Source organism: Mercenaria mercenaria, chromosome 2 (assembly GCF_021730395.1).
Source record: "Mercenaria mercenaria strain notata chromosome 2, MADL_Memer_1, whole genome shotgun sequence".
Lineage (NCBI taxonomy): Eukaryota > Metazoa > Mollusca > Bivalvia > Venerida > Veneridae > Mercenaria > Mercenaria mercenaria.
In genome coordinates, this window is record NC_069362.1 from 32,222,909 (window position 1) to 32,367,087 (window position 144,179).

Here is a 144,179-nt window from a genome sequence, read left to right on the forward strand (position 1 = left end):
GCCCAGGAAGATAACTTCGCTTCCGTGCTAGAACAATTTAGAAATTTAGACACTACGTCAAGCTATTTGTAAGTATATGCAGGCTAGGTCTAAAGTTCAAGAACTGCGGACTAAGCTACTTAAAACTTTGAAACGTCTATGTCAGTTTTAGTAGGTGACAGGAGAGAAATTCTGTTATGCTGCAGTATACTTTAATTACTTGGCTCAACATATTTTGATACTGGTATGTAAAATTTTATATCAACCTGCAATTAAAATCACCTGCATATTAAACAGTCATTATTTTAATATTGCAGGGGCGTTAATAGACAAATACAGAATAAAATGTTTAGAATTTTCATGTCAATGTACAACCAATGAAGACAGCATCAGTAGAGGCTTGCTTTGTTTTGCATTTCAGACCTTTCACATACTGTTAAACTTAGTCTGGCAATACCACGACTTGAATGTTGTAAAACACAGGACAAAACAGTCATAGTGATGCGTCTATTTGGCAAACAGGGATAGCAAAACGGAATGCTTTGTATGTTTATGTAAGTTTTAATATATGGATTCAAATCTAACACACTAAGATTATTTTTTCTTTTAATTTATTTCCTATATTTGTATCTGTTGATGTTTCTATGTATAATTTAGTTACCATCCTGTTAGACCCATCCCCGAAAACACATATATATGGTGATAGAAATCCTCAACGCAGTACATAATTCTTTCCCTGAAAAAAGCTATATAGATCAGTACCAGGTACTAATCCCCAATGATAACGTGATTCCCGCCGAAACGCGAGGACGAGTCTAATTCATGATAACTGATAAAATAACAACTCATAATGCTTGCACATTACTTGACAAGCAAATATTAGTATTTCTTTCATTTTAAATATCCACTGAGTATATGGCAACATAACTCAGTTGGGTAAAATGCAAACAAGAAATGGATATATGCGAATCGTTTTGTGGGTTCGAATCCTCATGAGGGTTTTTTCAGTTTTTTTTTTTTTTTTGTTTTTTTTTTTTGTTTTTCCTATTTGTTTTCATTTTTGCTTCCGTATTTTTGTTTCTTTCTTTAATGGTTTGTATTTGTATATATGTCTTTATATAACACAATAGTATGTTCATTTTTTGCATGGCTAAAGTGCATGCATTTAATCAATATCATCTTTTATATATGCTAAACTATTCTGATCTGCCATATCGCCTTTAGATACCTCTCTGTCACAGAGCTCATGAAGGAATCTTAATTTTTATGCAAAAGTGAAAAAAAAATTCATGTCGATGTTGAGTTTCGAACCCACACGACAAAAGATCTGTTGAACATGGACAGTATGCTTTACCACTGAGCTAATTCGTAATTGGTACAAAATCTAGAAATATTTACATTGTTACATATTAGAAAAATGTTGAATTTCCCTATGTTACATTTTAATCTATTTATAGTCATGTTTGTAAATATCAAGTTATCGTTGGGGCATGGTACGCTCTTTTTTCTTGTTTTGTTACTCTCCACGATAACACACTTTCGCTAATATTACACTATAACGTCATATACAAAAAATAAATCAAATATGAGCTTTATTAAAATGTTGTCAAAAACTAAAATGAAAAATACATGCATGGGGTTTGCTCAATGTATTTGTTTATGTATTGAAGTATGCTATATTACTTTTAATTCATGCACTGTTTCATTAACAAACAGCAACTTAGCTCTTATTGTATGAACTATCATATTAACAAACGTGCGGTTACTTCCATATCTTTCAAGCACAAACAAAACAACAAACAAAAGAAAACCTGTTCAATCTTCCTACTTCGAATTGTGTTTGCAAAAAGACCAGAAACACACATTTTCTTCTCTCTTATAAATCTGGTAATGGTATCTCGTTTTTTCTAACGTTCAGAATTCTTAGACGTGGACGGAACGCATTTTGACAAAGGATAACCTTATAGGTCTGTGGAGGTTTTTAAAACTTCATTCTTAATGTTTTTATTTAAATGTAACAGTGCTTGTATAGTTCTTTTTTCTGGTCAGCAATGTAAAAATATTGCCAATAATGATTATCGCTGTACATGTGTGTTTTAAAGCAGTCGTCTCCCCTTACTTGGACTCAGTGTTGTCCATTAGGATCATGAGTACTCTCATTTCTTCTCATTCTTCTATCAGATTTACATTATTACATACTCATATTAACTTTATTAACATCCATTCTTATTTCAAAAAGGTTTTTATAATAATAAATGAGACAAATAAACGTATGTCTATTCGGCGACTGAGTCACTGAATCGATATGTTTCACCTCAAATGATATGTTTGTATATAACTGCATTATGTAAGTTTTAAAAAATTGACGTTTCGTCAACTTAAGGAGACTTGTTCGTTTATCCATCATGGAACTTAAAAGCACCTTTGCGCAGCAATAATGAAATACTTTTTCTATACGTACTTTTTATATGTAGTGGCTATTCAATATCGCTGTTGGATATTTGTTTTCGGCATCCGTCTAATCTATGAAATAAACACTCCTATGGAAGGGGAAATTTCAAATTATGACCCGATCGAATTTTTTTTAAATATTAGAGGTACTGTTGTTCAAAGTGTATTAATATTATTGAATTTTTATTTACTGAAAGTTATTTTTCAAAGAAATCATTGTTCAAATGCATGCTCCTATAAATAAAAGATGTGAATATTTTGGCTGCCACCAGATCAATACATTTGACTCATTAGTTTTTGGGTGCAGGCTTGTATGAAGCAATGAGTTTTCTGTAGCAAAACGACAATAAGTGTCTCCAACCTGCTTTTACCCCGAAAACTCACTACTTGACAGACACTTTGCTAAGCAGGGCTTTGAGTCCTATTGGTTGATCTATATGAAAACTTGGTCAAATTATATTAAGAATACAAACGATAGAAGCACACATCACTGTCATATTATAGAATGAAGCACAAGCGCTGCTATTATTTATCTGATTAATACAAACGGGAATCTTTAAATATATGGAGCGTCCTTCAAAATTTCGAAAAACCTGCTACCTGCCACCTTAAAGAAATAAGCATCACAAAGATTATTGCGATAACTTTTATATCATAAGAATCTTTCACTTGTTGCAGTTGCCGAGTTATGGCAAAACAGTTACTCGTGGGCCAGATACTTCCATCCGCACCTTCAACTAGTGACGGCTTATTTATCTTTCATACCGTAATAAAGAAATAAAACAAAACGAGTGCTTTTTTATGCAACCATTCATAAATTACAGCACGAGAGTCATCTTACACCACCACCCTGAGGTGTAAGACGAGTTTTTCCAGCACAGGCAAACAAACGCGGGAAAATCATGTCAGGTATGTAAACAGAAACTTGGAATATGTTTGGATGTTAGAGACCACCAATTGTTTCCCATAGACTTTCATTATAACATTATGGCGTGTCAGGCCTTCCATAAATCGAAACATGTTTATCTTTTTACATTTTTTAAGAACTATCTTAGTTCAACCAAAATACCGGACGAGAAACATATGGACAGTTGTACTTTATTTGAGTAATTTTCTTGTGAATGAGAATACCCCCTGTTTACATCGTTGGCATGGCGGTAAAAATTCGACTGATAAATAAAACGTTTTTCAATACACATAAAATGTAGATAATTTTTTGTCAAAATGTATAATAAAATACTGTATATGCAGTAAAAATCAATTTTGAAAACAAAACAATCACTTCTAGGATTTGTTAAGGTACATCCCCTTGAATAGAAGCTGAGTAGAGAAAATTAGGTGCCTTCCAGTAGGAGACTTTGCATTGCATGGCAATACTTCATTTACTTATTTTATCTGGTTTGCATCATACACACGCCTGAATCATACGACTGAAAATGACACGTTATTAAGTACTATACGAGGGGTGTTCCAAAAATAATGTCATTTGTGTTTTATTTCGCGGAAATCGTGCCATGTGTACACAAAACCACCTGGTGTCGATAGAATGATCACTGAATCATAACATAGGTAAATATCTTGCTCACACGTTCACTGACCTTGGTACAATATACATTGCTTTATAGCATATTCATTACACTTTACACCAAATGACTGGGAAAAGACCTGAAAATGAGCTTGAAATTAGGGCCTACATAAAAGGTAGGTCGCAACTCGGCATGAAGCTTGTAGATATTCACCGTGAGGTGTGCGACATTTATGGGGAGGGGCAAATGTCTCACAGGACTATTTGTAGGTGGGTAGCTAAATTTAGGACCGGACAGCAGCAACTCAAAAATGCTGCTCGCACAGATCGTCCTGCAACAACTACGTCGAAAGGTTACATCGAAAAAATCCTCAATTTGCTAAAAAAAAAGGATGCCCGATTCACCGTAAGGCAATTGGCCCAAATGACAAACTTGTCGTTAGCACGAGTTCATGGAATTATGAAGAAACACCAAAAACTTAGAAAAATAAATGCAAGATAGATACCCCATTGGTTAACAAATGAACAAAAGAGGACCCGTGTAACAATTGCAAAAAAAATTAAGAACATGTATCCAAATTTCGCAAAAAGGTTTTTGATAATATAGTTACTGGTGATGAAACCTGCGTTTATTATTTTGAACCAAAGCGGAAGTATTCCAACCGAACTTGGGTCACCAAAATTGCGAGACGCCCAAGTATTGCCAAACGAATACGAACAGTGAAGAAGGTTTTGTATGTATTTTTTTTTTTCACTCATAAGGGTCCAATCATTCAAATTCCGGTACCAAAAGGCAGTACGGTCACAGGACAATTCTATAAAAAAAAGTTGTTCTAAGAAAATTGAAGAACTACTACAAAAGTCGCCGCCCCAAAACAGGACTTAAGTACCTCCGACTTTTGCATGATAATGCACCCGCTCACAAGGCACGCATTGTGACCGAGGTTTTGGAGTCAGAGAAGGTTACCGTCCTTCCACACCCTCCGTTTTCGCCAGACCTGGCCCCCTGCGACTATTTTCTGTTTCCCAAACTTAAATATCATCTGTCTGGAAAGAGATACAAATCGAGAAATGCCCCTGGATCTGCTGTTTAACAGTATTTGATGGGTGTTCCCATAGAAGAGTATGAACAATGCTTCCAAAAGAGGATTGACCGGCTCAAAAGGTGTATTCAGGCTGACGGAGAGTATTTTGAAGGGCAAGTTAAAATGATCAGAACATTTGCAGAATAGGAGAACCGATGCAAATGACATTACTTTTGGAACACCCCTCGTATTATGTGTAATTCATACATTAATTCTCATTACTCATTCCGAAAGCCCTCATTTTCCTCTCACTGGTATCAGTGCATCTTTGTAGAATATCATTGTCCGCTTGCTGATATCAAGTAAGTAGCCACATCAAAGATCCCTTGGAAGCATAGAATGCAACCAAAAGACTCATTAATGCGCCATTCGTTGATAGATACATAAGACGAAACTTGTATTTCATAGAAGAAAACTTATACATGCAAAGTCAAACAAAGGCATGCAAAGGCATATATACAAATATGCACCTCACATTACTGTTTCCGCTGATAAAGCACGCATGTCCTATTTGTTAATTTTACATTCTGCCTAAAATAGTCATAGAAAATTGATAAAAGATACTAGCAAAATACCTGTATGTACTTGTTACCTAGGATTAGAGTTTACTTGAGAATGAAAGACGGATTGGTCGTTTCATGTCATTTAAGCTCACGAAAGTCCCCAACGATCATGCACGCCAGCGAAAAATTCATTAAATAAACAATTAATATCCGTAGTATCAAAATTGATGTCAATAACATGTCATAGATGTTTGTTTTATACGATAAGACGAAAAGATATCCTTTGAACAAACATTGTAAGTAGTTGCATATTAAAGTGCAAACAAAAACACCGGATTTGACCATGGTTGTCGTTCCATTAATTTCCTTTATTACAAAATATCCTAATACATGTATTCACAAAATCAAAATGTATTCAAAGTGTAACTTATATGCATCAGTCAGGTTTTGTTTCAAAACATATTTAATGAAAATTAAACGATTAAAATGAGTTTTTGTATGTAAAACAGAATCTAATAAAAAGAGATTTAGTGTCAGGAGAGCGGAAATTTTCAAATATTTACACCACCGTCTTATAAAAACTAACTTAGTTTGTATTCATTTGTATTACTTATATGTGAGGAAAGGATGGTCTACATTAGAAACCGCATCAAAGTTGATCGAGTGGGTGGGGAAAGATAAATTGGTGTGACACACATGAAAAGAGCCTCATAGGGATATTTGTGGTCAGGCGATTTTCCTATTCCGCAACATGTTCATGGCTTAAAGATCATGTCATTAAACCAAGTAACAAATCATTCTTGAATATTCGAAAAGGAAAGGGAAACTTACTTATTTTTCATATGCGTTTTCACGTGCACATTAAGTCGATACAATTTCGAATTTAAATATTTCTAACTTTGTAATTGTATTAATATATAATCTGTGGACGCATAAAGTCCAGCCAGTGTGATATTTATAGCTTATTAGACTTGTATAAAGAAATATGCATGAGTTCTACAGCGGAAATAGTGCGCGACTTTAGGCGTGCAATATTATTCCGCGGAAGAACGGGTGCATATTTCTTGATGCAAATCTAACAATCTTTTTATACATACGCATCTACACCTAAAATTATTATATAAATGATACAAATTTGTTATTAAGCCTGAGTGGAATTGAAAATATCTTCGTTATAGAACTTTTAAACGCGACGACATTTACGAGGGCTGTTCAATATATACGCGAGCATGTGCTCTCATTTCTTTATTTCTGGTCCTATTTTGCTGAAATTTGAAAATATGACGGATATAAACATAATAAATGCGAATATTTAAGTTACAGATATCAGAACATGCATAATATTTATTTATCGTCTCCTAGGCAATGTCATTTCCTAAAAAGCGGCCCAACGTCATTAAGACGCTGTCTTATCACAAACAATTAATCAATACAACTCATGATTACCATTGGTTCAAAGTTTATCGCAATTAAATGCATTTTCTACACCTTCCTATCAATAAATAAATATTGTTCTTTTGATATTCCTGACGTATTGATGAAATGGGACACTGAACTGTGATACCTTATCAAGGAGCTCTTTATTTGATAAAACGTAACTGAACCTCATTTTTCATGTCTGTACCACGTGTCGTCAGCGATATTCTCCTGACCATTTTTAAACGTACGTCCCATTCCAATAATAAAATTTTGTTTTATTCAGGGCACTGTCCATTAAACCTGTAGCAGTATAGCATTTGTCTCTTTTCTTGATTCTCGATTCAAAACACAGTGTTATCTCATGATTCCGTTCAACACTGACTTTCAACAGTGACCAACACAATATGCCTGCCAAACAATTGAATTTTGTCACATTTATAATTTGATGTTTTTGGCGTAGCTCTTACATTTCGTACTTATATTTACCAAACTGAAGAAAAGGTAGCTTGAAAAATACGCCAGTGACAAGTAATGTTTTTGTATAGAAAATTGGGCCGGATGACGTCACATGACGTTGCCATGGGTTCTAGTATTTTCTTATCATTTACCCAAAGAAAACAAAATTTTGTCATATCAACTCAGTATTCCCTAATCTACATTATATAGCAGTTTTATTCATTTATGATGATACATGAAGAAATGAGAGCACATTTCCGCGTATTTATTGAACACCCCTCGTATGAAACTGACATCACAAATGACGTCACACATCCGATATGAAATTTGAACGTCAATATGAAAAAATATTGACGTTTCAGGTTCCATTGAAACTTAAAGGAGTTATTAAATAAGTATGTAATAAATCTCTTTATGAGCGGTAGTGTACAATGCGATTCTATTTTACATATACACTGAATGGACCTTATCGACGAGTCAAAGAAATTTGACGGCTTGAGTTTGATTGATAAACTATTATTTTGGATATTTTATAAGTTATTTGAGGATCAGATAAATCCACTAAAATTGCTGAGCGTCTACATGTACATATCTGAAAATTTCTTACATGTAACATCAAATACAGTTTCAATTTAGTCTGTACACGGTCAAAAACAATTACCATAAATCATGCATCTTTAGACTTAGAACGCATGCACTCATAATATTAGGCCGAAAGCTTTAAGTGCACAGTAATGGATTTGAACATGTTTTATCTATTTAACAATATTACCGAACTGTACGTTTTATTTCCGACATGTTGTATCCCATGTATAGCTAGTGCTGTATGGGTGGCTGCGTTCTCGGACTACAGCTTTGAAAAACAAAAACAGAATTAAGATAAGAATAAGTAATTCTGTTCTTGTTTTTCAAAGCTTGAGATGATTCAGCCCTGACATTAATGGCATAAGGCCATTATACAATAAAGGCAATTTCTGACAGCAAATCTGGAACTGGCAAATAAGACAGTTGTCAATTCTGCCAATTTACGGCTCCATTGAAAACAATACCGACCCACAAAACCTGTATGATAGGTCCAATTCAGACGGGTCACTGATTAAATCGTAATATCAAACTATGCATTATTTGCTAATGCCATGTTTTACTGCTGTCTGTAACAACTCAACAGAACAACATTTTAGAAGCACAACGCGTTTGAGACAAAATATCCAAAATCTTATCTTTCAATGTATTGTATACCTGTAATCCTGTCCACATAATTAAAGAAATTGTGAAAATACACCTGGACAGAACTGAAAAGGCAGAGGACTGTGGAGCTAAGCTTCATGAATTAAAAACTTAAGAAACGCTCTTGAACAATATGACATAACCATGCAAACTTAACGGATTTCGTTCCAAACCTCGGACCAATCCTCTCTCTAACTCTCTAAATTCTAATTTGTTTAATCATTCCCATTGTTTCCTTGTTTATGGCTAGTCCATTATTTTGTACTGGGGACCGTATCCGTTTTTTGAGGAATTGCGCTCGATAGTGTATCATTGAAGGTTTCATGAACACCGCCTTATTAACACATAATACATTAGTGGCTGTCCAAAAGTATATTAGTACTTGTAACATATGCAAATGTTGGGTTCTGCTCACCCTGGGGCTAGAGAACATGGACGGAAGTATGCATTTCCAATATCGTCCGTGAACAGGCTGAATTAAACCGAGCCTGCAACATTTTCATTTTTGTCGTATTGGGCGACCTTTGGAGTTTCCATTTCTTCTGTTTGACTGAGTCTGGGAATTTTCAAAACATATACGTTTTAATACTATCAATACAGTAAATACAAGACATGGAACACCGATAAGATAATTACGGGAAATGTCATCAGGGTTCTTCATCTGTCAAAGACAGCTTCATATGACCTTCTATTTACCGCAACTATAATTTAACTAACGCTTACAACCATGTATTTTTATATAGTTCTGTTATTCTGGATTGTCTTTCTTTACGAGCTATAGTATCAGTAGGCTTGCAAATATAAGAGAAACCATAGCTACAAAGTTATAACGTGAAACGAAGTCTCCACCATTGTTTAAATCTAGTATGCAGTTTGATGTACTACAGCATGCAACCTTTCCTTTCTGTGCCGAGCAGCTGGTAGCACAGGAAAACTTGTATTCACTGATTGTTCCATTTATATCTTTCAGATCCAGCTAAATGAGAAAAAAAAACTTCATTGAAGTAATTATAATGTATAAAGATGATTTAGTAACATATTAATCAAACATTGTACAGCAAATATCTGAATCTGTCTTTTACCCTCAAAAGTCTCTAACAGTTTAAAACAAAACTTCGAAAGGATATAACGAGAACTTAAGTCGAACTACAAAGTACTATGATGAAAACATACCTCACAAATCTCTCTGGATTTGCAGGTCGTCGATTTGACAGTCTTTGTATCGTTTAAACATTCATCGGACCCACTGCAGGAACCTACTTTGCAATTAAGCGGCTGTGAAAAGAAATGCAAAACGACTGTTTAGTGATATTCAGACAGCCAGACGCTGCTATATAATTACAAACTAGGATCATATGTAAGTCCCAACTTGTTCAATGTAGAATAAAATGGTATTTTAGTTTTGTATAAGCACGTGTAGCCGTCAGTTTCATTTGTTATTGCTCTCGCAGTACCATAACTACACTGCGACGCACAAACAAATAATACATTCCGATATCTTTAAATATGCAATTTCATTTTTGATGGCCATAAATACACAAAACACAGAGGAAGAAAAATTATTTTTAAGAAAAATCATTTAACTGTGGAAAGATGTCTGTGAAAACTGTTTGATTTGTCTTCTACTTCTCTCTCCCCACGGTCTACCAGATCTAGTCCTATAGTTATTGTTTTGGGATAGAGTAAATTATTTGTATTCAAATCGTTTTAGTTGCACTGTTGTAATATATATGCGTTGTATATTTCAGAATGTGTACACTGTTAAGAAATGCTAAATGCTAGAACATTCATATTTCCATGGAAAAGGTACCTAGCATGTTCTTCTTTTACTTAATTAGAGACTTTGTAGTGGTGCTTGTTGTATTTTAGGCACCAGTTTTTATTACCATGAGACCATTATTAATGGATATTTCACCTATTAATAGAGACCACCAGTCAACAAAGGTAAGTTTTTGTTCTTCCTATTTGTGGTTTTTACAGAACATGTTCGGCTGTAGTAACAATAATATGTTTGCGCTGTTATCAAATATCTACTGTTATTCTCATTATACGTACAATATCACTGTATAATAAATTGTGAGATCTTAGAAACTTATATACATCGGTGAAATTAGCTCTTCCGTGTGACTACAACATAATCGTTTGTTAATAATCTATAGTGATATGACAAAATACTTTGATTAGCAAAGTATTTTAAAAAGCAACAAGCATGTACTGACCAACTGAAACATAGTAATATAAATTATATGGTAATAATTATAACTCATTTCTAATAATACGTTTTTAAATAACTATGATAAAAAATAGCCTGCCTTCAAATGTAATGAAGTATACAACAGGCTTAGTAGATACATTTGCAGAGAATGTTATACTGACAAGTACTTTTCATGTTGACAAGTATCAACAAAGAAACATTTGAGACTGAGTGGCAAGCAAATATTATCATTAAGCTTCAGTATCCCTTCATGCACATAATTTAATTTTCCAGTTCATCTTCTACTGATTGAACATTGCTACAACCGATTCCATTGCATTCCCCACATGCAGTAGAACAAGGCAGACCATGCTTACGGCAAGTGCATTTTCGAGAGTCGCAATTTTGTTTGCAGTTGCATCTTATGATTTTCAAAAGTCTCTCTGGCGCAGCAGGTAAATCACATTTCAGTGGGGTAAGCCTGCCATCTTTTTCATAGCAGCCCCATTCCCGTGGTTGTAGTATTCTTTCAAGCCATGTCTGAACTTGTAGGTACACGCTGTAGCTGTGATATTTGGCCGATCGAGAAACTTTCTGTATTTTAGCCTATCTAAACCTTCAATTTTCTTGCCATTGAACAAGGTACACATCATTTGCTCTCCTGCTCTTTCGACCTCTTCGTGAGTGGACTCTTTCAGAAATATCTTTGCATTTGCATGGAAATCTGTGTCGACCATGGCTTTTTTAAGAGCAATTCCTTTTCCTATTCCATATATCTTCGATGTAGTGTCACAACCGCAGAATGCGTGGACAACAGGTAAAACACTGCATATGCCTTCAGTTAGTATAGGAATAAGGTCAGTAATTCGGTCGAAAATGTGCTTCCGTGGTGTTGTCGAAAGAAGTCCATAATAAATAGATCCTAATTTTCCCATTTTTCGCGCAAATTCGTGTAGAACGAGTGCTTTAATCACCATTTTTCACTACTAGAATACATTCTGCATGAAATGAGACGGTTTTCATGTTCATATACCCCACCTGGCATGTTTTGCAGATCGAAACCGGAAGTAGGTGTTTATTGCGCGGACGAGAGCAAAAATGCGCCATTTTTAGGGTAGCAGACCACAACTGACTGGCATTTCACTAGGAACTACATAACCCCCTAATTTCTTTTCATTTTTTCGTTAGTTTGTGATAGAACTTTCATGAAAAATAGGTGTAGGAAAAAGTGATGTTCTCTAAAGATACGTAAAGACGATCTGAATTTGTCGTTTTTTTACATGAAACAAAGAAGGATTTGAATTACTGACTTTTAACCTATATTCTTTGTCTTAGAAATATCCCAAATTTTCTTTTTCTTTGAACCAGAGTCAGACTTAAAAAATATCTTTTCCCTGCCTTCTTCCGCGTGATGACACAGTAAAACTAAAAGGTCTGTATCCTCACCAATAACCACCGTCGGTTTTTCGTCTGATAATTCCACTGCTGTTTTCACTATCAAGAGATCAGCATATGTATATTCTTTACATTACACAGTTTGTCTTAAATGGGTTCAGTGCACAATTTGTTTTGTAAAATTTCAGCTTGTAATTATGCAGACAGTGTTCTTTTCAATCTGATTAGCATAAATCATTTATGTTTCAATTGGCTTAAAAAGCACAATTCTTTTCTAATAGCATTTCAATATTCCTCTTGAAGAACCACCGAACGAAACCCATATCTTTTCCCTAAATATGCAGGCTAGTTATCTGATTCTGCTGAGATTTGTTATGGCTTAAATTACACAATTTTATCTTGTTAGAATTTCAAAATTCATCAGTGAGGTTCCTCAAACCCCAATGTCAGTAAAGTCAGATCATCTTTGGCCACGATGCTCCTCGCACACATGCTTTAGCATGTTGAGGAGATGATTTTAATGAGATTACTCGATCTCCCACCCCTACTTGTACTCAAACTTTGCAGAATAGTGTTTTATGTCTGAAATGGCTTAAAATACACATTTATTCTCGTAGAATTTCAAAAGTGCACGGGGAGAACACCTAAACCCAACCTCTACCTGTATTCCATCTATACAGACTAGAACTGACACACAGACTGTGTAAGTTTCATGCTGATTTGTAGAGTATTTTGTCTGAAATGGCTTGAAATGCAATCAATTTATCCAGTAGCACTCCAAAACCCTTCGAGAGAACCCCACACCAGAAAGCACGGCACCTAAGTATATACCATAATTTTCTACTTTTATGATCTAGGCCTGAAAATTTCTATCCAATATATCTACGAAAGAATGTTCAAAATAAATGTAAACTTGCTCATCTAAATTTGAACGTAAGCTCCTGTATACCTGCCCCCACGTCCCTTCCATGATCTGACCCTTTTGCTTTTTTTTTTTTAAATTTTTATGTCGAACTTGCTACCGTAGATATTGTATGTCAAATAGCAAAAAGGTATGATCACATCATAGCTTAGCAAACTTACATGTGGCGGCACCTGCAACGTAACAAAGATGCAGGGCATATTGCTATTTTCTTTGAAACTTTTTTTTTTAATGTTAGTAATATAAAAGAAAATTAAATACTTCGCGTACAAAATAATTCTCTAAAAACAATTCCATTCCTTTATAAAAGAAAAACATGCTTGCTGACCTAAAGATATGCAAATTGTATTCGTTTATATATTGTTGCTGAAATGCTTAAATATCTTGGTGAGAGATAATAAAGAAACCTTTGTCTTACCGCAGGTGTCGTTGGTGTTGTAGGCGTTGAAACAGTACTTTTTGTCACTAAAACATAAATTAAAGGTATATTCATCAGATGAATGTAGAAAAATCGCCGAATACCAATACGTTGCAATATTTTTAAATATATTTTGACCAATTTTTGTATCCATAATCCATCTCTAAATAAGTTATAGTCTGGTTATATATACTCGTATACCTATAATTGAATACTGTAAAAGCAGAAATTTTCGCGAGGATTTAATTTTCGCTATATTCGCGAGGCCCTACATCTCGCTAAAATTAATCCTCGTGTAAATATTTACCATTAGTATAATCCAAATTAAAGTAGGATATCATTTAAACAATTTAGCGAATATTAAACCTCGCCTTGACCAAGCGAAAATATGTGCTTGTACAGTAGATAAAGCCATTAAAAAGGAAAGCAATAAGACTATGACTTCTGCTATATTGATGTTTTATATGATTTTAAAATGGCCGATTTCAAAGAGAAATGCATTTCCAATGCATTTTTTCCCGTTTAAAAGGCCAGCGTTTCATATTTCAGCCATGCATAAGAATCAAGAATTGCTTTAAATAGTGGTATCAGTAGATAAACTACCTTGGCCGATGGTGCTTGAATTTGGATTCCCAGGCAAATTGTTGGAAGTAGTCGGTGCTTCTGACGTCATAAGCTTGACAACGGCTTGTGTTGTCTTTGAATCTGTTGTAGCAGTCGTAGTTACGTTTGCTGCAAGATGAGTTGGAAGTTTCACAATCGATAGTATTACAACTGCAACTGCAAAAATGTACCATATAGTATCATAAAATAGTATGTTTTACCTCAATCTGACTAAAGTGCATCTCCTATTACGCTACGCTTAGGATCTGAAGACGAGCTATTGATAGCCTCGTTCTGACGACCCTTCCGCTAGCCAATCAAAGGCTTGCTAACAGCATTTTGGAAGCTTAAGAAAACCTATATTTAGCCTTGGTTTTTGATAATTACAATTCTTGTGTCGTAAAATGTCAGATAGCCGGTTAGCTCAGTCGGTAGGGCACTTGCTTAGTAAGCGAGGGTTCCTGGGTTCCAGCCCTGGACTGACTGCACAGTTTTCTTACTCTTTGACAGTCGTCTGATTGGTTCAAATAAAAATAGATTTGCGAAAATAAAATTAGCAATATTGGAAATCCAAATTATACTGAAGACGAATGTGAATGGGTCATCCTCAGGTCTTCGTTTAGAAGATCAAGTACTTTAGTCAGATTGGTTTTGCCTGAAGAACCAAAAAAAAAAAAAAAAAAAGAAAGAGAGAGAGAAAGAAATAGTCTTGTGAAGACTATTAAAGAATCTCTTAGATAAATGTAAAGTATATCCATAATGTTTTCAATGCTATGCTTTTAGGTTAGCTGCTTTTGCTTTAATTGCAATACAATAAACATATACAGTAGAATAAATAAAAACTGACTTGAAACAATTTCTACTTTAAGGTAGTTTTGAACGTTTAAAATAAATATTGTTCTTACAATGTACCATATTATTTTCGAAGCATCATTGTACCCGATAGAAATTCAGTCAATAACAACGACTGGACCATGTGCTTGATGCTTTGAAAAGACTGGTCAATTTTTACAAAGGGCTTCTGCGGAAATCGCACTTTTAAGTACATTTTCGCTGAAAAACTCTCGCAATGCAGCTTTTAATGAAACTTTTCATATTTATATAGATTCTACTTTCCAAGTTTTCAATCATATGGTCATATAAATTGTTTATGTCCATGTGCTTTTTTTCAGATTTCGCCAAATATCAATTGCAGCCCTTACTTCGCTAATATGTATGTTATTATTTTGAATGTTTTTACATCAAAGTCTATCTTTTATAAAGATCATACTTAAGACAGACAATACCGCTGATCGTATTACATGTACACTTTATTTCGACGATATCGGGTCGATATTGCGATATGAATTTCATATAAAACTCTACGATAAAGTCCGAAAAAACCCGCTTGTGAAAAGAAACTTTATTAAAAGGTTCCCGCCTATCATCATCTGAAGATCTATCTTTCAGGAACAAAGTCTCCGCTGGACCAGCTACTATGCCTAACTCTGACCTCTCTGTCTCTGTCTCTATGTCTCTCTCTCTCTCTGGTTCGGATAAAATATTACGAAATAAATTAGAAAAAGACGAACTTACAAAATATTGCTCGGCTATCCATCATTGAAGTTAAAACTACTTCTCCGTAGAAACAATGGAAGACTTTCTGTCTGTCAGCTGTATTTATATAGATATACTGGCTATCTTACATCGCTGTTGAATGTTTGCTTTCCTAATCCCACAAATCCGAATAATGTGTTGTCATAAACACCTTTAAAGCATCGGTGTTATAGGAATCTTTGACCCTGTGAACGGAAAGTTTAGGCTTTTGACTGGCCAGTATGTCCCAAATGTAGTTTCTTGCTCAGACTGTAGTCCCTATAAGGATGTCATCAAGCTCATTTGATTCCAGCTGCAGTTTGATTCAGTTTGTTTTCTTTTTTTCTACATTTCAGTCATGTAGTGTTTCCTGAGATCTAAACCACCAGAAAGATTAGTGAATGTGTTAATCTTATCATGTTGATTCTTGTTGCTTTTTCATACACAGTGTTCCTTTCATATTGCAATATTTAAGTATTTTTTACACTGTTTGTCCTGACCGCGCACGTTCCAACGACCATACATGACCCCTTCGAATATTGCTTTCCGGGAGCCACTTTTCGTACATTTATGGCTCCTTGAGGAATTATATATGGAAGAGTTGTAAATAGGGATAGAAGAGCTAGAAAGGTATACTTGTGATGGAAGGGTGATAAACGAGACTTGAAATATCAACCGTCTTACAACCATGCTGTCTTGCTAACCTTCTAACATTCTATCAGCGGAATACTGTCACCGACATCCCTACAACCATCTGTTACAAGTAGGCTTATATGACAAGTCATTGCTGAAATTAGGTGGCTGATCGTGATTGTGTAATAATTTTTCATTGCTGAACTATATTGTAATTCTGTCATTGCTGAACTTAGGCGGCGGATCAGGTTTATGTTAAAATTCTGTTATTGTTGAACTTAGGTGACGGATCATGTGACAGATCTTGTCTATTTGATAATTCTATCATTGCTGAACTTAGGTGACGGATCATGTGACAGATCTTGTCTACTAAGTTTGATAATTCTATCATTGCTGAACTTAGGTGACGGATCATGTGACAGATCTTGTCTATTTGATAATTCTATCATTGCCGAACTTAGGTGACGGATCATATGACAGATCTTGTCTTTTTGATAATTCTATCATTGCTGAACTTAGGTGACGGATCATGTGACGGATCGTGTCTATTTAATAATTCTATCATTGCTGAACTTAGGTGATGGATCATGTCTATACTATAATTCTGTTATTGCTCAACTTAGGTGACGTTTCATGACAGTGATATGATTATTTAATTGCTCAACTTAGGTGACGGATCATGACTGTGATATAATTCTGTAATTGCTGAATTTTAGGTGGCGGATCGTGACTATTTAATTATCCTGTCATTGCTGAACTAAGTTGGCGGGTCATGTCTATTTAAATACTGAAGTAGCATCTTAATTTACTTTTAAAATGAAGTGTGTTTTTTTGTTGGACGATGTCATTGCGGAGCTTTATATAGCTCGATTGCAAACACTAAATATATCCGTCTATTAAACAAATCCAAGCAGAAATGATATAAACCAAAGAACTTTATAAATTTTAATTGCAGTGTTACCAAAATGGTACCGACAGGAGCCGTTTGAATGCATACACATCTGTCAGGCTTTGCGTGATCTGATTAGTACATTACATTGCCTTCAAATTTCCAACTGTCCTACCAAACAATCTTTCAGGATTTGAGTGCCTTGTTTTCTTGTTCATGTGTCTTGTTGTATTTTCTGATCATGCTGTGTAAAACATCTTAAAGGCATGTGAAAGTGTTTCACATTTCATTTCTTCTATCATAAGCTCGTCAGCTATTATATTTTTAGTTTGCTAGGTTGTGTTCAGTGCTCCCAAAGTATGAAAAGCTGCACCTGTCTTATGTCTGGACATTCCATGTTATCATGTCAGAGCGTGATAATAACTTGTCAAACAGTGTCTTATTATGTTAAAAAGTTCTGCTATAAAGTATTATGTTGAAAAGCTAAGTAATCATGTCAAGTTGTGATGTTAACTTGTCGAAAGAGTGTTTTATCATATTAACTAGCCATGCTATCTTGTCAATGCGTGGTTTTTACTTGTCAAAACATCATCTTATTATGTTAACTAGCCATGTGATCATGTCGGGGTATGATCTTATCTACACAGCGTGCTATTATGTTAAAAATCTTTGTTATCTCGTTAAAGTACCGTGTGATTTTGTCTACCGAGCGTGCTATTATGTTAAAAAAAGCTATGTTATCTTGTCAAAGTGTGTTAACTTGTCAAAACGGTGTCTTATTATGTTAAAATACTATGCTACTATGTCAAATTGCGATGTTATCATGTCAAAATGTGGTGTTAACTTGTCGAAACAGTGTCTTATTGGTAAGTGCTATGTTATTATGTCAAAGTACCATGTGATCTTGTCTAAAGAGCGTGTTATTATCTTAAAACATTATGTAAACATGTCAAAGTACCGTGTGGTCTTGTCTACCGAGCGTGCCATTATGTCAAAATGCTATGTTATCTTGTCAAAGTGTTGTGTTAACTTGTCAAAACTGTATCTTATTATGTTAATATGCTGTGTTATCATGTCAAAGAGTGATGTTAACTTGTCCGAGTAGTATTTTATCATTTTAACTAGTCAAGTTATTATGCCAAAACGTGGTGTTAACATGTCAAAACAGTGTCTTATTATGTCACAAAGCTATGTTATCTTGTTAATGTATTACCTAAGCTTGTCTAGATTTTTAACATGATAACACGCTTAAGGTAGTTCTGCACGTTTGATGAACCGGAAGTGATGGCGTAACGTCATTTATCCGGAAAACGTAGAATAAAGCCTGGATTCGGCGTACGTAACTGAAAATCATTTTCTGAATCAATGGCAACCTGTGAGTAAATTCAATACAATGGCACTGTTACAATCTTTCTAAGTTAAGATAAGATATTAAAACATCTGACACGTTAAATATTCAAACTGATGTCTTAAAATTAGCGTGCAATGTGCAGTTTACTTTAATCATGGTCAAATATCTCAAACATAAGTACACGGACCTATACATTTTTATTTCACCACATTATAGGGCATATGTTGATTTACAACTGTGAGAAGTTTCATTGAAATCGACTTTGTAGAAAAAAATCTATTCGGGAAAATATTACGAAAGATAGACTCCCATTATGAAAATGTAAGTTTTTTGTAAATTTAAGTTCCAAATTTTTATGTAAGTTTTTTGTAAATTTAAGTTCCAATTTTTTCAAATCAGTCTAGCTTAAGCACACGACCCTATCTTTTTTTGTTTCCTGAATTATCTATGTGTACATTCTAAAGTTTTGAAAAAATACAATTTAATCAAATTCTACATTGTAGAAAAAATTTCGATCCCTACGTGCAGAACTGCATTAATATAGTTTTTTTTTACATAATGAGACACTATTTGGACAAGTAAAAATCTCACTTTGACATGATATTATAGCTTTGCAACATAATAAGACACTGTTTTGACAGGTTAACACCACACTTTGAGAAGATAACATGACTAGTTAACATACGACACTGTTTTGACAAGTTAAGACCACGCATTGACATGATAATATGAAATTTCCCGACATAAGACAGCTGCTTTTTGTTTGTTTGTTTTGGGTTTAACGCCGTTTTTCAACAGTATTTCAGTCATGTAACGGCGGGCAGTTAACCTAACCAGTGTTCCTGGGTTCTGTACCAGTACAAACCTGTTCTCCGCAAGTAACTGCCAACTTCCCCACATGAATTATCAGAGGTGGAGGACTAATGATTTCAGACACAATGTCGTTTATCAAATAGTCACGGAGAACATACGCCCCGCCCGATGATCGAACTCGCGACCCCACGATCCGTAGACCAACGCTCTTACCTACTGAGCTAAGCGGGCGGGCTTAAGACAGCTGCGGCGTTCCATACCAAAGGATCTGTTTATATATTTTATTTACGTTTTTCCAGAATAAATTTGTACATATCATATTATACTAGATTTATATATCACCCTTTTCATGATTAGCACAAACTGAAGGAATCCAAAGTGCGTTAAAATTTTAAAAATGACGCCATTACGTTTTCAACCGCAAAGTAAACGAGAGTTCCAATTTAAAACATTATCTTTATGATGGGCCAGCGAAAGAGTTACAATTTAAAACGTCATCTTTATGATAGGCCAACGAAAGTGTTTCTATTTAAATGGCCACCTTTATTATGGGCCAACGTGCAGCAGTTATAAAACTGATTTCCCATTTTTTTGAAAGTTTCTTTAAATAAACATACATTATGTAACAGCCAAAACAAATCCGACAGAATGACAAGATCTTTTTGTTGCATTGGTTACAGGTATTGTTTTAAACAATTGCAGGTTCTGTCAAGTTTTTAAGACTGTTTAGACATTTATCCAAAATTCCATATAGCCATGTTTTCGAAGTATATTAAGGAATGTGCATAATCAGTTGATACAAAAATCGAATAAATTAATCATTATAGCCCATCACCTTTGACATTCTGTCTAAATTTTATGTAATTACATGATAACCCGATTCTTTTATCAACAAAGGTATCATTTATTTCAAAAATTTTATACAAAATTTGTTTAAAGGATTTATGAGGGATTCGCTTGTGTTTCGGATACTCATTAATCCATGTTTTCAAGGTCAAATAGTTATATCACTGATAACGTTTCGTTTTTTCGAATGTCACGAAATCAGTAGAAAATATGTTAGTAACTTGATGTTTGGCTCGAGTGAATTTTGCCAGACCTGGCGCAAACACAAGCTACTATTGTAATGACTCATTTATAGTATATACAGCTATTTAAAAAGCAACAACGCTACAGGTTTTCTTCAAGAGCACTTTGTATTCCCGCACTTCACGAACATGAGATTTATCATGAATTAGAACATTTACTTATGGAGGGCCGTGACGGAGAATCTATAATGCCTATGAAATGCAAGCCGTATTTTTGCAGAATTTTTATATGTATATTATACATTGTTTTATTTTATGCCAATAGATTTAATAGTATATATGCCTATAGTCAATAATACTCAATGCAAACTCAAAATGGGCTGCTTAAACGCTATATGTATATTTGTATACTTTGAATTATCGCGTGACAATGGCTTTACTCTTGAACTGAACATGAAACGACGTTTCTCTTGTTGAAGTAAAGTAATGCATGTCCTCTCATGCAAAGACATCAATGCAAAATCAAACTATTTTCACTCCTTCATCAAAACTGTCCACTGATAAAGCACACTACTTCTAAACCTTACGTTACATGGACTCATGAAACTTGGGATTAGTGGTGACTTGGGAATGACATTTTTTGAGAACAAGTGCCTCATTATTGCAAGCTACGCTACCTGAGAAAACTTGTATCTAATAAACAATCAAACTATCTCATATTAGAATTGATTTTAGGTGTTTGTTTATCACGATAAGACGGCAATATCTCATATGAGCAAACAATTTGTCAAGTGCAGGCTGTAAATGCACAAACACAGGACGCCGGATATTGAACACCGCTGTACAATCGCTTCATTTAGTAACTTTCACGAGAAGTTTAACAGGATGCGAAAAATATGATCGTATCACGCTGGCTTTGTTTATGTAACATAACATTTTAGGGTGAATAGTCCAGCATTTTGACGACCTTACAACTGTTCAACGTTATTTCTGCAAGTTTTTACGATCAAATTATAAATACATTTCTTGATCCATATATATTTCGCAAAAATTTTTATATTATTTTCTTTTACAAATTATTGATGATTTTTTAATTAGAGACATTTACGATTAGTCAGTAATAAGTGCGAAATGTGATTTGAAGGCATATATACTTAACATGCACTTGTGAGACCGCCATCAGATAAGATGTATACAGAACGTCTTATGTCGGAAATGCCCTAATAAATAGTGGTTCATCAGCACACTATCTTTTAACTTGAAGCAAATTGGATATATAAAACTTTAAACACATATTACCAAGCTGTACATTTTATTTCCAACCGATTTGATAAAGCTTCGCACACTTATTAATGACATTTGACCTATGTTTTGTGTCCAGTGTAATAAAAGTTTTCAGAGTTTATTCAAAATGTCCGATGTTTCTAGAGCTGGTGCATACGTCGTAACCGTACAGGCAGAACATGTGGTGGATAGTTATCTATTCCGCCAACTCTTGACTTCATTTGATAACATTACCCACCAAAACTCTGCTTGATACGGCGCTATCCAGGCTTGCCGCTACTATAACATGACCTTATTTTAAAGCTTGTATTTGTAACAGATGTTTTCGTATCTCTTTTATGTGCATTACTGTCCTTGATTAAAGAGTCTGCTCAAATATAACACGAGCAACATCGAATAGCAAGGCACAGGAATTTTGACAGCGTTATTTCCCGGATCTGGGTCCGAAAGTAGTTCGTTGTTACACATATTGGTATCGCAACAACGCGTTGTTTTGGTAACATCTTCTGTGTCCTCAACCAGGAACTCACAGGTACTGTAACAGCCAACTTCGTAGTACGTGTCTGTCTCATTTGTATACACAATTTGCTGAAAAAAAATAAAATAAAACGGGCCGCTATTGTAAAAGATAAAAATATAGGATCTGACTTCTTTCAAAAACTATTACGTTTGCACATCAGCAGTGCATTGTGAAATCAGATTGTTCAAATGTCACTTTAAAGCTGTTGAATATTGCCTAGACTACAGGACGCTCAACAAAACTGTTTAAATATTAATTGGATTGTGCTGTGTAAACGGAATACTGATAAACAAAAGTAGAGCACATGTGGCTATGAGCTGAAAAGTTAGCTTTCTTATTTCAAACAAGAGTCTCATTTTTTTACATACAAAATTTCATTATAGATACACGTGTTTACCGCTTGATTTCTTCCATATATATGTTATAATACTATAAAATTTATAGAATTATTAATGTCAGTCAAGTAGAAAATAGAACAGCAGTGCTATTTTATGTTTTTATATAAAGCAATACTTACGTAGCAGGATTGCGAGTCTGACAACATGCACGTGCCTGTAATTGTTTCATTTAAACAGCTGCTGTCGTTTCCCGCACAGGTTCCATTTTTACACAATATTACCTGCAAAATACAAAATTTAAGAAAAACATCTGGTTTGAATTTCATTACTAGTTTAAGTGAAATATATACATTTATTGTGTTAAGCAGACATTGGCTTGAAGAATTTGTAATACATTTAAGAATGATATCGTGTTATTTGTTGTTTTTTTTTACATTTCGGTACGGAATTGATGGGCGTGTTCAAAGTGTGTTGGGACCTCATCGCAAACATTCAGTACAGCGATATGTCTCATACCCAAACATTCAATGCAGCGATAAATATTATTCCTAAACATTCGATACAGCGATATATATCATACCCAAACATTCGATACAGCGATATATATCATACCCAAACATTCGATACAGCGACATATATCATATACAAACATTCAATACAGCGATATATATCATACCCAAACATTCGATACAGCGATATATATATCATACCCAAACATTCGATACAGCGACATATATCATACCCAAACATTCGATATAGCGATATATATCATACCCAAACATTCAATACAGCGATATATATATCATACCCAAACATTCCATACAGCGATATATATCATACCCAAACATTCTATACAGCGATATATCATATCCAAACATTCAATACAGCGATATATATCATACCCAAACATTCTATACAGCGATATATATCATACCCAAACATTCGATACAGCGATATATATCATACCCAAACATTCGATACAGCGATATATATCATATCCAAACATTCGATACAGCGATATATATCGTACCCTAGCATTCGATACAGCGATATATATCATACCCAAACATTCAATACAGCGATATATATCATACCCAAACATTCGATACAGCGATATATATCATACCCAAACATTCGATACAGCGACATATATCATACCCAAACATTCGATACAGCGATATATATATCATACCCAAACATTCGATACAGCGATATATATCATACCCAAACATTCTATACAGCGATATATATCATTCCCAAACATTCGATACAACGATATATATCATATCCAAACATTCAATACAGCGATATATATCATACCCTAGCATTCGATACATCGATATATATCGTACCAAACATTTTCATTGCTTCTGTAAATATGTATGGTCATTTCTAAACACAGATGGCTATGACGTCACGTTACATTAAGACGACACAACACCGAGAAACGAGCATTTTTCAAGGCGTTATCAACAAACGCTGTTAGCTAACGATATTGTTGTCTCTGAGTTATATGACTTAAGTAAAATTGGACCACTTAAAGCATGTGAAACAAAGTCTTCTCTTTCTTTGATATTGTTTTAATTGATCCATTTTTCCGTACTTTCGAAGAGATGGGTTTATGAAACAACGAAATTGCCATTTTACAGTTACTGACGATTACTGCTTGTAACGCGATTCAGAGACCAGTAATTAATGAAGTACTGGGGAAAAGGTAACTGTTTACCTAGGTATAAGATTAATCAGTTACGCATAGAAATGAAATTTCGTTTAAAAAACCTAACATTTTTCCTTTGTTGGCAGTATTAAACTATACACGGGCAAAATTTGCTGCTTTCGAAGTTATCTTTAAAAAAAGGTTTCATTTAACGCTTTCTATCGTCAAACCAACGATGAAACTATTGGGTCGTATTACCCTTGCGAAATTTTTTCAAATGAAATATTACTTTTTATTTATTTTCCGTTATTTTGAGGAACTAAGATATTTCTTATTTTATGATTAAATATGTGTTTCAACTTAAGGAAGTTCGAAAAAATCAAAACGTTATATTTGAAGTAAACAATTGGTGGCATTGACCTTTTATAAGAAATATTAAGTAACCTGCATGTATCTCATAACACGTGATATCGTTGCCAGTGTAGAAACTATTTAAGTATAGTTAGTGTTATAGGTTAGTGTCAACGAAAAGCAAAAGACACTATTTTACAGCAGTAGTTTTATAACAAACAATACTAGCTAAATAACTCGAAGAGTAGAGCATAATTGGATGCAGTAAATTTCTTCCTATATAACTTTCGGCAAATGCGTAATCCGCATGTCTGAGTAACTAATCCCGTAACTTCCAAAAAAGGTTGTCTTACCATTTGTGTTGTTGTGATTGAGTGTGTTGTCGAGCTAGTACTGGTGCTATTGTCTCCCTCTGTACTGTTTACTGTAGAACTTGGTAACGAGGCGGAGGGAGACGATGTACTTCCGCTGGATGAATCTGTTGTTACCTCGCTAGAAGTCGTTAGAGTGGGGGTAAAGCTTGTGCCGTCTGTAGTTTGCACACTAGTAAGTGTGCTGGACTGTGCAGTTGCTGAAAACATTCATTTATAATTTTTATGATAAAGTACTAATATGTGCCAATTATTTGTTCCCGTTTTCTGATAATTACTTATTGATTTATTGAGAACGTATCTGTAGACTAGCTTTGACTTTTGCATGAACTATATAATACAACATAGATTTGAAACAGATTTAGCGGTCTATTCATCTGCCTACTTACGTGATGAAGTGCTGTAAACCAGACGACTTGGTATAAAAACCATACATGCACCTGAAACACAATGCAAATTATCGTCATACATGCATAAAATATTGACTAAACTCAAATCACTTACACCAAGAATTGAAAATGTCAAGTTATGTAATTTTTTTTGTACGTATATCAATGCAGTTACATTAAGAATGGAATGTTTTATAGCTAAAACTTTAGCTGTCTAGGATATATATTTGCAGCTACGGCTAATCAATGTTTTCAATATGGTTTTGATAGTGTGAAGTGCTGTTAAATGGAGTGAAAGCTTAATTACAGATGCATATGCTTCTTTTAATTTTTGATAATTCTTACTTACAAAGAAAACAACATCTTGAAAATTTCATTTTGTTTGGCATATACACAACGTCAGCATACCTGAAATGATAAAGTAAAACTATTTGAAGAAAAAAAAATAATCTTTCATATGTCCGTGACCTTCGGAAAATGTTTCATACCCAATAGAACCAAACCATCTGGTGTGTATGTATACCGCAATGCAAGTTTCTAGGTGCATCAGATAATTGTGGAACCAGCGCTTAGCGTAATATCATGTTGAGTGATTCTCTACAAATAAAACTAAATTTACACAGACATATCTTTGACGTTTTTATACCTAGTCCGTGCTTTACACGTCACGGCACTGGTAGATATCAAATATATGTATATTTGATTTTGAGGAAGCGGGCTTTTTCGGAACATGTCAATCTGTTTCTTGCCGAGAAAAAAGAGGACTTGTGAATACAAAGGTATGTTGATGAAACAAGGACTATGTGTAGACGGTCGGCGTGACGTCAACGCGTAACCGAAAACACAGGAGGTGCCACGACCCGCAGAATAAATTATGCGCGCCTATTACTGTACTGAATTAAGTGTATATCATCGTTCTTTTATATCATATTTATTCTGAAGCATTTGGCGCTTAAAATTTGTCAACGTGACGTAAGTCTTACAGTGTTGTAATGAAAATACAAATGTATAAACATCTTTCATGTAAGAATGTTGTACCGCTAACTCATCATAAACGTGTAGGTTGTGAATCAATTTATATTTAACACCTAAGTAATCAATCTAGGTGATAATAGTGAATGTGCCGTGCAGTATGTCGGTCAGTATAGCAATCAATAGCATGCCTAATACCTGAAATTACAGATTGTGTTTTTCTATAAATAAATATCAGAACTAGATTATTGTTGCTGTTTTCTTAAATCGGGATTATTTGGCTTATCTAGCAGCTTTGCTTTGTATTTTTCTCCGACTGAATTTACCAACTATAATATTTTCTACATATTTCGTTGTCATTATCTTGCATCGTAATCTAATATCGAACGCATGTACAAACAAGTTCGGTTATATTCCTAGAAAAAAAGGTATTTTTTAAACGTCCAGACTTGTTCATATTGCAGTTATGTGTGAGAGAATAAACGTCTGTCTCATAAAAGGACAATCCTGTTTTCGAACCGAACCCAAGTCATATCTCCCTGATAAGCGTGTTTGCGTTGTCCTGGCGACCAATACCATAAAAGGCGGAAAATTATTTGCCTCTTATCTGAAAGCACTTGTCATGTTTATTTCAAGGATAAATGAATAAAAATTACAAACTTAGATATTTTTTAGACATCGATTTACATTGTATCAGACAAGAATGCGATAAAAAAAATCTGTGATTACAAGATACCTGAACATACCTTAAACTGTCAAAGTTGCTAGGCAGTATCAGGAATTAAAACTTAAACCAAATAAAATAATTTCCCCCATTTAAATACAGACAGAAACAAATACACATAGCATGTGGTAAATTGAACATATTGATGTGTTTTCAAGGTTTAATATATTTGACTGCAAAATCGACAAAAATCTTAGGTGAATGATTACGTATTGACAACCCTAGAAAACGAAATCGTGATTTTGTATAACGACAGTGTCGTCGATTTATTTCTAAAAACTTAATGGTAAAAAAAGAACCCCGACGCACGTTTAATTTCTGAAAATGGTAAATGAAAACCCCGACGCACATGTTCACGATCTGTGATATTTTATAGTCAAAAGATGTCTTTTCTTCTCAACTGCGAGCTTTGCAGCTTTCATCTATAATACTATAGTAGCACCGATGACGGATAAAACTGTGTTACATAATTGTCCAAACAAACTGGCGTTAGTAACGTTACCTCCTGAAAATACTGCTGAAAGTCATTTCGCTCCGTTCTGCTATAGTGAATTGTAATGGGTCAGAATGCTATTAAATTTTTACAGCCTAATTGTTTTCAAGACAAACGCAGTTGCATTTATACAGTGAATTTGTTTTGATTTAAAAATTCATTGGGTTTGGCATGTTAACATATATGAGACATGAATCACTTGCGGGAAAAAACACTTTTTCACCATGCGTAGAATTTGTTTATCATCTTGAAAGAAAAGTATCGAAATATGCGTCGTTACAACGAACTAAGGCATCGGTATTGATACTACTATAACATTTTCAGACGAATCCGTTATGAAACCGATAAACTTGTTGCTATCATATGTGCCTTATTTGGTCATCAAGTTCACACATCTTTATATTCAGATGATAACAAGTTTGTGAAATACAGCTCATGGCCATCGTTCAAAAGAAAAAAATAGTTTCATATTGTTCTGGGCTAAAACGGTTTGAATTTTGTCACAGTAAAATTTCGCCTCCAGATCGTCCGACAACAAAAAGCAAGAAAAAAGAAGAAAAAAAAGGAAAAGAAAACAATTAAGTTCAGGAAATTATTGCTATATTCCTTGAGAATGCTTTGAAACTTTTTTACTGACAGACTATATGTTATGGAAACACATGATGATTAGTTCATTTTTTTTTAAAAAGATACATGAAGGTTTTTATTTCCCCTGCGGCCCGCGTTCGATTCCCGATGTGGACATTTTTTTTGTCTTGATTTGTCGGCATTTTTAAGAAAGTTTAGTTACAAGAAATCATATTTTAATGTTCATAATATGACCAGACTTCAATTCTAAAGAAAGATCATATTTAACCAAAATCTGGAGGCCAGTGCCTTATTGGCTTGCTATGGTAATTACAAAGCAAAAATTCTAATTAGTAATCACATGAGGGTTATATAAGATCCAGAGGGATTGGACATGTAGATTTTGTAATACAAATTGTGTAATACATGTTTCTATGTGATCAAAACGAATTTGAAATAAATACTCACAAGGCAGTCCGAAACTTTCTGATAGATCCTGAAGCGTATGAAATTACCTTCACTTTTTATCCAAAAGTCGAGTTAACAACAACAAAAAAAAAAAGTAACTGTTCCGCTGTTTATCTTATCGCGGTGCTTGATATTTATAGTGCAGTTGTTACCAAGGTTATCGCTGTGATATCCATAGTGACAGGACTGTATCGGTAATGCGTACAACTATGGGGTATCGAATAAAATAATTAATGTACTAATGGGGTGCTAATATTGTTACTTGAATAATATATAAACAAAGGACAACAAAGGTCAAAAAAGAATATAGACATTCTTGTTGCAAATTGGTAACACCATTTAATCTTTAATTAATATGCCATTTACAGCTTAACTTATTGTACTGCGTGACTTCATGTATGTATTTATTTTTTACTTAATTCTTATTTTTTAAACTTACTATTTTTAGTAATAACATAACATGACATTGAAGCCTACAAAGGACTATTCAGTAAATAACACACTTAACTTCAGACAGAAGTCTGTAATAGACTATTTTTTACATATGGAAAACATTAAAAAAAAAAAAAAATAGTATATCTTCAATAATCTTGTAACTGATATTTTGTTATTCTTAATGTACGAGGGAAATTCGAAACGAAGTGCAACAAGTATTCACAATTGTTCATAAAAAATTAAAACACTGTTGTAAATTATTATCAGTACAATGTTCAACCGAACCAAACATCTAACTTGAGTACGCCGCCGTTTTATCCACTAGGTTGTTTTTTCTTAGCCGATTTGGTGCAAATACTTTGTTTGAATGGCTGTAAAATGTAATTAAGCTCCATAATTTAACATTCAAATGTGGAAATGTGTGTTGTGTTTATGTATATTTTATCAAGTTTCTCTTTGCTATTTATGGAAACGTGTTTGTGCGCAGAAATAACCCACCCAAAACTGATATTGACTCTAAACCTATGTTTCTCCTAGTAAAGACCTAAAACAGGAGTTTTCGTAGGATAACAGAATTTTGGACTGTAAAAAAAAACCAGTCATAATTACAAAATTTTAACTCTGGCTTATTCGATTTTTTTTAAATCAAGTTGTAAGTAATGAAAATTAAGGTTAAATAGGTATATAATACTGAAATATTGTAGGAAATAATGTAAAAATATACCCCAAAAATATCAGTGTTTTCAAAAGAAGGGAGAGATTTAAATATGAACTTCATTTTTTTTTTCACAAAAGTATTAAACGCCTTAGAATTTTTGAACGAAACATTATGTCCTTTTTCTGAATGTTTCTGACCTTCAAGTTCCAAGCAAACATAACATTATTACCAGCCACCGATTTACCCGGTGTCTTACTGCTAGAGGCACGTATGGCGGCCTTCGAACGTGTAAATGTGTTTCATGATGTCTTATTTCTATAATTCACATTTATCGCCCTTGAATAATTTCTATTCAGCATTACAGCCGAGTAGAATCTTCTTCCCTTAGTTATAACCACCTCTTCACGGTCATATCGGGCTGATGTAGACCTCAAGTGATCGCATATGGGTTGCCTGACCGCAAATCCGGTATCCAAGTACCTAGCCGGGAGGACACTTTGGCTGATGTTGCTGGCCTGTGGCGCTTGACGCTGTCTTTCACCATCAGCCGGCAAGCGACCAAGCGCTTTTGATGCCTAATCTTGAGGCATGTCTTCTGGGCATATTCAGTGAAAACAATCAATAAATTTCGATCAAACAAATATTATTTGTCTAAAATAGTATTTTCACAATATGAGTAGTGTCTCAAATTTCAATACAGTTAAGAGAATGTTTGTCGTTCGGAGCGTATTGCGTGATACAGGTAGGTTTTCATAGCGACCTGTCTGTAATCACTGTCCTCCCAGGTCAAGTGCTTAAGGTTATCTGCACCTCGCCGCTTTGGGTTCAACATTTGTGTGTAGAATTTCTTTATGTGATGAAACCATCCGGCTTGTTTAAAGAAAATGAGCGTCGGTGATTCTAACCTTACTCTGAGGAGCATTTGGGGCTTCCTTCACCAAAGTATGTTGCAAAGTCGAAGTATGACCAATGATTTTGTGGGAATTTTCCGTCATTTGTTACTGCGCAACTTATTGTGCATTGACCGGTCCGTTACTTATATATTCTATTTTCCGTTAAGAAACACACTGGTTGTGAACATGTTTTAGTCTGGTCGATTTTCTATGTAAAGGAAAGGCAAATGCATTGAGAAAGGGATATGTCTATTTAAAAGTAAGACAACAAAGTAAAGAAAATAATGTCTTAAAATCAGCGTGAAATTTCAAGTTCACTTTAATGATAGTCAAATATCTCAAACATTTATTTCACCATACTATAGGACATAATATGTGTATTTACAACTATGGGAAGTTTCACCAAAATCTACATATTAGACACATTTCTATGCGCGAAAATGTTATGAAAGTTATGATTTTCCCATAGACCATGAAAAATTGCTTGAGGTCCTAATATTTCAAATCAGTCTAGCAAAAAATCAAGCACACGACCCTATCTTTTTTATTTGCTGACTTTTCTAAGTGTACTCTTAAGTTTTGAAAAATAAGAGTTTACAGTAATCAAATTCTACATTGTAGAAAAAAAATTAGATCCGAATGTGCAGTATCATCTTAACGTTAAATGTCGCAAGAATTTGTCCACCGTTATATGTCGCAAGACCAACGCTAAATGTCACACAGAAAGAAGAACAAATAACTAAGGTAAGTGCAACAGTCATTACAACTTAGATATTACATTCCGAGGTAAGATTAGGTGAGTGTGTGCGTGCATTCGTGGGTATGCATTGTGAGGACCACAAGAAGGGCTTGGAAATGGTATACTGTTCTGAACTGTATGTTTGTTTTTCAATGGTGGCTCGCCATACATACGGTATCAATTTGATATGGAAAGGTTCCAGCCTCGACACGGTACTCGCCACAGAACTAAAATTATTTTAGATCGAACTACAGAATCCCGGAGTCTTGTTTAGCTTATGCAATAGTAATGTCGCACGTCATGTCGGTCGTCGATTCATTGTCGGGCGTCGCTTCGCGTTTCGTTACGTTATGTCGCACCTCGTATCGAATGTCGTGCGTCGATTTAAAATAGTGGACGGCCCTTACAACACGAAGTACATCAAAACGACACGATATTACAGATGTGAGATATTCTGGAATTCTTTTTACCAAATACCGATATTTGAATGAGAATGTATGGTTTACTGAGTGAGGGTATCCAATTACTATTCATGTTACTTTTTATTCCATTCTTTGCTCCCTGGGAACATTTTCTTGGATAAAGATATATTTTGAATATAAAACAGACTTTATAGTTCCTTTTGTTATGTTTTCGTCATATTAACCGTGACAACGAATTATGAATAGTTTTCAACTTACTTTTGAATTGTTATCAAAACGATGAAAATATTGAATTTTGCGCTTTCCTATCGAAATAAGACTTGTACTCAATATAAGATGTCGAGTGCTCGAGGATCGAGATAAGACGTCAAATGCTCGAGATAAGATGCCGTGCGAACGAGATAATATGACAAGTGCTTGAGATTTTTTTTCTTAAACAAAAGGGTCACGATGGTTCTAGAGTAGAACTGCAAATTGCTTTTTAAGCTTATTATGAAACCATTATGAGATTAGATTCAACTCTCTTTTTATATGTTACGCAAAACGATAAAGATATTATTTTGGTTTATAGCAATAACACTGTTAAAGTCAGTGCCCCCGAGGATAAAAACGTGCAAAGCTCTACCGTCAACTTAAGAACTGACAAGTCAATTTTTTTGCTGGGAACTGTTATAATAAACATTATGAAAAATGAATGTTAATATATGTCTTAGTTTTGAATAAGCAGTATTTTAATAACGTTGGTGATGCGACATATAAAGGTGGCCAGATTTCTAGTGATATGCGACATACAGCGGCAGATATTTAGTGGTGGATGTGACATTTAACGTCAACCTTGTGACGTTTAACGGTAATTGCAACATTTAGCGGTGTTGCGACATTTAACGGTGCCACAATGAGCTCAAAATTAATGATAAGGTACGCAGTTTTTGCTTTTACGGCCCGAAGGTCCTGCGACATGATAGATTATTGCTATTCTATACAATCGTTTGATTGTAAAACATGTACAATTTTATCAACAAATGTAAGTTGTAGCAATTGTAACAGTTATGTCACAGTAAGTTATAATATCACAGCTCTTCAGTAACTTGGTCACGTATAAAAGCTGTACAAGTAGTCAGAAGTTCAAGTAAGAAAACATGGTGTTCAGTCTCAGAGAAAATACGTTTACATTAAGTTAAATGCTTTCTTATGACTAACTAAAGCAGTTCTTGCATGTTCCGGCCTGTCTGATAGAAATTGAAATATGAACTGTTCGTGTAAATTGTTATGCATGCAAAAATAATAGAAGCATTCCGCTAGGAAGCGTCCTGGAGTTGAAGCATCAGCTGTAACTTGAGAAATCCAGCAATAACTTACATTCGTTTTCTGATGACGCCTATACAGATGTTTGTGCCAAGTGTTTAATTATGATTAAGTAATGACTACATTAAGTAATGATTATACCTATGTGTTAGATAATGTGTTGACACTTCTTTGATCCGCTGCAGGTACTGTAAATATCAAGGACTGGCTGATAGAAAGAGCAAACCTCAGTATTTCTACAGAAGCTTCTAGAAAATGATGATTTTGTAATCTGATCCTGTATACTGATACTTTAAAGTAAGTGATATTGAGAGTTGTCATTTGCGTCAAACAATGACGAGCAGGAACATCTCGTTAGTAACATTATAACTATCACACTATACTTCAGAAACAGGAGACTTCCAACAGAACCTTGGCGACAGCTTTAAAACAAATCATTTATATGATTTATATGACATGAGATATTTAATTAAGGAAGAGAAGTTCTACGCCGTACCGTCATTAAAGAATAAACGAAAGATGCCTTTTTTTCTCATAAGCAACGTTAAGTGACAGTATGTCCAAAATCATAATTCTGTTAAAGAAAAATAACTAAATTAAGAATATCACACTAAAACAAATGGTGGTACTTTATAAAACATATGATATCCCTCTAGATTTCTAAATGTCATAGAGAGTTCAGGTCTTAATGGTAACTATAATACAAGGTGATTCGTGCAATGACAAAGGACGATATGCGAAGATACGATGGTGATACACGATATTGCGATGGTGAAGCGTGACAGTGTGATGGGGTTGCGCAAATGTCCAGTAGGTGTAGCCATCGTACCTTGATGGATAACCATGATGAGACAAGGTATCGGGCGCAAACCCACGACATAGGTCATGCTTGGAATTCATAGGGACAAAGCTTGTCCTGTATCCAGCGTCCTCTTCGATTGAAATATTTTTAAATAACTTGGCATATGAGAAACGTTGCCGCGACAACCATGAACTAAGATAAAAGGACAATGGTACACTTGGAAGTTATAGACAATACAGATTGCTTGTACAGGTCTTCAACGTCCCAATCGATTGATAAAAATGATCATCACGAGGACGCGAGGAGTCACGCGCAAGACTCAGGGCCGTACATGAAAGGTTGAGGTCAATTTGAGACTCATAAATACGTGTATTTTCTGTTATGTTTGTTGTGTCCTAATATGTGAATGACAGTCTTCTAGTGGAATGAGTGCTCTGTTGAACCGTAAATTTCACAGAAACTATTTTTTCACAAATTTTATGAATTCGTGCGAATTCCTCGTATGTGTGACAAAAATCGTACATATATACATTGTGAAATTTACGTTTCGCATCTGCACCCCTATTAAAGCAATGAACGTATGCCACATTTCTGATTTGTGATATTTTCGATCGTATTCGCAACGAATATGTGAGGAATTCGCACGAATTCGTTTCGGTGAAATTTACGCTTCATCGTACTAAAATAATAAACTGACAGATAAACAAAATGGTTTTAAAAACTTTCGCTCATCCAAATATTGATTAGTATTTTGTAGTAATTTTTTAGTAATACAAGGAGAAAAACTTAAGTTATCTATATTCAGAAAGTTTCTACTATCATTTAAATGTTTTGTTGCAGAGTAATATGCGAGTTAAGCACAATTGCAGTGACATAACTAAAACAAGAGACAAAAGAATTACCGTAACCATGTTTTATCATAGCAACTTTGACCTCTGGTATCGTTTATCAATAAATAATGGCTGCACCTGTCAATAACTGCGATAATTTATTTCATTTATTGTCTTTATTGGATTAATTTGATGTTCACACAGGGCTCAGGTATTTATGGACAAGCAACTGCATGCTAGTAGACCATTTAGCAAAAGATACAGTAGGAGTATCCCAGCCAGCATTCTATATCGGCCCGACATCAAACCGACGTGGTTGTCTATAACGGCCCGATATCGGCTTCAATATCGGCTGCAAATAGGAATGATGTCGACCCGACGTCGGCAGACGATATCGGGCCAACATCATAACGACATGGGTCCGACATCGGCAAACGATATTTGGCCAACATCAAAATGATATCGGTCCGATATTGGCAGATCATATCGTTGTCGCGAAATAGTGTGACACGCAATACTTCATCAGTTTTCTTCATATATACACATTATAAATTCTCAGAGTAATTTACTTGAGAACAGATGTGTCTTGCATCATGTGTATGATGGTTATTTGATTTTATTGATATAATATTTTTCACAACTATTATACTACATGTTTTATAGAGTTACGTAATTTTTCTGTATATTCTTAACACTATTAAAATTGTTCAGTTAGAATTTTAAACATATTTATATTTTCATTTTATGTAAATATAAATATTTCTACATAAAATAAAAATGCATCTTAATTATAACCTCCCTTTATTACGTATAAAATTTTGATAAATACCGTCTACAAATTTTGTTTGGAACCTAGTTTGATTAATTCTGGCATGCATCATATTTGCTTAGTGAATTAGCACACATGAACAATTAGATTACTTTTTCACGTTTATCAATAATATTTTGAAAAATATAGCAATATTAGAGAATCCAATACCGGTCCGATGTCAATCCGACTTAAGAAATAGTTACACTGATTGATGTCGATATACCGACATCAATATTTTGCGGCAGTTCAACGGTCCGATCTCGGCGATATATGATCATTTTGTGTCGATTCGCCGTGAAACCTAACTCACACACTCACAACGGCCCGACGTCGGCCCTACATCGGCACATTTTGCCGACATTCCGACATTATACCTATATCGGGCCGATATTGTAATGCTGGCTGGGATACAATCCACAAAAATATGTGTATGTCGCATATTTTTGCTACGAGATAGCTAGGTAGCTATGGCGGAAATATTGTAAACGTTCCAAGAAATTTGTGCATATTTTTTCTGAAAACAATACAGCTACACATAATATTTTCTAGATATTTTATTTGTTTCCTGAAAATATGTAACTCAAGATTTCGCATGAGTGCTTGAAACTGCCACTAGGTACTTGGTAGCAATCACGATAATAGTCTAAAAAAAAACAGAGCAGTTGTGCATTTTTCTGAAAACATAATCGCAATAAATTACTGTTTTAAGATAATATTATGCTTTTCATTTCCAAGAAACTTAAGGCTATTGATATAAAAATTTCAGAAAAGCTCGAAATATCGTGATAATTGCTGAAAGTATAGAGATAGCTGTCTTGCTAATAAATGGCAACTGCGGGCACTTACGCAAAAAGAAGATACTAATGTAACATTGTAAAAATATCTCCAGGAGACTTTCGACTACTGAGATAATCTTTTCAGAAAATTTCGTTTTACGAAGATAACCTTTTTAAGTATTGGGATAGCTACATAGCTGCTATATAGTATCTCGTGGCAGAAATATGCCACTAAACTTTGATACTCAGTCAGTTGCCGTTACTGAAAATAGTCTTCAAACAGGAAACCAACGACGTCCTAAATCAATTACAAACAGACTTTGTAGAGACCTTTTAACAAAATACAATACTTCTGACCAAGTTTAGTGAAAATCTATCCAACAGTTCATTCAAAATTCTTCAACGTTTAGCCCTGGAAGCCACTAAATGCAATCTAGTAGAAATATTTTTAAAAACTTGAGAGATCCATGCAAGGATGTTTCTAGTCAAGGTTAGGGGAAATCCTCAAAGTGGTTCGTTCATGAGTCGTGCAGTGTTTTCCTATAGTCTTAGCTCTGGATGCCCCTAAATTCAATAATGTTGAACCATTTGAACAAACTTTAGAAAGTCCAAACAAGGAATCACTTCAGATCAAGTTTGGTGAGCATCCATCATGCAGTTCAGTGGAAGATGTTGCTTGAATATGTTTCCTAGCCGATCCCTCTGTGCAGTCAGGCATAACTATTTCAACACACTTGGGAAGGTTTCTTGCAAGGATGTTTCTGACCAAGTTTGCTGAACGATCATCAGGCGGTTCCTAAGTCGGTTGAAGTTTTTTTCTCTTTTTTAAGATATAAAGGTTTCTAAGTATTGTCAAATAAAACCATTTTAACAAAGTTAATAAAGATGTATCCAAGGATGCTACAAACCAAGAGTGGTAAAAATCCTCCAAGTCACTTGTGAGAAGGTTCTTATATTTTAAGATCAGGCTGCTCCTTAGTGAAGTAAAGTCAAGCCATCTTAAAATGTTTTACAAAAATCCGTAAAAGGATTCGTCTGACCAAGTTTGGTAAGCATTCATCTAGATGTCTAGTTCATGGGATGTAGAACTGAATGCAGTTCCTTTGAACCATAACATCATCTAGATTTGTATCAAGCCAAGTTACACAGTCATTTTGAAAACTAATAGGATACCGGTATTTTAGTACAAATCCCTGGTGGGGACATTCATGCAAAGAATGGGTATGCATTAATATACATTTTAATATTGTGCATGCATTTGTGTAGATTACATGAAGGTGAACAATGCTCTTAGACACTACTTTGATACAGGGAAGGCTCTTGTAGATTACACGAAGGTGAGCAGTGCAAATAGACACCACCTTGATACAAGAAAAGCTTGATGTGTAGATTACATGCAAGTGAGCTGCCCCTACACACCACTTTATACAGGAAAGGCTCTAAGACTTGTGGATTAACATGAAGGTGGGCCACCTCTACTCACCACTTTATACAGGAAAGGCTCTGGTAGTTAACAAGAAGGTGTGCCACCTCTACTCACCACTTTATACAGGAAAGTCTCTTGTAGTTAACATGAAGGTGAGCCACCCTTACTCACCACTTTATACAGGAAAGTCTCTTGTAGTTAACATGAAGGTAAGCCACCCCTACTCACCCCTTTATACAGGAATGTCTCTTGTAGTTAACACGAAGGTGAGCCACCCCTACTCACCACTTTATACAGGAGACATGAGCCACCCCTACACACCACTTTATACAGGAATGTTTCTTATAGTCAACACGAAGGTGAGCCACCCCTACACACCACTTTATACAGGAATGTCTCTTGTATTTAACACGAAGGTGAGCCACCCCTACACACCACTTTATACAGGAATGTCTCTTGTAGTAAACACGAAGGTGAGCCACCCCTACACACCACTTTATACAGGAATGTCTCTTGTAGTAAACACGAAGGTGAGCCACCCCCACACACCACTTTATACAGGAATGTCTCTTGTAGTTAACATGAAGGTGAGCCATCCCTACTCACCACTTTATACAGGAATGTCTCTTGTAGTTAACACGAAGGTGAGCCACCCCTACTCACCACTTTATACAGGAATGTCTCTTGTAGTTAACACGAAAGTGGGCCGCCCCTACTTTATACAGGAATGTCTCTTGTAGTTAACATGAAGGTGAGCCACCCCTACTCACCCCTTTATACAGGAATGTCTCTTGTAGTTAACATGAAGGTGAGCCACCCCTACTCACCACTTTATACAGGAATGTCTCTTGTAGTTAACATGAAGGTGAGCCACCTCTACTCACCACTTCATACAGGAATGTCTCTTGTAGTTAACATGAAGGTGAGCCACCCCTACTCACCACTTTATACAGGAATGTCTCTTTTAGTTAACATGAAGGTGAGTGCCTCTACTTTAAACAGGAATGTCTCTTGTAGTTAACACGAAGGTGTGTCACCCCTACTCACCACTTTATACAGGAAAGTCTCTTGTAGTTAACATGAAGGTGAGCTAACCCTACTCACCACTTTATACAGGAAAGTCTCTTGCATTTAACATGAAGGTGAGCCATCCCTACTCACCACTTTATACAGGAATGTCTCTTGCAGTTAACATGAAGGTGAGCCACCCCTACTCATCACTTTATACAGGAAAGGTTCCTGTAGTTTACACCGCTTTGACACAGGAAAAAGCTCTCTGTAGATTACAAGAAGGTGAGCTACACTTAATACCAGTTTGATACAGGGAAGGCTCTGTGTCAATTACATGAAGGTGCGCTACCCCTAGACACCACCTTAATACAGGGAAGATTCTGTGTAGACTACATGAAGGCGAGCTAGGAAAGGTTCTTGTAGCTATAATGAAGATAAGCAATAGCCATAGACACTGCTTTGATACATCAATGGCTCATGTAGATTACATGAAGGCGAGCTACACTTAATACCATCTTGATACAGGGAAAGCTCTGTGTAGATAACATGATGGGCAATACCTTAGACAAAGGGAAGGCTCTGCATACTGTCCTTGACATTTTACCTAATAAACATGGATTGTGTGCGCATTCCATCATATTAGGATGGTTAACATCCAAGTGCATTTATTTAAAAACCCATTGAACAACGACAGAGATGAGACTGGAAAAAAATGATGCAGGACTCAACAAAGCCAAATATACGTCATTGGTCATTGTCAAGATGGGGGGTGGGGGTGGATAAAAAGCATATCAGCATCTGCATATGTAGTCCAATTTCAACTAAATATAGAAGTATCAGCATGTATCATTCGTACCCTTATTGATACCCTAATGTGAACATCAAGTAGACCAACAGAATAACCAAACCAGAGTACATTCAATCTGTTTAATCAAAAAAGGAAATAGTTCATATATTCTCTCAAAATTTCATAAATACATGATTCTAAAACTTTCACTATGATTCACCATATTTTAATGATTAAACATTCATACATATAATAACAACATCCCTTGATTAGCTAACAACTGTACATTTATCATTAACATCAGAAGTCCATGGATTTAGCAATCAACTAGACTTTCTCTTTTTCACCTTCAGTGAATAGAATATTTGAACTTTTTATGTCTTATTATATTAACTATACTGTGAAAAACTTGTAACTAAGTATGTTTTCATTTGAACTTTGAGCCACAAGCCTGGACTACTCCATAAGGATGAGTCCTGTGTATGGGTGCTTTACACAGGGTATGTAGTGTTTTATTTGTCCTCTCAGTAAAATAACTAAAAGTTTCCTGCAGGAATCATTCGTATTTGTTACTGGTAACGATTACGAATAAGTTTAAATACACACATACAAACTGAGGCAGTTCCTTCATCTTTGTCAGCATAAACATCCTGATCACAATCATTCGCATCAGTTTACGTATGTATATAATAATGGACATATCAAATTTTCTATTCAATGAACAAGAGGTAAAATAGGTCAATCTTGATGCTTACTACACCCATAAAAATGATAATTTCTCTAATACACATTAACAATCACAAACTAGTCACCTGAACAAATTAATCAGTTTGGCAAAGAAAAACAAAATATACTTGTGTCAACTGATATAAAACAATTTTTGTAAAAACTCTACATAAACGTTACTTGAAGCGAGCTATTAAGTACAGGGGTGTTCAGCAAATTTTCTGCACCTCAATGTGCAAAAATATCAATATAAACCAATATCCAAGAGATGAATATAAAATAATATATTAGTCAAATATTTCCTATTATGCCAAGAGAGATAACTCTTGTGGAACACACTTTGTTAGTCAATCATTATTTTATGCCCTATGTTCTAGAAACTCATCTCTGCATCTATAGTAACACAAATTAACAAAAAAAAAGATTGAAGAGAAAATAATATCAGGAAAACCATAGCAATTCATAGTATCTACTTTATATGTTAGTACAGAATTAATTCACTGACAACATACAAGTACTGCTCAAAATACAGGCCTACATTTAACCATTCCATATTGTTAAGCAATTGAACAATTAGGATTTAGCGGGGAAAAACTGCAATATCGAGAATACATTTACACAAAAATAAAGACAGTTTGGCTCTCTTAGCTTATGTTTCCTTCAACATATTTCTTCAGACTGACATCACAACAAAAATGTTTAGATCAATGAATTACTTCTCTAGGTTTCTTAAAATATACAGTATATTTATTTGCATGGTTTAAACACATAATATACTTTGTATTTTCAAGAGAGTTTTGTTACCTATTTCTGCAGTATATCTGCATGCATCTGTTTGCACATACAGTACGATGATTAAATGTAGAAGTGTGTTTACCCTTGATAAATACAGGCTTGGCATCAACATACAAGAGGGGAAACTAATCACACAACCTTCTACTCACTGACGAGACACTATCAACTAGTCCAGAATCTACAGGGGCCGCCTTATGTACTGACCAAATATGGATATAGTACCCGTTAATTGCGTGTTTTAATCTTTTTTGGTATATAGACATTCAAGCAATTTATATCAATGAGCGCAACTCGATTGCTGTAATACTTAAAAGCATAATGAATACATGTATACATACTCCTGGTATAATATAGACACAACCATGGCTACCTAGATACATCAATATATAAATAATAAACAGCAGTTGAATGCAATTCAACATTAAAGGGGCATACCTCCTGATAAACATCAAAATTTCATTTTATAATAAATAGGGGATATTACACGAGTGTCTTTCAATACTGAATATATCAAACAAGTTGTATAAAATAATAAAATGCGAGACTCTGCCGAGCATTTTATCAATTTCTTTCAACAGGTTTAACAAATTAAATGTGGAAAGACACAAATGTAATATTTTTATCACATGTAAGCTTTTCCTGCTGAAACATAAAAATTTCTTAAATTACCGATTACTGACCAAGTAAATTTGACCAACATCTCCTATACTTAAAATGATGTTAATGTCAAAGCTCTATCACACAAGTGTAATATCAATATTATGTAATGGCTTTATTTCGCTACCACAACGTCAAACATGATAAAACAGACAATAACATAAAAGTAACCTAAAAGTTCATAAATTAATATCATAAAAGTTGGTATAATTGGAGAATGGTAAAGTACAGCATAAATCATTCAATTTAGCATTATGTTTGTATTGTGTGACATGTGTCCCTTTATAATCAAGTACTGCACAGTATTCACTGTATCAACTTCTTTTTACTTTTATGTACAACCACTAACTAATGGAAGTGCTTCTTCAATTTTCAAAAATAGTTACATAATTCTAGAGGCATGCCCCTTTAACACAATTCTCTCTAATGAAACATGTGTATGTCCTACTTTATATAAGACCTGTCCTATCTATACCAGTGAAACCAACCTATTTTTCTTAACAGGTAAAATCTGACTCAAACCAGTCAAGTTGTTTTAAACAGGTATTCATCACCATCGGGTTTTCTCTTTGAATGCATTTGACATGCATGGTTTTCTGAACTTTCCAGGATATTTAACTGCTCTGGTCGAAAAATAGGAAATGAATTTTTTACCTATCTGGTAAAAGTAATGCTTTATTTAGAGAAAAACTTGGCATATATTTCACTTATAAGATAATACATGAATACGACAAGATCTACAATTTTTACTGGTTAATATGTGTTTTTTTTTCTTATTATGCAGAGAATTGGTAAGACAGACAGGGAAAAGAATCAGCAATTCTAAAAGCCATGAAGCCATTTTCTAGTCCGAGAATTTCATCATAACAAGTAGAACAGACTAGTTTTGTTTTGATTGAGAAACAGTATAGTTCTGGAAGGAAACTTTTAACTACAGATTTTATACATCTTTTAATGTGAACAAAACTAAACTTACTTCTAAAATGCCTTCAAAAACAGACTGCTTGAAAGTATTTTCATTCACAAACATTGAGAAAAAGACATTTTAAATGTTTTCAATGTATACTTTCATTCATTTTCAAAATATTTTCAAATGTAGCAAACCTTAGTACCTGATCTGTGACTCAAAGTACTCATCTTGTAAAATAAATAATCGAGAGGTTGTCTCACTAAACCTGATAAGCTTTTCACTCTTTCTTAACCAACTATCTTTTAACTTTACAGCACAAGTGCAAAAATATTTCATGGTTAAAAAGCAAATATCATCTAACCATATCCAAAATGTGTTATCCGAAACGACAGTATACTTAAAAGTTTTAATGGAGCTAATTTAATCTTCATTTATAAACAACAACTGCTACATGCACAAACAAGTTTGTATCGTTCCTTTGCTAAGAAAAGAGTGACTTCCTTTTCGTACCTTCTCCCTTAGATTCAGTCCTTTAAAATGAGGCTCTCCAAGGAAATTTATTGCTAATAGTCCAAGACAATGCAAACATGTCTAAAACAGATTTGGTATAAGTCTATTACACTGATAATGACACATAACTATTATACTGAGAAATATTTCGTTTAAGAATGTCTCCACAAGGGCCAAGTACTCTTTCAAATCTACTGCGATCAAGTTTAACACATTTAAGGGGCCCGCGTGCAATGACTGTGGCTGCACGAGGTCTGTCAAGTAGTAGCGCAATCTCACCTGGAAATATACAATGAGGAATACATTAGATAAAATAAATGAGGTTAGAAATTCTCGTAAAACAAATCTTATGACTAATAAGTGCAATTCTTAAATGACAAACTGTGCTATTCTTGATAATACTTGTTAATAGTGGCAACATGTTGGTCTGCCTGAAGCAACTAAGACAGAAGAGCACCACAATGCTGAGCAATATATGCCCGAAGATATGACCTTTGACCCTTAAGTGTGACCTTGACTTGACATCTGAATCATGCACTCTGCATGTCGTCTCAATTTGAACATTTGTGCTAAGTTTCTTTAAAATCCTTCTAGCAGTTCTAGAGTTACAGAGCGGACATGAAACAAGTCATGACCTTTGACCCCTGTAACCTTGACCTTGAAGCGAGCCAACCAAAACATGCAATCTGCATGTCGACTCGATGTGGTGAACATTTAGTCAAGTTTCTTTGAAATCCTTCACGGGGTTCAAGAGTTACAGAGCAGACATGAAATTGCTAACAAACGGATGGACAGACAAATTGCTAACATATAGATGGACACTGGTGTCAGAACGTAATATGCTCCCTTTGGGCATATAAAATTGCTACAATTCTTGACTTACTATTTTATATTTTGAATATATGAGAAGGAAAATAAATATAAAGCAAAAGCATGTTTTAACAAGCAAATTTGATGAAATGGTATCCCCCGCCGAAAGGGTTTGTGGTGAGGAATGGCAAAAAAAAATATATCCGGCAAAACATTAAGGGTGTTACTAAGAAGCAAATAATTTCATTAGTCAAAATCAATTTAAACGAAATGAATGGTTTTGGGGGGGGGGGGGGGGGGGGAGGGGGGGGCAGCGGGGATGACCGTGTGAGGGTACAAAACTTCACATGTTGATTATAAATATTGTGGCTGTGTGTGTGTGTGGGGTGGGGGGGGGGGTGGATCATGATTGGGGTGGTGGGCATGACTGGGTGGAGGAGTGAGGTGGGGGAACAGTACAACTTTGCATGTTGATAAATATTCATGGAAGGTTTGAAAATATTTTTTTTAAAAAAGGGATGAAAAAAAAAAAAAATTGTGGGGGGGGGGGGGGGGAATTGGGAGGGAGAAGGGGTGTGACCAAGGCAAGGAAAAGAATGAAAGAAGTAAAGAAGTTTAATGAAATTCTAGCAATTGGTTGGTTTGTTATGTACAAATCTGTGGATTTTTAAACAATTAAAGGGCAATAACTTTAAGGAAAATTGACCAACAAATGATGGGCATTATCGAAGTATGTTGGTTCATATTTATTTAAAGTTTCATGAAACTCTACCAGCTTGTTACTGAGAAATGGCTGCAGACGTGGATTTTTCATTAAACCAAGGGCAATAACTCTAAGGGAAATTGACCAATCCCAAATGAAACTTTACGGGCATCATCGCAGTATGTTGGTTCATATTTATTTCAAGTTTTATGAAATTCTACCTGCTAGTTACTGAGAAATGGCTGCGGACGGATGGACAGACAATGCTATTTCAATACCCCTCTCCCGATTTCATCGGCGGGGGATAATTATATCAAACAATCTGAAGTGATTATAACTACACTGCACAAAGTCATTCATTCAGGCTTTCACCCTTGTGAAATTATTCAGCAGTACACATAAGCTCTTCATCATGTTTAAATTAATTGAAACAGGTTCCACTATAAATTAATTCTTATGTGAACTAGGAGTTCTGACGTTCTAACTTCTCAAATGGGAAAATGATGAACTGTATTCGAACTTGCCAGGAATTGAATTGGAATGTGTAATAAATTATGTCGGAGAGAAAAAATGATTGCATCTTTAAATTAAATCAATGTAAAGGTTCTTGTCAGATATTTCTGTGGTAGGTTTCAAGTTCTGTTATAGGTAACAATCTTAAGATATGAAGATTAAAAACAATGCTTTGTAGCAAGATATGAAGATTAAAAACAAGAGGACCATGAAGGCTCTGTATCGCTTACCTGACCTATTGACCTAAAGATCATCAAGATTAACATTCTGACCAAGTTTCATTAAGGTATGGTCATAAATGTGGCCTCCAAGAGTGTTAACAAGTTTTTCCTTTGATTTGACCTGGTGACCTAGTTTTTGACCCCAGATGACCCAATATCGAACTCGTCCAGTATTTTATTTAGGGGAAACATTCTGACCAAGTTTCATTAAGATTGGGCCAAAATTGTGACCTCTAAGAGTGTTAACAGTCAAACTGTTGACGGACTACAACGGACACAGGGCAATCACAAAAGCTCACCTTGAGCACTTCCTGCTCAGGTGAGCTTAAAAAACAGTTTTGTAGCAATATAAGATATGATGATTTGCAGCAATATAAAATATGGTGATACAAACCGAAGTAATCTGAGGTTCCAAGTCTGCCCACTTCAACTGGCTCTTCATTGTCTGCACGTCTCTGTAATACTGCTGCAGAACCCTGTAACATATATATCTTATCTTATAAAGAGTTCAACAATTCACATTAAGACAGTTTTTATGCACAAGAAACAGACTGCACCTGTGTTGTTTTTGTTATTTATAGTTACTACTAAACCTTTAGCCTGCTAAAGTTCTAAAATGGACTGGTCCATCATTAAATCTGGGCAATACCATTTATTATTTGAAGATGTGTTCACTGCAAATTTACTGACTGAACAGCGAACAGTGCAGACCATGATCAGCCTGCAAGGACGTGCAGGCTGATCTTGGTCTGCTCTGGTTGCAAAGGCAAAATCATTTGCAGACAGCAAGCTCATTCAGTTGTCATGTTATGTTGGTGAGATTTACTCTATATGCCTTTCAAGTTGCCAATCTATTTATTTTTATAGCTCTTTGTACAGTCATACTACTCTAATTGTAGGGAGACTTTATTCAATATCACAGTCCCTAAAACATATACATATCCCTTTCAACTTGGAACCGAGCTGCCTTAATCCTGAAAAGATCCCAAGGAAAACAAACCTCGAGTATAATAAAGAAATCATCTCCAGGTTCTCCCTGCCGGACAATCTCCTGACCATCTTCAAACTGTACAGGTTCTAGAGCATCTGCAACCGTCAATCTCTCCCACTTGTCAAGGTTCTCTGAAATATTACATTTCAATTATCATATGAAAAGATCAGCAAAACCCAAATCTTTACCATACAGCAGCTAATAATGCCTTGAGTAAAAGAAAACATTCAAACTGATTCAGTAGTTTTCTAAATTATATCATTAAAACTACAGTTAATGTTTTGTTTAATGTGCATTTGTACATTTATTTAACAGCTATAATATGTCTTAAGTTGTAACTGAAGTACCCAAAGTTCTAATTTAGGTTAAAGACTGCCAATGACCAACAAAGGTTAACAAGTTATTTCTTATATACAAACAAGGCCACCACCAGAAAGTATCTCGCTCAAGGGCAATTTTCAAAGGCGTAAAAAAATGCTTATTTGTTCAAGGTCAAGGTCACTAAGGGGCCGAGGACTCATCATGGGAGTATAAAATAAAACTTTGAACCATCCTACAACGTTTCAAAGCAATATTTGTAACAATTTTTGAGACATTGTAATTTTTGTGAAGGTGTCAGAAAAATCTAAAAGGTACTTATTTCTTCAAGGTCAAGGTCACTAAAGGGCCCGGGACTCACCATGGGATGTAAAATGAGTTTTTGTACCATCCTACAAGATTTCAAAGCAATATATGTAACAGTTTCTGAGAAATTTTCATTTTTGTGAATTTTCAAAGGCCTCAAAAAAATCTAAACTAGATGCCCATGGGCAACATGTCAAGCCGCCCTTTCGACGCCTAACTGTAACCTTGACCTTTGAGATAGAGTCTGTCTCTGAGTTAAATATTCATGCCAAATATAAACAAGATTCCTCAATGCATGTCAAAGTTATGGGTCGGACAAGATATGACATGACCCTTGGCCTTCAACTGTGACCTTGACCTTTGAGATAGGAACCTGAGGTTTGCGCATGACTCTCAATCTCACCGAGTTTAACATTCATGCCAAATATAAACAAGATTCCTCAATACATGTCAAAGTTATAAGCCGGACAAGATCTGAAATGACCTTTGACCTCCAACTGTGACCTTGACCTTTGAGACAGGAACCTGGGGTTTGCACATGACACTCCATTTCACTGAGATTCACATTCATGCCAAATATAAACAAAATTGCTCCATGCATGTCAAAGTTATGGTCTGGACAAACGAATCCGGACGGACGCACAAATGCACGGACATACACCGAACAGCCATTTGGACAATTATGTCTTCGCTTCCGCAAGCGGGCTCGACAAAAATGATAATTTATTCAAGGCCAAGGTCACTAGGGGGCCCGGACTCACCATGGGGATGTAAAATTAGTTTCTAAATCATACTACAAGGTTTAAAAGAAATATATGTAATAGTTTTTGAGTTATTCCCAATTGTTGCCGCCACTGCTGTCGCTGCCAGAATTTAAATCGCTTAGTCTCGCTTCCACTAAAAGTGGGCGAGACAAAAAGAATTTCTGGTTACTGGAACATCAAGTAGCATGCCAGTAAGCAAGGTATATTTATTTAATAATAGAGGAAGGGGAACTACTCTGACAAGCTTACAACAAAGAATCCTACAAGAGCACTGGGAACCGTAACAAGTGTCAAACATTTTTCATGCATTTTTGAAGAAAGGGTACTTTATACATACCAAGTATGGAGACTTTAGTGAGGAATTCTTCATACATCTTTCTCTTTCTAATTGTGCTACCCTGTAAAACAGTAAATCTATATGTTTATCTTGTTCATTAAGTAAAGCTAAGTAATGCATCGTCATCTGTCTGCTAAAAGCTGCTGTGTCAGTGTGACTTGGCATTTCATTCATTGAAGATCAAGATCTATGACGCCTGAATGTTGTAGCTATCATGTTTCAGACTTATATTTCATGGGTTACAGGTAATGAAGAGGTACTTCGACATACTGATTCAGACTTCCAGACTGAAGAATCTATTAATGTTTCTTTTTTTACTGAAGTACATCAGCCATCTGTCTGCCACTTAATTTCATAGAAGCTAATAAACTAAGTTTCAGATAAGGAACTTATTTTGTAAACTGTCTGGTGGTTCTGGCAGATGTACATAACAAGACATCTTTTTTTAACCTTTAGCCTGCTAAATTTCTAAAATGGACTGGTCCATTATTCAATTTGGGCAATACCATTTATTATTCGAAGGGGTGCTCACTGAAAATTTTCGTACTGAATAGCGAGCAGTGCAGACCATGATCAGCCTGCACAGATGTGCAGGCTGACCTTGGTCTGCACTGGTCGCAAAGGCAGAATCACTTGCCGCCAACAGGCTAAAGGTTAAAGTACATAACACCAAACTATCAGAGTATCATGAAGTAACATATGACCAGTGCTGAAAAAAACATTTCTTGACAGTTGTTATACTGTGTATGATACGTTGCCATTGGCTGTTTAGCAAAGGCTAGGCAATGTGAGTGTGTGTGTGTGTTCAGGTTAAACGGCTTCTTTCAACAATTTTTCAGTAAACAACTTTGTCTACTTGTAGCAGTGAGCACAATTCCCTACTTTGTAGTGTTGCATCACTGGAATATCACGCTGTAGACACAAGAAATGATACCTCACCCAGTCACATAATATGGACACCAGTCCTAATACTACCTTCTGAATGCTGATCGGCAAGCTATGAAGCTACTAGTACCATTTTTCACGTCTTTAGTATGACGCAGCCAGAGAACAAACCCAATACCTCCGGCACTCAAAGCTTGTGCTACCAAGGCAGTTATTGCAACTAACTGTACACTCAGATTTTAATTTTCTTTTAGGAACTGCTTATCAGATGCTTACCTCTTGATGAATTTGAAATCTGACCGCTAAAAATGTGTTTTGTAAGCAAACATAGGAGACAAAAGAAGACAAAGAGCCTGAGTTATGTTACAAATACCTGACACAAATCTGAAGTTCTTGCAATAAGCTTCCCTCTAGACAAATAACTGAAGACAGATAATTGAAACCCAAGAGACCAATATTCTTATTTCTATCTGTAGACTCTTTCCTTATATAATCTAAGCAATACAAAACAATTCAATCACTGGGAAACAGCTTCCTGGAAACAACTGGACCATATTTTGTTCATGTCAAGAAAAAGACGGGCAATGTAGAGGTCAAATGTCTGATCCCTTGGCATGTTGAACTGTTTCCATGGTAACTTGAGAGAAGACAATAGATGTGAAGTAATTTGTCCTCAATGTCTTACTGATGTGGGAAAGATTTCAGCATGTTCTGAGAACGGCTTAATATTGGTAAAGAATCCAGGAATACTGTTAAAAGGCATTTAACCTAATTCTAACAGGCAAACAGTAAGCTCTGGTTATACTAAACTAATCAAGACTAGCTAAAAGTGTTATTTTTGTCAAACAAATTCCTAATATAGCAATAAATTACTTTCTGTGTTACAATAAACCGTTTCAAATTACTTGACCATCCTTGGTGGACACCAAGAGAACAGCTGCTTATAATAACTCTCTTGCATTTCTTTTTAACCTTTACCCTGCTAACTTTCTAAAATGGGCTGGTCTATCATTCAATTTGGACAGTACCTGTCTATTTATTATTTGAAAGGGAGTTCACTGAAAATTTACTGAGTGAATAGCGAACAGTACAGACAATGATCAGCCTGCACAGCAGCGGCAAAACCACTTGCCGCTAGCAGCTTAAAGGTTAAGACTGTTTCTGGTATCTCCCTCAATTTACCATTTACTTCATGAGAATTGACGCCCTAGCTTTTAAATGGGGCAGTTGGCAGAGATGTGTAACACAGCAGACAGAATTTTTCACAAAGAGTTATATTTATAAGTCACTGTTATATTTCATAACTGTGCGAAACCTACATCAATGATATGTCCACAGTTGCATTTAAAATCAATAAATCATACCACTGTCATAAGATCAAAGCAAAACAACTCCAATAAATATTCAACAGAACACAATTGAAACATGATGCTTACAAAAGATTCTGCTATAATCAAGCTGATTGTATACATGGATAGGTATCTCAAAGTTTGTAGCCTAGTTTTTAAACTGAAAATGCTTTGTATGCTACTGGTGGTAGGAGATGTCACAGGAGAATTTCATTTTACATCCCTTTTTAGTTTTGTACATATTAATTGATGAAGATACCAACACTATACCAGGATAAATAAGTGGTTTGTTTGATTGTTAGCTTGGTAGAGTTTAACACTAATTTGACAGTATTTCAGTATTAAACAACTCTAAGTGTTCCCGGAGACACTACCACTGTTAACCTGTACTCCACAAGTAAAAGACATCTTCACCACAACAGAAAGAATGACTTTAGACTAGGGCTGGGACGATTTCAAAATTTTGAAACCGGTTAATCATTTGTATGAAATCGAATCGAACTGGTTAATCGGCCTCCATATTGAAAATGCTGTTTTCTTTTCTGACGACCGTATCAAGGTACTTTTGGCAGCTGACTTCATTAGGAACTTACGGACTTTATCGTTTGCAAGCAGTGTAATAGTAAGTCATATTTTGGTGCATTTTATTTTAAATATACAATGACAGGCAAATCAGAGACTATTGATTATGCTGATATGTTTTAGCGGAAATATACTGCAGGTCTATGTGCTGGTCAAAGAAATGTATAAAGATAAAGTAATATAAATTTTATTGGGATTGTAGGATGTTTATTGTTTGAGAGCGATTAGCGGTTTTGCAAAATTGAAACCGGTTCCACCTAGTAATTGAATCGGACTCGATTAACCAAGTAATCATCCCAGTCCTATTTAGACATTAGTTCTTCAGTCAATCATTATGGAGTATATTCACCTCGAACATGGTTATATTCTTAGACCTCCTTATCAACCGCTATGTCTTATATACACTTCACCCACTATTACATTCTAAGACCTCTTTATCAACAATTTCGGAGTATATACACCACGCTGGCAGGATCCTAAGACCTTCTTATCAACCATTACCGAGTTTAAACACCTTGCCTGTGATTATATTCCAAGACCTCCTTATCAACTGTCATGGAGTATATACACCAAGCCCGCAAGTATATCCCATGACTCCCTTACTAACCATTACAAAGCATACACATATCGCCTGTGATTATATTCTTAGACCTCATTATTAGTTACTATAGAGTATTATATACATTGCCTTTAATTATATTCTAAGACCTCATTATCGCATGATATGCAGAATATAATCTCAATACCAGCACTTACCATAAGAATTCTACGATAACTGTCTCTGTCAATACCCCATAATTTGACATCTCCTTTAGCCTAAAATAAAAAGAAAACAGACTAGACATAGCTGTATCATTTAGTGTCAGTAAACAGCACATAAATACAGAGATTAATACATAAAACCATTCCACTTTCTGTCTCCTACCCTCTTAACTGAACTTCCTGTCTCCTACCATCTAACTGAACTTCCTGTCTCCTACCCTGCAGCTGAACTTCCTGTCTCCTACCCTCTTAAGTGAACTTCCTGTCTCCTACCATCTAACTGAACTTCCCGTCACCTACCCTCTATCTGAACTTCCCGTCACCTACCCTCTAATCCTGTCTCCTACCTTCCAACTGAATACACTAATGTCAGATTACCAGCATGCAAGCTTCTACTGTTTCAACAGACAAATATCTAAATGATTGATTTCAATTAACATAATACATTTGTGAAATTATTTTATTTCCCCAACAGCTAAAGTATCTTAAAGCTAAGTGCTTTTAACCATAACAAATATATTTTAACATGTAATGCTTCATTTTATTCTCCAGCAGCAACAAACATGATAAATGATTTTTGTGGTGATGTATCTTCCATGGTACATGATATTTAGCATCACACAGATTCAGGTAATATTCTAAAGTGACGAATCAAATGCTTTGCATAGATTCCTTTTTTTAATAATGTTTATTATACTGAAATCATTCATGATTCTTAAGGTCTACATTAAAACTTCTCTGACTTACTGTAGGTGATCTAAGTGTACCAGTGAATAATGAGAAGTTGCCAGCTACATTGACTTACCTTTACTGTAGCTGCCCTAGGTGTACCAGTGAATAATGAAAGGTTGCGAGCTACACTGGCTTATCTTTACAGTAGGTGATCTAGGTGTACCAGTGAATAATGAGAGGTTGCTAGCTACATTGGCTTACCTTTACAGTAGGTGATCTACATGTACCAGTGAATAATGAGAGGTTGCGAGCTACATTGGCTTACCTTTACATTAGGTGATCTAGGTGTACCAGTGAATAATGAGAGGTTGGGAGCTACATTGGCTTATCTTTACAGTAGGTGATCTAGGTGTACCAGTGAATAATGAGAGGTTGCTAGCTACATTGGCTTATCTTTACAGTAGGTGATCTAGGTGTACCAGTGAATAATGAGAGGTTGTGAGCTACATTGACTTAACTTTACAGTAGGTGATCTAAGTGTACCAGTGAATAATGAGAGGTTGCTAGCTACATTGACTTACCTTTACAGTAGGTGATCTAAGTGTACCAGTGAATAATGAGAGGCTGCGAGCTACATTGACTTACCTTTACAGTAGGTGATCTAAGTGTACCAGTGAATAATGAGAGGTTGCGAGCTACATTGACTTACCTTTACAGTAGGTGATCTAAGTGTACCAGTGAATAATGAGAGGCTGCGAGCTACATTGGCTTACATTTACAGTAGGTGATCTAGGTGTACCAGTGAATAATGAGAGGTTGCGAGCTACATTGGCTTACCTTTACAGTAGGTGATCTAAGTGTACCAGTGAATAATGAGAGGCTGCGAGCTACATTGGCTTACATTTACAGTAGGTGATCTAAGTGTACCAGTGAATAATGAGAGGTTGCGAGCTACATTGGCTTATCTTTACAGTAGCTGCCCTAGGTGTACCAGTGAATAATGAGAGGTTGTGAGCTACATTGGCTTATCTTTACAGTAGCTGCCCTAGGTGTACCAGTGAATAATGAGAGGTTGCGAGCTACATTGACTTACCTTTACAGTAGGTGATCTAAGTGTACCAGTGAATAATGAGAGGTTGGGAGCTACATTGGCTCACATTTACAGTAGGTGATCTAGGTGTACCAGAGAATAATGAGAGGTTGCGAGCTACATTGGCTTACCTTTACAGTAGGTGATCTAAGTGTACCAGTGAATAATGAGAGGCTGCGAGCTACATTGGCTTACATTTACAGTAGGTGATCTAAGTGTACCAGTGAATAATGAGAGGTTGCAAGCTACATTGGCTTACCTTTACAGTAGGTGATCTAGGTGTACCAGTGAATAATGAGAGGTTGCTAGCTACATTGGCTTACCTTTACAGTAGGTGATCTAGGTGTACCAGTGAATAATGAGAGGTTGCGAGCTACATTGGCTTACCTTTACAGTAGGTGATCTAGGTGTACCAGTGAATAATGAGAGGTTGCAAGCTACATTGGCTTACATTTACAGTAGGTGATCTAAGTGTACCAGTGAATAATGAGAGGTTGCAAGCTACATTGGCTTACCTTTACATTAGGTGATCTAGGTGTACCAGTGAATAATGAGAGGTTGCTAGCTACATTGGCTTACCTTTACAGTAGGTGATCTAGGTGTACCAGTGAATAATGAGAGGTTGCAAGCTACATTGGCTTACCTTTACAGTATGTGATCTAGGTGTACCAGTGAAAAATGAGAGGTTGCAAGCTACATTGACTTACCTTCACATTAGGTGATCTAGGTGTACCAGTAAATAATGAGAGGTTGCGAGCTACATTGACTTACATTTACAGTAGGTGATCTAAGTGTACCAGTGAATAATGAGAGGTTGCGAGCTACATTGCCTTACCTTTACAGCAGGTGATCTAAGTGTACCAGTGAATAATGAGAGGTTGCAAGCTACACTGACTCACCTTTACAGTAGGTGATATAGGTGTACCAGTGAATAATGAGACGTTGCTAACTACATAGGCTTCCCTTTACAGCAGCTGCCCTAGGTGTACCAGTGAAATATTGAGAGGTTGCGAGCTACATTGGCTTACCTTTACAGCAGGTGATATAAGAGTACCAGTGAATAATGAGAGGTTGCTAGCTTCACTGACTTACCTTTACAGTAGGTGATCTAGGTGTACCAGTGAATAATGAGAGGTTGCTAACTACATAGGCTTACCTTTACAGTAGCTGCCCTAGGTGTACCAGTGAATAATGAGGCTGCAAGCTACATTGGCTTACCTTTTTTCGTTTCGTTTTGGTTTTAACGCCGTTTTTCAACAGTATTTCAGTCATGTAACGGCGGGCAGTTAACCTAACCAGTGTTCCTGGATTCTGTACCAGTACACACCTGTTCTCCGCAAGTAACTGCCAACTTCCCCACATGGATTATCAGAGGTGGAGGACTAATGATTTCAGACACAATGTCGTTTATCAAATAGTCCGGAGAACATACGCCCCGCCCGAGGATCGAACTCGCGACCCCCCGATCCGTAGACCAACGCTCTTACCTACTGAGCTAAGCGGGCGGGCTGGCTTACCTTTACAGTAGGTGATCTAGGTGTACCAGTGAATAATGAGAGATTGCTAGCTACATTGACTTACTTTTACAGTAGGTGATCTAGGTGTACCAGTGAATAATGAGAGGTTGCTAGCTACATTGGCTTACCTTTACAGTAGCTGCCCTAGGTGTACCAGTGAATAATGAGAGGTTGTAGCTACATTGGCTTACCTTTACAGTAGTGCCCAGGTGTACCAGTGAATAATGAGGCTGGCAAGCTACATTGCTTACCTTTTTCGTTTCGTTTTGGTTTACGCCGTTTTAATAGTATTTCAGTCATGTAACGGCGGCAGTTACCTAACAGTGTTCCTGGATTCTGTACCAGTACACACCTGTTTCCGCAAGTAAACTGCCATACTTCCCACATGGATTATCAGAGGTGGAGGACTAATGATTTCAGACTACAATGTCGTTGTATCAAATAGTCCGGAAACATGACGCCGCCGAGGATCGAACTCGCGACCCCCCCATCCGTAGATCACGTCTTACCTACGTGACTAAGCGGGTGGGCTGGCTTACCTTTACAGTAGGTGATCTAGGTGTACCAGTGAATAATGAGAGGTTGCTAGCTACATTGACTTACTTTTACAGTAGGTGATCTAGGTGTACCAGTGAATAATGAGAGGTTGCTAGCTACATTGGCTTACCTTTACAGTAGCTGCCCTAGGTGTACCAGTGAATAATGAGAGGTTGCTAGCTACATTGGCTTACCTTTACAGCAGCTGCCCTAGGTGTACCAGTGAATAATGAGAGGTTGCGAGCTACATTGGCTTACCTTTACAGCAGCTGCCCTAGGTGTACCAGTGAATAATGAGAGGTTGCTAGCTACATTGGCTTACCTTTACAGCAGCTGCCCTAGGTGTACCAGTGAATAATGAGAGGTTGCGAGCTACATTGGCTTACCTTTACAGTAGGTGATCTAGGTGTACCAGTGAATAATGAGAGGTTGTGAGCTACATTGGCTTACCTTTACAGTAGGTGATCTAGGTGTACCAGTGAATAATGAGAGGTTGCTAGCTACATTGGCTTACCTTTACGTAGCTGCCCTAGGTGTACCATGAAGCTAACTCGAAACGTCCTCCTCACATAGTAGTCACATTTATTTTACAAACACTGTAGATAACATAGTTGATTCAACAAATCAGTGTTAGGATGTTGATTGAAAAATATTTGATCTTAGATAATATGACTGTCATAGTGACATACTCTGGAAAAGATGAAGTTGAAATAGGACACACACACAATTGTACTTGCTAACTCATCAATGCTGTTTAACTTCAAGGTCAACAAGACTTAGTGCCAAAAACTGCCAAGAGTATGACCTAAAAGATCTAGTCTATACCTTACGGTCTTATTAAGGTTTAAATGTTAATTACATAACTTGCTTTGAAAGGACTACATTTTCTCATTTATATAGGTGCAATTTTACTGTTTCTGAGAGACAACCTGTTAACAAGACTGTGTTTGTCATTTCCCACAGGTACTAACAAAAGGTTTTACTGTTCTTGTAATACAAACAATGACAATGTAGTAATGACCTACATTTCACAAATATTCTCAAATGTACACTATAATCACTTCTATAGATGTACCTCAAGATCAATCTCACTCTTCCTCATTTCCTGTCTGTTATTCAGTATCAAAGCAAGAATGTATTCTTAGATGAATCATCTATTTTATTCAGCTATTTATAAGAGGTGAATCATTTGTGTGTTTATACCAATTTTATGACATTTATACCATGACGAATTTGACACAGAGCTAATAAAAATCACTGTTACAGAAATTGCACAGTGCAGTTCAATATATAGAAAAGTATGGACACAAAATAACTGATTAATGTTGAATAGTAAAGTGCAAATAAAACGTTAGCTACTACCTATAAGTTTCACACAATGGTAGCAGTTTGATGAGTAGAACCTATTTGTATACCAGTGACAAAAAGCTACTAGACATATAAAAATACAAAGGTGAAATCTACAAATTTAATGTTTTGGCCAACACATAAATATCAATATATTTTTTTTTGCAAACAAAATACTAGTCAGTGCACGATATGTCATGTTAGTGCACGTTACTCAAGTCTTTGCAAAATGCACAATACCAATCAGTGCACACTGTTAAAGCCAATGCATGATACCATCATACTCAAGTCAGTGCACACTACGTAAGTCAGTGCATGCTACTCATGTCAGTACATACTACTAAAGTCAGTGAACACTGCTCAAGTCAGTGCACACTTCTCTAGCTTGTGCACACTACTGAAGACAGTGCACACTTCTCTAGCAAGTGCATACTACTCAAGTCAGTATACACTACTCAAGTCAGTGCACACTACCAAAGTCAGTGCACAATACTGAAGTCAGTGTACACTGCTCAAGTCAGTGCACACTACTAAAGTCAGTGCACACTACCCAAGTTAGTACACACTGGTGAAGTCAGTGAACACTAATAATGTCAGTGCACATTTCTCTAGTCAGTGCACACTACTCAAGTCAGTACACAGTCAGTGCATAATGCTCAAGTACATGTCTGTAACTCAAGTCAGTGCATAACGCTCTAGTCAGTGCACACTACTTAAGTCAGTATACACTACTTAAGTCAAGTGCACACTTCTCTAGTCAGTGCACACTACTTTAGTCAGTGCATTGCACACTACTGAAGTCAGTGCACACTATCACTTAAGAGCACAATACTCTAGTTTTTGAGTCTATGGAAGATATGAAGTTTACACACAATACTAAATTCAGTGTACAATACTCAAGTCAGTGCATGATACTCAAGTCAGTAGAAGACACTAGAATCAGTGCATTATCCTCAAGTAATTGCACTGTCAGTGTGTTTTACTCAAGTCAGTGCATAATGCTAAAGTCAGTGTCTGTTACTCAAGTCAGTGTCTGTAATTCAAGTCAGTGCATAATGCTAAAGTCAGTGTCTGTAACTCAAGTCAGTGTCTAACTCAAGTCAGTGTATAATGCTATAGTCAGTGTCTGTAACTCAAGTCAGTGCATAATGCTTAAGTCAATGTCTGTAACTCAAGTCAGTGTCTAACTCAAGTCAGTGTATAATGCTATAGTCAGTATCTGTAACTCAAGTCAATGCATAATGCTAAAGTCATTTATTTATTTATTTGGGTTTTACGGTGCACCAACACAGTATAGGTTATATGGCACCAAACAGGACTACAAATTTTGTTTCCACATCTCATTTACATCAAACAAGAGGGCCATGAAGGCCCTGTATCGCTCACCTGACCTATTGACCTAAAGATCATCAAGATTAACATTCTGACCAAGTTTCATCAAGATATGTTCATAAATGTGGCCTCTACAGTGTTAACTAGCTTTTCTTTTGATTTGACCCCGTGACCTAGTTTTTGACCCAACATGACCCAGATTTGAACTTGACCTAAAGATCATCAAGTTTAACATTCTAAGTTTCATGAAGTTACAGTCATAAATGTGGCCTCTAGAGTGTTAACAAGCTTTTCCTTTGATTTGCCCCCATGACCTAATTCTTGACCCAACATGACCCAGATTCAAACCTGACCTAAAGATCATCAAGTTTAATATTCTGACTAAGTTTCATGAAGATATAGTCATAAATGTGGCCTCTACAGTGTTAACAAGCTTTTCCTTTGATTTAACCTAGTGACCTAGTTTTTGACCGAAGCTGACCCAGGTTTAAATTTGACCTAAAGAGCATCAAGATAAACATTCTGACCAAGTTTCTTTAAGATATGGTCATAAATGTGGCCTCTACAGTGTTAACTAGCTTTTCCTTTGATTTGACCAGGTGACCTAGTTTTTAATCCTACATGACCCAGATTCAAACTGGACCTTAAGATCATCAATATTAACATTCTGACCAAGTTTCATGAAGATATAGTCATAAATGCGGCCTCTACAGTGTTAACAAGCTTTTCCTTTGATTTGACCTGGTGACCTAGTTTTTGACCCCAGATGACCCAATATCGAACTCATCCAAGATTTTATGGAGGGTAATATTCTGACCAAGTTTCATTAAGAATGGGCCAAAAATGTGACCTCTAGAGTGTTAACAAGCTTTTCCTTTGATCTGACCTGGTGACCTAGTTTTTGACCCCAGATGACCGAATATCGAACTCGTCCAAGACTTTATGGAGGGTAACATTCTGGCCAAGTTTCATTAAGATTGGGTCAAAATTGTGACCTCTAGAGTGTTAACAAGCTTTTCCTTTGATTTGACCTGGTGACCTAGTTTTTGAACCCAGATGACCCAATATCGAACTCGTCCAAGATTTTATGGAGGGTAACATTCTGACCAAGTTTCATTAAGATTGGGCCAAAAATGTGACCTCTAGAGTGTTAACAGTCAAATTGTTGACGACGGACGGACGGACGGACGGACGGACGACGGACGACGCCGGACACAGGGTGATCACTAAAGCTCACCTTTGAGCACTTTGTGCTCAGGTGAGCTAAAAATGTTTAAGTCAGTAACTCAAGTCAGTGTATAATGCTATAGTCAGTGTCTGTAACTCAAGTCAGTGCATAATGCTCAAGTTCATGTCTGTAACTCAAGTCAGTGCATAATGCTCAAGTTCATGTCTGTAATTCAAGTCAGTGCATAATGCTAAGTTCATGTCTGTAACTAAAGTCAGTGCATAATGTTTCAGTCAGTGTCTGTAACTCAGTTCAATGCATGCTAAAGTCAGTGCCTGTAACTCAAGTCAATGTATAATGGTAAAGTCAGTGTCTGTAACTCAAGTCAATGCATAATGCTCAATTTTATGTCTGTAACTCAAGTCAGTGCATAATGCTAATGTCAGAGTCTGTAACTCAAGTCAGTGCATGCTAAAGTCAGTGTCTGTAACTCAAGTCAGTGCATAATGCTCAAGTTCATGTCTGTAACTCAAGTCAGTGCATAATGCTAAAGTCAGTGTCTGTAATTCAATTCAGTACATGCTAAAGTCAGTATCTGTAACTCAAATCAGTGCATTATGCTAAAGTCAGTGTCTGTAACTCAACTCAATGCATAATGCTAATGTCAGTGTCTGTTACTCAAGTCAGTGTATGCTAAAGTCAGTGTGTGTAACTCAAGTCAGTGCATAATGCTCAAGTTCATGTTTGTAACTCAAGTCAATGCATTATGCTAAAATCAGTGTTTGTAACTCAAGTCAATGCATAATGCTAAAGTCAGTGTCTGTAACTCAAGTCAGTGCATAATGCTAAAGTCAGTATCAGTTACTCAAGTCAGTGCATAATGCTAAAGTTCATATCTGTAACTCAAGTCAGTGTATAATGCTAATGTCAGTGTCTGTAACTCAAGTCAGTGCATAATGCTCAAGTTCATGTTTGTAACTAAAGTCAGTGCATTATGCTCAAGTCAATGTCTGTAACTCAAGTCAGTGTCTAACTCAAGTCAGTGCATAATGCTAAAGTCAGTGTCTGTAACTTAAGTCAGTGCATAATGCTCAAGTTCATGTCTGTAACTCAAGTCAGTGCATAATGCTAAAGTCAGTGTATTTAACTTAAGGCAGTGCATAATACTCAAGTCTGTGTTCAATACCAAGTAGGTAAGTAAACTTCAAGATTTTGTTTCACCACAGAAATATAAGCAAACAAAGTTATCTTTACGGTTTAGCCATTTATTTTCTATCAAACACTGACATGCTGTAAGGTTATTTCAACTTTATTACAGTGCTTTTACTGCCAGTATACAGAATAATACATGGAAAAATAACACAGGAAAATTGAATTAAAACCAACAATAGTAACCTTATAGCAATTCTGATTTCTGATATTTCCGATGAATGCTCAATATGCCTAATGAAATTACTTTATCTTTGACGGCAATCTCTGGAGTATAGTCCAAGTAATTGAATTTCTCAATCACAGTCAGATTTATATATCAGCATCAGCAACATATATTGACTGATAAGCATGGTGATTTGTGAATGTAACACAATTAATCAATTTAAGCCATTAGGAAGTGTTCACATGCTGTATGTCATCTGAGATGAATAATAAACTTTTGTTGCTTTTAATTGATAGGAACATGCTTCCAGAAGTTCGGTTAATTACCCATTGCCTGCTCAAAGCCAATACTTTATAACAAACATAGTTTTTAGTCATATGAAAACAATTCCAGCACAAGTTGGTTTGAAGTGTGATATCTTATTTCTAATAATTTGAGCTGATATTTTCATTGCTAAAGCGAAATAATGTTCAGACCATGCATACATAAAGTGTTGTCTTATTTCTGAAGGACAACCCAAGACACAGGATGACACACTTCATACTGAAGCCAGTGAAGCACTGATAATGTCTCTGTATAAGACATAACAATTTGTTTCATAAATAGTCTTGTGGGACAAATAACAACATTGCCTGTAAAACCCATCAATTTTAATGTTGTCTTGATGACAAGAAGAAATTCTGAAATACTGTTTTTACATGATTTGTCATAAACAAGAGGTTCATGATGACCCTGGATCGCTCACCTGAGTAATATGAGCTACATGTTTCAAATGTCAAACTGATGCTAAAATATTAAAAAAGTAGATCAGTAGGTCACATTCATGGTCACTGAAAGTCAGTTTTAAGATCGGTGTGCAAAACTTGTCATCCAAATTTCAAGGCTCTATCTTAAAAAAACAAAAAAGTAGGTCAGTAGGTCAAGGTCAAAGTCAAGTGACCCCTAATTACTTAGGGTCATCAGGTAATTATAATAAAAGTCTAGGAAATATGATCAGTAATTTTTTAAGTATTTTTTCCTATATAACACATATAATAAGTGACCCCCGGGGCAGGGCTTCTTTTCACCCCAGGGGCATAATTTGAACATTCTTGAAAAGAGAACCACTAGGCAATACTACATACCAAGTATCAAAGGCCTAGGCCTTGAACTTTCAGACAAGAAGATTTTTAAAAAAAAATTCCTATATAAGTCTATGTAAAACTTGGGACAAGAAGATTTTGTAAGTTTTTTTCCTATATAAGTCTATGTAAAACTGGGACCCCCGGGCCGGGGCCTCTTTTCACCCCTGGGTGATAATTCAAAAAATCTTGGCAGAGGACTGCCAGGTAAAGCTACATACCAAATATCAAAGGTCTAGGTCTTGTTGTTTAAGACAAGAAGATTTTTAAAGTTCTTTCCATACAGGTCTATGTAAAATTTGGGACTCCCGGAGCGGAGCCATATTTGAACCTAGGGGGATAATTTGAACAATCTTGGTAGAAGACCACTAGATGATGCTACATACCAAATATCAAAGCCCTAGGCCCTGTGGTTTTGGACAAGAAGATTTTCAAAGTTTTTCCCTATATAAATCTATGTAAACCATGTGACCCCCTCCAGGGCTGGGCCATATTTGACCCTAGGGGGATAATTTGAACAAACTTGGTAGAGGACCATTAGATGATGCCACATACCAAATATCAAAGCCCTAGCTACTGTGGTTTTGGACAAGAAGATTTTTTAAATTTTCCTTTCGGTTGCCATGGCAACCAGAAGTCTGTATGGAATTCATTTCTTTGACTAATTCTTAATGAGGATCAAGTAAGGAACATTCCTGTGAAGTTTCATCAAAATTGGACTGGTGGTTTAGGCTGGGAGGTGTTGACGGACGCCGCCAGACAATCACTGACCACAAAAGTTCACCCTTGAGCACTTTGTGCTCAGGTGAGCTAATAATTAATAGAATGAAGTTCTTAGGTTTAACAAGCATTTTCAAACAAGAGCCATCACTTTTAGTGACAAAAGCTCCCACGAAGCGTGCCCAAGAATGCTACAGTTGTCTGCACAAAATATGCCAGAATTGTTTAGGTATGAATCATTTTGTGACTTTGACCTTGACCCGAGCGTGACACACCTTCTCAATATGGTTAACATTTGTCTCAAATTATTTTCAAATCCCTTGATAAATGGCAGAGTTATGGACCAGACAAGAAACAGACCATGTTAACCTTTCACTTCTAAGTGTGACCTTGACCTTGGAGCTAGGGGTCTGAGTCTTGCGCATGACACTTCATGCATTCCAGTAGAACTGTTTGAAGAACTTTGGAAAAGGACCATCTAACAAACAATTGTGCCAAGTTTCATCAGGTTTTGATAAAATATTATTGGGAAAACTATGCCACTAAATAGACAAGGGAAGCCAAAATATCATATCATAGCTCAATTTGAGCACAGTGTACTCCACAGAGTTAATAAATTGATTAGTTACTTTCTTTCAAAACAAAATTTTGTATGTAACAAGAGCTCGTAGAACACAAAATGCCCCCCTTGATGCATTTAGTAATTGCACAAGGAACAAAAATTATTTGGTCATTGTACACAAAAGTTCTACTGTTCTGTCTCAATGTGACCTTGACCTTTGACCTTAAAATTAATAGGGTCATCTGCTGGTCATGATCAACCTCCCTATTAAGTTTAATGATCTTAGGCCCAAGCGTTCTCAAGTTATCGTCAGGAAACGGTTTAACTGTTCCAGTGCAATGTTACCTTGACCTTTGGCCTACTGACCTCAAAATCAATAGGGGTCATCTGTTGGTCATTACCAACCTCCCTATATTTAACTGTTCCGGGTCACTGTGACCTTGACTGTTGACATACTGACCTCAAAATGAACAGGGATCATTTACTGGTCATGATCAACCTCCCTATCAAGTTTCGTGATCCTAGCCCAAAGCGTTCTCAAGTTATTGTCTGGAAACGGTTTAACTGTTCCAGGTCACTGTGACATTGACCTTCGACATACTGATTTCAAAATCAATAGGGATCATCTGCTGGTTATGATGTACCTCCCTATCAACTTTCATGATCCTAGGCCAAAGCATTCTCGAGTTATCATCCAGAAACCGTTTAACTGTTCCGGGTCTTTGTACCTTGACCTTTGACCTACTGAACTCAAAATCAATAGGGGTCATTTGCTGGTCATGACCAACCTCCCTATTCAACTTAATGATCCTAGGCCCAAGCGTTCTTGAGTTATCATCCAGAAACCGTTCAACTGTTCCGGGTCACTGTGACCTTGACCTTTGACCTACTGATCTCAAAATCAATAGGGGTCATCTGCTGGTTATGACCAGCCTCCCTATTAACTTTCATGATCCTAGGCCCAAGCGTTCTTGAGTTATCATCCAGAAACGGACTGGTCTACATACAGACCAACCAAATGGCCTACCGGCTGTCATCTGCAAAACAATATACCCCTCCTTCTTCGAAGGGGGACATAACTAGTGTACATTTTTACTGAAATTTAGTACTTACATCTACTTCTCCTTGATCTATGACATAGAAATTGTCACCTTCATCACCTGAAAATACACATGTAAAATTATGTGTCACTTTTGTCTCAAAACATGTTTCCATGTATAACAGAAACATATCAAAAGTTAGCTTTACATCACACCTCACCAAAATAGATCATCAGTCAATTACCAAAAATAAAAAAGACACACAATTTCTTTGCTGAAATGAAAGCTTTGTACAACTTATAATTCAGAATGCCAGGCATGCTTCCAAATGAACATTAAAAGCAACCTAAATGACATGGGAGCGGATCATTATTTTGTGAGAATGAAATAAAAAAAAAACATGAAACGCATGGATAGTGTTAAAGAACGCTATTTAAACATATTATATATGCGAGTGTTTCACAATCGAGTAAATATACTGCCTTGAACTTACTTTTTTGTCTTACTTTATTCACAGTAATTTACAAGTGGTAAGATTTTCTCTTCACTGACAATACCTTATTTAACAGAATGCTTGTAAAATTCACTGACAGTAACAATTCAACAGACAGAAAAACTGTGCAATACTGTTTGTGTGATGGGTTTGTGTGACGGAATACAATTAACTTTTCTAGTAACGATTTTGCTTCAGTGTGGTGTCTGAAACTATACTTCAATATATCTGGTCTGACATATTTCTGTACTAATAAGCACTTTATTGGTTTTAAGGCAGAAGTTAAATCAATACTTGGAACAGCTAACAGACACACCTTTTCCTCAAAACTCCGGAAACTATATGGCCCAACAAGCTACACATAGCTGAATAAGTTTGACAGCCAGGTTATGAAGTTGATGATTTGACAAGAGATACATCTGAAGCCACTGGTCCTCAGATCTATGTTTTGTGTGGGGAAGTTGTTTGTTACTTGTGAGGAATATTCACACTTGTGCTGAGTTTAAGAACACCACATAGGTAAAGATTTTGACAAAATCTGCAGTCCTTTTCCACTTACTGGCAAAAATGAGATTTTCAATGCGAGATTTAAAAAAAATAATTTCAAATCTAACTTCATTCATAAATTAATATTACATTCATTTCATGTTACTTAAAAGACTGGTAAGAGTTGTGAAATACTTGTAACTGAAATGAAAGTTTTACAGCAAACAACGCTCTCACAGGTGATTTATTCGTATTTTTCTAGATAATATAACTTGTGCATTTTTTTTCAATTATATGTCTTTGCGATAACGTCAACAGTTTTTTTTTCTAACATGGCAATCAAATATTAAAACAAGAATGTCACAGAAACAGTTCCAGAAAAATAGTAATCTAATGTATTGAAGCATTTATCCCTCTCTCAGTTATTCTAAAGAAGTTAAAATCTCCCAAAACAACAATTAACTTTTCTAATTTCATACTAGAAATCTTGATCCTGGATTACTCCACAATCTTTACTAACAATTCTGAGATTTTTTCCAAACAATATGACTGCTGTTGCTCCAGAAGCTTCTCAACCTCTTTACCAGTTTCTGTATCAATCAAATTAGCATAAAACTGCAATAAAATGTTATGCATTAAACTGTTGCTCCCAAGTAGTGTTTTAACACTTGTTAACAAGGAGATCATGTGCTGTTAAAACACCTTTTATAAAATGTGTGCACTAAATGAAAAATGTTAACGTATTATGGCCTTATATTGCAGCATTTTAAAGTTCTTTTTTGCCAGACTAGGGCTATTAAATGCCTGTTGTTTTACAGCATCTGCATTGTTGTGCCTATACATTAATGAGCTTCAACATCATCTGATCTCGACTTTCAATGCCGTCTTTATATATATATATATATATATATATATCACTGAAAATTGTATGTCCTCACTCTGAAGCTTAATTACAAACTTGCATGAACTAGAGAATCTAAGTCAATTCTTAATTAGTGAACATTCCTCAGGAAGGATAACAACATCTTTAATCAACTTGTTAAAAAAAGATGTCATCATGTGTCAAGCATCAGCATCTAGAAAAAAAGTGGTCCATATCATAATGATAACCTGGAAATATTGTTGAATATGAAGTGACAATGTGAGGATCACACTCATAGTGCTGGGGGAAAAACACGTCAATCAGTTGTTTATTTCACATTGATTTTCTGTTATTATCTTGTCTCCTCCAAGCTATACTTACGGTGCTCTATCGTACCTATGGTATTGTACAGAGTATCAAAACATAAAATAAGCATTGCCAGCAAGTAGCCTGGTATTATACAGAAATGGCATCATGGTAATTATACAGTTGGCATGTGAGGAAATTGCACTGCAGATCTTGGCATACAGAACAATCATTTGGAGATAACACAACTTGATTTGTTGATACTATTGTTATCAACAGACCAAGAAGAAAATATCATAAATAGTTGGCTCTACATTTTGCTTTTTGTAATAGTCATACAAATACCTTATTATTTACTGTTTCTTAAAAATTGCTATACTTCACTGACAAAATTTATTATTAATACATGGCATAAAATCTTTCCAAACTTCTATTTCCTAAAGCTGCGTGCCTCCAGATTAATGTCAATTTTAAGGAAATTTAGAAAATACTTCCTTAAGATGGTGTTGCGGGAAAAGTTTTATGTGATTCTTCCTGTTTTAGAAACTTTTATCAACAAAAACATTCTTTTAATTAAAACAAGAGCTGTCCCTATTGGTGATAAGCCTACCCAAGAATGTTACAGTTGTCTGCGCAAAAAAATCACACATCATTTCGTGACCTTGACCTTGACATAAGAGATGTGGGTCGCAAGTGTGACACACCTCAATATGGTTAACTTTTGTGTCAAACTATTTTCAAATACCTTGATAAATAGCTGAGTTATGGACCAGACAAGAAACACCACTGACTTCTAAGTGTGACCTTGACCTTGGAGCTAGGGGTCTGGGTCTTGTGCAAGACATGTCATCTCATCATAGGGAACATTTCTGCCAAGTAATTTTTAAATCCCTTCATCAACGGCAGAGTTAAGGACCGGAAACGAAACAAACCATGTAAACCTTTAACCTAAGTGAGACCTTGACCTTAGATAGGGGTTGGGATCTAACGCATGACAAGTCATCTCATTATGGGGAACATTAATATCTTTATGCCAAGTAATTACAAAATCCCTTGATGAATGGCAGAGTTATTGACAGAACACAGAACAGATCCTGTTAACCTTTGACCTTTAAGTGTGACCTTGACCTTGGAGCTAGGGGTCTGGGTCGTCTCATTATGGTGAACATTTAAGGCTAGTTATTTCAAAATCCCTTTATAGATGGAAGAGTTACAGCCCAGACAAGAATTTACAAGGATGCACGGATGGACAGTGCGATTTTAATATGCCCACCTTCGGGGCCATAAAAATATGTAGAAAACTCTCAGAAGCATGACTATAATATAATATAATGTTAGCTCCACGCCTGAAATTTGATATAACATAGAAGAAATGCAGCTGTTCTTTGTAATATCTATTCAAACAATACAGGTTTATCCTTTTCCTTATCTAAACCAATCTCTCTTTTTTTGAAATTCTGAAGTAAATCAGAGGGCATGTCTATTTTAAGTCAAAGTGAAAATGTGTTACAGCATGATAATTTAGTCTCTATGTATTTATATATCAACTGTCAAGCTACATCCCCTATAATACTTAAATTTCTTTCAAAACATCATAAAACAGGGCAAATGGAGAGGTCATATACTTTCCTTACTGCACTTATTTAATAAATAATAATATTTTGTTTTTACCACTGCTTTTATATTATGTTTTGAAGCTTCTTCTTAATAAACGTCCCACTGGAATTTTACTGGTGGTGTGTATATAAAAGCAATTAAAAAAAAAAGTTTGATAAAAATCTAAGTAACAGAAAGAAACTAAGACACAATGACAAATCTGTAGTTGAGATGTATTTGAGCCATGCCATGGGAAAACCAATATAGTGGCTTTGCAACCAGCATGGATCCAGACCAGCCTGCGCATCCGCGCAGTCTGGTCAGGATCCATGCTGTTCGCTAACAGTTTCTCTAATTGCAGTAAGCTTTAAAAGTGAACAGCATGGACCCTGACCACAAAGCATGGATGCACAGGCTGGTCTTGATCCATGCTGGTCGCAAACCCACTATGTTGGTTTTCTCATGGCACGGCTCATTTATAATAATATGAGAAGTTCTTGTCTGACCTTCCTTCAATCTCATATATTGCCTAAATTGCTCTCCAGCTGATAGGCAACATTGCTTTTTTCTCAACAATTACATCTAATAGTTCTCTAATTTGGCAGTATTTTCACCAAACCTTGTAATAAACTCTGTAGGGAAACTGTTAATGTTCATAAATGACAGAAGTAGGAAAGATCCCCCTGTCTCTCTATTTCCTATCCTCCTACACATAAACATCACAAAGTAAAACCCTACTTAAAATTTCCCTAGACTGTATGTAAATGTCATTTTAACAGAAAATATTTTCTTGGAAAATTTCTATTATATTAGGTGTATGTTTGTATGTTTGTTGTTGAGTTTGAGCTGTTTTTTAACACAGGTAATTGTAGGCAATGTTCCTGAATTCTGTATCAGTACTAACTAACTGCCAACATCTCCACATGAATCAGTGAGTTCAGACAGGATGTTTTCTATCAAAATTGTCACAGAGATACATAATCATGTCTCCCCCAGGGATCAAACTCATGGTCCCATGACAAGAAAGCTAATTTTTTCTCCTTAAGTGCGCTTTAGCAATACTTTCAGTGGACTAACAAAAATAGTTTGTTTGCACATAGTGGATTCTGACTATGTTTTTCCAAGCATTTGTACAGCAATATAAATGAAGCATTCAAAACTAAAGATAAAATTAGGTAAAACACATAATACATATACAAACAATTATATGTGCATTCATTTATATCTTTCGGGGAATATTTTCTGTGGTTGTGTCAATCCTTGAAATTACCCTACAAACAAATAAATTCCTAATTTATTTAACTTTCAAAATCATGCACCCTGGGTATAGCCATTTTGGATAAAACCATAAAATTTCAAGCCAACAAAATAAAAGGATTTCACAGTATACGGTTGACAATTTCTTTCTTTCTGAATTGTGATTTAACCTCTGTATTTAGTGCAAACTGACTGTTTAAGTGTAATAATTAATGAATGCTTTTGTCTTACTATAGAATGGATACAGACATATTTCACTTGTTCATTTATATTTTATTGAGTAGCATACATCAACCTTTTTGAATTCCTATATATGAATGTATTCCATATGCTATTGTGCTGGTACACAGACTGCTTTAGATATATATATATGTTTTCACCATACCTTTTCATTTAAAGGGATTAGTGAACGGATGACGTGTAAATGCTTGCTACATCATAGAAATGTTTCAGCATGTTGCCTCAATATTGCAAACATTTATGCCAAGTTTTCTACATTTTTATCATGATACAACCTTCACCTTGAACCAGCATGACAAGTTATCTGAAAATCTTTTAAGGGTATTAACAGATATGAAGTGGACATGAAAACCTATCTGAACTTTAGTCCAAGCTATGACCCTGAACTTGAATTGAAATGACTGAAAGATGCATGCAGCACCATCATCTCATAACGGCAGATCATATCCCTGCATGTTTCACCTTCGATAGCATAGACTTGCTAAAGGTGACCATGACTTAAGCAGGGTACTCACTTCACCAAATTCCAGCCTTTTTAGAAAGTCAAAATTGAAATGAATTGTACTGCAATATACAGGATAATTAGAATTTAACATGACTGAGCACAAACTATTTCCCATTGTTTGGGTTTGAAGTTGTCTGAAATCATTAAAATGAAATAATTCAAGTCATTTTGTTTTCTTCTCAAAGACAAATTCTCATTCATTATGCTAAACTGAATAGCCAATGACATCAATAATTCAATCCCTCTAGAACACAAGGACATAACACTTTGTTTTACAGATCTATAACCAATAAATCCTTGCAGAAGAGGTCAGTTTCTGTTCATTTGTGTTAGAGTTACTGCTGCTCTTGACAACATTGTGGTGAAGTAGGGCATTAAGTAAATCTATGTTCCGCAAAGTCTCCTATCCCTAGAAATGAAGCATCTCCTCCATGAAACTGTTCAGAGGGGTAGAACAATTGACAAACTGACACAACAACCAGACGTTTGCATCAGACATCAGGCTTGGATACTTGGATATCTAACTCTCTTGCTCAATGGGTCTAGTATTTTGTCTATGCGTAATGCATAAGATTTTATTTATGTTTTATGAACTGCACACATTCACAGCTGTCCTTCAGAAGGTCAAAATCACCCAGTCAAATGATATCTTGTAGGTTAGTTGCAAATTTACAGCTACTGCGCATCACTGATCAGAGCTGATACCCTATATGTACTTGACAACAAAAGTAACTGACACCACCAAATCTTAACTTAAAACCACTTTCAGGGTCAGTTGATAAAATCTTTGCCCAACTTTTACTATGAGAAAGATGAACTATTTTCCTAAATCAAAAGGATACCACCAGTCTAAGGTTAAATCTATCTAAAGCTGTGTTATAAATTTGTTACTTGCTCTGTAAAGGCAGTAGGAAGGCACTGGTTGAATACTGTAGGATCATAATACATTTCAGAATCAACATGACATACACATTATTGTATGACACAATTACCTACCCTGTTGTATGATAACCTCCCCTGCATGTCTGTGAACCGGAAACATGGCATCGAAAATATCACTGAAAACAAACAAGAAATATAAATTTTACAAGAAATGAAGAACATGGCATGAACTTACGGCACTCAGTCAGCATACTATAGAAGCAGAGCAGAGGGATATTATCAGTTTAAGGTAGTGGACCCGTAATGGGAATCAACATTTTCTGTTCAATCATGTATTCTCCATGTGCGATTGCGACATTCTCTGGTTGTTAAGGAAAAAAAACTTTTCTGTTACTGCCAAAAGGTGCTGAAATCACAGAGAAAACGCAATTGCTCTGAAATTACTGACTGTCCTTACGGGTAAACCACTTGTTATAAAATTAATGATATTCTAACATACATAACCTAGTTCATACAAATTGACAATTCTGTACTATTTCTAGAGCCAAATCAATTTACTAATCAGCAGGACAGAGAACATATTTCTCTATTATATTACAATCTATCAGATTGCTTTTCCCTGGTAACAAACCAGAACAACTGCAGCTCATTTTCAAGAAACAAATCTCGTTTACTTTCTTCAGACTAAAACATTTCATTTGAGAGTTGGAGACAATTTCAATTCTGAAACTCTATCCTGTGGGTATGTGAATGATGACTTCACATGCAGGCTTCAAATAAATGATCAACTCTGTGAATTGTGATTAGTACAGTCTTTTAGTCTTAAAGATTGAATTGTTTTCTGCTATTCTGGAGGACATTAAAAAATGATTTAGTTTAATATTTCCAGCTGCCTTGAATTTATGGAGATCTTACTGAAATTTTATCTTAAACTCTTCTCAATTCAATATATTCTATGACATTTGAGCTGGCTATTTTAAAAATCACAAATCACAATGTGTGGATTAGTCACTATAAGATACTACTTCTGACTATATGAGCCATGCCATGAGAAAACCAATATAGTGTGTTTGCGACCAGCATGGATCCAGACCAGCCTGGGTATCCGTGCAGTCTGGTCAGGATCCATGCTGTTCGCTAACAGTTTCTCTAATTGCAATAGGCTTTGAAAGTGAACAGCATGGATCCTGACCAGCCTACGCATCCGCGCAGTCTGGCCTGGATCCATGCTGGTCGCAAACGCACTATGTCGGTTTTTTCATGGTGCAACTCATATGGTAAGAAAAAACACTACCTTCTCTCTGTGTCATCTAAGTGGGAAAACAAGACATTTTTGGATATAGCTTTGGATAGAGCAGCCATCGTTTTGTAGTCTTTTGGAACAACCTGGAGATAAAAATACATCAGATATACAAATAACACACAATTATATAAGGTCAAAATAGTATCTCTAATACAGATTAAATGTTAATAAAATTATTTCTTCCTACGATGCCCAGAAATATTGCTAAAATTCAATTAGGAAGCAACAGTACATGTCACTGCTTTCAAGTATAGAATGTGCAACCTTAAAATTACTGTGGAATATTTTATCAATCTAAAACCCTCTTAAACAAATTACTTTGAAACACCATGTGGGCAGGCATTTCCAGACATTTAGGCAGTGTTCCTGAAAGCTCAAATGCCTGTTATGGCACGAAAAAGGCAGAGAAGTTTGTAGTTTCTTGCACCAGTGGAAAGCCCTAAGGGTTAATAAAACAAAATCTGAATTAACTCTTTCTAAATTATATTCTCCAAGAAAGGAAAAACAAAAACTGTCATCCGAAATTATATTTTATTCCCATAAAATTGCTTTTTTTTGCACTGAATTCATATGAACTGGCCATGGTCTATTAACTATATTAATTTATTAGATCTATTTTATCAACGTTAAAAAAAATATGTTATCAAAGTTAAAACAAAACAAGAGGTGTCACTAATGGTGACAAATGCCCCCGCAGCGCCTTGACCTTTGACCTGGTGACCTTGACCTTTGACCTGGTGACCCCAAAGTCAGTAGGGGTCGTGTACTCAATAAGTACTCTCAGCATGTGAAGTTTGAAGGTCCTGGGTGCAGTGGTTCGCGAGTAAAGTGCCTTCATGCAAAAAGTTAACGTCACCTTCAAGCAAAAAGTTAACGTTGTGAGGAACTAACGAACGGACGGACAGTTGACAATTAATATGCCTCCCTTCAGGGGCATAAAAATCAGCAGAGTAATGAAAACAATGCAACAGTAGTGAAGTTTACTGTTTTTCAACAGTAAATTTTCAGTTAATCTAACGAGTCAACAGTATTTTGTTAGAACAGTATTTCAGTTACTGTAATGAGTCAACAGTATTTCAGTTACTGTAATGAGTCAACAGTATTTCAGTTAATCTAACTAGAAGATGCTTTTGTAGAAAAGCTCATGTTTCCCCCAATGCATAGTAGGCAAGAAGTCAATCGGGGACAGAAGCGAAAGTCAATGAGACACTGATGGTTTGCTGCAATAGGGATCATCTAGTTGGTATGTCCAATGATCCCACTAAGTTTCAACATTCTGGGCCTAGTGGTTCTCAAGTTATGAATTGGAAATGGTTTTCCATGTTCTGGCCCCTGTGACCTTCACCTGATCGAGTGACCCCAAAATCAATAGGGGTCATCTACTCTGCATAAGTAGCTGACAAAACAGTACTAACCTTTTGTCAACAAGTAGCTGACAATACAGTACTGACCTTTAGTCAATAATTAGTAGCTGACAATACAGTACTAACCTTTTGTCAACAAGTAGCTGACAATACAGTACTGACCTTTTGTCAATGATCAGTAGCTGACAATACAGTACTGACCTTTTGTCAACAAGTAGCTGACAATACAGTACTTTTGTCAATAATTAGTAGCTGACAATACAGTACTGACCTTTTGTTAACAAGTAGCTGACAATACAGTACTGACCTTTTGTTAACAAGTAGCTGACAATACAGTACTGACCTTTTGTCAACAAGTAGCTGACAATACAGTACTGACCTTTTGTCAACAAGTAGCTGTCAACAAGTAGCTGACAAAACAGTACTAACCTTTTGTCAACAAGTAGCTGACAAAACAGTACTAACCTTTTGTCAACAAGTAGCTGACAAAACAGTACTAACCTTTTGTCAACAAGTAGCTGACAATACAGTACTGACGTTTTCTCCAAAGGAAGCTGGCAATTTTGACTTAATAACTAGCAAGTCTTAGGTAACCCTTCACTGGAGGATGAAATATAATGACTTCAAACACACTTGTCTTTTGTAAATTCATTCTGGAGAACATATAACATGCCCAGGAATCAAACTCACAACCCCTCCTCTTGAGCTTTTCCTACTGAACCAGGGGGTGAGGTTTACAATAATTGTTTCCTGGATTCTTCAATTATGTGATGATCATTATTATACACCTTGATGTATCAAATATTTTGATGAACACGGAAGAAAAATGTTTTTCAGGAAACACTGTTCCATTCATAATAATGTTTCAGACAAATGGTTCTTATATTATGCCCGAGGTTGAAAGACTCTAGGGACCTAGTTTGTATAGACATTTATCATAATATCAATTACACTGTGTCATCATCATTTTCATAACTTTTCATCATTGTATTTTATTTTATTACACATTTTTTGTTCAGACTACATAACTGATTGCTCAAAGGCTAAAGGGGAGGAGGAAAGTACCTTAGTTATCTGTGGTTTAGAGTGGCCCAAACATTGACCAGCTTATGAAGAGAACTTTCATTGAACTATGTACATGTATGTAGGTAGAACAAAAGAAGACTTTTAAATATCTATTTTTTATTTATCAAATCCTATTTAGTTTTATTTTCCTCCACTTTTTTTGAAACAAGAATCATATTTTATTTATCAAGTCTGACTCTGTTTTATTTCCCTCAAAAAGATTGCTGTTAACATTCTGTAACATATGCCTCCTGAAAATGTTTGACAGAATGAAATATAAAGTTAAGGTTTCGATGGAGGCCTTGAGAAACAAAAATCAAACAGCACCAAATCATAGAAAGAAAGAGTTGTTTGACATGAAAATTGAACAGCATGTAAAACATGTATATTACTTTACGAAACAAGTGTCAGTATACTGATATAAACATTGAATTCCGGAAAAGGGCTGCCAAAAGGGGCTCCACTTCCGGACAGTTAAACGCCTTTAAAAACTCACCATTTTCAAAGAACGGTTACACATGTTTGTTTTGATGCATTTGCAATAGCGTGCGAGTGGTGAAATTTCACGTAACAAGGTGGAACATAGTTTTCAGCAATTGTTTATCATTTTTTCTTTACAAATGGCATTCATTTTCAAAGGGAGACAACTTTTTCTCAAAAGTTACTTAAAATAATCCGAAAAAGTTGTTTCCCTTTGAAAATGAATGCCATTTGTATTTAAAATAATCGGGAACAGTTGTCTCCCTTTGTAAATGAATGCCATTTGTAAAGAAATAAAGATAAACAATTGCTGAAAACTGTGTTCCACGTTGTTATGCGAAATTTCACCACTCGCACGCTACTGCAAATGCATCAAAACAAACATGTGTAACTGTTCTTTGAAAATGGTGAGTTTTTAAAGGCGTTTAACTGTCCGGAAGTGGAGCCCCTTTAGGCAGCCCTTTTCCGGAATTCAATGTTTATATCAGTATACTGACACTTGTTTCGTAAAGTAATATACATGTTTTACATGCTGTTCAATTTTCATGTCAAACAACTCTTTCTTTCTATGATTTGGTGTTGTTTGAATTTTGTTTCTCAAGGCCTCCATCGAAACCTTAAGAAAGGGGCACACTTCAAAATAAAATTCTGACGTATGTGCAATTGATATGTGTGCATATGTGGTTTACTTCATGTTGATGACGGACACCAAGAGTTGAGTGCACAAGGTACAGAATGATGTACTATGGTTAAGTCTCCCTGAAGGCCCTGTGTATTTTACCTGACCTAAACCCTAACCCTAGTATCTAATTTGGCACAGATTTCATGAAGACATACATTTTGACCATGTTTTATGTAACTCAGAAAATGGTTTTCCATGTTCAGGCCCCTGTGTCCTTAACCTTTAAAAGCGTGACCGTAAAATCAATAGGGGTCATCTACTCTGCATGTCCAATCAACCTATGAAGTTTCAACATTCTGGATCAAGTGGTTCTCAAGTTATTGTTCTGAAATGGTTTTCCATGTTCAGGCCCCTATGACCTTGACATTTGATGGGGTGACCCCAAAAATAATATGGGTCGTCTACTTCATAAGCCCTGCAACCCTATGAAGTTTGAAGGTTCTACATCAAATGGTTCTCCAATTATTGATCTGAAATGAAGTGTGACGGACAAAAGGAAGGACGGACAGGGCAAAAACAATGTCTCCCCCATTGGTGGGGGATATATAAATATGGAGTGTTAACAAGGTCTTTCCATGATTTGACATGTTCTCAGAAGTGTTAACAAAGTTTTTTCTAGGATTTAACCTAATGTCCTAGATTTTAACCTCAGGTAACCTAGTTTGTCCTAGAATTCATAGAGCCAAATATTCTGACAAATTTTCATGAAGGGTTAACAAGGTTTTTAACAAGGCTTAAGTACATGAAGTACAGGTATAGCTGTAATATTTACAAGTCCAAACAAGAGTTATAACTCAAAAATTAACAACAAGATAATTATGCAAGTCCTGGTAATATGCACATTTCCACTTCATACTAGGGATGAATACCAAGTTTCATTTTAACTGGATGGAATCTATAGCTCTTTCCTGTGTGCATGAAGTAAGATCATTTTTAGGAATATGTGACTACTATTGGCGCTTTGTTTCTAATTTCTCTGAAATTACTAGCTTTACAAAGAAACATGCTCAGTACTTCTAAAAATATCAATAAAAGGAGATAATTGAAAAAAGTAATGGACCTTGTACAATGCACTTCATCTAAATGTTTTCTATCATCATATGCAACTTGCATAAACCCCCTACAAAAGTTTTACAGGTATGCATTGGACAAGAATATTCAGTAAAGCAAGATAACCCAAAAGTACAGAGGGCAGAGTTAAAGTTCTTCTATGTGACACATCATCTTGTAATGTTGATCACTGGGGCCAGTTTTTTTAATACAGCCATTAGGCCACTTATTTTTAATAAATTGGTTTACAAAACCGGCGAGTGTAATTTTCCGAAAAGTAGAAAAAAAAAAATAAAATTGCAATTTCACTTTTTTTTTAAAAACATATTTTCCCGACCGAACCGAATGTGGGACGAAACGAAAAAAAAAAAACGAATGTTTTTAAGTACGAATCGACATTTTTGACTAAATACACTATCTTGGACACATTATGCATACAAGGATAAAAGCCGAGGTATTGTAGACTGGTTTTCATATCGGTAACACCATTCATAAATTTCGATTAAAAACACGTAAAGCAGTCATCCATCATGGCAGCCCCCACGATGAGTGCGTGTTTTTTTAAGCTGACTTTTTGGGGTGCATCGTCTATTAAATCTGGACAAAGCAAGGTTTTTTTGCGTGCCGACATTAGCGAAAATAGGTACGGCTATCAGTCGGGTGATTCCCATATACCTAATCGTTCGGGGAATCACAGTAGCAGGACGAATAGTTGTGACATGACAAGACTGCATTAGACAGCATCACGCAGTTGCGGTGTTGCAGGATTTGGATACAAATATTTGTTCGTCGAAGTTCACACCCACAAGCAACAATGGTTATACACCATTAAAAATGTTTTTACTGAAAACCAACCAGGTACTGTATGTTAGTTCGCAAAGTCCCACAATTGTGTCTGAACCACAATGGCCGAGGATTGGTATGATGGTACTTTTATTTTACGACTATGCTCTGCAAGTTATAGCGTGCCAAGATTCAACCCTGCAACTCAATATTGAAGATTAGAATTATTTCTTCAGTCATAATTCCTACCGTCTCATTGCTTTAAACTGAACTTCAAATACATGTTTATGAGTCTATGTGGATGTGTACGCTAGGTGCTACCCTATCATAGCTTTGAACAACGGTGCATAGTATTTAAAATATAAACTGGAGTAATTCACTAAAGTATGACTGTACCCAATGCACTACATCTAAATGTTTCTATCACATAGCAATTGCATAAACCCTGACAAAAGTTTTACAGGTATGCTATGAACAGAATATCAGTAAAGCAAGATAACCAAAAGTCCATAAAGCAGGTTAATAGTTTCTAATTCTCTACTGACACACATTGTAATTGATCATTGGGCAGTTTTTTTAATACGCATTAGGCATTATTTTGGTAATTGTTTACAAGCAACAGGCGAGTGTAATTTCCGAAAAGTAGAAAAAAAAAAAATTGCATATATTGCACTTTTTTCTTAAAAACATATTCCGCCAACCATGTGGCGAAACGAAAAATAAACGATGTTTTAGTAGAATCGACTTTTGATAATACCTTCTTGACAATTATGATACAAGGATAAAGCCGAGGTATTGTAGACAGTGTTGTCATATCGGTAATAGATTCATAATTTCGATTAAAAAACACAAAGAGTCATCCATATGAGCCCACTGATAGTGGTGTTTTTTTAAGCTGACTTTTGGGCATCTATTAAATCTGGACAAGCAGGTTTTTTGCGTGCCGACATAGCGAAATATAGGTTACGGTATCAGCGGGTGTTCCCGACACTATGTTCGGAATCAAGTTGGCCAGGAGATAGTTGTGACTGCAAGATGCATAGACAGCGCACGCAGTTGCGGTGTGCAGGATTTGGATAAATATTTGTCGTCGAAGTTCAACACAACAACAGGTCCATAACATTACAAATGTTTTTACTGAAAAACCATACATGCCTGCACATTGTTGGTTCGAATCCACATATCTTGTGTCTTCGATCACAATGGTCGAGGGATGGAGAATGGTCACAGTTATTTACACTATGCTTGAAGTTATGTAGCAGTGCCAAAGATTCAACCCTGCAACATCAATATTGGAAGATTAGAATTATTTCTTCAGTCATAATTCCTACCCGTCTCATTGCTTCTAAACTAGAACTTCAAAATACATGTTTATGTAGTCTGAGTGATGTGTAGCTAAGGTGCTACCTATATACCTTGAACCAACGGTGGTAATTAAGAAAAATCTGGAGTTCTGCGAACAGTGTTTTCAGGCTTTAGGCCTTCTATACTATTACCACAATGTGTGCACACAAGAGTATAGATTTTTGTCAAACTTAGCAGACTATAAACTGTAAATACGTTATGATGTTCATATATTCGTTAACACATAGGAAGTTTTGAAGCATCACCTTTTGTCATGGCAGTGTGTTTGTTCACTGAAGTCATGTACATTTTTTTCATGGATTTCATGTAAATCCAAGAGCTGATCTGAAGTTAAATATTAATGTTGTGCAGGTATTTTTAAATGTTAAACCATCTTGGACATTCAATGATATTAAAATGTTGGTATGTTTGAATTTTTATAATAACAGGAATGACAAGTAAATGGAAAGGATATTTAATGTTTTATTTATTCCTCTGATTTAAGTCAATTAATACAGAAAATATTGGTTTTCACACGCATGGTGGGCAAAAGTCTTTTTTTTTTCTTTTTTTTTTTTTTTCGAGCTACCAGTGGACATTTTTCCAAAAAAATCTTGTAAACCAAAAAATAACAAGCAAAGTCGATGAATTGGTATCCCCCGCCGAAAGGGTTTGTGGTCAGGAATGGCAAAAAAATGTATCTGGCAAAAAGTTAAGGATGTTACTAAGAAGCAAATAATTTCATTTGTCAAAATCAATTTAACAGAAAATGAATGCTATTTTTTGGTTGGGGAAGCGGGGGCAGCGGGGGTGACTGGGTGAGGGTACAAAACATCGATTATTGATGTTGATTATAAATATTGATGGAAAATTAAAAATGAAAAAAAAAAAAAAAAAAAAAAAAAATGGCGGGGGGGGGGGGGGGGGGGGGGGGGATGACTTGGTGGAGGAGTGAGGTGGGGGAACAGTACAACTTTGCATGTTGATAAATATTCATGGAAGGTTTGAAAATAATAATAATAAAAAGGAAAGAATTTTTTTTTCTTTTTTGGGGGGGAGGGGGGGGGGGGGGGGGGAGGGGGTGTGACGAAGGCAAGGTAGTGACAGGTGTGGGTACACAACTTCACATGTTTACAATAAATGTTCATGGAAAAGAATGAAAGAAGTTTTATGAAATTCTACCAATTGGTTGGTTTGTTATGTACAAATCTGTAGATTTTCAAACAATTAAAGGGCAATAACTCTAAGGAAAATTGACCAATTGAAAAAAAAAATGACAGACATCATCGAAGTATGTTGGTTCATATTTATTTTAAGTTTCATGAAATTCCACCAGCTTGTTACTGAGAAATGGCTGCAGATGTGGATTTTTCATTAAATCAAGGGCAATAACTCTAAGGGAAATTGACCAATCCAAAAAAAACTTGATGGGCATCATTGCATGTTGGTTCATATTTATTTCAAGTTTCATGAAATTCTACCTTCTAGTTACTGAGAAATGGCTGCGGACGGACATTTTTGGGCATTTTTCATTAAATCAAGGGCAATAACTCTAAGGGAAATTGACCAATCCAAAAAAAAACTTGACGGGCATCATCGCAGTATGTTGGTTCATGTTTATTTCAAGTTTCATGAAATTCTACCTGCCAGTTACTGAGAAATGGCTGCGGATGGACGCACGCACGCACGCACACACGGACGCACGGACGTGACGGACGGACAACGCCATTTCAATACCCCTCTCCCAATTTCATTGGCAGGGGATAAAAAAGTAGTGGCCTTAACGAAAAAGTCACAAATCAGAGGATATCTGATAAAGTCAGCTAATTAAAAGAGCAAGGGATAGATTTATGGTTCATTCTAGTCTCATGCTGGTCATCTGTGCCAGACATGAAATCAAGATTTACAATGGACATTTCAATATCTACGGTATATGCCACCCCAGAAGGAGAGTGTGTGTGTGTTCGGTTTAACGTCTTTTTCAACAATTTTTCAGTCATAAGGTTTGAGGGTAGTGTGATATGAAAATCAATCTAACATAATTCTATTTACTAAAATTGACTTCCTTGTATCCACAAGTATTCATTTCCACTACTTCCATGGACAGGCTAAATCAAATCAAGCCTGCAACATTTTGGTTTATATATCGTGACCTGTGGTTTCCACTTTTTTATTCAATTCGCCTCTATATCCTTTCCTTATGATTCTGCTCCAGAAGACTTCAGTAATTGGGTCAATGATGACAGAAAGTAATCATAAAGACAACTATCTTCTATATTCCCCTAGAACTGCTTACAGTCACTTCCAGGTTAACACATACTGCCCTTTAATCTTATATTAGACACTATATTATGGATTGGAATGGACAAAAAAATGACATTCAGTAGAAAGATGTAATTGCAGAGGCCAAGATGAAATATAACAAGGACTGACTCCTAATAAAAGAAATGATAGACCGTTTGGTGGCAATTCAAACACCAGAAAACCAATCTATCAGGGCTGGGCAAATAATAATTACACAAAAAATACGGTTTTCTCTATTTGCTCTTTTGCAGGGTAAATAAAATAAAAATTAGCAACGCTCTGATCAATCACGTCTTTATAGTATTAATCTGTATGAAATGGCAGAAATTCATCTTTATCAACAAAAGTAGGGATTTCAAAATGTCTTAGTTCACTGAAATGACACAATCATTGAAAATCAAAAACATAAAAAGTTTTTCTACTATTTGTCTACCATGGGTCCAGCAGGAGATTAACCTAATGGGCCGCAACATTCCAAGAAGCTAATTTTAGAAAGTATTCATAAGTTCGCTAAAATTTTAATGTAATTTTATTCTTGGCTTAATATTTTTCTGCACACCTAATAAACAACCAGGCCAAAAAGTATGACTTCAAATCTGTAATGTTATTATATAGAAGTTAATGCTCTGCCTCCCAATTAGATGACCATACTTTCATTAAATGATTCCTTTTTCTTGTAATTCCACGTAAGCCGAGTTATTATAAAAAATCCATAGTACATCTAATAATTACATCCTACAGAAAATGCCATCTCACCAGGGACATCCTTAATGGCTGCTGTTACAAGAAGCAAAGCCAGGAGTTTGTTATCAAAAATAAAATACTCTCAGGTTACAACACAAGATTTTTTTCACTTATATGAGCGGTACCGCTAAATGGTACCATTCCCAATGCCAAAATGTGTCCATTTTTCCCAATTGTTGTTAAAAATTTTCCCAATTCCAAAAATTAAAACTGAGAGTAAATCAGCTGTGAAATGCGGCGCATTGTGTTTTTACGACTGCATGACTTTTTTAGGTACCGTAAATATAAATACTCTCCATCTGTGTTCACACTCGGACGTTTTGCAACTACTGTTGTAAAAGAATGTGGGATTGGGGACCAAACAGAATATTAGAAAGTTATTGGCGGTATGATTGTTACTTGCATTGATTCCCATTTTTACTGATAAAATGTCGCACAACAGCAAATACTACCAAAAATATTATTATTATTATTTTTTTTGGATTTAACGTCGCACCGACACATGATAGGTCATATGGCAATTTTCCAGCTTTAATGATGGAGGAAGACCCCAGGTGCCCCTCCGTGCATTATTTCATCACAAGCGAGCATCTGGGTAGAACCACAGACCTTCCGTAAGCCAGCTGGATGGCTTCCTCACATGAAGAATTCAACGCCCCGAGTGAGGCTCGAACCCACATTGATGAGGGGCAAGTGATTTGAAGACAGCGACCTTAACCACTCGGCCACGGAGGCCCCCCCCCCCCCCCCCCCCCCCCCCACGAAAAAGATTAAGGCAGCTGGAAAAGAATAAAAGAATCTATGAAAGGCTTTCAAAATAACAGAATGTTCAATAAGAAGAGGGTGCATCACCAAGCAATAAAGGGGGAAGAGAGGTTGGTCACTGTTAGGTATGGCGAACCGCCATTACCAACAAGTGAATCAACATGTTCATCCTCGTATGATTAATGATTAAACAGAGTTCCAAGCCTTTTCAATTGTCATGTTAAATTAATTACTATAAATTGGCTTCATAGAAATTCCCAATTTGACCAAAAACGATGCGATTTTTCCCAATTGCATGGGTACCTGTACCATTTCCAAACTATTGGAAAAAAAACAACCCTGCAATAAAAGCATGTCATCTAAAATAATGTTTACTAATGCAAATGTAGCCATTTGATAATTTATTTCATCAGATAATTTATCCACGATTTCATCATATAATTTTGTAGCCATGATTTTTATCTAATCTGTTACTCTATAAGTTTCAGTCTGGACTACATACGCAGCAGTAACTTTTTTACCGATTTCATCACATCACAATAATACAGGATAATTGACTTTGGTATACAATTTCCATTGTCAGTTATAGGAGAAAATATCTATTGCACCCAACAGATTTTATCATAATTATATATTTGTTTTGTGTACTAGTTTTAAGCTGTTTTTTAATATTTTAGTCATGTTATGGTCAGTTTACCTAAAATCTTCCACAATCCTATCTATGATGTTCTGTTACAGGAAACTGGCCATTTCCCCATATAACATTCTGTCAAATTTTCACGTAGGCTGTTTACCTTGCTCCCAACTGGTAGTCTCATGCTAAAGAAAATTAGACAAGGCATAGGCTAGCAGGCATATTTGCTTCTCCTCTTCGGAATGAAGCTTCCTATGAAGTTTTGTTGAATTCCAGCAAGTGGTTACTGAGGAACTTACTCTGGACAAGAAATGGTGCTATGGTACATTTATGCTGAATAAACAAATGTCATTAACTCAGTGACAAATCATCCAACAGGAACATGAAGACAATATGTGCATCTCCTCTGGGGATCAAAGGATCCTATAAAGTTTCATAGAATTTGCACAAGTGGTTGCTAAGAGATATTCTGGACAAGAAATTGTGCTTTAGTAAAGTAATGTTGAATAATCATAGGGCAATAACTCGGAGAACAAGAGCACCGCCTTGCAGGTACAGACGCTCATCTGATTTTTTTGTCTCTGTATAATAGGAATATTGTCCTACCCATGATTTTCCAAGTCCAAAATGGGCCATAATTCTTACAAAAGCAGGATGGAGTTATGTTTCTTGATATACAGAGTCAGCTTATGATGGTAAACAACTGTTGCAAGTTTCAAAGCAATAGCTTTGATAGTTTAGAAGAAAAGTTTACCTAAACATGAAACTTAACCAATTTATTTATTTGGGTTTTACGGCGCACCAACACAGTATAGGTTATATAGCGCCGAACAGGACTACAAATTTTGGTTTCACATCTCATTTACATCGAAATAAAAACATGAGGTATGGAAAAAAGATATCTGATATTTTCTAAGTCCAAAAGGGGCCATAATTCTTGCAAAAAGCAGGATGGAGTAATGTTTCTTGCTGTATGGGGTCAGCTTGTGATGATGAACAAGTGTTGCAAGTTTTAAAGCAATAGCTTTGATAGTTTAGGAGAAAAGCTGACCTAAACACAAGTTTTAACCAAAACATCTGATTTTCTAAATCCAAAAGGGGCCATAATTCTTGCAAAAAGCAGGATGGAGTTATGTTTCTTGCTGTACAGGGTCAGCTTATGATGGTGAACAAGTGTTTCAAGTTTCAAAGCAATAGCTTTGATAGTTTAGGAGAAAAGTTGACCTAAACATAAAACTTAACCAAGAAATCTGAAGTCCAAAAGGGGCCATAATTCTTGCAAAAACCAGGATGGAGTTATATTTCTTGCTGTACAGGGTCAGCTATTGATGGTGAACAAGTGCTTTTAGTTTCAAAGCAACAGCTTTGATAGTTTAGGAGAAAAGCTGACCTAAACATAAAACTAAACCAGGCAACGCCAACCCCAACACCAACACCAATGTTGACGCCGATCAAGTGATGACAATAACTCATTTTTTTCCAAAAAATCAGATGAGCTAAAAATCACCCAACAATACGCGCATCTTCTTTAGGAGTGAAGCTTTTAATGAAGTATTGCTCAATTCCAGTGAAGGGTTGCTTAGAAGTACTCCCCTCAAGAATTTGGCATGGATGGACAGGACAAACTGATGAAGCTCTGACATATGCTTCCCCTGTTTGGAAGCAAAAATATGTTCTATGTCGTTATTAGTACAAACACTCAAACTTTTTTTTACTGTCTGTAAAAATGTTTAGATAATTTCTAGCACAATGCCTAGAGGTTTTTTAGGGCTGATTTGTAAAAATGTTTATGAGAACTGTGTCCATATCAGTACAAACCTTACAAGGTTCTTTTCAGGACTGACTTTTAACTGACTGACAAGTAAAATTGGAAAACTGGCCTTTCATTAGAATAACCACTGCATGGTTGACCTCACCTTTTTGACATATTGAGCTGCATCTTCCTCTTTGTAAACCTCGGCACTTACTGCACCACGGCGACTTCTTTTGGCAATAGGATGTGGGGGAGTTATTGACACTTCATCTTCACGATCGTCACTTGGTGGCGTTGCAGATTTTGCTTTGGCTTTCTGCTCCTGGAATGTAAAAATGCTTGTTTTTACAACAGTAAGACAGTAAGTAATGCCAATGTATCTTCTATTCTTCATTATACCTGAAAAACTGTTTGAAAACAAATGCACATTTATGGCCCTTGTCAATTAAATAAGATTAATAGACAGGATCAAACAAATTCTTCCTTACTGATAATTCTTTCATATAACTTACAAGCATTTCTTAACAACCACTTTGATCTGAAGTATCAGTTTTCATACTGTATTTTGTCAATACTTTCAAATCAAACTTATTTTGTATACTTAAAAAATTTATAGTCATATCAGTGGAAAAAGTGGTTAACTATTTCTTATGATGAAAACTGTTAACCACTTTTTCCACTGATATAATTAATATACTTGTTACATACAGAGAAAGAGATTAACCCTTACCAAGCTAAATTTTTACAATCCATTTTTCAATTTGGACAGTACCATTAGCTGTTAAAAGGGATACTAATCAAAAAGATACTGACTGAAATTGAATGGCTATCAGATTTTGATCAGACTGCACAGATTGCAAAGGCAGAATCAATCGTGTCCAGCAGGGTAAGGGTTAAAGACTGGCTTTTGCATTGGATGTTAACATGTGACTGGATTACTATATCTATTTGTAGAACTTTTGCATGATTGTGTTGTTGCTATACAAACAACACTATAACTCACACTGTTTACCCCTCCTCTTTCTCCTGAGAAAAAAATGCCAACCCAGCTTCAATTTCATTGCAAAATACTCAAGCCATATCAGAATTCAATTTGTTAGAAGAAAAACATGAAAAACAGAATAATAGCAGGAAAATGAATGACAGAATAACAATTCTGCAATGGAAATAACTGTATATAATCAATGGCATGAGCCATAAGATAATGATACCATGATGAGGCAGATTTCAAGAAATAAAGTGAATCATTAGCTTTATGAGTAGTTTCATTAGAGAATCAGCAAATTTATTAGTTTTAATTCCCAGATAAAAGACTTAATTACAAAGATAAAAAAGATGACTTACAGAATAGGTAAACTATGACTTAGAATAGGTAAACCATCAGCTTGAATGGTTGCAATTTAAAGCAAAACAGCAATGTCTTTATAATTTGTGAACAGATGTTTTATACTTGGCAATAAAGATATAACAGGGTTAATGATAGTTCCTGATATTATTGTCCGGTCAATACATTCCTGAATATTAGTTCCAGGATATTAATGTAAAGCAAAGACACAGAAATGCTGCAGACAATAGCTTAAAGATAGCTCTAAGAATAAGAGCATGTCAATATATCTTATTCAAAAGGTGAAAATGGAAGTGATGGATTTCAACAAGCTCTTTAATAAACTAGAGATTGTTTATCAAGAAAAACAAAACGTTCCCCACCACTAACTTGCCACAAATTGTAAAATGCTACAAAGTAAGGGCCATAACTCCAAGAAAAATCACTGAACTTTAACATTCCAACTAAGTATAAAACAAGGCTTGGCAGTGGTAACTCCTGTAAAATCTGGTGGAATTTCAACCAGCGGTTTCAGAGAAGTAGTGCAGACCAAGGAATACAACAATTCAAGGGTCATGACTCCGCTAATTTTAATTTAATCAGAACAAGATGATAATATGCACAACTACACTTCACACTAACAACTTGTGTTGTTTGGTGAAATTCAGCCTAACTGTATACAGGAATAGTGTAAACAACAGTTACTGTAAAATAACTCAGACCAAGGGACATTACTCTGCTGAAAATCACAAAACCAGAATATGCTGATGTATGACATGTATGACTAGGCTTGGCATTGACAACTCCTGTAATATATATGTTTAATGGAATTCTGTCCAATGGTGTAAGAGAAGTTACCAAAAACATCACCAAATTTGACAAATAAAGAACCATAACTCCCTGAAAATCACTGAACTGGATCATGCCGATAATATGCATATGAAATTTGGCAAATCAAGGGCGTTAACTCTGCAGAAAAACAGCAAACCAGTACATACCAATGATATGAACCACTAGGCATCAAGCATTATGATAACTTTTGTGAAGTTTGGTGTAATTCCCCCTGGTGATACAGATGTTACAGTAAACTGGCACAGAGAATACAAAAATTAATGTAAAGATCAAAATTACAGAAAGATCAATTGATACATTTATACACTCAGAATGCATCCTGCCATGTACACGATTAAACAGCATTACAGGACTGCATATAATTTACTTAGCTGATTGATTGTTTAAGTCTAACAGACATTTATCTCCTCTGTGTATTATATAACTGAAGATTTAGCTGTATTTTATTCATAATACTATCTTGCAAATCTTTCCGCATAAATATTTCATATATAACTTTATCATTATGTAAAATATTTTTGATATACAGTAACCTTATGTAAAGAATGTTTGCTCCAAATCACTTAAACCTTAGCAATAAACTATCTACAATTTGCATAATACCGCCCCAAGTCTGAATAAAACGGAAGTGAACATCTTAATTTCATATGGTGTTTAAGTTTTTAGTGAATTCAGTCAAGGCTTTTATACATTTTTTCACATTATTCAGACAGAATAGCAGTCTACAGGACTTAGTGTTTCCTGTTCATGACTTACTTATCTTTTCAAACTCTCAGTTAGTCCATGACTATATTATTTAAGCTCTAGATGCTCCTGAAAGGTAATCTGCCTCTGTGCTGATACATAATTATACAGTATAAGCATTTATAAATTTACAGATAGCCAGTTTTTTTTAAGAAATTTCTCAGAGCTTTTCATGTGTGAGAAATTCATCATAAAAAAAGTGATTTAAACAGAACATTGTCATAAAGATGTAGTTAACCTTTAGCCTGCTGGCGGAAAGTGATTCTGCCTTATTAATGTGACCAGTGCAAACCAGATCAGCCTGCATGTCCATGCTGATCATCGTCTGCACTGTTCACTATTCGTGCAAACAGTAAATTTTCAGTGAAGACCCCTTAAGTGGTATGATGGACCAGTCCATTTTAGAAAATTAGCAGGGTAAAAGTTAACTGCTTTCTGTGCTGAGTTTGACAAATTATACTTATAGACTGCATGATGCTTCAAACATTGCAATACACCCTTACGAAATGTTGACCATGGTTGACCATGGTCACCATGGTTTTTGATGTTTCACCATGAACTAACGTGGTCAACCATCAAGTACCATGGTGAAAACATGGTCAGGACCACGGTCGGCCATGGTGATATAAGATTGACCATGGTCAACCATGGTCAGCAATGGTCAGAAATGACAATCAACAGTTTGACCATGGTCTACCATGGCCAACTTTTTTCAACCATGGTTGACCATGGTCATGTTAGTAATTTTCACAATTATCAAGTTTTGCAATGCACCAAAGATGCCTGGCTGCATTTTGGCTCCAAAAGTTTTCCTAGATATAGAAAAGTTTTCCTGCATTTATAGACAGATTCAAAGGTAAACTTTCATAGTCTGACTGTAATTAAATTTGTTGTTATCTTAGCAATATGAGTGACTTGTAAAAATAGATATAGACTGAAATCTGAAATTGTCATGTATTTTCAAGACCCTTTCAAATTTATATTTAAACATTTAATTACTTATCTGTGTTGGTGAAATATTCTGATATATTTTAAACAAACCTTATAATTTGTAAAGTGCAGAATATTGTTTCAAATACACTTATTTTAAGATATATCAAAATAGTGTATTTTGATTTCTCGTTACAAAGTAATTTTTTCACATAATATACCCAAATTTTCAGTATATTACATAAGTAACTACTACCGAAGAAACGGTCTCTCAGAATGTTGAAATTTTCTCCAATATGATTTTATGGAACAGTCAGTTTCTTTTATCAAAATTTAGCCACTTACAATGTTCCATTATAAATTATAATATCATCGAACAAGATATCAACAATCTGAGAGATGCTTCCCTCCATATTGCATACTTCTTTAAAATGTAAAAAAAACTGCAAGTCAATAAAAGGATTTTAATTTTAGGTATAGGATAGACAACGAGTGCCCTTGTCTACGGGATATATACAACGAGCAAAGCGAGTTGTATATATCCCATAGACAACGGCACGAGTTGTCTATCCGACTTAGACCACGTGACATAAAAACTGCAATTATTGAAAACTCTCCCATGCTTTCTATAGAAATTAGGATGAACGTGTTTTTATAAGAGTAATATCATCTTTGTACCGTTAGCGCTTAATTGTCAGTAGGGCATATGAAATAATGCAGGTTACTTGTATAAATTCAGTTTTACTCAAATACCGGATTTACTAAGATTTAACGTTCATTAACACTTTGAGTCATTTGCAATCACAAAATTAATGCTAAACAGTTAAATATGGATTTCTCAAAAATACTCAAAACTGGACTGCATGCTGAACAATTAGTTTTTGTGAGAAGTTTGCATGTTGGCGAAACACGATGACAGATACGTTGATTCGTTGATTCAAGAAGATAGCCAGGTTATTTATTTATTTATTTATTTAGTTAGTTAGTTAGTTAGTTATTGTTTTTATTTGTTTACTTTGTCTATCAGGATATAGTTAGAGCGTAGATGCTCGTAGGACTACGAATACCTTTTACTATATCGTGCCCTTCTTGTAAGAATGATGTAGTTGTTTTACTTTCTAACTGGGCCAAGTTGTTCGAAACTTTAACGGGTTGTAATTTAGTTTAGGTTAGTTTAGTTTATACCAATTTGTTTCAGCTCGATTGTGATGAAAGCTTTAACTGTTTAAGCTTATTGTAACCACTCTCGAGTCCGTTTCCTATGAAAACTAGTACTGGGGTTATATGAGAAGTCATGGTCGTGTCCCCAATGGTGCTTGAACCCACGACTACTGCATTAAGCTGATAAACTAACCGCCTGTTAAATTTCTATTCAAGATACTAGTCTTGGTGGGTGGGAAATACTAGTATGATGTTTTAAGTTTACTGTAAAGATGATTTAGTGTTTAAAATCCTTAACAAGTACATTTGATTTTCTAAGTTTTCTAAACTGTCGAAATCTACTGATAAAGTTAATCGACCGTTAACTCAATCGCCTGTTAAAGTTTGGAACAACTGGATCCAGTTGTTTGCAAATGTAAGGATCGTGCTGACATGTTTTTTTTTATAAAAAGTGAACATAAAAAGTTACAACTGTTGGAAATGTTTCAGTGAATGTATAAATTACATTTTTACCCAGTTGGTTCTACACTAAAAATATGTAGTTTATTGTAATTCAATTTTATTGATATCTAATAAGATGGGGTCATTTTTACGATATTAACATTTAGACGTTGTCAACTGAATTTACCTCAAAGTCATTCTTATTTTTTATCCCAGTGATAACTGGTGAGAATATTGCAAGGTCATTTAACTCCGGAGTTAGCCTGTATTGTTAGATGGTAAATTGACACAAAATTCAAGCGTTTTTTTGCCCAAGTTTCCCCCGATATATATACAACGCTACTGTTGTATATGAAATATAGACGGGTACAAGTCTGCTTTGCGATTGGCTATTTACGGATTATCGTGGTCTAATAGTCAGATATACACCTAATTTTATTTCTGTCCATTTTTAACCTCATGTGAGGACTGGTTCTCACCATGAGCATAGTTGTCCGTCAGGTATCTGTCAAGACTGATCCATGTGTATGTTTTGTTAAATGGCACCACAGTTTTTTTATAGTCAATAATCGCCACGTTCGACCATGGTCATGGACCATGGTTGCCAACCATGGTGATTATTGACTATCAAAAACCGTGGTGCCATTTAACAAAACGTGGTCTAGCATGGTCATATGACCATGAACTACCATGGTAGACCATGGAAGTCCATGGTCATATGACCTTCATTTCGCCTGGGTAATGTTCCATTATTATATATCTTATCTTCCATTGTGCAAGCACTGAAAATGCAAAGCAAGCTGATAATTTAAACCTTACCTAAGAATTGCCAATATGACTCCAACATTCAATGTGACATTAAGACAGACATACAGCTGTCTGAAGATTAAAACAGAATAGAAAGAGAACAGTAAACACTTATTTTCAAACCTTCTGCCTTGAATGAAAATTTGCCAATCTTTATAAACCAGCATCCTGCCTTACTGTGATAGACATTATCTGAATTGACAAAATGCCCTAAAGCATCCTTTATACCACTCTAAGCTTATACCACACTAATGAAATAAGTAGGAAATAGAATTTCTCCTTTCCATCTGCAAGAAAATTTCACAAGAGTCTCCGAATTCCTACACAGACACTAAATTAATTTGATTTTCAGCCCAGTATGTTTTCCTACAAAAACTGTGAAGGAATTCAATTCGTTTTGAATGTACACACAATATTCTTTCAAAATCCACAAAAAGAAAACTCATGTCCAGTTAGATAAAAGATCATAATTAAGAACAATCATGTAATATGATACAACACATACTGGAAGTTATATAATTAAATATTAAAGAAACAATGTGAAACACAGAAGCAACATTACATAAAACAGATTGGTATCAGTCATTAAACACCAGCAAGACAAATTCTGAAATCATAAAACATGTAAGAGACACACTGAAACACAAAATTAAGTAACATAACAGAGAAAGAGAAAAACATGAACCAGAAAAAATCTTTAATCAGTGATAAATTAATTAATACAGCACAGAACAATTAAGTAGAAGCCAATTAAACAAGAAAGAGACAACTTCTGGAAACATGAGTACTAATGTGCAACAAAACATAGTGGGATGCAGTAGTAACATTTAGTTGACACAAAGCATGCTGGGAGTGCCTAGTCCAGTTCATGAACTTTCATGAACAGTTCATGATCATGAATTGCTCATAATTGTTCATCAGAAGTGTGTTCATGAAAAGTTCATGAACAAAACTGAGGTAGTTCCATCTCTTGCAACACAATTCATGAACAATCTGCAACTTAAAAGAGAACAAAAACCGTATTGTATGCTAGAACTTTACTTTTAATAGTATAATCATTATTCTTTTTTGGTACCACAAGCATATTATAATTGCATAACAGTTACTGTTATTTTTTACGTATGTTGACAAAAGATTAGATTTTTGTCTGTGAGGAAAGTTAAAAAGCCACAGATTCCTTTCTCAGTGTAAGAGAATTTTGAGGCGTCTGAAGGACCAGACAATGACATATCGTGGGCTGAGCGCGAAACTATTGTAACTGTATATAAATAAAGAACAAGATACAATAGTTTGCGCTCAGCCCTCAATAATCTGCATGATTGACAATAATCTGCATATGAGACAATGGAATAATGAGTTGACAAAGAACAAAATTTCTGTAGACATGACACTGATAGTGGATAACATGTAGCCATTATTCTTTAAGGCCTGTCATCAGGAATACTATATATTACACTGCTACTTTGTGTAACTATCTTCTCTTTGGGAGATAGAACAGTTACAGACAGTTATTAAAGACCATATATATTGTCAGAATACCAGTACTAAAATAAAGTCACATTTTCTGTCAACATTTATACACCATTATGGCAGTGTAAATGTTAAAGACTTGTAGATAGCCTTGATGTAAAAGCTTGAGTGCATATATAAGAGAAATCCAAGAAGAACAGAACATTGATTTTACTGAAAATCAATTCACAGATTTCAATTAATCTAGTACCAGATCTTTCTTAGAAATTGTTGTATTGAACGGTTTTATGTAATGCAGTATGAAAGTGGTATTAAAGTTTCCCAAAGCCTATATACTGAAATGAAACTGATTGTCATTTGGTACTGTTATATATTTCACTTTTTGTTATTCAACCATGATTTAAACTACAAATGTGTCACAGACACGGATGCCCCCGCAACATGAGAAATGTCACAGGCATGGTACTGCTCACAAACTAAACGAAGGACCCTTGGCCCTATTTATTTACAAAAAAAATATTGTAGGAAAACCAGAAAATTTAGAAATCTGTATATGTAGTGAAAATTGGCTAAGTTCAACCAAGGACTGTGACCTTGACCTTCGAGCTAGTGAAATGGTTGTTGCGCGTGACACATCGTCTATCCATTCTTATCATTTGTGTCAAATTATTCTGAAATCGGACCATGCATGTCCCTTTCCCGAACACACAAACAAACAAACACACACATGGAAAGGGGTAACACTATATGTCCCCTCCCCCCCATTTTATGGCGGGGGCATAAAAATCTACTTAGTTTTGGGAAAAGGATCAGATTAGTCTCGAGAAACAAAAAGAGTTAAGGCTTTTCTAGAATTATCTGACACATAATTACAGTCCATGAGCAGTTAAGGCTTTTCTGGTATAATCTGACACATATAGTCCATGAGGAGTTAAGGCTTTTCTGGAATAATCTGACACATATAGTCCATGAGGAGTTAAGGCTTTTCTGGAATAATCTAACACACATAGTCCATGAGGAGTTAAGGCTTTTCTGGAATAATCTAACAAATATAGTCCATGAGGAGTTAAGGCTTTTCTGGAATAATCTGACACATATAGTCCATGAGGAGTTAAGGCTTTTCTGGAATAATCTGACACATATAGTCCATGAGGAGTTAAGGCTTTTCTGGAATAATCTAACAAATATAGTCCATGAGGAGTTAAGGCTTTTCTGGAATAATCTAACAAATATAGTCCATGAGGAGTTAAGGCTTTTCTGGAATAACCTGACACATATAGTCCATGAGGAGTTAAGGCTTTTCTGGAATAATCTGACACATATGTCCATGAGGAGTTCAGGCTTTTCTGGAATAATCTGACACATATAGTCCATGAGGAGTTAAGGCTTTTCTGGAATAATCTGACACATATAGTCCATGAGGATATAGTCCATGACAAGTTAAGGCTTTTCTGGAATAATCTAACACATATAGTTCATGAGGAGTTAAGGCTTTTCTGGAATAATCTGACATTATAGTCCATGAGGAGTTATGGCTAAATTTCTGGAATAATCTGACACTTGTAGTCCGTAAGGAGTTACGGCTTTTCTAGAATAATCTGACATTATAGTCCAGGAGGAGTTAAGGCTTTTCTGGAATAGTCTGACATTATAGTCCATGAGGAGTTACGGCTAAATTTCTGGAATAATCTGACACATGTAGTCCGTAAGGAGTTATGGCTTTTCTGGAATAATCTGACATTATAGTCCATGAGGAGTTAAGGCTTTTCTGGAATAATCTGACACACATAGTCCAGGAGTTAAGACTTTGCTGACATGGTCGCACCGACACTGTCTTACGAGAAAACAGTTAGTCATACCATGGCGACATTCCAGCTGTGATGGTGGAGGAAGACCCCAGGTGCCCCTCCATGTATTATTTCATCATGATCGCAGGCACTGGGTTAGAACTACTGACCTTCCGTAAGTCCACTTAGATGGCTTCCTCACATGAAGAATTCACCCCTACCCCCCTCCCAGTGAGTCTGGAACGCACATCGATGAGGGCATGTGATTTGAAGTCTCGACCTTAACCACTCGCCACAGAGGCCCCGTGCCAGTATTAGAAATGATGGTTTGAAGCTTACTCAATCACAATCATAAAAATTTACAGCAATCTTATAGCAAACGTTACAGACTAGAACAAATGAACTGTCAGGTACTAGCTAACATACTAACAACAGCTGCCAAAGGGGGCATAATTAATACTATACCGGAGCAGACATTAAATTTTTTCGAGGGCTGACCGGGAAACTATTGTATCTGCATTTGTAAATTTTACAGGAGAAAGAAAAACTGAATATTTCTTAAAAAACACAGCTTAGTATTACATTCTTAGTAATCATTATCAGTTGAATAGAAATATATGTTGGCTTTAAAATGTACTCAAATATTTATTTTAAGATTTAGCAAAAGTGTCAGATAAAATAGTTTCACGTTCAAAATGACGTTATTAAATTAAAACAAGAGCTGCTGTCTCCATAGGATGACATATGCCCGATGGCACTTTGAATGAGTAGTTATGGCCGATGTTAGAGTTTAGGACCTTTGACCTACGGACTGGGTTCTTGCGCGCGACACGTCGTCTTACTGTGGTACACATTCATGCATAGTTATTTGAAAATCCATCCATGGTTGACAAAAGATATGGACCGGACAGCCCATCAATGCACTATCCTTTAATGTCTAAGTGTGACCTTGACCTTGAGCTACGGAATGGTCTTGCGCGCGACACGCGCTACTGTGGTACATTCATGCAAGTTATTTGAAAATCATCCATCGATGACAAAGTATGGACGGACACGCCATCAATGCACTATCCTTTAATGCTAAGTGTGACCTTGACTTTGAGCTACGGACCTGGGTCTTGCGTGCGACACTCTGTTTAACTGTGGTACCATTCATGCAAGTTATTTGAAAATCATCCATCGATGACAAAGATATGGACCCGAGCCCATCAATGCACTCCTTTATGTCTAAGTGTGACCTTGACCTTTGAGCTACGGACTGGTCTTGCGCGCGACAGTCGTTTACTGTGTACACATCATGCCAAGTTTTTGAAAATCCATCCATCGATGACAAGATAGGACCGACACGAAATTGCGGACAGACTGACAGACGACAGACGACAGAACGGTTCAAAAAACTATAATGCCTATCCCTTCCGGGGCATTAAAAATTAACCGTGAAATCTATTGTATCTGACTTATTAAATTCATTAATTTCATGAATATTCTAAAAATTCAAAATTCAAATATTTGAATCTGATTGACTTGTGCACTGATCTTACATAATTATACATCATGATTAAGCATATCGATGAAAATGTGTTTGATAGTTCTCTTAACTCGAAATGGACCGGAAATATTAGAATGATGCCTTGAAGCTTAATTCATTTCTAATTATAATAATTATCGCTTATCTGTATATACTTTGACCAGAAATCTAAATGAAATAACTAGAACATACTAACCAGTAATAGGCATAATTAATAATATGTTTATCATACTTAAATTTTTTGTTTTGGTGTGCAAGCGTATGCATAATACTTGACTGTACCATTCATTACATCGGATATAAATTTCATACATGGAATCAAGAAATAATTTAGCTAAATGAAGCTTACAGGGGGAAATGAGCTGCAGCATGGAAAACCAAATAGAGCATTTATGACCCGTGTGGATCCAGACATTGCGATCTGTGCAGTTGGTCAAAATCTTTATGCTTGCTAATGTTGTAAGTTTCTCTAAGGAAAAGTAAACAGTATGGATCCTGACCAGACTGCGCAGTGCACAGCTATGTTGGTTTAATTTGGACAGTTTCACCCTCCCAATTTCAACAAGATTAATATTTTACCAGGACAGTCCGTGAATCCACGGTCATATTTCAGTAATGTTACAGCACTTTTGTGTTTTAACCTATATAGCCAATGATGTGCAGTGCATGGTTACAGAGTTCTGTTGCTTTTGAAGTGACTGTGTAAGATAACAATTGTTTGTTTCCATTGTTTGTTTACAGTATTCCGACTACCCAAAAGTTGGTCCAACCCTAAAATTTTAATGTTTTTATGCCTTAGCGATTTTTTTTTCAAATTTTAATAAAAAATCGCAGAACTGCATTTGTTTATGCTTTAAACATTGTCATTGATTTAGAAAGGAACTTATTGTGCTCTAAAGGCATTAACCTCTTTTGTATTCATTTTTGGACATAAAATAATTCCGAAAAGTCTCAATAATTTTAAACAAACAAAAACATTCCAACCACCTACCTAATTATTTTGTGCATGCTACCGAAAAGAAAAACAAAAGTAGGCCAAATTACCTTTATGTGAACAATTTAATTATGTGATTTTGTTCTCTGTATCACCTGTGTCCAGCTACAGTAGTAGTGAAACTTTGGTAAAGACAGAATATTATCAAGATCATTTAAAAAATGTGAAACAGAGATTTCTTACATGACACGTCTCTTTCTTTTGGACAAAGGTATTCATATACACTCAAAAATTTAAATCATTATGTAAAAAAAAAAGGACAAACATGGACAAGATGTTTTTAACAGAACTTCAGTTTATTACAATAACCTAAACACCTTTACAATTTGAGGCTAAAATTTCAAAAATGACAGACAGCAAATGAAAAGCCAGAAAGCAAGCACATGACCACACGCATGTGCGATAATGAATATAACTTAGGCATTTTGCATGCCTTACCTCGAAGCATACAACCCTCCCATGTGACAGAACAGCAATCAGCTGAGGAGTCACAAAGGAAACTAAGGTAATGATCATTGACCTAATTTGGTCATGCGCATTTTCAAAAGTAAAGGACAAGAAAAAGCAACAAGATAGCATTATGTCAATAACAGAATGACACATGGCTAACTCTGTCTTCTATATTTTCATAAAAGTAGTATAAAATTAAGTCGATACCATTACGTGTAAGCCATGACTGTATGAATTTACGTGGTTATAATAGAGCCACGTCACACTAACAACTCATTTGGTAATTTCAGACTTTGCAACATGTGGCCAGATCAGTCTGACTGGTGTTTGCTAAATACAAAAACCCATTAAACTTTTTCAAGAAGCAATTTTCTGATCCTATTTAAATTCAACAACTAAAAGCACAGGGAAGCTGGATCTACGTAAGTCTGACAGAAATTTACGCAGTCATGAAGACACTTTTTTGCATGACATGGCTCAATTATGTAATGTATTCAGCATTAATTTTTTGGGAAATTGGCTTTGAAGCTTACAAGCCGAGTTCTTTTGATAAAATAGTAACAATTTCCACAATAAAAATAAACGAGGATCACAGGTCGTGAAAACGCTCACCTCAGTAATAACAATTTACCAAATGTATTAAGCTCTTGGCGTTCTTGGTTTTAGATAAATAATATTTTCAATCTTTTCCTACATAAGTGTATGTAAAGAAGTGATTTTAAGAACAGCTTGAAATATCTTGGGTAGAGGTCCTCACAAACATTTGACAGTTTTGTTTAAACAATTCATGCTAGCAATCTGCAAATGAGGACTTTGCACGCTGAAGACCAACCTCAGACGCAACAAATGTGATGTATGATTAGGACTCACTGTTGCATGAAGGATCACTTGTTCTAAGTAAATCAAGACCTGACACCCCATTGAAGTTTGCACTAAACATTTTATTCATAACCATTGTGTTTGCAGTTCCGTGAAACTATTGTATCTGTATCACATTATGTGAAAATGTTAATGTAAACTATTATTTATTTTAGTTCTTAAATATTCACATAAAACCTGAACAACAGTAACAAGTTTTCTCCTTGTTTGGTGTTTAAATTACAGACCATAATGTCACAAATAATGTTTTTTCAAATTGAGACTGTAACAGGAAAAGTTACTGGGAAACTATTGTATCTGCTAGAGGCAGATACAATAGTTTCCCGGTCAAAGAACTTTTAAGAAGTTGATGGTTGCAGATACAATATTTTCACGTTATTAAAAAAAGAACAAGAAATTATGGGAAAGTTTTTATAATATTTTTGCAGTAGATGTATGACAATAAAAGGCTTAAGAAAATGCAATAAAACATTTTTGGTCAAAATGTCAGATACAATAGTTTCCCGGTCAGCCCTCAATTTGTGTGACAATGGAGGACAAATACTTTAAGTTTAAGTAATAAAAGAGATAAAGTTACTGCAAGTGTCTTAAAAACTTTAAGCAAGATATAGATACAGACACAGATGACACCGATGCTCACTCAAGAATGAGTATTCATTATACAGTTAAGCAGAAAATTAAGATCTCTAATTTCATCACCAAGTCCTCTATAAAAAATTTGTGCGCATCATTGTGCATCAATAACTCACTGCAAGTCATGCAAATAACAGATAGCTCACTTGTCATTAATCAAAACAACTGTAAATAAGGAGTAATTACAGTAACAATCAAATATGACATGTCTAACGAGAAAACAGTAAGTCATACAGCTACCTGTGACAGGACGACACAACAAATTATCACGCAAGTTATGTAATGTACTGCTGTCCACTGTAAAGTCATAATTTTTTAGTGTTGAGTCAAAGTACATTACTGACCTGTTTCTAAACTGTGCGTTTACTAAACTAAGGGGACATTGTTATATACAATGTCATAATTATATAAGCATAACTGACAATTAAATCTTGTCAATTATTTGACATAATCAGTCACTTACAAGGACAATTAAATAATGAAAAATAACAGTCTTAAATTATAATAACTCCTAGTCAACACAATTTAAATATTTTATAACTAAGCAACCTGAGAAATCATTGAAAACAAGGTTTTTTAAAACAAAAACCATTTTTAAGAAATATCTTTGCATCTAAGTGACTTTTTTTTTTTCAATTATTCACTGGCAATTTTTTTCCAACTTTTTCTTAAACAGTTTTCTTAAGTAGAAAAACCTGAAATGCTAAATTTTGACGTTACTTAAAGCTACCTACAACTAAAGTTTCACTTGATTCTCATTACCTATCTAAAGACAATACTAGTAACAAAACCTTTTTCTCTCAATATTTTCAGTTATTATGGGTTATCCATTTGTAATGAATGACCTGACCTCAGGGTTCTGCCGAGGCCACAATATCGTGGGAATCTCGTAAAAATTATAAATGTCACATTAAAATTGGTCTGGAAGTATTAGTTGTCACATTATGAAAATTTTTAGGACAAAATGTCCATGTGGGACGACCAATACTGAGTACTGAATCCTTCATTTTTCTTCCGCACCCAAATAGAAGAGTTTCCCCGCAAAAACGTCATTTTGATCATCAATCTGTATCTGCAGACAAGAAAAACATTCAGTTTAATAATTAATGGCCTAATACTTCTTGTGGCTTCATGAATGCCCCATAGAACACACAAACCCAATGTTGTTAACTTCCACCCACTGTCTCAGCAGGTGAAATTGAAAGTGAGTCCAATTTGACCGCTTAAAATCTGTGGACCATTCCACACTAACTGTCTCCAAAACTGAAAATACGTCACAAAGTCAAACCTGTGACAAATGGTGCAAAAAATTCAGATGAAGCCAAAAAGATAAGTGACTCTAAATTTCAGGAGAGTTTGTTTAAAGAGTACCATAATGGTTGGACTACAATAAAGACTTCAGTTGTAGCAATATTTTGTTACTGATTTATTTCAATGACATATGGTCAAAAGCAGTTGTCCCTAAGATTTTGAAAATGTCAGTGTCCCCACATTTTTCATACCAAAGGGACATGTGTCTCAACCATTTTTCATCCTTGGCAAAACACTGTGACCATAACTCTACTAACCCCATATCAAACCCAAACATAAGCTTCGGGCAGGCCAAGTGTCATCCTTCAACAAAGTTATTGAAAATATACTGATAATGGTGACCTTGACCCTACATGAAATCCCTACATTTGTCTTAATTACTGTAAATTAAAGTATCATATATATATATATATATATATATGTCAAGACAGTTTAATTTCAAACGAGTCAACAACACATGTTTATTTTTAACTAAATTTTGGACACAAAAATGATTTTCAGAGAGGCCACCATGATTATCAATGACTTAATTTTACCTCAATGTGACTACTTGTGCACATTGCAGACACGGTTGTATTTAGGTTGATCAAACAAGAATTCATTACTTCCTACCATTAGAACAAGTTAAAAAAATCCAAAAATTTCTCAGTTTACATATTATATCAAGCTGTATATAGCTGAAGGAAGTAAGATCAACAGAATAAGTAAATAATTACAATGATTCGTAACAATGTCTTCAAACAGAAGGCTATATTACACCAGATGTTCACGGACTGCTGCAATAATGAGAAAGACTAGTTAATTTTACACCTGTGAGTGGTTTTATGTTCTTTTACCAAATGTTTAAAACTGCAGAAAAAAATAAAAATTTCCCATGTGTACTTCACTTACTGATTACTGAACAATTAACAGAAGTTTCTTGGAAAACGCTGCCTCAATCAGAAGTAAGTTATTTTATTCTATACTGATGTCCCCAGAGGAGTTGAGTATTTGAAGAAATGTATAAGAACCAATACACAACATCCATCAACATAGTTCACAAAGAAACAAAACTCTTGCACCAGTTTTACCAGTATTCCGGTTGGTTTCTATACAGTTACTGTAATTATACCAATTGCATGTGTACTTCAAGTCAGAACTAAATTTTGGTATTACCGCTTGTACATGTTAATTAGAATCGTTTGTCTGATAAAATTACTTCCCCTCATAGTAAAAATTATCTCCCTTGCTCATTAAGCTGTACAAAGGAGTATGCAGTATTTGAAAATCACTTAATCAAGTTAATCAGCTCCTTTTTCTTCCAACTTCTCCATTAGCAGCACAGTAACTTTTGATCTGTTGACAGACATAACGGATTTACTGCAGATTATGCCTTCACTGGCCTGTTTTAGTGGTCATGCATCTATATGTATTTATTCTATACCTATCTTTTTCATTGGCATTTCTACCATATGACCCTCCATTATATGTCTATATTGGTTACATTATATTTCATATATTAAGGTTCATCCATGCAGGAATAACATGATATATTATACTAAGTAACAGATCATACTGTCATACACATTAATTCCTACTTGTCCTGGGGCTAAATACTTTGTAACAATTCAAGCTGTTGCTTTAATCTTGATTCACCCGGACATGGATGACCACTGGCTAATGAACCATTTAATTGTTCTTTGGTGCAGTCTTGTCTCCACCAATTAAGCCTAGGGCAATTTGAAGTCAATGGTCAAGCAGAAAGTATACATCTACAAGATCACACAGGTGTATAAATATGTAGTGATAAAGAAAGGTATATGGAATACTGACTGTATCATTTACATTCATTTACATCTTGCATGTTACTATTATTTCTGATCTTCAATCAACTGTTGAGTCATAATTAAACACATTACAACCACGTATATTTAACTGTAACACAAAAGTTTTGATCATCTGTACCGCTTTCAGTTGCGTTTGTACTTCTTGCTACACATTTTACATCTACATGGAAACACCTGACAGATAAGAGATAACCAGCAATAAGAAAACATTCTAAAAATTGAAAAACAAAAAACAATATTAACTACCCCTCCCACACCAGTAAAAAAACCTCCTTCAATAAAATCATCCTAAAACTATACCTCATCATCAGAAGCTTCTGCTGGCTCTGTCTCTGGTTGTGTAGTTCCTGGTATGGGCTCTGGTTTGGACTCTGGTTTAGATTTTGTAGACTCCGGTTTAGATTCTGCAGACTCCGGTTTAGATTCTGTAGCCTCTGGTTTAGATTCAGTAGACTCCGGTTGGGATTCTGCGGGTTTCAACTCTTCACTTATCAGTCCCGGTGGGTCAGCATCAGGGTCATTTGGTCCAACTTCATCTATTTTAATAGTAACTTGTTGTACTGTTACTTCCCTCTTAGTTTCTGCAGGTTTATTACTACCATGTTCTTCTGTAGAGGAACTGGCCCCTGTGTCATTCACTTTTTTCTCTTCTTTTAGGGCTTCCCCTTCAGCCTGGGACTTATTTGCATATTGCCCAGAAGCCCCAGTCTCTTTACCCTTTGATTCTCCTAATTTAAATTTCCTTGTGAATTTATTTCCCATTTTTAAAGCACTCAACTAACATTCACTATAAAAAACTATTTTTACTCCAAATAAATCAGGAATGCTAGACAGGCATTAATCACCACATCTATATCTAAACAACTTATTACTTTTCCAGGTTTTCTCCGAGCAACATGCGGTAACACTTGTACTCTCCACTAAAATTACTGAAAATTTCCAAACATTCCCAGAAAAAGGTTTCCAACAATACTTTTATCAATTGCAAAACAGTATGTTCACAAACCACACACCAGAGTGTGAGTTTCAACAATACATAAATAATTACAAAGTTTGTTAAATGTTAAAGTTTTCCATCTTCTCACATCACTTCACACTGCACAAGCTATCTCAAGCTCAGTGAATCGTAATACCTGGCCTACATCGCCTACATCTCCGTCAGAATTTACATAAAAGTCGCTATAGCTAAATACAACATTACTAAAGCAGGAGAGAAAAAATAATATTAGTTGTCTACAGTTTTCGATGTTATCAAAAAATACCAATGTAATCCTATTGTAAAAACTTTTTTTTCAAATGAATGAAGACAAGCGAGAATTGATTCGCAGGCTGGATCAATGTTATGTATTTTAATCACAGTATTTGAGAGAGAAATGTTTCCGATAACTGATCAATCACATCCTAGCTTCTCTCCTGTTCTACTCCATAACTGATAGATACTGCTGTGGTGGTCAGGAGGTTGTCACACAATCAACATTGTACTGTTGTTAAAGTAAACACTGTAAGTGTAATGGTCAACATTGGCTGTTTTATCTAATGTCTGTTACTTAATGGTTAATAGGGGGTGTCATTCTGAATGTTGCTGATATTTTACACTAGAGTAACTGTTAGTATGCTGATGATTACAGGTGATATCACTGACTTGTCAGGGTGTTGATGTCAAAATTCTCAGAGAGCTGAAGATTTCACTGGTGCTGATATTCAACTCTTAGTGCTGATGTTCATACCATTGCTGATATATAGGGTTGATGTTTACAATGCTACTGACATTTTAACTAGTGTTGACATATAACTCTTAAGTGTTGAGATGTATGTTTCACTCTTAACTGGTACTGACATATATCTCTTTGAGTGCTGATGGTTACATTGGTACTGACACGTAACTCTAAGAGCTGATTGTTGCACTGGTACTGACATATATTCTTTAGGGCTGATTGTTACATTAGTACTGACATAATATACCTCTTGGAGAGCCGATAGTCATTGGTACTGGCACACATCTCTTAAGAGTGCTGATGGTTACACTGGTACTGACACATATCTCTTTGACCTGATTGTTACACTGGTACTGACATATATCTCTTAGAGCTGATTGTTATATTAGTACGGACATAATATACCTCTTGGAGAGCTGATGGTTACATTGGTACTGGCACACACATCTTAGAGTGCTGATGGTTACACTGGTACTGAAACATATCCCTTAGCATTAGTACTGACATATACCTCTTGGAAAGCTCATGGTTACACTGGTACTGACACATATCTCTTTAGAGTGCTAATGGTTACACTGGTACTGAAACATATCCCTTAGAGCTGATTGTTGCACTGGTACTGAAATATATCCCTTAGAGCTGATTGTTACATTAGTACTGACATACACCTCTTGGAAAGCTGATGGTTACACTGGTACTGACACATATCTCTTAAATATGCTGATTATTACACTGGTACTGACATATATTCCTTAGAGCTGATTGTTAAATTAGTACTGACATATACCTCTTGGAGAGCTGATGGTTACATTGGTACTGCATACGTCTCTTAGAGTGATGATCATTACACTGGTACTGGCATATATCCTTAACAAAGCTGATGGTTACCCTGGTACTCACATATATATCTTAGAGTGCTGATGATTACACTGTACTGACTTATACCTCTAAGAGTCCTGATGGCTATGCTGATACTGACATACATCTCTCAGAGCTGATGGTTACATCTGCACTGACATATATCTCATAGAGCTGATGGTTACACTGGTACTGACATTTACCCCTCAGAAAGCTGATGGTTACACTGGTACCGATATGAATCCCTTGGAGCTGATTGTAACATTAGTACTGACATATAACCCTTAGAGAGCTGATGTTTAAACTTGTAATGACATATATCCTTTAGACAACTGACAGTTTCACCCTGTACTGACATATATCCTTTAGAGAGCTGACAATTTCACCCTGTACCGACATATTCTTTAGAGAGCCGACAGTTTCACCCTGTACTGACATATATTCTTTAGAGAGCTGACGGTTTCACCCTGTACAGACATATATTCTTTAGAGAGCTGACAGTTTCACCCTGTACCGACATATATTCTTTAGAGGGCTGATGGGTACACTGTTACTGATACATGTATATTTCCCTTAGGGAGCTGTTGATGGTTACATTAGTAATGACATATACCCCTTAGAGAGTTGATGGTTATACTGGTACTGAAATACATCCCTTAGCGAGCTGTCGATTATACTGGTACTGATATAATCAAAACCCTTTTAAGGACAAAACAATTTTACAAATGAATAGGACAGAGGTATGTAATACACGTTTGTCAAAAGTTATCAAAACTGGTATGTAGTAAAAATATAAATTGCAGGTCAGTGGTAGGTCACTGTCCTGTCCACAATGCTATTAATTGTTTGTTATTATTATTTAAATAACTGACAACCATATCAAGCCAAATTAGATAATTCCTTTTATATAAGATAGGTTTTATGAGGAAAATGGCAATGAAAGTATTCTAACGTTTCAATTAGAATTTAGTCATCCAGATATAATAGTATTTAATAACATATTTGAGCCGTGCCATGAGAAAACCAACATAGTGGCTTTGCGACCAGCATGGATCCAGACCAGCCTGCGCATCTGCGCAGTCTGGTCAGGCTCCATGCTGTTCGCTTTTAAAGCCTATTGGAATTGAATAAACTGTTAGCGAACAGCATGGATCCTGACCAGACTGCGCGGATGTGCAGGCTGGTCTGGATCCATGCTAGTCGCAAAGCCACTATGTTGGTTTTCCCATGGCACGGCTCATTTAATAATTATGTTTTAGCTAGAGATGCTATGTGGTAAGCATTCTGTTCATTCTGAAGCAGTAAAGTACTAGTTTTGGCTCAAATATGAAAAAAAAAATATTCAAAACATCAGTCTTACAAGCTCAAACTCTGCAATTCGCAAGATCATAGAAGAACTAGAGATGCTTTTGAGAAAAGCGCATGTCTCCCACAACTGCCCCTATGAAAAATGTTAGTTTCTCTAGATGTTTTAGACGAGTGGATCCAATTAGATGGTCTGGAAGAGTGGATCCAATCAGTATTTCAAGGGCCATAAATCAAAAGTGCCTGGGCGGATTTGGCTAGTTATCGAACTTGGGTAAGGTCTTATGGCCAAACACATTTTGTTCAAGTTTGGTGAAGCTCGGATGAGAAATGTTCGACTTAAGAGAGCGGACAAGAGTAAACAGACGGATTTTTTCAGTAATTCAAGGGCCGTAACTCTAAAATGCCTGGACCGATTTAGCTAGTTATCGAACTTGGCCGAGGTCTGATGGTCAAACATATTTTGTTCAAGTTTGGTGAAGATCGGATGAGAAATGTTCGACTTTTTGTTGAAGATCGGATGAGAAATGTTCGATTAAGAGTGCGGACAATGAGTAAACAAGGAGTTTTTCGGTAATTCAAGGGCCGTAACTCAAAATGCCTGACCGATTTGGCTAGTTATCGAACTTGGCTGAGGTCTATGGTCAAACACATTTTGTTCAAGTTTGGTGAAGATCGGATGAGAAATGTTTGACTAAGAGTGCGGACATGAGTAAAAAGGCCAATTTTTCGATAATTCAAGGGCCGTAACTCCAAAATGCTTGGACCGATTTGGCTAGTTATCGAACTTGGCCAAGGTCTCATGGTCAAACACATTTTGTTTAAGTTTGGTTTGAAGATTGGATGAGAAATATTCGAATTAGAGTGCGGACAAGAGTAAAAAACCGATTTTTGGTAATTCAAGGGCCATAACTCCAAGACGCCTGGACCGATTTGGCTAGTTATCGAACTTGGCTGAGGTCTTATGGTCAAACACATTTTGTTGGTGAAAATCGGATGAGAAATGTTCGACTTAAGAGTGCGGACAAGCTTTGTGACAGACAGACACACAGACACATGGACACACAGACAGACTGGAGTAAATCAATATGTCTCCCACACCACTATGTGGTAGGAGACATAACTCTTAATCAAACTGAAAAACTTTGCAAGCATAAGTTTACCATTGAAGTCTGGAGGTGCTTCCCTTCACTTGAGGATTTGTATCTTTCTGGCTGGGCATTCACTATTGTGGCAATGCCAGAAAGCTGATTACAGCCAAAGTTACTGACTGGAACCCTCATTGTTTAAAATTATACCTCAGCAATACAAGAGCTGTCTGATGACAGCGCGCTCGACTATTCGAAGAATTGATTGAAGAATGGGGTCAAAATATTTCCACGGAAATTCAGACAAAAGAAATAAATAGATTAGACAAACAATGTTCCTGTATTACTATGATTTCGATAAGTCTTGCACTAAATGACAATATATGAGCCAATTTCAAAGTCCAAAAAGGGCCATAATTCAGTCAAATAGTTATGTACTCTTGCCTACAGATGGAAATCATAATGATAAACAAGTGTTCAAAGTTTAAAAGCCATATGTCAAATAGTTTTGACAAAACATGGATTTGTATGAAAACAGAACCAATTTCAAAGTCAAAAAAGGGCCATAATTCAGCCAAAATAGATGACAGAAGTATGTTCTCTTTCCTACAGATAGAGACTATTATACTAAACAAGTGATAAAAGTTTCAAAGCCATATGTCAAACACTTTACAAAAAATATGAACTGGTACGAAAAACTTAACCAAGATTTCTAAGTCAAAAGGGGTCATAATTCAGCCAAAATCCTTGATGGAGTTATGTACTCTTGCCTATAACTGGACATGGTGATGGTAAACAGGTGCTGAAAGTTTCAAAGCTTTATCTCAAAAGACTTTGTCAAAATATGAACTGGTACGAAATATTAACCATGATTTCTAAGTCAAAAAGGGCCATAATTCAGCCAAAATCCTTGATGGAGTTATGTGCTCTTGCCTATAACTGGACATGGTGATGGTAAACAAGTGTAAAAAGTTTCAAAGCTTTATCTCAAAAGACTTTGTCTAAATATGAACTGGTACGAAAAACTTAACCAAGATTTGTAAGTCGAAAAGGGCCATAATTCTGCCAAAATCCCTGATGGAGTTATGTACTCTTGCCTATAACTGGCCATGGTGATGGTAAACAAGTGTTGAAAGTTTCAAAGCTTTATCTTAAAAGACTTTGTCAAAATATGAACTGGTACGAAAAACTTAACCATGATTTCTAAGTCAAAAGGGGCCATAATTCAGCCAAAATCCTTGATGGAGTTATGTGCTCTTGCCTATAACTGGCCATGATGATGGTAAACAAGTGTTGAAAGTTTCAAAGCTTTATCTCAAAAGACTTTGTCAAAATGTGAACTGGTACGAAAAACTTAACCAAGGTGTGACGCCGACGCCGTGGTGAGTAAGATAGCTCTACTTATTCTTCGAATAGTCGAGCTAATAAAATCATTTCATATTCAGTTCTTTATGATACAGCATTCAAGAAATGTATTCTAGCTTTCTTATTCTCTTAATTTAATCACAACAAACCTGTCATTGTTTTTAGCTATAATAAATCTCCAAGAGAAATGCTTACAATTAAATAAGCCCAGGTTTTATAGTTTTCTTTAATATGTACACATGCAATACGTCATCAGAAAACATTAAAACAAATGTGTAAGAACATTTGAGCCGTGCCATGGGAAAATCAACATAGTGGGTTTGCGACCAGCATGGATCCAGACCAGCCTGCGCATCCGCGCAGTCTGGCCAGGATCCATGCTGTTCGCTAACAATTTCTCCAATTCCAATAGTCTTTAAAAGCGAACAGCATGGAGCCTGACCAGACTGCGCGGATGCGCAGGCTGGTATGGATCCTTGCTGGTCGCAAACCCACTATGTTGGTTTTCTCATGGCACGGCTCATTTAAAGAACTAGATATTACTACTGTATATATATGATGTTGATTGGTACAGTTTGGTTTACATGGCAGGAAAAACCACTAACAGAATAACAGGTTCCATTGTTTGCTACAGTTTGCATGGTCACATTTAAGTTGTAAAACGGCCGGAAAATGAATTCTTTTAGGTCTCATTCCTATAATATTCCTGAGAATGAAAACATTCTAAAATCAGTTAACATTAATTTTTCCAGACAGGGCAATATAGCACAGAATCAATACAAAAATACCTTATAAACAGTATTTAATTGCCTGCAGTGATTTGAAGGCAATCAAGTTCGTTATGTTATTGATTACCTGTGAACATAACAACAAGAACATGTCAAAGTCCTAATTGCTTTCAATCAATGCTGAAACATCTGAATACATTAAAGATTCTTCTTCAATTGTTACTATATTGTGAAATCATTTTTATTCGCGTAGGACGAATTTGCGCGAATCTTGCGATAGAACCGATGCGCAAATTTAAGACCCACTATTATTATTTTTTAATTTACAGTTTCATTTATAAATTTAAAATGCACGAATTAAAACCCACGCGAAACAGTCCTTTTTCGTGTTTGCGCGAAATTTCATGCCAGCGAATTTAAATGATTTTACAGTATCTGATGCAGATTGAGCTTATTTTCATCAAAAGTGATTTGGGCAAAGGCAAATGTTCAAGGGCATAAATTGTTGTGGGTAAAAACAAAGTCAGTGGAAATTTCTATAAGTGTATAATTTACTGCTTTGGTCATTCATAGGAATAGATATTTTGAGACCAAAAGATGGGGATGTCAATACCAAGTCTCCGGGTTTGGTACTATAACTAACTTGTTAGTCATATTATACATTTTCCTACTATTTCAAAGAAATTAGGACAAATGCTAGCTATCATTATACCGTATTTTCCCGTATTAACGCCCCCGGGGGCGTTACATTTTCCAAAGAGGGGGCGTTTAATTGAGGTAAAAAAATAAAAAATGAAAATTTTTACAAAACTTAAAAACATCGTTCAAACTAGCTGTAAAGTGTTTCTGTGTTGTTTAATCCCCCCAAAACGTAATTATTTGGCATCCAATTTAATGCAGTGTGTCTTTTATGCATTTAAATACGGTACCTCGTGTATTCCATGTCTGGCTTTTTGACACGCTCGCGACACTACACATTACGTCATGACCCAAACAGCTGTGTACTCCGATAACATTTTCCTTAGTACATGCGGGTAGCTAATTGCGCAATACACAATGTCAGTGTTTTGACATGCTGCTGTGCCTGTTTTTAAATTAAAAGTTCTTCAAACTGCCGAAGAAAAGGGTATATCGTAAACACATTGCTGCAAGTTTGTTTAAAGTCGGCAGGAAGCGTGTGCGCGAGTGGTGTAAAAACAAATCAAAAATGTATTTACCGTTTAATTTTCTGTTACGTACCGTACTTAGTACAAATGTTTTGGACTTACGGTACATGGACTGTTTAAAAGTGTGTTTAATTTTTAATACATTGGACTTTAGTACTGTAAATTACTTATTATGTGGACTTAAAAATGAGGTAGGTGATTTTTTCCCGTTCTTGTTGACTTTTTTTCCCTCCAAAATGGGTGGGGGGCGTTAATTAGAGGGGGGGCCTTAATTCGGGAAAATACGGTAAATGCAAAAACGCTGCGTTTTACTCCACCCCTTTTTTCATAGCCATGATCAATGTAGAATGTGTGTAGATAACTTAAAATGATAGCCAAAGACACATCTTTTTGTCCCAAGAGGAACACAATCACTCAGAAATAGCTACAATGAATATCCTCCCTGACAGATTATTCTCCTATCAATATAACTTTAAATGATTGTGTCCAACATCTTTGTGGAATAAGTCAGTCAGTCCCAAACAGCATACAAGTCCTGATCAATAGATAGTATAAAAGAACAGCAAACAGCAAAGAATCAATATATACAAGATTTCTGTAGCAATACTCATGTTTTCCAATCAATCAGACAGAATACCGCCAATATATTGCCACAAGTGCAAGAAAATTTGATGTATACAAATAGCTATCATTAAGGTCTGGGAATTATCCTCAGTAAAATTTAAATTATACCTTACATCAGTGTGAACAACCTTGCAATGAACTTCTTAGATATTAGTGTGATAGTACCTAAAAGGAAATAATTAAGACAGAATATAATCAAAATTGTTTCATTTACCCAGCAGATCATTCTGTATAATACATTTGAGCCGTGCCACGAGAAAACCAACATAGTGGGTTTGCGACCAGCATGGATCCAGACCAGCCTGCGCATCTGCGCAGTCTGGTCAGGATCCATGCTGTTCGCTTTCAAAGCCTATAGCAATTACAGAAACCATTAGCGAACAGCATGGATCCTGACCAGACTGCGCGCATGCGCAGGCTGGTCTGGATCCATGCTGGTCGCAAACCCACTAAGTTGATTTTCCCATGGCACGGCTCATTTTATTAATCAATATTCATAATGCGACATAAAAATTTCTTCTTCTTCACATTTCAATGGCCAAAACTCCATTTTAAAGACTCAGGAATTTTATTTTCAGGTGTTAGGAAATAGTGCATAATTTATAATTCTCTAAATGTAAATGTCAAAATGTTGCAAGACTATTTATATGAAATACAGAACTCTTGTTTTTACTTGTTTCCAATAGGTTAAATGTAAGTGATTTTCCATCTTTTCATAGTGGATTAAGACCCCAACTTGCCCCTCTGGGTACTGTTTATAGCATGGGTGGGGCACCTGGACAAATCCACCAACCTTCCATAAGCCAGCTGGATTGGATTAGACGCCTTTGTAAAGCTGGCCAGACTACCACCTCAACACTGACTTTAACACAGAAACTCTGACTTTTATCATGCTTAGAAATGAATGGCACTGGCTTAGAAATAAATGGAGTACTTGCTGTGTAAATACACTGAAATCATTGCACACAGCAATACAATTATTTTTATCATCTTGTTAAGACAAAATCAGGAAATCTCTGGCATTCCATTAGATAATAATATGAGCCATGCCATGAGAAAACCAACATAGTGGTTTTGCAACCAGCATGGATCCAGACCAGCCTGCGCATCTGTGCAGTCTGGTCAGGATCCATGCTGTTCACTAATGGTTTCTCTAATAATAATAGTCTTTGAAAGTGAACAGCATGGATCCTGACCAGACTGCGCAGATGCGCAGGCTGGTCTGGATCCATGCTGGTCGCAAAACCACTATGTTGGTTTTCCCATGGTGCGGCTCATATTGTCTATCTGAACCCTGCTGTTTTCTCAGACTATACTGTGACATTACAGAATGTTTGGCTAGCTTAAATCCTGCTTAATATTGGTAATATTCTGATTAAGACAAATTAAACACAATACCTTTCTATATAATTATATGTTGTAACTGACAACAGTTTTTATAAAGCAATTTAGTTTTTAACACAATTATATCTTGCATCTGATTTCATTAAAAAAAAAACTCAATTTTTTTTAAAACACTAAAAGCCTACCAGACAATCAGGTACCTAAAATGTAAAAGTCATGTTTTAAAAACAGTCTTGACAACACCTGGTTTCCTCAAATCTTAATGAAGACACTAAATGGTTTACATTATTTTATTGACTTACTTTTTTATCACCGTTTTCCAGTCTATGTACAAGTTCATCAACATCAAGCTCCCTGGAGTTACCTGCTCTTGATGGTGGTGCTGGAGTACTCCGTAGGGACTGTATAGTTAGCTCCCTTACATACTAAAGTCAACAATGTTATATATATGATCACTTTTTGGGAATTTCGTCAAATACTTCTACAATGTAAATTAATTGAAGCAGTAGACAATTACAAAGAACTTTGATTAAACTAAAGAAGCTATTTTCTATTTAAATCAACAGAAACTTCACAGATAATTATCATTCAAAATAAATTTGATCGCATAATTGTGAAACATCACTTCTGTATTGCTACTATAAAGTCAGGTATTTCTGCTAGGCTGTTCAAGCGTAATTATGTGGAATCCCTAGTGATATGTTGGTGCCCTCTACACGTACATGCCTTAACTGAGCAACAACAAATCGCTTGAGATTCAGCACAGAACCAACACAAAAATCATGCATTTTTCCTACAGTAATACAGCCTTTCATGAGTATTTATTTTTGCAAAAACGGACAGGTTAAAGCTTAGATATAGAGTGAAAATTGCTTGTAAAAACTTCTGATTATACAGTGAACTATAAAATATATCTATTTTTTACTTTAAGGCTGCTAGTTGTTCTGTTTATATCTTTATCAATACCAACATTCAAATTATATTCCTTACCTGTTTATACATTTTTATATACTTAAAAGGTTAATCTGCTTTATAACGGGCCAATGTGTCGATATGACATAAATCCAATTGATTAATCGAAAAAACTGTTATAATCCAAATGCATGTCTTATAATTCCAGCTGCCCTATAAACTTTAACCAAATTCACAAAAACTAGTTAAAACAATCTGAGTCACCAAGATCAGTGGTTTGAATTTTCACCTTTCACCTTTTGTTTATGAACTGCTTGAGAGAGTAATTATACACTATTGAAATTCAAACCTTGAAGGATTAGATCAATGAATTAGTATTTATCTCTAGTATATCCATTTCAAATGTTTGTTACAAGTGTTAGGCTATGGTTAAAATTCCTAAATATTTAATATGTTATCTCCCTTAGAGCTGATCCCCACTGACTTACTGATTCAGTGATAATCTTTTTTAACGATATTCACTATAGAACTTTATCAAAACACGAAAACATTACGATAAACAAATTACACCTCTATATACACCAGTCAAAGGACTCGAAAAGAAAAGTTTGTCCATCTTAAATCGGCATGATAAACACTTCAAGATATTGATATACCTTTCAACTCTGATCAGATTGGAGACTACTTCATGAAGTTTATCAAAGCACTATGGAGTACTCAAGTTATTGACAAATATTGCAGACATTTTTGACTTAACTCTTGATAACATTTCTTTGGGCAATAACATTATGATGACAGAAGCTGGCTATCCTAAACAGTGACTAACTACACTGCATCTCATACCCGCCGGCTTAGCTCAGTAGGTAAGAGCGTCGGTCTACGGATCGCGAGGTCGCGAGTTCGATCCTCGGGCGGGGCGCATGTTCTCCGTGACTATTTGATAAACGACATTGTGTCTGAAATCATTAGTCCTCCACCTCTGATTCATGTGGGGAAGTTGGCAGTTACTTGCAGAGAACAGGTTTGTACTGGTACAGAATCCAGGAACACTGGTTAGGTTAACTGCCCGCCGTTACACGACTGAAATACTGTTGAAAAACGGCGTTAAACCCAAAACAAACACACACTGCATCTCACCACGCCAACTGCCAATGTTTTGTTACATATCCAACTCACTCAAAGGTGCACTGAATTGTCACGAAACTCTATATAGTCCAATTAATTCAATGCAAAGTGCTATACATGCAACATAATTTTAAAAAATGTGCATTAAACATTATACAACCCTTTCTTATTTTTTTTTGCTTTTTTTTTTGTTGTTTCTTTTGTAATTGAATAATTATAGAAATTTTGATGTTTTTCATTATCTTTGAAGCTTATAGCAGTATTAATGCAGACTTTGTTAAGTCAAAGAGTATTTATTACAACAAATACGAAGTATGCAGACACTCTTGCATGGCTAAGTTGAATACTAGCACTTCATGTCATGAAAGAGAACTGCAGCAAAACTATTCAAACTTTAATGCTGGATAATCTCCCTTAGACAACAGATGCTACTAACGAAAATCAAGGAATCATTAGGGTCAAGAAACAGTACTATAGCAATATAATGCTGAAATTTTACTACAGAATTACCTCCACATGGAATACTGTTAAAGGCCAGCTGGGAAAGCCTATTAATTATGTCATCTTCCAGTTTCTTTTTTAACGTTACCTTACTTTTACCATGCACAAGGTAAGACAAGAGCTGTCTTCATAGGATGACACATGCCCCGGATGGCACTTTGAATGAATAGTTATGGCCGATGTTAGAGTTTAGGACCTTTTGACCTACGGACCTGGGTCTTGCGCACAACACGTCGTCTTACTGTGGTACACATTCATGCCCAATGATTTTAAAATCCATGCATGAATGACAAAGATATGGACCGGACACGTCCATCAATGTACTTTCATGAAATATGACCTTTTACGTCTAAGTGTGACCTTGACCTTTGAGCTACGGACCTGGGTCTTGCGCATGACACGTCGTCTTACTGTGGTACACATTCATGCCAAGTTATTTGAAAATCCATCCATGGATGACAAAGATATGGACCGGACACGAATGCACTATCATGAAAAATGACCTTTAACGTCTAAGTGTGACCTTGGCCTTTGAGCTACGGACCTGGGTCTTGCGCGTGACATGTCGTCTTACTGTGGTACACATTCATGCCAAGTTATTTGAAAATCCATCCATCGATGACAAAGATATGGACCGAACACGAATGCACTATCATGAAAAATGACCTTTAACGTCTAAGTGTGACCTTGACCTTTGAGCTACGGACCTGGGTCTTGCACGCGACACGTCATCTTACTGTGGTACACATTCATGCCAAGTTATTTGAAAATCCATCCATCGATGACAAAGATATGGACCGGACACGAAAATTGCGGACAGACTGACAGACGGTTCAAAAACTATATCAGTGTGCGACATTAACTTTTTAACACCGTAGCCAATGGGGCTACGAACTTCCAATTTTTTGTAGCCCGACAGAATTTTTCGTAGCCCCACTAATTTTTCACTCAAGAATGAACAAGACTTTCATTCTAGTAATATTTAATTTCTTTCAATACACTGCTGTAGGTTGGTGAATATTGATATATTTCAGAAATTTGTATGGTTTTCAGAATTGATTTCAAAATCTGAAACAGTGTTCACAAAATTGTGCAGAAAGTCAAAGACACAGAGTCATGAAAAGAGATCGAAACAGCTTTGTAGACATGGTAGACAAGAAATAGCTTGGCAGTAGACTGACCAGGGGTCTCGCTAGGCCAATTATTTTTTTGGGAGAAGTCAATTATCCCTCAAACTGATTTAAGGAGAAGTGGAGAGACTTTAGGGAGAAGTTGGAAGACTCCATTAATTTTTATATTTCTACCTCGATGCTGTGAATTGATTCAATAACCATTCATTTTCTTAGTTACATCATTTTACCATACACATTTATACCGAGTCACCACTTGTGTGAACAGTTTCTCATTCGAATAAAATTGAAAGTAAAATACATACCGGTATTCAAATCAATTCATCCATCAAAGTTATTTTTACGAAGTTAATACTTTACATGTTGTTCTTTTACCATGGATACCAAATAATTGTGTCTATAATTCCAATTAATCGCATATGTAATTGACAATTCTTTAGAAAACAACTCACACGTGTTGACAATTAAATGCTAAGTGTCAAAGACGTAACTGCGGCGCTGATTGGCCTATTACAATTGCCTCTGGTGAAACCGATAATTTGATTTGCTTTCACACTTCTCGCGAAAATCTCACAAGTACCTGAAGTAGGCGGAGCTTAAATTATGCTATCGGCGAGTGTGTATGTGTATTCAACGCACATTTGACATGGTGCAAATTGTCAAAAGATTAGCGGGTGCCCATCCAAAAAAAAATCGGGCGACTTGAATTCGCTTTGAGATTGGATTTGAGCGAAGTTTGAAGCTTCAAAGCAACTATTTTGCTCCCACGTTTGCATTGATCTTTTTGGTAAATTTATTGCTCAGAATTTTTCATAGCCTGACGGGCTACGGCCTGCTGATTTTCTGTCACCCGAGCCGGATTTTCGTAGCCATTGGCGATCGGGCTACCGTTAATGTCGCACACTGCTATAGGCCTCCCTTCGGGGGCATAAAAATAGGTTTGATGGACAAATTTTAAATAGAATGGTTTGTCATATGTTTTCGCGACTGCACATTATAGTCATGTCATGACTTCAAAAGCACGATTTAGTTTGACCAAATGGCCTCATTGTGTTCCCTTTAATTAGATTTCCATAAGGCCTTAAATTTTATGTTAAAAATATGAAACCAAATAGATGTTATGCATAATTATATGTAAAGACAAGAGGACCATGATGGTCCTGAATCGCTCACCGGTCTCCAAATGACCCAATTTTCATGAAGATCCATTGAAAAATATGGCTTCTAGAGAGGTCACAAGGTTTTTCTATTATTTGTCCTAATGAGCTAGTTTTTGAAGGCACATGACCCAGTTTTGAACTTGACCTAGATATTATCAAGGTGATCATTCTCACCAAATTTCATGAAGATCTCATGAAGAGTATGGCCTCTAGAGAGGTCACAAGGTTTTTCTATTTTTATACCTACTGACCTAGTTTTGACCACACGTGACCCAAATTTTACCTAGATATCATCAAGGTGAACATTCAGACAAATTTTCATGAAGATCCATTGAAAAATATGGCCTCTAGAGTGGTCAAAAGGTTTTTCTATTTTTAGACCTACTGACCTAGTTTTTGACCGCAGTTGACCCAGTTTCGAACTTGATCTAGATATCATCAAGATGAACATTCAGACCAACTTTCATACAGATCCCATGAAAAATATGGCCTCTAGAGAGGTCACAAGGTTTTTCTATTATTTGACCTACTGACCTAGATTTTGGTGGCACGTGACCCAGTTTCAAACTTGACCTAGATATTATCAAGATGAACATTCTGACCAATTTTCATGAAGATCTCTTGAAAAGTACGGCCTCTAGAGAGGTCACAAGGTTTTTCTATTTTTAGACCTACTGACTTAGTTTTTGACCGCAGCTAACCCAGTTTCGAACTTGACCTAGATATTATTAAAATGAACATTCAAACCAACTTACATACAGATCCCATGAAAAATATGGCCTCTAGAGAGGTCACAAGGTTTTTCTATTATTTGACATACCAACCTAGTTTTTGATGGCACATGACCCAGTTTCAAACTTGACCTAGATATCATCAAGGAAAACATTCCGACCAATTTTCATGAAGATCCATTGAAAAGTATGGTCTCTAGAGAGGTCACAAGGTTTTTCTATTTTTAGACCTACTGACCTTGTTTTCAACCGCACGTGACCCAGTTTCAAACCTGACCTAGATATCATCAAGATAAACATTCTTACCAACTTTCATAAAGATACCATGAAAAATGTGACCTCTAGAGTGGTCACAAGCAAAAGTTTACAGACGGACGCACGCACGGACGACGGACGCCACGCGCTCACAAAAGCTCACCTTGTCACTCTGTGACAGGTGAGCTAAAAAGTGCTGCTTTTAATACTGCATATGAACTTTTACAGTAACTGTTAATGTCATAAAGAGTGGTATTAAAATACAATAGATTCAATAAAACTTTCTACTTTGCTCATCAGTATTCAAACTTTTGACAAATACTGGAGAAAACAATTATGCTAAATAGGATTTAACACGAAACTGGGTGGGTGCCATTATTCTCAAAATACGCCAATAGAGAGCTTGTTAGAAGAATGTTTTTGTTACAGAACTGATGCACATAATTTCTTATGATTCAAATATCACGACAGTAAGTATCAACCAACTAAATGGCCATACAAATTTCATTCTTGAATTTGACCTCTATGTGTGACCCTGACCTTAGACCTAAGGACTTGGTTCTTGTGCATGATACTCTGTCACATAATGGTGAACTGTGCCAATTTAAGTTACATCAAAATCCCTCTATGCATGAAAAAGAAATACTCCTTGAATTTGAAATTGACCTCTAAGTGTGACCTTGACCTTAGACCTAGGGACCTGGTTCTTGTGTATCACACTCTGTCTCATGGTGGTGAACATTTTGCCAAATTATATCAAAATCCCTCGATGCATGCCCCTGCAAAATTTTCATGAACAGTTCAAGAAATATTCTTGGATTGTTCAGGTACAAAGTTACATGAAATGTTCCTGAATACTACTAGAACAGTTCAGGTACATTTTAAGAAATGTTGAATGAGACAAATCTTTAAGAACATAATGTTCTTCAACTGTTCTTGATGAAAGTTCATGAAACGTTCTTGAACTTTTTTTTAAGAACAATTTTGGAACAGTTATTCCTAGAAAGTTCAATAAAATTTTCATTCAACCATTCTTAAAATGTACTTGACATGTTCTTGAAAAATTTAAGAATATTTCTTGAACATAAGTTCAAGAACTAAGGGTAGTCAGGAACTGTTCCAGAAAGTTACAGTTCTTATACAGTTCAAGAAAGGTTCTGTTTCATTAAACATTTCTTAAAATGTACTTGACTAGTCAAATATCTCCGTTACTATTAAAGCTTTTGACTTTAAACTTAAATTAATTATATAAACTATCAAAGTCTACACCAGGAGAAACGATCCCCATAACTCTGATTTGAATTTTGACAAGAGTCAGCCCCTTTTTAACATAAATTTTTTTGGTTAAAGTTTTATATAATGTCCAATATCTCTGTTACTTTCAAATCTACTGACTATTACGCCCATTTTTCTGGCAAAGCTCTAATTCAGTGTCAAGCACTGAGAAAAGTCAAGCGTGCTGTCTTACGGACAGCTCTTGTTCTAACTTTAAACTTTCTTAACAGATTAAATTTGTTAAAACAAAGTCTCAATTAAGGTGTGAAATAGAGATGAATGTGCATTAACATTTTTCTACTCCTGGATTGGAAAATCTGAAGATCTAAATCTCATAATGTAAATTCCTTACCCCACCCACTTTTGTATACAAATGCTGATCATTTGGACAGGAAAAACAGAAAACAGAAAAGTGAAATGCATCAATACGTATTTACCCTTACCAAAATAATGTAGATTGATGTTATCAAATAAATTAGTATGTTTTTTTCATCCAATTTTCAATGAAATAAATCCGTTTCTTGTAGCAACTCAATTTGGTAAACATTCAAAGAAAATGGCGTAACTGCATAAGGGGAAATAACTTCAATGCAACTAAATATAAGCATCATGATATATTATAGACAAATGCATTTATTGTGATTAAAGTCCATTTTAGAACAATCTGGTACTGGAATAATAAGCATGTGTAAACTGTTACGTCCATAATAGTATAGCGCACCAACAAATTTTGGCTCGATTTTTTTTCAATGGGGCGAGCGCAAGCCAAAAACAAACCAAAGTTTTTTTTTGTGTGTTTCTGAAAATATACGAGCAGCAAATCTGATAAACAACTTTTTAATTTGGTGAGGCCTAAGGTGAAAGGGTGTTTCTTACTTTCACAGATTCCAGTTTCCTGCAGTTTCGCAGCACATAAATAATACAATTGTGAGATCTTTCAAAGTTTCAATTTTAAATTCCATGCCAAGAAAACTGATAGTCTGCAATTTAAGAAATTTGTGAATGGAAATTATGATTACTCTAGGGAACTGAAATGTTTATGATCATAAACATTGATATGGTTTACTTCCTTCACAAGTGGATCTTTGTCTGAAACAATCAACATTGATTACTATGGTAAATTATGAAGTTGTGCAGATCAGAATACTGAAAACAATTGACTTAATATTTTCTATACATCTTTCAAATGATCGATAAATACATTACTGTTTCAAACATATTTTTCTGTAAGTTACAAGAATAAATGCTGTAGTGTTGTTTCTGTTCTACACCATCTACACTCCCATTTGCAGTTAACTGTAATCCAGTCCTCCACAGATACACTGATGCTATTTTGATTGAAATAAAGACTATATTCAACTGAAGAAGAATTAAATTAGAAATGATCTGAAAGCTGCATCCAGAATGCTTGCATGCTTCATTTGGAATGTTTCTGGTTACAGTTAACTCTGAATTTTTTGCTTCATTGGCTCCTAATTTACCAGACAATTCTGAATAAAGATCAATCAAATCTCCATTGCATGGTGTATTTCCCTCATACACCTTTCACATTTTGCATGATCTTTATTGTATAATACATGTGAAACTAGAGGATGCTTTTATAGAAAAGCGCACGTCTCCCCCAGTGCATAGTCGTAATAGACAAAACGTCAATAGGGGACAGGAGCGAAAGTCAAAGAGACACTGATCGTTGGCTACAATAAGGATAGGCTACTTGGCATGTCCAATCATCCTATGAAGTTTCAACATTCTGGGTCAAGTGGTTCTCAAGTTATTGATCGGAAATCATTTTCCAAGTTCAGACTCCTGTGATCATGTCCTTTGATCAAGTGACCCTAAATCAATCTGGGTCATCTACTCTGAATGTCCAATCCTCCTATGAAGTTTCAACATTTTGACTCAAGTGGTTTTCAAGTTATTGATTGGAAAGGGTGTACGTTCCATGTTCAGGCCCCTGTGACCCTGACCTTAGCTCAAGTGACCCGAAAAACAATAAGAGTCATCAACTCTAGCAGTCCTCTCATCCTATTAAGTTTGAAGGTTCTGGGTCAAATGGTTCTCAAGTTACTGATTGGAAACCATTTTCCATTCTAGTCCCTGTGACCTTGACTTTGACCAAGTGACCCAAAATCATTAGAGGTCATCTAATCTACTTGTCCAATCATCCTATGAAGTTTCAACAGTAAAGTGATTCTCATGTTACTGATCAGAAACGGTTTTCCATGTTCAGGCCCTTGTGACCTTGACCTTTGATCTAGTAATCCTAAAACTAATAGCCGTCATCTACTCTGTAAGCCCTATCACCATTTAAAGTTTGAAGGTTCTACTAGTCAAATGGTTCTCCAGTTATTGATAGAAAATGAACTATGACGGACAGATGACCTCTGTGACCTTGACCTTTGATGGAGTGACCCTAAAAACAATAGTGGTCATCTACTCTGTAAGTCCTATCACCCTATGAAGTTTGAAGGTTCTAGGTCAAATGGTTCTAAAGTAACTGACCAGAAACGGACTGCCATGTTCTTGCTGCTGTGACCTTGATCTTTAATGTAGTGGCCCCAAAATCCATAGGGGTCATCTACTCTGCATGTTCAATCATCCTATGAAGTTTCCACATTCTGGGTCAAGTGGTTTTCAAGTTATTGATCAGAAATGGTTTTCCATGTTTTAAGGCCCGTGACCTTAACCTTTAACAGAGTGACCCCAAAATCAATAGGGGTCATCTACTTTGCATGACCGGAAATGGTTTTACATGGTCAGGCCCCTGTGACCTTGACCTTTGAATGAGTGACCCAAAAAACAATAGGGATCGACAACTCCAAAAGCCCTGCCACCCTATGAAGTTTGAAGGTTCTAGGTCAAATGGTTCTCCAGTTAATTGATCAGAAGTGAAGTGTGACGGATGGACAGGGCAAAAACAATATGTCTCCCCAAGTGTGTGTGTGTGTGTGCCTGTGTGTGTGTGTGTGTGTGTGTGTGTGTGTGTGCGAGAAGGGGGGAGACATAATATTCTAAAACCAAATGCCCCAAACTCAGTGGGGGGTGGGGGGGCGCTTATATTAGACACAAATATGCCCTTTTACCAAACTCAGAAGAGTTTTAATACAGAACTTAATTAATTGCATATTGATACAACTGAGTATAATCATGAAATAATTTCAACTAAATGAATCTGAAATCCCAATGCAATTAAGTAATTTTATGTCAATTACTTCAGCAAACTTTGTATCAATCAAGCTATAACAGGGTACTTGAAACCATATAATTTGAAAAACACTTACACACATTTTCAAAGGAAGCTGAAACACATTTTGAAACTAATATTTACGTTAACCGACTTGTGAAGAGCAGTGATTTGGTGGAAATTGACCAGTTGAGAAGATATAAATCCTATTAGCGCAGAAATATTGACCTGCTTGCACTCCACTCTAACACAGGCAGAATAGCACTCATGCCCACATGTTCCATATTGTATGGATAAATGATCAGACATGCATGAAACCCTGGGCAGAGGAGCTGGGTTTGTATCTTATTGCGACTGGAAGCCACATGTACCGCATTGTATAGATAAATGATCAGACATGAAACCGTGGGCACTTAGCGTGGATTTGATAGTCATCAAGGGAGTTATAGACCACTGACTGAGCTCCACAGTGAACACAGGCTATAAGTACAGTGATGAAGAACATTGAAATTTGGAACATATCAAAATGAGAGCTGTTTATAATCTGTAGAATACAATAAAGAAACAAGAGATCACAGAGTGATCTTGGCGCCCACCAAGTGCCATTTTTGAGTGTTCCAAATTTCAAGACTTACTGACTAGCTCAAGGTCAAATTTCATTTCCGTACACAACACTGTGCATGTGGTCCAAATTCGAAAGCTGTAGCTCGAGAAATGTGAAAGTAGGTCACTAGATCAATCTTAAGGTAAAAGTTTAATTCGGTACACAAAACTATGCAAGTGGTCCGAATTTGAAGGCTTAGCTTGAGAAATGTGTAAGTAGGTAACTAGGTCAAAATCAAGGGTCAAATTTCACTTCAGAACACAAATCTATGCATGTGGTCCAAATATGAAGCCTGTACCTTCAAAAATGTGAAAGTAGGTCACTAGGTCAATGTCAAGGTCAAAGTTTGTTTCGGTACACAATCCTATGCAAGTGGTCTAAATTTGAGGCCTGTAGCTACAGAAATGTGAAAGTAGGTCACTAGGTCAATCTTAAGGTCAAAGTTCATTTCGGTACACAAAACTATGCATGTGGTCCAAATTTAAAGGCTGTAGCTTGAGAAATGTGAAAGTAGGTCACTAGGTCAAAATCAAGGTCAAGTTTTATTTCAGAATACAGAACTATGCATGTGGTCCAAATTTGAAGCTTGTACCTTCAAAAATGTGAAAGTAGGTCACTAGTCAATGTAAAGGTCAAAGTTTGTTTCGGTACATAAAACCATGCATGTGGTCCAAATTTGAAGGCTGTAGCTTGAGAAATGAGAAAGTAGGTCACTGGGTCAAAATCAAGGTCAAATTTAATTTCGGAACACAAAACTATGCATGTGGTCCAAATTTGAAGACTGTACCTTCAAAAATGTGAAAGTAGGTCACTAGGTCAAAATCAATGTCAAATTTCATTTTGAAACACAGAACTATGCATATGGTCCAAATTTGATACCTGTACCTTCAAAAATGTGAAAGTAGGTCACTAGGTCAAAATCAAGGTCAAAGTTTTTTCAAGTGCACAAAACTATGCATGTGGTCCAAATTTGAAGGCTGTAGCTACAGAAATGGGGAAGTAGGTCACTAGGTCAAAATCAAGGTCAACTCATGTCAAGGTTCATCTTGCCACTCAAAAATATACATGTGGTCCAAATTTGAATGTTGTAGTTATTGACAAGAAGATTTTAAAAGCTTTTCCCTATATAAGTCTATATGAACCATGTGACCCACGGGGCGGGGCCATATTTGACCCTAGGGGGATAATTTGAACAAACTTGGTAGAGAACCACTAGATGATGCTACATTACAAGTATCAAAGCCCAAGGCTTTGTGGTTTGGACAAGAAGATTTTCAAAGTTTTTCCCTATATAAGTCTATGTAAACCATATGACCCCCAGGGTGGGGCCATATTTGACCCTAGGGGTATAATTTGAACGATCTTAGTTGAAGACCACTAGATGATGTCACATACAAAATATCAAAGCCCTAGGCCCTGTGGTTTTGGACAAGAGGTTTTTCAAAGTTTTTCCCTATATAAGTCTATATAAACCATGTGACCCCCGGGGCGGGGCCATATTTGACCCCAGAGAAATAATATGAATCATCTTTGTAGAGGACCACTAGATAATGCTTCATACCAAATATCAAAGCCCTAGGCTCTGTGGTTTTGGACAAGAAGGTTTTCAAAGTTTTTCCCTATATAAATTTATTTAAATTATAGAAATAAACAAAGGGCCATAACTCACTCATAAATTGTTGAACCAGTCTGATTGTCAGGGGGACACAACTATGGTACCAATACATCATTCTGACAAAGTTTGGTCAAAATCCCCCCAGTAGTTTCTGAGGAGATGCGATAACAAGAAATTGTTAACGGACGGACGGACGGACGGACGGACGGAATGACGGACGGACGGACCACGGACGCAGAGTGATTTTAATAGCCCACCATCTGATGATGGTGGGCTAATTAAGAGAATCTGAAACACTTAACTCAGCATTTCTAGGATCATAAAGTTTATCTAGTATTTAAATATAGGCTTCCATGGCTTCCTGACTTTGAATTACTTGAGGCCGGGTCTCATCAATGGTCCATGCCTCACTTGGGGCACTGAATTCTTTGAGTGAAATAGCCAACCAGCTGACTTGGTGAACTTCTACCAAGGTGCCGCCTCACAATGAAATAATGCACAGAGGTGCACCTGAGGTCTTCCTCCACCATCTAAACTGGCAAGTGGCCATAATAACCTGTATAACTGCATTGGTGTGATGTTAAACCCAACAAAAAAAAAGAAAACTTTGAAAACTATTACATTTACAATATTGATCTAGAAGAAATAAAACAAGAGCTGTCCATAAGTCAGCAAAATTGGTTGACTTTTCGAATTGTTGTCCCAGAAGAAGGAATACTACCCTAAATGTTAAAATATATACCGAGTTTCAATTTAATATTTTCATTAGATTTGGTGATAATAACTTGCATGCAAAACTTTATTAAACCAGGATTTTGTAAGTCCAAAAGGGGGCATAATTTGAACAAAATACATGTCAGCGTCATGGGACTTGACCTAGTGAGGTTGGTAATGACCTAGATAAAGGAGAATTTAGTTTCAGAGCTATAATGCCTTTATATGATAGCTATATGTACTTGCATGCAAAACTTAAACCAAGGTGTCAAGATGCCGTCACCAATGCCAGGGTGAGTAGAATTATAGCTTGGACTATTCTTTGAGTAGTTGAGCTAAATATTAATCTCCAAAATTATAGGCAGCAATCTGACAATAAATAGCACCTGATCTATGGTATTCAATGCTTTATTTTTACACTTAGTAAAATTGGTCTTAAACTTCATAACCTTAGATGTCTTGAATTTCAATATTCTAAAATACTCAAGAATTAAAAAAAATGTTCCTGGTACTTATATAGTTTATCTTTAATACCATACTCTTTCAGAGACTTTGAAACTTATCAATGCGATATTCGCCGTTCAATTACCACATGCATACTTGCCTGGATTTTATTCTCAGAAATGCTTAAATGTGGCATAATCAACAGAAAATATCCCAAACACTGTTTTACTTATCCATCTGACACACAATCATTTTCCAATCAATCTTTCAGTAATTAACACATTTTAAAGCTTAATCAGTTTAATCCCTGTTAAAAAAAGCTTTTAAGTTAAATACTGTCAGAAGACATCATGAGGTTAAAGCTATTAAGTATTATATTAACATAACAGTATGTAGTTATATGTCACCCAGTTCTATTAAGTCAGTGCACTTTGAGGATTACGGTAGACAGAATTTAGACAAGGTATTATGGTCATGCAATAATCAAATAACTAACAAACTGTTCAGAGTTATCTTTCTACTGCTTTTTTGCCGGCTAAATTACTTGTACTGACTGGTGCATGACTTTTTCGTGTGCAGTAGTAATCAACCGGTCAGACTATCAGATCTTTTCCCATCGCTAAATATAAATATTATTTCTCAATTCAAAACAAAAATTCCCAATTGAGAGATGTAATCTGTGTCAAAATTAAGCTGGCGTTCCACCACTAGCGTTCGACCACTATTAGAGCCCTCCTACCAGTGGCAGTTTTAGCCTGTTCACTCATTTTGAATGTTCGTTTACTACTATTAGTACTCGATTCCTGGGAGTTGATCGCTGCAACAAAACATATTAAATTGCAACACAATACGAAATATTATAGAGATAAATTGCGAAAAATTCATGCTAACAGTACATAAAAACATACATCCTTTGGGGAAAAGATTCATCTACTAGTGAAGTGCCAGTGAAACCAGTCAGTATATCGAGTCAGTCTAGACACTGAAACATGTACAAGACAATTAAAGTTTGTCCCACTTATGAAGATATGAAGAATTATTGAAGAATTCACAAAATTCTTGAAAATTCTTGAAATATTCATTAAAGGTTCAGAGAATAAAATATGAAAATTTTATTAATTTAATATTCTTAGAATACCCATGAACTATTCATAAAGAAAATGAAAATGGTAATTTTTACAATGTGTTATTTTCACAGTGTGCTAGTTTTGGCACAAAAAAAATGTAGGTCTTTCTTTTTTGTTGTTCATAATTATTTGTAGCTGCAGTGTGTATTTCTTCTCATTGGGATGCTGTAGAAAGGAATACCGTAATTGGCCGATTATAGGTCGCACTCGTGTATAGGACGCAGTGAAAAAATATCAGCAGAATTCTGGAAAAATGCTTATATCCACTTATCACTTAGACGAATTTATGTACGTCCAAAATTCGCTATAGTTTCTACGAACCCACCGGTTTTTGCTAAATCATTGTCGATGTTTTTGCATGTTGTGTAAGTATTTTTAAAAATTGGAAAGCATAAACTCTCTGTAAGCACTAAACTACCGCATCCTCTGATCACTCCATGAATATTGACGCCAGTGAAAACGAAAGTACACTTTGGCACATGGCGGTAAAATGACGTAATATTAAGATTGGTTTGCAAATTGTTTTGAACATTACGGATCAGCAACTATGATCATATTGGATCAGTCTAAAATCTTGCATGCACATGTTTACAATTGCCTCCGAGTATGATTAAACAGTTAATTGTTTGCAGATTGTGACAGTAAGTGTAAGATATGTAATGCCTTGGGCGAGAATTTCTCGATGAACAAGAGGATTATAGACAACTATCAAAATTATGTTTGAAGACTAGATAATCGATTTCCGGGATACCTGATATGGAGTTTCAAGTATTTTAATGCAAAACGTGTGAAAACACGCCAGGAAAGTTTTACACAGGTCTTGTTAAAAACTTAATGATCAGCTACAGAAATGCGTTGTAAAATATATTTTAATGAAAAACAGCATTAATTTTATTTATGATATCTTAAGATTTTACGTGAGCTTTAAATTTTACATTTCATACAAAAATAATTCAAGGCGCCGGGTCTATTAGCTATGTCTCCGAGTCATTGGTAATACTCCCCCTGAATTCTCTTCAATATAAAGGTACGCGGTGTAAACAAAGATCAATTTTCTTAACGGGGGAAATGTTTGGTCTTTTCTATTCCCATATATAGGATGCATCGGTCCTTCGAGACCAGAATCTCGGTAAAAAAAGTGCGTGTTATATTCGTAGGATGACGGTAATTAAGTGTAGTGCATGCTTTTTGATCTGTATTTTAATATTAATGTCAATAGTTTTATGATGACAACACTGTCATCAGTTTTCATGATCTTGCTATTATATATTACATTATAAATAAATAGGTACTGTAACTCACAAAGCTGATATTTTATCATATCTGCGGCAGTCATCACTTCTCTGATCAATACCTGTACCTGAAGCTTGGCATCAACCTGCTGCTAATTCAAATATATGTATTGATACTGTCAACTAGTGAAATCATGTAATCTGTCCTTCCAGAGAGCTAATTAGTTGGTGGTCTGTATACTTCCCTTCCATGTGTTAAATTGCCATATTACTGTCAGTGTATTACCAAAATATAGGTTATGACTAGATTGATTCCTTAGTTATCGATCTGACCATCATTTTCACCTGGGCTGCGAAATCTCAGACGAATATGGATATCAGGCAGTTCTAATGGGTCAAATAATACTTCATGAAATATTCCAAAAATGCTCACAATTTTGTCCATGGAGTTTCAAGCATTTAATTAGCTTCATGCATTATTCATGAATAAAATATGAAACTGAGACATTAAAATAATGAACAAAACAATTCATGAACTCTTCATAAAGTACATTTCCAAGAATTATGGACATGAATGTTCATGAACTCTTCATGAACAGGAGTTGTAAAATGTCGAGTTCTGGGTATTATCTCTTCATGAAGCTGCCTGTTTCAGACTTCCTGAATTCTTCATGAACATGAGCTGTGCATGATATAATGAATAATTCATGCATATACCACTTCATGAATACTTCATGAACTGTGTTTCAAGTAGGGCTGTCACTGATTGGGTCTTAGGCATATCGACAATATATCAGAAGACAAATATCGACGATACATCTATTATTAAGTTAGATTAACAACTTAGGCATATCGACGATATATCAGAAGACAAATATCGACGATACATTGTTTATTAAGTTAGATTAACAATCTATTTGTTCATATGCATACTATATACCTTCCTATAAATGCTATTTTTAGTTTTATTGAAATAAAAAAATCTTTCATTTTTATTTTGCCTTCACTTCTCTTTTGCATTTATCCAAATTTACAACTTTGTGAACTTAATAGTTTTTGACGGTCTGAGTGTTTATCTGGATAGTTTTTTCTCTCTGTAAAATATCGATTTTTGAAAATGGGAATCGATAATTGATCGACAAAAAAATATCGTTGATACATCGATATCGTTTCTATCGATGACAGCCCTAGTTTCAAGGGCTTTTTATGAATAAGTCTCATTTCCTGTTTACGCTTTCCTCTTGAACGGTTCATGAATACTTCATGAAGAAACATTTCACAGTGGAATTCCCATTCTGAGTCCATGAATAGTCCATGAGTAGTTCATGAATAATTCAATCCTAAAATACTCTAACAACTATAAATACCATCAAAACCCATTGCCTGTGTATTAAAATAATGCATTTTGAAAATGAAATTACTTTTTCTACTGTATGTATAAGTATTATATACCAAAAAAAACCCATAAATTTCCTTTCTGTACCCAAACTCATTTTCTTCTATATATATTTTGATGATTGATTAGATATAGGTTGTCAAATATTAGCTTCCCTGCCAGACAGGGTAATAATACCGAAATGTATTTTTTTCCTATATCATAGACCCCCATGGTCAGCTGGTATTATAAGCTTGTATCTGTGATGAATGTAAGAGTTAGTTAGATCTGACAGATGGAAATCAACTTGAATATATCTCTGGAAACATGAAGATATGAAATAAACCACAGGTATATACATGTATGGAGTAGTGCCAGTGTTATCTAACATGTAGGTAAACTCTTTAGATACTCCATAAAATACCCAAGCAACATAAGAAACATTTTACCAACTACATAAGGTGGAGATAACTCACTAACTTAAACTGGAGACAAGTTAATGAATTACTCACTAACTATTTCAAGTATTCTTGAAAAACAAATCTGACGAAGTTTTGCAGTTAAAAATTGTTCATGAACTATCTGCATATGAGGAAATTATTCACATGTTATATTCAATTATTAATATTTTAACTGTTCAAGAATAGGTCATGTTATTTCAATGGGAGTTCACAAATTATTTCTTGAGCAAACTCATGAGTTTGTTAAATTGTTTTTCTTTTCTTTCTGTCTTAGCTGATCATTATAATTAGTTCATGAACTGCTTAAGACCTGTTCATTAAGGATCTATAGCTATACTTTTGTCAGGGAATGGCAAGAATACCTTTCCAAAATCAGCGACAACATTACAGAAATTTTTATAATACATAATGCTAAAAGTTTAGCAGTATATCACAAAACCACAGAAATCTTTAACATTTAGCGAACAACATCTTTAAAAACAACATATCTGTCCAATACATTTTTACCATTCTGTCCTGTAGAATTGGATACTTAAAATATTCTAAAACAGTTGTCCCCCTTTAAAAAGGAATGCCATTTGTAAAGAAATAAAAGTCAGCAATTGTAAAAAACAATGTTTAACCTATAGTTTGCAAATGCATCAAAACGGAGACATGTAACAGCTAAAAATGGTGAGTTTTTAAAGGCACTGAACTGTCCAGAAGTGTGGCCCCTTCATGCAGTCCCTTTCCGGAATTCAATAAATATATATGAATAAATTGACAATGGTTTTGTAGAATAATAAATAAATGATTTATATGCTGTGTAACTTTCATGTAAAACAATTCTTTCTTTCTATGATTTGCTGATCTTCAAACTTATTTCTCCGAAGCATGGACCTAACTCTAAGTGGCATTGAATTAACGTACTGACTTGGTATATCAAAATATGACAAATCAAAATTGTTCTAAATTACAAAGTATATAAACAGACATCAATACTCCATTTCAAGTACAGTTTAGGTCACCCGAGATTTGATACATGTAGTAATACAGTTTAGCGTGTAAACAAACTCACACAGGATTTAATTTTTTTAGTGACCATGCAATATTGCAATTTAGATTAAAGCTTTAACTGACATAATATGAGCCGTGCCATGGGAAAACCAACATAGTGGGTGTGCGACCAGCATGGATCCAGACCAGCCTGCGCATCCGCGCAGTCTGGTCAGGATCCATGCTGTTCGCTAACAGTTTCTCCAGTTCCAATAGGCTTTAAAAGCGAACAGCATGGATCCTGACCAGACTGCGCGGATGCGCAGGCTGGTCTGGATCCATGCTGGTCGCACACCCACTATGTTGGTTTTCCCATGGCAAGGCTCATATAATAATAAGTCTCAAATACATCTTATATAATCATCAAAAATTTTATTAGTAAGTGGTTACTTAATTCCTAACTTCAGTCTTTATATAATTGTTCACAAAATATATATTCTATAAATGATCAAAAATGGTATATAATTTGCTAGAATGTCAAAATAACTAATTTAAATGGGTTAACCTTTAGCCTACTAGCAACAAGTGATTCTGCTTTGCGACCAGTGCAGACCAAGATCAGCCTGCACATCCATGCAGTCTGATCATGGTCTGCACTGTTCGCTATTCAGTCAGTAAATTTTCAGTGAACACCCCTTCAAATGATAAATGGTATTGCCCAAATTGAATGATGGACCAGTCCATTTTAGTTATTTAGCAGGCTAAGGGTTAATTTCATGCAGTATCTAACATCAACAAAATATTTATCTCCTTAAGCCACTGCAGTATGAAACATAAGTTACAAGTAAACTTCCTCATGCTTATAAGGATGACCTAATGTGGACCCAGATGATGAAGTCACTGACCACAATTAACACTGACTGGAGCTATTTAATGATTGCAACAAACAATACTCAGAGTGCTAATTTTAGACAAGTGAGGCTTTTTATATAAAACATTCCACTATTAATAGCTGTAAATATCTATACTGTCTTAAAAAATTATTAGACGCAAAATTGTATTTAAATATAAATACATATATAATATATAAAAGCCAACTTGCAACTTACCGAAATTTGTAGCTGATGAAAATTATCCATAAGAGTAAATATTGGAATAACCCACAAAGGTTTTAAAAACTTTCAAAAAGTCAAATTAAGTAAATTTAAACTGTACATCCAATACACACATATCAGTTATCATCTAAGTACATTGATCTAGAATGCAAATATTGAGATCTTGTTAAATCCCTTTGGCTCTTTAATCAAAATATCCAAAGAAACTACTGGTCCGAGGAGCCTCAAGTCTTCATTTCGGACATGACTAGTTATCTCACTATTGTATACCCTAATGAAAATATTGGGTGTCGGTCTGTTTTCCCTGATGTGTCTCTGTTCTAAACAATTACCTCCAGTCTTTTTATACAGCAACAATAAGAAGTCTGAACACTCGGAGAATTATCAACATTTGATCGAGCAGCCTTTTTATGTCCTATATAATGCAGCAATGTAGCAAAATATGTACAAATTATGCAGTCATGGATTTAATGTTACTATTCACCTCTCAATAGTATTCCGTATGAATGACCGTAATCAGTTTGGCGATTCTTTTGCACCACTTCACACAAATCTTTGAAGTTTGATCAAAATCCTGTCAATGATATATACCCAGCTGTAACCGAATTACCATCAATACTTTAATTACTTGCAATGATTTCTCTCCACCAGCACACCTTCTCAAGTTGGTGCAATATCATTAGTAGGAAAAAGATGATTACTTCAGAAAGTTAATTGAAGGTTTCATATTTTCATCAAAGTATCAAACACTTCCATATAGCTGAGCCACCAGCTTCATCACCTGATATAATTACACTGTAAACACCACTGTGAACCTACTGTTCTCCCTCTTCATTTTTTCAAGAAGAATTATTATAATTAATGTACACAGACTGAGAGAAAGGTTTAACCTATATATCAATTTAAAGCGAACTTACTGAAAATTTACCTATTTTCTCAGTACAGAATCATACTGTGTGAAGGGTCTTGCTACTCTTGACTGAAACTCCTTTTCTACCAAACCTTGTATAGTTCCATGTTCACAGACATAATGTTAATAATTTTATATTTTAAATTATTAATGATGCAATTACCTAGCTTAAAGTTATCCATTATCTCAAAATTAAGTACAGCATGTAAATCTGGGTTCAAATTATGGTACCTGAATCAACAAAATTTGTTCTTCATTAGAAAAAAAGATAAGCTAATGTTCAATCTAAATTGACTCTTCTAAAGAAGTTAATGTGAAAAATTCTAATAAATTTCTGGTACCAGCCACCTTATTTTTAGTTATAGATCTAGAATAGAGTCCTTATTAACCCTTTGCCTGCTGGCGGCAGATGATTCTGCCTTTGCGACCAGTGCAGACCAAGATCAGCCTGCACATCCGTGCAGTCTGATCATGGTCTGCACTGTTCGTTATTCAGTCAGTAAATTTTCAGTAAACTCCCCTTCAAATGATAAATGGTACTGCCCAAATTGAAAGATGGACCAGTCCATTATAGAAATTTAGCAGGGTAAGGGTTAATTACTAAGACAGTAGGCAGATCTCTTTGAAACAGAGTTGTGAATTATATTAATCACTCTTTTTATTTTGCCAGACTTCCAAATGAGTAATAATTATTATAGAATACAACCTACTTTTTGGCTGTTCACATATAAATACTTTCATTATTGCTGCCCAATTGAGTAAATGGTAAATGCTTGCATGACGGAGGAAAATAGGAGCGTTTTACATGATACAGTAAATACATTTTAATATTTATCTGCCTGATACAGAACACTGCTTTTTTAACAATAAATAATGAATAAAAAACAATCTTGATAAAAAAGCAAAAAAAAAATCCTCAAAAACACAGAACCACCTGAAAGTACACTGTTGTGTGATACTGATAAAATATGATACCACAGAACTTTTGATATTCCACACAAAAGCACATCTGTAATAAAGGCTATTTATTTTACACTATAAAGTTTCATGCTACATATACTCCAACTAATGAGAATGGAACACAAGTCCTGACCAGAGAGCAACACCTTGCAATATGAGAAAAGGGTGAAGAGTTAATGATTTTAACATACAGTAACTACCATCATTAACATGTACTGACAAAATGTCTATTCTCATGCCATGTGGCATCATGTGGTCTGAAAGTCTGCCTTCATCTTATAACGAAGCCAAACAAAACAACACTGTTTGTTGTTAGTACTTATATATAGACAAATTTATGGTAAAGGAGACAACTATGAAAGTTTCCCAATGCATTCAATTTCATATACCAGAGAGAAAAATCTCTCCTTTTGAAATATAAGCGCAATGTTATTTGTCTCCCAGTACCCTAGTACCTCTTCATATAAAATCAAGGGCAGACTGATACTGTAAAATTTAGCCATAGAACAAAGAAATGTGTCAACCTTTGCTTAGTTGCCATAGACATGTCCTCTCATGGCAAACAAAAGGTATATAAGATGCTTCCACATTCAGTGGTATCAACATACACAGAGGACAAAAATGCTGTCTCACGTGCTGTGCTAATGGTCTGCAGTTATGGCAAGCATTTCTGTACTGAGTGTAATTTGAAAATCATTTTAATGGGGTCTTGCTAGATGACTCTGAACCACCTGGCAGCCCTGTTCTTGCTCCAGTACATGACTAAACCACCTGGTCTTGTTCCAGTACAGATGACTCAACCACCTCGTCTTGCTCAGTACAGATGGTTAAACCGTCTGGTCTCGCTCAATACAGATGACTCAATCACCTGGCAGCCTGGTCTTGCTCAAGTAAAGATGACTCAACCATATGGTCTTGCTCAGTACAGATGTCTCAACCACCTCTTCTTGCTCCAGTACAGATGTTTCAATAACCTGGTCTTGCTCCAGTACAGATGACTCAACCACCTGGTCTTGCTCAGTACAGATGACTCAACTACCTGGTCTTGTTCCAGTACAGATGATTCAACCAAATGGTCTTGCTCCAATACAGATGACTCAACCACCTGGTCTTGCTCCAGTACAGATGTTTCAACAACCTGGTCTTGCTCTTGTACAGATGACTCAATCACCTTGTCTCACTCAGTACAGATGTCTCAACTATCTGGTCTTGCTTCAGTACAGATGTTTCAATAACCTGGTCTTGCTCAGAACAGATGACTCATCCACCTGGTCTCATTCCAGTATAGATGTCTTGACTACCTTGTCTCACTCAGTAAAGATGACTCAATCATCTGGCAGCCCTGGTCTTGCTCCAGTACAGATGTCACAACCACCTGGTCTTACTCCAGTACAGATGACTCAACCACCTGGTCTCACTCCAGTACAGATGACTCAACCACCTGGTCTCACTCAAGTTATTCACGCAGTCTGAATAGGTTTTTCTTGCAATAAATTTATAAAATCGTCAGTTTTGATTAGCAAATTGTTGCTTTTCACCTATTTTTGTGTGTGTGTTCGGGTTTAACGTCTTTTTCAACAATTTTTCAGTCATATAAACGACGGTGTCTACTTGTAGCAGTGAGCACAATGCCCAACTTTATAGTGCTGCCTCACTGGAATATCACGCCGTAGACACGTGGCATGATACCCCACCCAGTCACATTATACTGACACCGGGCTGACCAGTCCTAGCACTATTCTCTTAATGCTGAATGCCAAGCGAGGAAGCTACTAGTACCATTTTTTACGTCTTTGGTATGACGCAGCCGGGGATTGAACTCACGACCTCCCGCACTCAAAGCGGATGCACCTATTTTTGAGAGCATTTAAACTGACAGTGTGGCCGCAACCATTTTCAACTATTTTATGATCACTGAAACCATGGATGATAATTCAAGCAGTTTGCCCATCCCCTTGCCAGCCAGTGGTGTCGTAATGGTCATGTCACATTACATATTAAACAATATACATTACTTGCCTTATATAAAAAAAAAGCAATGACACAGAAAACAAAACCTGTAGATGGTATGGTGACTATGTATAGAGTCAAAGAAAATTGCAATGATTTAAATCCTTTTGAAATGATCACTTCAATGTGCAGCGGCATCTGCTGAGATTAAAAGATTGAGAATATGCTAATATTGTAACTAAACGGCTCAGTAAAATTACCATATTTATTGCAGATGGGGACATGCAAGCAACTTGCAGAAATACAGCAATCAATTCTAAGTTTGGCATAGATTAGAAGAAAGCAAAAAACAAAATGAAAACACTCCATCTGTCATTTTTTCCCATCAAACAAAATTATCAATCAATCTTTACAGCATAGTAATCTTAGGATACTTCAATTATAAACCATTTTTTCCAGCATATGTTACTTCCTATAAATCACCTCTGTACTATAAATACAGGCATTAAGGTATATACTTGTTTTCATAATTACAAGACCTACCAGCTGGTGTATATATATTAACCAGTAATCTCTACCTACTTAACTCTTCAGTGCTAAAATTTGCAACAAAAACAAATATTCTGTGGAATTCTGGGAAACACAACAAGGAGTAATTTCATGAAAGTAATCAGCAATATACTAAACAGCATAAGTTGTCTCCCTTACATATTATAAACAATTCAGTATTATATATTCCCCAGCTGTAAAAATCTACAATGGTCCATTCACAGAAGCAGCTCCCTCCTGGATAAAATCAGCCATCTCACTGAAAGGATAAAACTACCACATCATCATATTACTAAGCTGAAGAAGGGACGTAACTTCGAAACAAGAGGGCCATAACGGCCCTATATCGCTCACCTGTTATCATTGCACTTAAGGACAAGAAGGTCAAAAATCATAATCAAGATCAATCAAAAGAATTTTCTTAAGGTACAGATATGTCAAAATACACCTATAAATTGGCGGTACCATCCATGTTGTACCACAGAAAAGTGGTCTCGGTTTTTCCCTACGGCCAATAATAAAAAAGTTACTAAATAAGCTATTTATAGTAACATAAAAGGGAAGTAATTAAAAAAAAATTATTGTAATTGAACAAAAGAAGGATCTGCCAAATAAAAACAAGAGCACTGCAATGCAACGCAAATGCAGAGCAATATACACACAAAACAAAGCCATATGACCTTTGACCCCTAAGTGTGACCTTGACCTTGAAGTGAGCCATCCGAAACATGCTCTGGAACCCAAAAAGGAATCTTGCCAGTTCAAGAAAGGAACCAAGATCTTATGGTCACAGAAGTTGTGTGCAAGTTTGGTTAAAATCAAATCATAAATGACGCTGCTATTGTGCAAACAAGGTCAAAATAGCTAATTTTGGCCCTTTCAGGGGCCAAAACTCTGGAACCCATTATGGGATCTGGCCAGTTCAAAAAAGGAACCAAGATCTTATGGTGACACAAGTTTTGTGCAAGTTTGATTAAATTCAAATCATAAATGAAGCTGCTATTGTGCAGACAAGGTCAAAATAGCTGATTCTGGCCCTATCAGAGGCCATAACTCTGGAACCCAAAAAGGAATCTTGCCAGTTCAAGAAAGGAACCAAGATCTTATGGTCACAGAAGTTGTGTGCAAGTTTGGTTAAAATAAAGTCATAAATGAAGCTGCTATTATGTGCAGATATGGTCAAAATTGTTAATTTTGGCCCTTTCAGGGGCCATAACTCTGGAACCCATTATGGGATCTTGCCGGTTCAAGAAAGGAACCAAGATCTTATGGTGACAGAAGTTTCGTGCAAGTCTGATTAAATTCAAATCATAAATGAAGCTGCTATTGTGCAGACAAGGTCAAAATAGCTAATTCTGACCCTTTCAGGGGCCATCACTCTGGAACCCATAATAGAATCTGGCCAGTTCAAGAAAGGAACCAAGATCTTATGGTGATACAAGCTGTGTGCAAGTTTGGTAAAAATCAAATCATAAAGCTGCTATTGTGCAGACAAGGTCAAAATAGCTAATTGGACCCTTCCAGGGGCCATAACTCTGGAACCCATAATGGGATCTGGCCAGTTCAAGAAAGGAACCAAGATCTTATGGTGATTCAAGTTGTGTGCAAGTTTGGTTAAAATAAAATCATAAATGAAACCACTATAGTGCAGACAAGAAATTGTGGACGGACGACGGACGATCACAAAAGCTCACCCTGTCACTACATGACAGACGAGCTAAAAATGCAAAAGAGTCATGGATCTCGCAAACTGCATGTCAGACCATTACAACAACAGCCGTGTGAAGTTTTGATCCAATTTACCATAAGTGATAACTGTGATACCAGCTTACATACAACATAGAGCTCACAGTCCATAATAAAGTCAGTCACTCAACTATCTGATAACTTATAAGTTGACCAGGGCCATCAGGCAATTAACTTGGTAATTAAGACTTATGTAACTGAACTATTTTATTACAATTTATTACACTTTATTACAAGTTAAAATCTTAAATGGCAATGACATCAACGAAGTACTGCCATGCATTACAAAGTCCCTTACTGGAAGGCACCTAATTTTCCCTACTGCAGTATAACATAATGAATGATCTGTTATCTGTCGATGATGTATAAAAAATATTGTACTATATTTACAATATGTTATAACACAACACTTGGATTAAAATTTGCATATATACAAAACTCTACAGTAACTGTTGTTGACTGTTTCTTAAAATCTATAAATATAAAAAAGTATTTGATTTCAATTTTGATAACATTTCATTTTGAAATTGGTGGGAAAATATGAGAAACAAGAGGGCCATGATGGCCCTATATCGCTCACCTGTTATTTGCACTAGAGACCAAGAAGGTCCTCAGTAAAATATCAAAGTCCAAAGGACAGGAACAACAAAGGGAAGAAATTTAACCAAAAGGAAAAAAAAATTCTTACAGGGTATAGATATGTCAAAATACACCTAAAAATTGGAGGTACCATCCATGTTGTACCACAGAAAAGTGGTCTCGGTTTTTCCCTATGGTCAATAATAAAAAAGTTACTAAAAATAAGCTATTTATAGTAACGTAAAAGGGAAGTAATTAAAAAAATAAATATTGTAAGTGAACAAAAGAAGGATCTGACAAATAAATCTGTTGACAATAATGAAATTTCAGATCAGTATCTTCATTAGTTATGGAGATATACCAATTTTAATTTGAAATAAAGGGAGGTAATCTGACATAAAACCAGTCCATAGTTATCTATCCTGATTGTCTCTGTCCAACTAATAACAAAATGAAATTTCAAATAAGTCCTATAAGTACTTACTGATATAAATCCATTTTGATTACAACCAGGGGAGGTAATCAGATATAAAATAACTCTGGAACCTACGATTGGATCTGATTTGTCATGGAATCCAAGATTTATTGATGTTGAAGATATTTTGGAAATTTGTATCAAATAAAACCATAAATGAAGTCTCTATATGGCTGCAAAAGCCAAAATAGCCAATTTTGGACCTTTAAGGGGCCATAACTCTGGAACCCATGATGGAATCTGGCCAGTTGAAGAAAGGAACCAAGATCTCGTGGTGATACAAGTTGTGTGCAAGTTTGGTTAAAATCAAATCATAAATGAAGCTGCTATTGTGCAGACAAGGTCAAAATAGCTAATTTTGGCCCTTTCAGGGCCCAAAACTCTGGAACCCATTGTGGGATCTGGCCGGATCAAGAAAGGAACCGAGATCTTATGTTGACACAAGTTTTGTGAAAGTTTGATTAAATTCAAATCATAAATGAAGCTGCTATTGTGCAGACAAGGTCAAAATAGCTAATTTTGGCCCTTTCAGGGGCCATCACTCTGGAACCCATAATGGAATCTCGCCAGTTCAAGAAAGGAACCAAGATCTTATGGTGATACAAGTTGTGTGCAAGTTTGGTTAAATTCAAATCATAAATGAAGCTGCTATTGTGCAGACAAGGTCAAAATAGCTAATTCTGGTCCTTTAATGGGCCATAACATTGGAACCCATTATGGAATCCGGCCAGTTCAAGAAAGGAACCGTGACCTTATGGTGATACAAATTGTGTGCAAGTTCGGTTAAAATAAAATCATATATGAAACCACTATCGTGCAGACAAGGAATTGTTGACGCACAGACGCACGCACGGACTGATGACAGACGACGGACGAAGGGTGATCACAAAAGCTCACCTTGTCACTATGTGACAGGTGAGCTAAAAATATAAGAAATCATCATATTAAAGGGAAGTAATTCTGAAGAAAAAAAAACATTTTTTTTAATTGGGTCCAGTATAACACCCTTCAATAAGAATGTTTTAAGACTGGACAGAATCAGATCAATGTTCACTTTTGACCTTCAGGTGTGACCCTGACCTTTGCACTCGGGGGTCTGGATATTGCACATGACACATTGTCTCATTATGATGAACATTCGTGTAAAGTAATATTAAATTCCCTTCATTGGTGACAGAGTTATGGACCAGAAAGGGGGAAAATTCCTACTGACCATTGACCTCTGAGAGTGACCTTGACCTTTGAGTTAGGGATAAGGGGTTGCATAACACAAGTTGTTTCATTATGGAAAACATTTTGTGCTATTTGTCATATTAAAATCCCTTCATGGATGAGTTATTGATCATAAAGGAAAACAAGAGCACCGACTTGCAGGTGCAGACACTCATCTGATCTTTTTGTATCTGTATAATAGAAATATTGACCTACCCAAGATTTTGTAAGTCCAAAAGGGGCCATAATGCTTGCAAAAAGCAATGCAGAGTTACAGTACTTGCTGTGCAGTGTCAGCTTTTAATGGGGAATAACTGCTCAAGTTTTTAAGCAATAGCTTTGACCGTAAAGGAGAAAAGCTGACCTAAACAAAAAACTTAACCGAGAAATCTGATATTTTCTAAGTCCAAAAGGGGCCATAATTCTTGCAAAAAGCAGGATGGAGTTATGTTTCTTGCTGTACAGAGTCAGCTAATGATGGTGAACAAGTGTTGCAAGTTTTAAAGCAATAGCTTTGATAGTATAGGAGAATAGCTGACCTAAAAATAAAACTTTAACAGGCAACGCCGACGTCGACACCAATCAAGTGATGACAACAAACTCATCTTTTTTTTTTCAAAAAATCAGATGAGCTAAAAAAAACTTACCGCCCTAGGTCCTTTGAGCTCCAAGTGTGACCTTGATCTTTGAGATAGGGGTCCGTTTGTTGTGCATGACACATCGTCTTATAATTGGGCACATTTGTGCCGAGTAATTTTAAAATCCCTTTAAAGCAGCATGCTTCCAGATCGTTCGACAACACAAAAAAAGTATATTTTTTAGATATCTTGAAATAAATGCTATATTTCTTAAGAAGGCTTTAAAACTTAATTACTGACAAACTTTATGTTACAGAAACACATGAGACTTTGCTGTTTTTACTACCTTTTACGATGAAAATCGAAAAGCGATTGTCACGCTTTTACTCCAGGTAAACTGTCTCAATTATAAATATCTATAAATTAAATGAAGTCATTATTCACTACTTCAGCTATAGCTCTATTGGTTACGACGACGGGAAATTGTCTTTATTGCCGCGGCGGTCCGGGGTTCGATTCCCGGCATGGTTATATTTTTTTCTTGATTTGGAACTTTTAAAATATTTTAGAAACAAAAATTCATATTCTAATGTTCATAATATGACCAAACTTCAATTTGAAAGAAAGATTATTTTTTAGCCAAATCTGGAGGCATGCTGCTTTAAAGATTGTTGAATTACAGACCAGACAGGAAAAAATCCCTTTTCGCCTTTTGACTTCCAAGTGTGACCTTGACCTTTCATTCATGGGTCCTGAGATTACCGAGATACAGCTTGACAGAAGATGGTGCAAAATTAACTTTTTAAATATTCTAACTAAAGATTTCAAAATAATTTATGTTTCATTTTGGCAATCTATCTAAGAGCTGCATAATTATTATTAAGCTTTAGAATTAATCTACTTTCATCCATCTTGGTTTCTCAAGTGAAGTGTGTGTTCCTTTTTAATTGTTGCTATAGAGTTTTCATTGCGATCTCTGACAAATGTTAAAAATAACCCTGTCATTCTTTTGCAAGGTAGGTGTCACACTTGCCTGGCCAACCTGAGGGTTAACAGTCAGAGATGTTTAAATACCGGTAAGGACTTAGAACAGTTTCTAGTTTTAATGTAGGTACTCGACGATAGTCCCAACCTGGTATGGATGGAACAACTTATTTCCAGCCAAGCCCACAGCAGGTGTCATATTTACCTCCCCAGCATCCAGTCTAGGGGGATACTACTGGAAACAGTACCAATTTAAGTAGATCACCCAGCACCGAATACTACTAGTCGGGATATCAGCCGCGTCTGGAAACTGAACCCGGACCGCTGGTGTTGTAGTCCAACCTGCTAGTTATCACTGCGCCACTGATTCCCTATTCAATATGATAAGTTATTTGAATGAAAATGCAGCAATGTTTAAAATGCCATATCACAAAAAAAAAAAAACATCTTTTTTTCAGCACTACTTCAAGATGAGGAAGTCAGAAAACTCGGCGTATACAGGTAATAGCAGAATATGCTAACCAGTCATAGTAACAATGCAGCAAATTCTAAACAAAATCATTTAAGGGCCTTTGAATTTCACATAATATTCTCAACAGACTACTTTTTTAAGAAGCTCATTAAAATCAAGCTCTTCAAACACACTTAAACTCAAAACATTGAAGCACCTGCTGTTAATAGTGCAGCCTCGTGAGACTAGAAACACTTTCTATGAGGTGTGGTTTTATTCTAAGAAATTTAATTTCTTGTTTATAGGCAAAACATTCAAGGAGCTTTCTTCAGTAAGAATAGAAGAAACAATACAGTCTAATTTCATTGGCTCCTTTGTGGTACATAACGAATTATGTGGAGAAATAAAGACACAACAACATCATTATAGGTATGCTGGCAGAATAACAATCCTATCTGGACCTTTATATAGGCAGAGAATATCAACAACAAAACAGGTAAAATGCTGCAAAGGAGTAAACTTTAATCAGACATAGAAGAAATTTCTACAAGGGAAGGAAGCAATCCAGGTAAAGATTGATGCACTGATACTAATTAGCTCCCTTTAATATCGAGATAATTACGTCAATCATTAGCTGAAAATGTGCCATTTAAATGGATCTAATGGTATAATGGTTATAATCCTGGATGCTGCCAAAGTTGTAAGTTCCTGAAACACAACAGACTGACATTTTTACTACAGCTTAACAAACATGACCCACAAAACATTACCTTCCATTTTTCTTAAAGCATCTTTATAATGAGCATTAAATTTTATTGAAAGTGTGCAGCAAGATATTTTTCATTTATTTGGGGGAAAATAAATTATGTCTGGGCTGAAGATAAATCTTTCTAAATTTCAAGACAATTCAGGAGTTTTTAACAATTATTCAAGTACTTACTGGTTTATATTACAAGAGGGCCAAGATGGCCCTAGGTCGCTCACCTAAGAAACACTCCATAACAGTGTAAAACATGTTTGACCTAGTGATTTCAAGGAAACAAATATTCTGACCAATTTTCATTAAGATTGGACCAAAAAATTGGTCTCTTGCGATAAAACAAGCATTTTCTTAGATATGACCTAGTTTTTGACCCTAGATGACCCATGTTCAAACTCGACCTAGATTTTATCAAGGCAATCATTCTGACCAAAATTCATGAAGATCAACTGAAAAATACAGCCTCTATCACATACAGAAGTTTTTTCTTTGATTTGACCAAGTGACCTAGTTTTTGACCTCAGATGACCCATATTCAAATTCGACCTAGATTTCATTAAGGCAATCAACCTGACCAAATTTCATAAAAATCAATTGAAAAAAACAGTCTCTATCGCATACACAAGATTTTTCTTTAATTTGACCTAGTGACCTAGTTTTTGACCTCAGATAACCCATATTCAAAATCGACCTAGATTTCATCAAGACAATCATTCTGACAAAATTTCATACAGATCAATTGAAAAA

The 144,179-nt window shown here is 35.7% G+C and overlaps 3 protein-coding genes and 1 long non-coding RNA gene across 4 annotated transcripts; all 4 read right to left on the reverse strand.

The window, feature by feature from the left end:
* Positions 1-9,208: 9,208 nt before the first annotated feature.
* LOC123562650 (mucin-5AC-like) lies at positions 9,209-15,905 on the reverse strand. Its single transcript, XM_045355268.2, has 5 exons — positions 15,753-15,905; positions 14,178-14,354; positions 13,575-13,621; positions 9,819-9,920; positions 9,209-9,621 (listed from the first exon to the last, which is right to left on the reverse strand). The coding sequence occupies exons 1-5, from the start codon at positions 15,775-15,777 to the stop codon at positions 9,421-9,423; spliced, it is 552 nt and encodes a 183-aa protein (XP_045211203.2). The 5' UTR covers positions 15,778-15,905; the 3' UTR covers positions 9,209-9,420.
* Positions 15,906-21,761: 5,856 nt separating this feature from the next.
* On the reverse strand, positions 21,762-25,197 carry LOC123563650 (uncharacterized). The gene is made up of 3 exons (XM_045356565.2): positions 24,970-25,197; positions 22,788-22,889; positions 21,762-22,338 (listed from the first exon to the last, which is right to left on the reverse strand). The coding sequence occupies exons 1-3, from the start codon at positions 25,195-25,197 to the stop codon at positions 22,096-22,098; spliced, it is 573 nt and encodes a 190-aa protein (XP_045212500.2). The 3' UTR covers positions 21,762-22,095.
* Positions 25,198-25,335: 138 nt separating this feature from the next.
* Positions 25,336-28,798, reverse strand: LOC128553179 (uncharacterized). The gene is made up of 3 exons (XR_008369288.1): positions 28,601-28,798; positions 25,726-25,784; positions 25,336-25,427 (listed from the first exon to the last, which is right to left on the reverse strand). It is a non-coding gene; the product is annotated as an uncharacterized LOC128553179 (long non-coding RNA).
* Positions 28,799-39,621: 10,823 nt separating this feature from the next.
* LOC123563651 (cAMP-dependent protein kinase regulatory subunit) lies at positions 39,622-103,465 on the reverse strand. The gene is made up of 11 exons (XM_053525124.1): positions 102,451-103,465; positions 85,177-85,335; positions 72,037-72,128; positions 70,857-70,918; positions 64,185-64,235; positions 52,440-52,498; positions 51,629-51,688; positions 48,057-48,117; positions 46,341-46,462; positions 45,735-45,816; positions 39,622-43,372 (listed from the first exon to the last, which is right to left on the reverse strand). Exons 1-11 carry the CDS (start codon positions 102,910-102,912, stop codon positions 43,200-43,202), a joined length of 1,383 nt encoding a protein of 460 aa, XP_053381099.1. The 5' UTR covers positions 102,913-103,465; the 3' UTR covers positions 39,622-43,199.
* Between the last annotated feature and the right edge of the window lie 40,714 nt (positions 103,466-144,179).

Coding starts and splice junctions, on each gene's coding strand:
- LOC123562650 (XM_045355268.2), bottom strand. CDS start 15,777: ATGATGGATAGCCGAGCAATATTTT. Junction 14,355..15,752: donor GGATAGCCGAGCAATATTTT/GTAAGTTCGTCT, acceptor ACATTTTTGCAG/TTGCAGTTGTAATACTATCG. Junction 13,622..14,177: donor TTCAAGCACCATCGGCCAAG/GTAGTTTATCTA, acceptor TTTATGTTTTAG/TGACAAAAAGTACTGTTTCA.
- LOC123563651 (XM_053525124.1), bottom strand. CDS start 102,912: ATGGGAAATAAATTCACAAGGAAATTTAAATTAGGAGAATCAAAGGGT. Junction 52,499..64,184: donor TCAAGGAGAAGTAGATGTAA/GTACTAAATTTC, acceptor TGTAAAGATAAG/CCAGTGTAGCTCGCAACCTT. Junction 45,817..46,340: donor ATTTCTTTATTATACTCGAG/GTTTGTTTTCCT, acceptor TATATGTTACAG/GGTTCTGCAGCAGTATTACA.
- LOC123563650 (XM_045356565.2), bottom strand. CDS start 25,197: ATGTTTTCAGCAACTGCACAGTCCAGCACACTTACTAGTGTGCAAACT. Junction 22,890..24,969: donor CAATCACAACAACACAAATG/GTAAGACAACCT, acceptor TGTATTTTGCAG/GTAATATTGTGTAAAAATGG. Junction 22,339..22,787: donor CAGACTCGCAATCCTGCTAC/GTAAGTATTGCT, acceptor ATTTTTTTTCAG/CAAATTGTGTATACAAATGA.